General features: G+C 41.6%; 1 protein-coding gene and 1 pseudogene across 1 annotated transcript; one reads left to right on the forward strand and one right to left on the reverse strand.

The window, feature by feature from the left end:
• Positions 1-18,942: 18,942 nt before the first annotated feature.
• Positions 18,943-33,387, forward strand: TLR4 (toll like receptor 4). Its single transcript, XM_019731195.2, has 3 exons — positions 18,943-19,319; positions 23,368-23,534; positions 27,385-33,387. The coding sequence occupies exons 1-3, from the start codon at positions 19,227-19,229 to the stop codon at positions 29,666-29,668; spliced, it is 2,544 nt and encodes an 847-aa protein (XP_019586754.2). The 5' UTR covers positions 18,943-19,226; the 3' UTR covers positions 29,669-33,387.
• Positions 33,388-41,690: 8,303 nt separating this feature from the next.
• On the reverse strand, positions 41,691-82,489 carry LOC109447154 (high mobility group protein B1; annotated as a pseudogene).
• Between the last annotated feature and the right edge of the window lie 61,690 nt (positions 82,490-144,179).

Genomic DNA, 144,179 nt, shown 5'->3' on the forward strand with positions numbered 1-144,179 from the left:
GCTGGCAGAAGATATGGCCAAGAATGCTCCAGTCTAGGAAAAGTGTTCTGTATGCAGCTATATACGGTGTTTCCCCGAAAATAAGACCTAGCTGGACAATCAGCTCTAATGCGTCTTTTGGAGCAAAAATTAATATAAGACCCGGTCTTATTTTACTATAATATAAGACCAGGTCTTATATAATATAATATAATATAATATAATATAATATAATATAATACCCACTCTTATTTTACTATAAGACTGGATATAATATAATATAATATAATATAATATAATATAATATAATACCCGGTCTTATATTAATTTTTGCTCCAAAAGATGCGTTAGAGCTGATTGTCCTGCTAGGTCTTATTTTGTGGGAAACCCAGTAACAGGCAATCTCATAATTAATTTATTCAAGCAGGGTGAAGACTTTAAAATGTATGCAAAGCCTATAAATAATCACATTAAGCAGCCAACATCCCAAAATATTTAGCCAACTATCTTTTTTCTATGAGAGATCCCTACATAGCAAGAAAATAGAACACTTTCTTTAAAAACAAACAAACAAAAACAAGCATTAAGTCAATGACCTAATAGCATGAAGGGAAAATATATCCTGAGATGGTAGGGATCTTTCCATCATAATGCTTCTCTTTCTGTTTGGAATATTAATGGAGAATTATTTTGGAAAGAGGAAACCCTGTCAATTCCCTATCCTCATATGTTTGGAATTAAAGCTCGAATAGTATGTTCTGTTCTTCATGGATGTGTCTAATCAGGAAAAAGTCCCAGAATCCGGGAATGTCTGTACTTACAGCCCTTGAAAACCACCATGAGACAGTGAGAGAGAGTGTTTATGTCACTTTCTAAAGTGCATAGTTAGTGACAAAGTAGGCACAAACGACCCAGATGTTTTTATTCTAAGTCCAGTGTTCAGTATTGGCATAAATTTAATATAGTTTTCCCCCAACTATGTATCTTTAGGAAAAATCATGTTAATGTTTTCATTTTCCTTGTCAGCAAAATTTAAGGACTAGATAAGTAGCTTTGCCAAAGATATCCCTTTTACTCAATTATTTAGATTCCCTCTTTAGGAGCCGTTCCTAACAGAGAAATGTTTCTTCTCCCTTCTTTGTTATTTTGTGCATCAGGTTCAAAGACTTACCAACCAAAGGAATCACGGCAAATCTGAGAAAAACTTTTGAGGATTCCACATATATAACATGTTGGACAACAGTCAGATTTGTGACTGGTCTCCATTCCATTGTAGAATGATTATTTTTTGGAAGAAATTTTTTTGCTGAAATTTCTTAGAAAAGTAAGCTTTGAAAGATATTCTACTTAAGAAGATGGAGTCATCAGTTTATCAGTTCAATCTGATAAATTTAGATAAATATAGTTAGAAGATAATTATTTACCACATGCTTTCTGGTGCATGAATCAGCACTTTGACATTTGAATCCTAGAGATTCTTTTTTTTTTTTTTTTTTTTTTTTATTAAAGTGTATTGGGATGACAATGGCTAGTAAAGTTACATAGGTTTCAGGTGTACAATTCTGTAATGCATCATCTATATATCACATTGTGTGTTCACCACCCAGAGTCAGTTCTCCTTCCATCACCACATATTTGACCCCATTTACCCTCATCTACTGCCCCCTTACCCTCTGGTAACCACTAAACTATTGTCTGTGTCTATGAGTTTTTGTTCCTTCATTTGTCTTGTTCCTTTGTTGCTTTCAGCTTTATTTCCTACATATCAGTGAAATATGAGATTCTTAATTTTAATTGTTGGCGAATATTCAACATTTGTCTTTCTTAATCTTTAATATTAAATATTTTGACCCAGTCTTCCTTCAGTCTCTCACATACTGTGTTCACTATCTAAAAACAGACACTTAAAGAAGTCAGTGATAATCAGTCTTTCCATAAAGCTAGAGAAAGCTTTATTGAAAGATATCGTCTTGCCTCATCTTCAGATGAGGACATTGAAACAGAGCGGTTAAATGACTTACTCAAGACTTCCCTGACTAATTTCTGTTTGCAAGTTTCTATTTTCAACTTCTCCCTCATTTTCTCAGTGCCTCAAAACCCTCTTAGTGACAGGTATTGGGAAAGACAAACTTCTTAGTCCTCTCTCCTCCTTCCTTCAAGGACTGAAGAGCGTTTCATTATTAATCGTTTATATATTATCTCTACACTGCCTGCCTCTTTATTAATCACCTGCATGGAATTTATTGCCATTAATCATCAGATGTGTGTCTGAGTATTACTGGTAATTATCTCTGAATGTTCATTACCTGTCAGTTTAATTACTTGTTTTCCCCCAGGAGTATAGATGCATAGGTTGACTCAGGTCCTTGATTCTGGGTGTGTGTGTGTGTGTGTGTGTGTGTGTGTGTGTTAATGTGTTTACATTGTACTTAAATCTGTGTGTGTGTGTGTTAATTTTAGAGGCCAATTACCATTGCATGAAGTAAAACTATATTTCAAATATGTATTCCTATCCCTTGGTCACCTATGAAACAACACACTTTTTGTGGACTGTGAAGGCCTAAGGTCAAATATAATCTATGATCCTTTTTCATTTAATCTTTTATCTTCCACAATTCATTGGAGTTCTGTATACATTAATTGGTTTTACTTCTCCAGGAGTAATCACTATGTGTCTAAGGGGCTATTTGTTTGCTTGTTTCATTTGATGTTTGGGGGTATAAGAAAAGAGTGAGACCAAAATATGTAATCAGTACCTGTCCACTTTTCTAAGAGTAACTACATAACAGAAGGTTCTATATACCCTCAGTTTTGGATGAGTAGAAGTAGAAAGATAGTTTCTGTGTCTTAAGGGCATTTAATTCTACAAACAATTCTCAAAGAGTGCCCAGAGCAGAAGAACAAATTAAATAAAAGCTCATTCCTCTCTGAGAAGGGCATTTCGCTATAGCAGAAGAGTGACTGCCATCAACGAACATACAGTCATATGGGTAGAAGAAAAAGAAGAGGATGGAAAAAAAAGAAACTAACACTTGTTGAATGTCTACATGTGCTATTTTATTTCACCCTCCCAACAACAGCTCCTATGTCCAGGTCCCATTAACTCCGAGAATTTGTCCAAGGATTCTCAGATGGTAAGTAACAGAATCAGAATTTAAACAACGATCTGCCTGATTCTGAAATTCATACTCTTGCTACTACACCATGCTGCCTCAAGATAAGACATCAGATAATGAACAAATGTAAAAATTAGGAGAAACATAGGTAGTGTTCCTCTCAAACCCAGAAGAGGAGTTCAGATACTTTCTAGGTAGGTTGTCCAGAGAAATCTCTATGGAGATGATATTTAAACTGAAGAACATGTTGAATGAAAACATCTAAGCAATCCCATTGTGTGCTTGTATGTTCACTCCCTAATGGAGTCTTAGACGCCTAGAAAGATACCAGTTTTCCAGTGGATTTCATGAAGGCTATCGTTCATTTTAGTGTTAAATGCTTCAGAAAAGAGATGCGTAGACTTCTGTGCAGATATGCTGTCTTTGTGAGCTAGACACTGACTGGAAGAAGTGCTGTTAAAACACATACGTAAACACACACAGATACTCAATTTACTTCTTGTTCTAGGAAGATATTTATCTTTTTCTCACCACTGAAGACCACTACTGCTGAATATCTGAAAGGTGTTTAGCGCCCAAGATACCTCTACAACCAATTTATCCATTTAGTCCGTATTGATTTATTGGATGCATCCCCTCTATACCCAACACCGTCCTATGTACATTGGGATTCGCAGAAAAGTGCTTTGGGAGATTTAAGACATGGCTGCATTTATCAAACATCTTATAATTTACTTCAGATTTAACAACTATAGCTTATATTTATTGACCTTACTATGTGTCTGGAACTACTCTAAGTGCATGTCTGGATGTGCTGTCTTATTCAATTGGTTCAACTGAAAAGGTTCAAGTGGAATCAAAAGTCTGATTCTTCCTCACATCACAGTATGGCAGATGAGTTAATTGGTGGGACTTATTATGTGTCAATGAACATGAAAGCGCTTTCTACATTATAAAATGTGACATGGATTTAAGAGAAATGCTGGGCATTTCATTTAGGGTAGGAGGGTAATTTGAAGAGCACATGCAGGTATCAAAGAAGACTTTTAAAAAGCCAGATAGCAGAGTGCAGAGTTTAGATGGTGAGTCCCCATTTACAGATGGGGTAATGAAGTCCATGAGAGGCCAACTGAGGTGTTCCAGATCACATTGCAAATGAGTTACGGAACCATTCAAGTCTGCTGACACTAGATCTACCGCTCTTTCCTCTAACCCTCACACCACTTGTCAAGTATACACTCAAGCTAAAGGGAATGCTAAGCAAGGTGCATTGGGGTGGACGAGGCAGTCTCTGTTATAGGTCAGCATGATTATCCCCGCCCCTCGCTCCCCAGAGAAGGAAATTAGGGGCATGGACAACTCTAAATTGTAAATGAATAGAAGCACACAGAACAGTGAAAGTGATAGTGTCTTAACTGTCTAGCACACCTACCGTGTTTCAGGCTTTATACTACGTGTTTTGCATATTATTTTGTCATCCTTTTGACAACCTCTTAAGAAAAGTGCTTTCATCCCCATTTTACAGCTGGTGTCAGAGTCGGGGCCCAAAATTACTCAACAGGTAAAGGTGAAGCAGAGATTCAAACTCAAACCTTCCTGAATCCAAAATATGCTCTATTTCCATCTACTGCTATGCTCTCTCTCTCAAGTGGAATAAATCTGCTATATGAACTGTCCTCCTGTCCTCACCACTCCCAAATTTGACCAAAACCACTTAACCAAGGTGTAAGGAACGTTTCTTAACTATTTGGGGAGAAATTATTTCAGGGCAAGAAAAGAAGAACCTTAGAAGTAGGTTCTTCCTTCAATAGATAATATCCCATGACTTATGGGTGGAGAAGAAACTCTAGATGAAAATGTTTCTGCAGGTCAGAGTTTTGATGTGATGAGTCCATAACCCTAGCAAATCTTTACAAGGTATCTTCTCTTCGTGATGTCAGTGGAACTCTGATATCTGATTGGCATTTGGCCGAGATAGATGCCGGCAAATTGTTGTTAAGAAATCTGGCTTCATTTGGAGGAGTCTTTATTGTAAACCCAGGAGTGATGCATTCCGTGACCTGGGAGAAATCCAATATGCCTCAATTTCATATAGTTAGATATTAAAATTTCAGTCCTCCATGGAGAAATTGGATATCTTTTGTTGAATTATATGTTATTGTAGTTTTATATGTTTCTATTTAGAGCTGATGCTATCTGAAAACCTGTGCTTAAATGAAGATTATGTTTTGCGCAGTTAAGGAACCAAATTCCCTTTCTCCCAGAATTATCTAGTTCACCTTCTCATTTTCCTCTCTTCTTGTTCATATGTCAGCTGTTTAATTGAGATGTTAAGGTCTCTCGCAGCTCTGAGTAGCAATTTGAAACCAGATTTCTCCATAGACTTGGGAGCTAGCAGCATTTGTGAGAGAGGCTGATCCAATTATCTAGCCTGAAAACTCTGGAGAGATAAGATTTTCCAAACTATGTTGTTATGTCCAGGGTTCCCTCATGGTTAAAAATCAACATTTCTATTAAGTGACAGGCTCTTTGTCTGAGTTGGTTGTGTACTTGAAGGAAGAGGAGGGAGCTGTCCCTTAGGGAACCAAAGTGGAGTGTGTCACATCTTATAGCCACACCTTCTTTTTATATTTTTTAATTTATTATTTTTTTAAAATGGTCTTGCTCTTATATTTAAAATCTGGATATCTGGAAATTAGTTACCCTTTCAATTTCGTTTTGTCACAGGCCTCTTTGCATAGTGCACCAGAAACTCTGAACAGGAAAAAAACAAAACAGATAAAGTAACTGTTGTAGAGATGTAGGTGGTTTGTTGAAGATCACATAGCAACTTTGAATGACAGTCACGAAGATGAGAATCCTGGTTTCCCTGTTCTGTCTGTGCTCCGTCCTCCACAAGGTCAGTGAGGTGCTTTTCTCACCTTTCCAATCTGATAATATGCACATTTCATTATTTCGGACATTCATTTATTCAGTTCATTCATTCAATGGTACTCATTCATTTGATGGCGTGAAGACTGACTGTGGGCCTATTATTGTACCCATCTCCCTCTATAATTTTTAAGAATTTATGTATCTGTATTGATTAGGGTTATTCATTGTGAGTTTACTCTGGTTAACATCAGAAAATAGAAACACATTGGAAAGATCTCTGAGGGTATCTCAGAGAAACTGGTTTGGGGATAATCAGGAGAAAAGGTATTCTAGAGTGGAGGAAAAAAATGATAATTTCCCAAAAGGCAGACAGGTCAATTGTTCAGTAGAAGCAGACAATGGAGAGGACAGACATCAAAGCAACTCTGAGTAAATTCGGGGATGCATCCTGGAGGAGGTGACACTTGAGCTGATCCTTCACGGACAGGGAAGATTTCTATATGCTGAACTAGAAGGGGGGAAATGATAGTTTTTATAAGAATTCAAGATCCCTTTTAGGAAACTTAACCCGTGAACATGTGAAATGATGGGTGATGTTGGAAGGTAAACTGGTATGTGATAAAGGGCCAGAGTGAGTGATATCAACATTATGTCAGTTTCTCCACACTCAAATTTATTCTGGCCCAACTTGGGTCAGATATGGCTGTTTTGCACTGTTTTTTTTTTTCTTTTTTTCTTTTTACTGTCATTTTTCTCTCTACTATGTGCCTTTGTCATTTCTCTTTCCTTTCTTTATGACCCATTTATCTCCTGTCCATTGTTCCTCTGCATGCCCATTGCCTGTACTATGATTATTGGCCCTATGTTTAGGATATTAACTTTGGTGTAAAAATTACCTACTTTGGAGTTCCACTTCGGGCACTGAAACAGGGCCCGGTTGGGACCCCCGTAATAGAGGACTTGCAATGTCCCTGGCCTCACCTTTCCTTGACCTAGAGCTTACCAATAGATTGTCCCCTTGTGGCTTGAGCTTGGAATGTCCCCGTCCCACCCTGTTACCTGTTTTAGAAAATTACCCTGAAACTTACGATAATACCCTCATGCTTACTGATTGCAATCTTTACAACCTAGCATTTTTTCCAGACTACTCCCATCACTGCTCCTGGGTTGATGACCACGTAGAGAAACATGGCGCCAGAGGGAAGCTTACATGAAGCAGAACTATCACTAGCCTCTGGAGGAAAGCCCAGATTTTCCCTTAAAAATCCTAAACTGGTCTGAGAATGCAAAGGCAGTTTTTGGAGGTATTAACCCTCTGCCGTCTCAGACCACCGGTGCTCTGATAATAAACACTTATCCAATAGCTCAACTCCTGTGTCGGTCTGTTGGCTGAGCGGTGCAGGCAGCACGAGCCCCGGACTCGGTTGGCTTCCAGTTTCAGCATGACAGCATGGGGCGCACTGTATTCATACCACCCATAGAAATGGTGACAATTATTAAAAAAAAAAATCAGAGTCTCTAGAAATGTTCCAAAGGGCATATAGCAAATGAAGAAATACGTATTCACCAAAATCTACTAAAACTTAGTAGGAATGGTGAGAACCTATAGTATCTAAACCAAGAGTTGCTCACTCCTCACTGAACGAGACAGACACTCCAGTCCAGACTGATGCTATCAAGACTACAGGACTCCACTTCCCCCAGGCTCCCAGTCGAGAAGCTTTCTTCCCAGGAGGAACAGTATGTCAGCATTTCTCATCCTGCCCCCAGCTACCTGTTGCTGAGGCTAAGTTCTGTGTGAGTACAGCCTCACGGTGACCACTCCCTTCTTCTGCTCACTACCACCCTGACCCCACGGGTGGAATGAAGGCTTTGCCTTGTGTATGCACCAGGGAGAATACTGACAGGCGAGTCTCCCTTGTCTCAGCTTGTAAAACAGAGATTCCATGCTGAGAGAGGCGATCCCAGAAGACCCGATGTACTATCACTACCATAGACGAAGCGCTCAACTTCTAAAGTGGAAAGTGTCATTCGGAGAGAAACATGGCCTTGTCCCAACCTCCCGCTTCAGAGCCCTGGCTCAGAGATTTTGCCTAGGGGAAGAAGCAAGCCTTAAATCAGATAGGTCCTAATCTCTTCCCAAAGAAACTGACTTCATTTACTAAAGAGTGTGGAGAATTTCAAGCTCCAGGGCTCTGTCAAAAACAGTGGATATTGTGATGAATGGCAATTGGGAAGATATTGGTAGATTCATTGAAGATATAGATGAAACTGTAGGCCAGATAATTATAAAAATGGACTACATGTAAATTCTAGAGTTGAAAAGTACAAAGACTAAAATGAAGCAATCACTAAATTGTTAGCTGGATCAGAAGACTAAAAGTTGATAAGATGATAGTATTCCCCAAAATTGATCTATAGATTCAATGCAATCCCTATTGATATCCTATATAATTCTTATAAGAAAACTAGTGATAAATTCTCATGACCTCAGATTTGGTAATAGTATTAGATATGACATGAAAAGCACAAGCAACAAAATAAACAATAGATAATTTGGACTTAAAAATGTAAAACATTTGTGCTTCAAAGGACACTATCAAGATAGTGAAGATAATGCACAGAATGGCAGAAAATATTTGCAAATCATATATATGTAGGGTGCGTACATCTCAATAATAAAAGACAAATTAGCCAATTAAAACATGGACAACAACCTTGAATAGATATTTCTCTAAAGGAGATATGCAAATGGTCAATAAGCACTTGAAAATATGCCTGATATCATTAGTCATCAGAGAAATATAAGTCAAAACCACAAGGAGAGACCACCCCGTACACACCAGGATGAATATAATAAAAAAGAAAGATGACAGCAAGTGTTGGTGAGGCTGTGCGGAACCTCTCATGTACTGCTGGCAGGAATGTCAAATGGTCGCTTTGGAAGACACTCTAGCAGTTTCCAAAATGATTGAAAACATAGTTACCAAGTTACTTTGCAATTCCACGCCTATGTATATACCCAAGGAAAATTAAAACATGTTCACACACAACTTGTTCACAAATGTTTATATCAATATTATTAATTAGAGCCAAAAGGTGGAAACAGACCCAACATTCATCAACTAAGGAATGGCTAGCCGTAGTGTGGTATATCCATGCAATAGAACGCTATTCAGCCATAAAAAAAGGAATGAAGTACTAATGCATTACTACAACAGGGATGAGCCTTGAAAACAGTATGCTATGTGAAAGAAGCCAGTCACAAAATACCACATATAACACAATTCCGTTTATATGAAATGTTCAGAATAGGCAAATCTATATAGACAGAAAGTAGATTATGGTTTGCTTAGGGCTCTGGCAATGAATGGAGCATAGAGCAGTGATAGCTAAGGGGTCCAGAGTTTCTCTTTGTGGTGATGAAAATGTTCTAAAATTGACTATGGTGATGGCTGAATATATTTGCGAATATATTAAAAACCACTGGAATGTATACTTTATATGGATGAATTAATTGCATGGTAAGACTCAATAAAGCTGTTCAGTTCCCGAGTGACAGTTGGTGATATATCGTTAGCAAAGCTACTTCCTGGACCTTAATTAATGATGGCAATGGTAATTAATGATGCTCAGAATCACATTGATTTGTTGTATTTTAAAGTTCTAAAACCCTTTCTCCCTTCTTTGTCTTTCTTCCCCAGGGTATCTGTGATGATTCTTCCTTTTTCTACATTGAAGGATTTGCCCCATTATCTATGTTTGCTGGTTTGTTTGATAGTATATGCAGCTGAAATTTTAAAAATATATATCTGGATTAGAGGCCCAGTACTGCCAGATTTAATTGCAGGTAAAAGTGCATTTGTATAACTAGGTTTTGGTTTTCATAAAGGAAAAAAAAAAAAAAAAGTAATTACTCATGGAAACAAAAGCCTCCCTCCTGGGAAACTTGATTCCGTAATAAAGACAAATAGGGAGGTCTGGCCAAACCACTAACAATTGGCCCAGTCAAGCTTCCTGGAATTTGAACTCAATTATGGTAGTATTCTTTGTCCTTGCAATAATGATGGCACTGGTAGTGAAGTAAGGTGAGGAAGACAGACGGTGGCCCAGCATTTTCGGAGCTAGATTCTGAATTATTTACTTCCCTGTGTGAACTCATTCTTTCTCTTTGATTTCTTGCAGTTCACTCCCCACTTTTTCTCTGTACCTCCTTCTTTTCAGGTCTTTCATCTTGTTAAAAAATTAGCTTCCACACTTTGACCACTGAACTCCTCTCTCTACTTATAATCTCATTGTATTAACTGTTTAGCAGTAAGCTCCCTGTTTCCATGGGACTGATTTGTTCCCATCTGTAGTTTACGTTGGCCTGATCTAAATCTCCAGATAAGACCTAGTTAAGTTGACTTAAGATCAAATTTCTATTGCACAACTTATAGTTCAAGTTCTCACACTGAAATCTCTAACCCTAACAATTTACTTGCCATTGACCACAGGTACAAGTCTAGCTATTGCTCTGCCCTCTACCCCCACCATGACCAAGAAAACAAATACAAGCTTTAACATGGATGCTGTATGATGAGTCTCATTTTCCCACATGAAGGACAGAGCAATTGAAAATTACAGAACTCTGACCCTATCACTGCCTCCTGTGTAAAGAGAGATGGAAGTTGAGCTTAAAGATGCTACAGATCAGCACTGAGCAAGCTGCAACCATATGCTGCCCCTCAGCTTTGCCATATGGCTCTGAGTTTAACTCCAAACTGATTTTTCAGCACATTTAAAGGTGAAGGAGTTACAGAGGAATGAGAAAGCATTGCGGAAACCACCCACCAAGACTAGAAGAGATTTTAGAACGGCCAATTTTCTAGCATGTGTTCTCCAGCTGGACTGGGACAGAGGCAGAAGCAAAGGCTGACGGTCGGTGCAAATGAAGTGAACGCCTGTTGAGAGGCCCCAAGGCAGCTGGGCCTCTGGGGTTCATCGAGCAGCCCTGACTGTGAAGTCCCAGAGCACCTTAGTATAAGAACACTGAGAGAGTGTATACTTCACTTCTAAGAGAGTGAGGATTTTATTTTCCAGTTGCATCATTTTTGAACTTCACATTGTTCTATATTGTAATGTCAAAGAATTTAATTTTTTTGGATGGGGAGTTATGTTATAGTTTCCCAATCTCTACTTTTAAAAATTTATTTTGCTATCAACTCTATTCATTTCTTTTCCTCCCTTTTTCCCTCTCCTCTCTTTCCTTCCTTCCCTCCCTCCTTTTTATCCTTCCCTCCTTCCTTCCATTAATTGACTTTTACGACTGTGTAAAATGCTACATAGAATACATATAAATGCAAAGAAAGGTTCCTATCATGGCAGAGTTCTTGGTTTTGGATGGGTATGAGTGATGAGAAAATGGGCCTCTGGGCTTCATCGAGCAGCCCCAACTGTGGAGTCAATGCAGGCAAGTATTCATAAAGACCAAGACAATATTTCTAATGAAATCCACAGAACAGCGAGGCCAGTGTGACATGATATGTGCGAGTGTGTAGGGCTGGGAGTAAGGGATGCTGAAGAAGGAACGGTGTGCAGATCAGCTGTGAGCTGAGCCTAAAACCTTGGAAGATGAGAGCTTTTCCCCTAACGACCTGAGTTATCACCTCCTTTTTGCACTCAATCCTAGTAGCTCTGGTTAAGGTCACATGTGCTCCTTCAGTGAAGAAACCAGATTGTGGGAATTAAACTGCAACGTACAAAGTAATAGGAGCTCCACCAGCCATTTACTTTTTATCTTCTGAAGTCAGGAAGAACACACACGAACTCAAAGATGCAAGATATTAAGAAATTAACCCAGAATAAATTGTGATCAGAAAGGTGCATTGGGTGTTACCCTTCCATGAGCAGTGAGAAATCTCCATGAAGTGTTAACATAAACAAAAATAAGAAATCCAGAAGTTGCTGCGATGGCCTTAGCCTACATTATGTCATGTTCTCCTTACAAGAAGCATTGTATGTAGAAGAAACTAAGGGTCACCGAAGTTAAGTGACTTGGTTGAAGTCACACAGCTAGAAAGAGATGGAGTAAGTATTAGAAGCAAAGACTTCCAATGGAATGGAATGCGGTTCAGTTATCATTGCATGCCATGTCACTGAGATTAATCTTTTATTGCGCCATTCAGGAAACATTCAATGGATATTTACTCTGAACACTTCCCTGTGCTGAGGTTTATAGGAGTCAAAGATGAGAAAGGCACGGTCCCTTTGGCATGGATCAAAGGGGCAGAGCCCAAATAGAAGCATATTTATGTTTAGTATTCTAAACTTATTCTTATGTTACCCAAAGCCCAATCTCTTTCCACAATGTCACATCAAGCCTTTTATTTCCTATCTCTTTTTGCATCTTCCTGCTCCTGGGAGCCTAAACCTTCTAAGATCAAGCAAGGCACTAGGAAATTTTGTTCTGTTTTGTTTTGTTTTCCTAGTTTAACTCAAAGCAGGAAAGGAGGCGAGTACTTATAGAAGCATAAAATATAAAATAGTTGGTTGAAAAGAGTTTCACCTTTACCACGTAGGAATCCATTCTTTTGGTCTATTTTTATTTATTTCCCCCATGGTGGCCATTCCATAAGAGTTTCTTTGTCCCACACTCTTCTTCTTAGGGTGGGTAGAGTCCCCTTTTCTCTACCCATCAACAACACCAAGGCAAGTAGGGAAAAACTAACAACTTATATTGAGCTCAGTAGCTAACAGAAATCTGGGACTTTGGAAGGAAGAGAAGCGTTCAGGACCTAGGGTCTGCAAGGGTAGGGGAGAGCACGTGAGGAATAGTGTTTGGGGGTGACACTCCCTGCAGTGGAAGGGAGAGTGCATAAGTAGGGCTTTCACAAAGGCTAGGGATAAAGATGGGGACCAGTGGAGGGTCCATGAGATAAATTAATCCCACTAGGAATGTCACTCTGAATCCTGCACCAATCACCCTTTGGACTCCGTATGGATTGAATTATATCTCTTGAACCTCAAGGTAAGTGTTCACTGCATACTTTTCAGTGTTCAATGTCTAATTGTCAAGTTTGCATATTTATTCATCATTTTTCCATTTGATCATTTCCAGAGTTTTGGGTTCCTGTTGTGTGGGAGATAGGAGAAAAGAGAGCTACTTGTGGAATCAACCAGCTAGTTGACAAATGATATTTATTTTCTTATGTCCTTACCCTTTTTCATCTAAAGATATGTGCCCTGGCTTACACAAGTATGTGCTGTCTGCAGTGATGTGTTGTGATGTGACCTGAAAGTCTAGCCTAGAACTGCATCACATACCAGCTCAAAGAATTTTGTGAGAGCTTGCCTTCTAGGAAAAAGAACAGATATTCTTTTTCAATTTCTCCTTCCTCGTCTTCAAGAAAAATTGCAAGTAAGAGGAGAATTCTGAGTGACCAACAATCAATGGAAGGAGTGATTACATATCATCTACTCATTCTTTTATTCAGTGAATATTTATTGAGCACTTATTATGTGCCTGGTACCAACTAGGCATCGGGGCTACAGCTAGGATTGTAACAGACAGTGTTTCCTCTACTGGATCTTATTTAAAGCCTGTGTATGAAATGAAAACCACATCAGTTCCTATTACCATCCAAAGTTATCACAGTCATTGAGGTAACTAATATGCATTGAACTCCCACTATTAGGTACCAGGCCCTATGACAGGCACGGGGTATACGAGTACACAGATAAACCAGATTTGACTGCTATCACCAAGGAGCTAGAAGCCCAGTGTGGGAGAGACAGACAATCCCTCCTGAGCATGGCAGGCACTTGCCATGGGGTCACTGAGGCGAGAGTGACAATGCCTGCCTGGGGTGGGGGGCTGGGGCCAGTACCAAGAAGATGCAAAATCTGTACAACGGCCCATAATCCCCTACATGAGTGAGATGGCCACCTGTGACCCCCCACAGTGGTTTCTTGGTTGGTTCTGATCATTTCTATTTTATATTCAAAGAAACTCAGTGATGTTAAAAATAATTCACAGGCCACGAAATAACAATGCCAGGAAGTGAGTAGGATAATGACATATTTTAAATATAACTCGATTACAGCATGCTTTCTCAGGGTCCGAATGGATAAGCAAAAAATCACCGGGCAATTGGGGGAGTAGGGAGGCAAGAGTCTCTTGGCCGCAATGAACAGGCTTCTGCCTCAGGTCGATGACCAAAAGAGGAGTTTTCTTCCCCAGGAACAAGGATGGTGTTTCCTGCAACAAGAACCTGCCTCCTAATCCAGTTGCTATAACTTTGATTCTCTGTGTGTCTTAGAACTGGGACACAGGTACTCCCAGGGAAGATTAGTAGGAAAGCATCAGAGAAAGTATTTGTAGAAAAGTAGAGAGAAGCTCCAGAAGAATCACTAAACCTTGTATAGGAGATTTACATGACTCAGTATGGAAAGGCGACGCTACTACAAAATATCAGCTACATAGTGAAAACAAATTCAGACACACTGCTCATTGATTCGTTCATCCCCTATTTACTGAGCACCTACCCATGGCCCTGAGACGTGAACATCAGATGGAGCCTCTACCCTCATGGAATGTAAATTCTACTGGTAAGGACAGACAGTACAGACACAGGAAATTCAACATGATTTTAAAATAACACAGGAAGTGTCAGGTACATTTCAGGCTGGGGAGGGGTAGGCATTACTTAGGCTGTTTGCCTTGATATCCCCCTATAGGGGTGCATTCACTTGCCCCCGGTAGCAGAAGTATTAGGGAGAAAAACGTTGAGATGTACAGGGCAGAACTTAACATGAGGACCCAGCCCTAGAGATAGGACATTTGGGTCACCTAGAGCGAGGAGAATACCCTTTCCGCCTCCACTTCAGAGCAGCACCTCTATACTACAGGTCACTGGAATGCTGGTCCCTGGGACATTAATGAATACAACTGATAATGGGTATCCATGGAAAAAAGAGAGGTACACGGGTCAAAAATGTTAGGAAACACTGAGCACTATATTTCCTTTTGTAGATGCAAAATACACACCAGTCTAGTACATTTTCTAAGGTGACCTTGGGAAACAAATCTCTTTATTCTCTGTTTCACCATTTGTTTCCTTTATTTACTTGAACAAAGCCTATGTTTCTTTATCCTCTTACTAACAAGCTGTTCTTCATTGACTATAACATACCATTGATTGTAAGATGTATCAGTACTTCATTTGCCACTATGAAAGAAAAAAAAAACACGGCCAAATATAATTGTAATATGTTGTCTATGAGACACGTTATGATTTGAGAGATGTTACATGTGAAAAATGTGAAACTTAAAATTGTTGGTTAGAATCAGATTCAGTTCTTAAATATGCTAAACTACAGGGACCTTTCTTCTCTACGCTAGACTATGTTGTTATTGTTCACTTGCAATTTTCTTTTAATCACCTTGAAATAGATATTACAGGATGCTAAAGATGTAGCACAGATAACCCACTGAACAACAAAGGTTTGTGTTTCCTTTCCTAGTATAGAATATAACTGGTGCTGTGGGGCAGTACCATCAGTGACGGTGTGTGTGTGTGTGTGAGTTTTGGGTGAGGGTAAGAGGCATAAAGCTCAGGAGAAAGAGAGCCCTTGCAACTGGGTATGGCCTTGGGACTAGTTTAGGCCAATGAAGTGAGAGCACAAATGATACATGTCACTTCTGAACAAAGGTAGTTAGTATCTATGGGTCTTCACCACACTCTTCTCAAAATCTGGAGAAAACTTGGAGGCTGCATGCTGAATATGGAAGCATAACTATTGGATGGAATCAGATTCGGCATAATGAAATAAAAGGAGCCTGGATCCAGGAATCATTCTTGGAATACCTCCAACCAGGAATATCCTCATTGAGAATTTCATGAGCAAGAAATACATTTTTGTTCTGTTAAGTAACTACAATTTGGAGGTTGGTCCAGCACTTAGCTTAACCTAACACAGGTCAGCATTGTTCTTTCATTATTTCTTACTGAATACTCAGTACGTGCCAAATAATATTGAACACGTCTTCCAGAATGCTGGTGAAGAGTGGATTCCTCCACTGCCTGAGTGACTACAGGTCCTGAGTTGACCTGGCTGCACAGGAAGGGGGTGGAAAACCAAGTTACTTCCCACGCACTTGGCCAAGTCTCTAGTACTGTGCCCCAGGTGTAATTATTACTGTGCTACAGTGAAAATTATGGGCCCAGGATGGTAGCTAATCACCACGTCTTACTTCATGGTAACACTGCAATCAGAGCTGTGTCCATCAACTAAAGCAAGTAAGATTTGCTAACCGAGGGAATAATTTCTCTTTTGTGTTTGATATGTAGCCTGTCTTTTGGAAGAGGCACACAGAACCGAGACATCTTTGATGAAGGTCAGTGGTAATCCCATGAACGGGAAGCACCGTTACAAGGGACTGTCATGAATTCTCTAGTCACAGATAGAATTTTCCAGGAAGAGTTCTGTACGTAACATGTATTAACATCTCATGAAACATAGTCTAGAAGACCATCTTGAACCTTTTCTGTCAGGCCTCATCTTGACCATTAAAGGGTTTTCTCTCCAATGACAGGAAGATGATCTTATATTACTCTATTTATTTAAGTGCTGTGTCCTAATAACAGGTCTAGCTATGTCTTGCTGAAATAACACACATTTACTCTTCTCAGGACGTGGAGTGGTGTGTGTGCATGTGTGTGTGTGTAGATAGGGGAGCAAGAACCTCAAGGTCTGAGTAATTCACAGCCTCAGAATACTATTAACATGGCATGTGGTAATTCTATTTGCAATTTTAGAAATATTGCTTTGATTTCAGGGTAAAGGATGGATTCACAGAGTTGCTACATTAGAAGAGGTAAGTCTGGTATTGCACTAATCTAGGCCCAGGGGTGTAATAATAATTGGACAATTATTATTGGACAATTGTCCAATAGATGGAAAATTCCGAATTATTTTGTAGATAAAATTTCTAGGACTTGGTAGGGTGTTTTGTTTTAAAATGTAGGCTTTATTACTCAGGTGTGGGAAGACCAACAGATCAGGAAGACTGTCATTGAAAAGACAGTGTGTTGCTCACAGTTCCCAAGAGGAGGGGGCATACCAACCCATGCAGGGCCACATGGGGAAGCACCAGGGTTCGTCGGGAGGCAGAAGGAGCGAGGGCAAAACATAGGCAGAATCCTGTACTGTGGTTTCTGAGGGAAAGGCGAGCAAAGGCAGGGGAAGCAGGCTTGAGATTGGCTAGTTTGAATAATTTTAGCAGGCTCTGGGGTGCTGGGGCTTTCGCTAGTTGTCTGGTAGCTGGCCTGGTGATGATAAGGGCAAAAGAACACAGCCTCCTAAAGTATAAAAGCCTGACAGAAGAGGGGGTTCAGCAATGGGCTTTGGATTGGTTAGTTTGCATACGAAAGGTGAGCCCAGGGCAAATCATCGGCTATCTCTAAGAATTGGCTAGCCCTGGGAGGGGCACTCTATCCTCAGCAAGACCCCCTGCCAGAGCATCAAGAATACAGGAAAAAATAACAAAATATAGTTAATTCACATTTGATGAGAGAAATGTGGAAGCCAAGGAGATATCCATTTTGGGTGAGTGTGTAGCAGTGGCATGCTGTTAACACTCCAGGGAACTAAACTTTATTGAGCACCTACTATGTGCCAGGCACTTGGCTAAGACCTTGACATAGTCCCAATAGTCAGAGCACAGTTTTGACAGGGGGCCTATTTTTGGCTTAATTTTAGAGCCGTGTTAAAGAAGTCTGCAAGCGTTTGCTCTCAGTCCCTATCACATGCTCCCTCACAACGTGATTCCGTGTATGTTGGATCTGTGGTGCCTGCACAACGTCTTGATTGCACTATCTAGGTACCATACCAGTAATATCCCCCTTTTATACTATGTTCTTATTTAACAGGAACACTTGCAGCATTGCCGATACTGTCCTAAGAGCTTCACAAATACCAGTGTATTTAGTCCTGTGACAATCCTTTGAGGTACATAGTATTATCCCCATTTTATTCAGATTTTTAATTATCACTATAGCTACCAACGTATGGAATATACATACAGAGGAACCATGCTCTAAACTAGGCGTTTGATGTAAATTAATTCAATTCGATCATGCAAGACAAATGTGGTTCTCTCCATTTTAAAGACCAGAAAATTAAGGCTCAGTGGCTTATATCATTTGACTACTGTCACATGGCTTTATTTCTATGAATCTCATATGTGCCAGCTTCCATTGTTATTAAAGCTATTATTCCATTGTTCAGACCAGAAATGAAGGCTCAGTAGTTTAAGTGACTGGACCAATGGCACCAGGCATAAATTAAATCACCCAGCCTGAATTTGAATTTCAGTATCTTTGATTTTTCATCTCAATCTTTTCCTACTATTCCTGTACTTTTCAAACTGTGTTTCACTGGAACTTTATTTTTAATCAGTTTCATAAATATGAGTTTCTTCCCATGATTTTACAAGGATGGATGGAACTATGGATGCGGATGACCTAACCCCAGCACCTCAGAATGTGACTGTATTTTGAGACAGGGTCTTTAAAAAGGAAATTAAGGTAAAATGAAGTCATATGGGTGGGCCTTAATCCCGTATGACTGCTGTCCTTTTAAGGGGATTAGGATACAGACACACGAGGCAGACGGAGAAGATGGGGGCCTACAAGCCAAGGAGCAGCCTGAAAAGAAATAAAACCTACTGACACTTTGATCTCAGATTTTCGGCCTCTGGATCTTTGTGAAAAAATAAATTTCTGTTGTTGAAACCACCCACTTTGTGGTACTTTGTTATGACAGCCCTAGGAAACTCCTAGAACCCTAAGTTTCCACAACTAAAGCAATACTGGAAAACCATCATCCTAGATAGTTACACAGAGTGACCAATCAGATTATTTCCCTAAGTTCACTAACACTGAGGTCATATGATTTACTGGGATAAAAGCCAGCTTCCTCCTGTGGTGACTCCAGCCACTGGTATGCAGACATTTTCTTCTTCTTCTTCTTCTAACTTCCCCTCCTGAGAAAGGGGAGGTAATTATTAGAGAAACAAAAGTCCAGAATGCGAAGCTTGCCACTTTCACTTCCTCTCTTGCCCCTTAACCCAGCTCTGCTTTGAATACAGTAATTGCCCTGGGGCACTGGAGCAAGCAAGAGGAAGAGGACAGCAGTGCCTCAGAGTCTGCCCGACAGGCGGTTACAGCCTGGCATGCTCTCACAGGTGCATTTCTAGTCCCAGAAAATGCCGGGATGATGCCTCCCACTCGCCTGGCTGGGACTCTGATCCCAGCCATGGCCTTCCTCTCCTGCCTGAGACCCGAGAGCTGGGATCCTTGTGTGCAGGTATGTGTTCGGGGTGAGTTCATTGCCTGTGTGCTTTGTTTTGCTTCTGAAAAACTTCCCTCTGCCCACAGCTTCCCACTGCTGGCTTTGGTTAGCTTTGTTTGCAAAATAGGGTCAAATTACCTTAAAGCCTTGAGAAGCCACAGGGACAAATAATTCGTGGTTACCAGGCACTAACGGGCAGCCCATGGGACCGCGTTACATGTAGGACTTTAGGTTCCATAGACCCGCTTAAAATCACTCTTCTTAGGCTTCTGGGCTGTGTGACCTTGAAAAAGTTATCAAACCTCTCTGAGACTGGTTCTCACATCTATAAAAGAATTATAATAATATCTACTTCAATAGAGAGTTTGTGAAAAGCCTGCTTCCTGTCATTCCTTTCCACCGGTTGTCTGTGCACTCAGCTTCAAGCAGTCACTTTGCCCCTTTGAATCTCAGCAAAAAGATGTTTTCTTGCCTCTTAATAGAAAGAACTTTCTAAGAGTAGTCCAGACTTCTGAATCTAGTCATAGTTCTATCCAGAGGATGAAAAGAAAAGAGACTGGAGAAAAAAAGAGAGAGAGAGAGACAGAGACAGAGAAATAGAAAAAGACAGAGGAAAATACAGAGAGGAGGGGAAAAACAAAAAAAGAATGACATAAAATGTCAGTTAATGCAATAGTTTCTTTCTTTGTGAAACACCAAACATCTGGTTTGTAATCTCATTCATGATGGATCTCTTTTTGTTTTTCCCCTGCATGGACTTCACAATTGCTTTGGAAGCCCACGATAGAACCAAAGATCCAAGAGAATGTCCTGGGATTTAGGGTGTGGCAGGGTCAGAAACTCAACAAAAATGTAACCCACCTGAATTCTGAAATTGAGCGAATTTCAGGAAGGGAATAGTGGACTTTCACATAGAACAGAGATGGAGTTGTTACTTCAGGGACCTCTCTTCCTCCGATTCCCTGCCCACAGCCCTAGTCCTTTTCCTTCTCTCTGTAACTGCCCTGCTTTAAGATTAATGAAGAGAGATCCTTCAATCAATGTCACCCCTCGATAAAAACACACCCGCTGCTGGCCCCTCCGTTTCCTCATGTCCCAGTCTCCAAAGTCTGCCCGTCCCCCTCAGTGTCAATCTAGGGCAAGTGCTCTGTTCCCCTGGCCTGGACTCTTGGATAGTGACTGGTCTCCTGACTCCATATCGCCCTTCCTCTAATCCACTCTGCACGTTTGTGTTTGTTGTTGTGTTTTAACCTGAGGCTCGGTTCTAACAAATCACCCTCTTTCAAAACATAATAATGCTCCACAGCTATCAGAACTGTTTCCTAGGGCAGGACTTTTGTACCGGCTATTTCCTCTAGCTATAATGCTTTCCCCACACGATATTTAAACTTCAATAATAAATTGAAGTAACTACATTTAACTAAGTTTTAACTAAACAGTAGACACATTTTCTAGTAGATACATTTTCTAGTAGACACATTAAAAATAAAAAGAAACAGGTGAATTTAATTTCAATAACATTTTTATTTAACCTAGTATATTTGAAATATTATTCAAAATGTAATATTTACAAAATTATTAATAAGATATTTTAGACTCCTTCTTTGGTACTATGGCTTAAATGTATGTGTGTGTGTGTGTGTGTGTGTGTGTGTGTGTGTGTGTACATAAACCATACACTGCAGTTTAGATTATCCACATTTCTCATGCTCAGTAGCCTTGTCCTAGATATTTTCATGGCTTAATGAGATATTTTGATATTTTATATTTGATGAAATATTTTCATCCCTCACTTAAGATTCAGATCTCTGCTTAAATATCACCTCCTCCAGAAGTCTTCCTTGATCACCTCATATAGAGCAACTCACTGCCACCCCCATCGTCATATTTGCCCCTAATCTTTTACGCTGCTTTATTTTTATAGCACATCACTATATATACATAGTTCATTGTCTTTCCCTTTGAAATGGATCTGTAAGAGGGCAAGATCATTGTTAGTCTTTTTATCACTGTATCTCAGTGCCTAGCACATAGTAGTTGCTCAATTTATATATGTCAAACAATTAAAAATATTGTCATAGGACAAAGTATGAGGCCTCTCCTTCTCTGGCTTCCCTCTGGCTTAGGGTTTCACCACTCCCTCCGTATGCCAGCCAATCTAAACTAGTTTTGCACTCCTTCTTACTCACACTCATCTTTTTCCTCTTTCCATGTATCCAAATCTTGTGCATCCTTCAAGACCCACCTTAAAAAATCTCTTTCTTAAAAGCCGTTTACCATCCCGGGTTCCAGAACCGATCTCCACCTTTCCTGAACCACAGGAAATATATTTATGGCTCTTTTCAGTAGTGTGAGTTATGCTCCTGCCTTAACCCTTGCTCTGGATTGTGAGCTCACTGACATCTGGAGCTATATCTCGCTGGTCTTTGTACTGCCCAAAACACTAAACAGAAAGTGCCTACTATCTGGATTGAAACAAACCTCCATTCAATCAGTTATTCATCTATTTATTCCACAAATCTTTATTAAGTATCGACCATCTATCTGCCCAGCTCTATTCTGAGTGCTGGAGACATAGCAGAGAGTGAGACCATCCAAGCTACAATCTAGGGAGGGAGATGAACAACACACACAGAACCCTCACACAGACAGCATCATGTTTGATGGGGATGCATCCTGTGAAAGAGGATAAAGGAAGCGTGCATGGCACCATCCTCTATTAGACAGCACCGTCTGTGAGTCAGTGAGGCTCTTACTAAGGGTAACAGTCACGGGAATGCAAATAAAGCACAGCGTAGGGAAGAGAGTCAATAATATTGTAATAACGCTGTATGGTGTCAGATGGGTACTAGACTTATCGGGATGATCACTGCATAAGTTCTATAAATGTATAAACACTATGCTGCACACCTGAAACTAATATAATATTGAATGCCAACTATAATTGAAAAACACAAAACAAAACAAAAACATTTTTAATTTAAAAAACGGGTAGCGTTGTGCTCACTACGGCAGCACACATACTGAAAAACAGGGTAACATTTAAGCAGACATGTAAATGAAGTGAGGGCCTGAATGTATGGCCTGTGGGATTTTATATTATTTTATCTCTTTGAATTCTTTAAAAAAAATATTTGGAAGATTAAATTGAAATATATAACACATAAGAAATATGCTGGCATATAGTAAGAGATTAATATCAACTCATAATAATAAATGTTAACATCTATTGATCAATTACACTGTATAGGCTTTAAGATAATCCCTTTAAATACCTTATCTCGTTTAATCCTTTTAACAGATTCTATTGATACAATATTAAACAACAGAAAGCCAAAATTTGCTGGCTTAAGCAAGACTAAAATAATCAGAGAATTTAGAAATTAAATGGGAGATTAGAGAACAAGGGCTTACAAAGAATTTGGGGACGTATAATAGAAACCAACACAGGAACTAAGTTAGTACAAAGTGCTTGACGTTATTTACTAGGTTCCACCCCGGCGTACATGCACTCCAAGGATTTGTTTCCCCATTTCTGTATTACCTGATCCTAGGTCAATAAGCCAAGGGAACAAACACAACAGGCAAAAACTGGGCTATGACTAAGGGAGGTCTGGACAGCTTGACTGGCCGTCTCCCCAGAGCTGTCTGCAATGGGGGGATACTTAGAAAAATAAAAGTCTTGCCCTAAATCACATGGAAGAGCTGGGGTGAAATCCCAAGTGTTTGGACTCCAAAGTCTAAGCTCTTCATCACTTGACTCTATATTGCTGTTGCTAAATGCTGCCATTACCATAGAAATTAGAACACTGCATACATGGTAGGTGCTTTCCCTTGTTAAAGTAGAGTAAGATGTTTTATAAGTATGAAGTGAGTAGAAAGATGGATGGGTGGATGGGTGGATGGATGGATGTATGGATGGATGGATGGATGGATGGATAAAAGAAGGTTGACTGGCCCCCGTGGTTGCAGTAGAGGCCTCCCAAACTCTGGCCTAGGAGAGAGGACAGGTCTGTTGAGGTGCACGCAGGGTAACACTGAATTTCATGTATGATCATTGCAGGTGGTTCCCAACATTACTTACCAGTGCATGGAGCTGGGTCTCTACAAAATTCCTAGCAACATCCCCACGTCAACCAAGAAACTGGACCTGAGCTTTAACCCCCTGAGGCATGTACGCAGCTATAGCTTCTCCAACTTCTCAGAACTGCAGGTGCTAGATTTATCCAGGTAATGAATAAGCTTTTAGACACTGCACAAGGTAAAATGTTCATTGTTCTCAGATGTCTATTTGCTGTATATCTTTGGGCAAGCCGCCTCCCATCTCCAGGTCTCAGTTTCACAGATAAAAATCTGTGAAATGAGCAGTTGGACAGGAGGCAGTTTCTAAGGATAGTTCTATCTTTTAATTTTCTTTTAAGCCAAGAGAGACAATTGACTCAAACTCTTTCATCAGCGGATATTATCAACCACTTGCTGGGCACTCTGCTATGAAATAAGAGTATATTGATGTATAACATGCAATGCCATCTATCAAGGAGGGCATACTCGTGTGCCCTTGAAAGAGTTAATATGTTAAAATCCTGAATGTGGTGCTGGGAACATAGTAGACATTCAGAAAATATTACCTGATTTTGGTTTTGGATTTTGAACCTGAGATAGCATAGTGATACATAACGGGCGGTGATAAGCTCTGTACAAACTACAGGCAATATCTTGTGCTGTTCAGAAAAGGGGAATTCTCTGCAGTGGGTAGTCAAGACAGATTTCATGAACTGAGTGGGATTCAAATAATGCCTGGAATATTAAAACTGGAGTAGAGGATAGGGAATTAGGAAGATACAAGCACCCAAGGAGAAAGATGACAAGATCAAAGGAAAACATCTGCTGTGGGCAGTGAACAGTGACTAAGATTTTCTTTTCTGATGGAGGAATATATCATTCATTAGGACAGCTTAAGTTATCATCATTATTTGGGCGGGGGGACGGGAACTGAATCTTAAAATTCCTTAGGGGCCTGACTAAACAATCATGGACTATATTTAGATAGTGGACTAGATAATGAATAAAGAATATTCCCGGTAACAGTTTGTGAAAAATACAGAAACATTTCATATAAGGCTTTTTTATAATGGAAAGTCTTTTATTATGTAAAAGAAAAACTAACAGCTTAGTGTGAAAATTCTCTTCGAGAGTGGAGATTTCTGTAAAAGAGTGAGCATCTGCTGTTTTATACTCTAACTGGGGTATTGATAGAATATAACAAGGAGGAATGGGGCATTTTAAAGGCAGTGGTATAGCTCCCAGAGCCCTGTGGGACCAGAAGACCTGAGTCAGGTCCTCCTCCAATACGTACAGCCATGTGGCCTGAGGCCTGTCACTCCGTCTCCCTGAGTCTACAATATCTGTGAAGCAGAAGTGATGACATTTACCCCACAGGGTTAAGTGTGATAATGAACGTTAACGTGCTATATATATTAAAAACTTTATAAAGGAGACTTTATAAGATTAAAGTATTATTACTATTATTATTATTATTATTATAGCATTTCAGTACTGTCTACATTTCTGTTTTCTTACTAAGAATTTTGTCAAGAACCGTATTGAGGTAGACAGACCAACCCTCCCCTTTTCTTAAACAAGAAGTAGTTTCTCATCAAACAATGCCCATTATAATTCATCTTTGATTCACCACATACCCAAGGAACTTCCCTCAGATGACATAAATATATGCGCAGAGAGGCCAGCTTCCCCTCTGGTTAGCCAGTAGAAGATTCTGAATTAGAGCAAGAGCAAACAATAGTACAATAATATCCCTTGCCTACGTAATTCTTTATAACGTTCACATACAGTTATTCAACTAGTTCTCTACAGATGCTTTGTGATAGACCAGGAAGCCCTTTTTTTCCCCTTTAGAAACCTATCAACTTATTTATTTATTTATTTATTTATTTATTTATGTATTTATTTATTTTTAAAGACAAGGAAACAGAGGCTTGGCTTGAAGAGTTTAAGTGATTTATCTATGTTCATGTAGCTTGTTGGGAGCAGACCAGAGATTCAAGTTCACCTCTCCTGCTTCCAAGTTAAATATTTTCTTCATCTTAGTACTCTACTTCTCTAAAATGATACGTACCCTTTGATGAAACAGAGACACGACAAGACTCTTCTAGTCTTGCCTGACACATAGAGTGACATATACATAAGATCGTGGGCTATAAAATCATATAACTGAAAGCAACTTGAAAAATAACCAAGTTTAGCTGCCTCGTTTAGAGGAAATGTAATAATGGAAGCCCACAGAGGGAGACAATTTCTCAAGATCACACAATACAAAAGGCAAGCAGAGACACCAGGTTCCAGATGCCTTGGCCCCTTTTCCATTGTTCTTTCTACTGCACCACTACCATCTATCCAATCACCAATCAATAATAAAATCTTGGCTCATAATGCCTTTATTACCCATTGTCATACAGGGTGGCATGCAGGGTCTCACCTCCCGCTCCCCACATAAGAATGCAGGATATGGTGAGGCCAAAAAGGAACACCCACAGAGCCATAGATAGGGGAGTCATACCACTATAGTCTCACTGGCAGCTGGGTTGGAGATACAGGAAGCAGGAGCCACACGATCCGCAATCTGCCGTCCACTTCTCTCTGCCAACCAACATCACTTGCTAACTGCAATCCGCTCTTGCTATCTCAGCCACCATCTTCTTGCTAGCCCCCATTTGCTGCTAGCGTAGCCACGGCAGTTATATTAGTGGTTACTGGTTACAGCTGACGGCCAACTAGCTGATGGCCATCCAATCACAGTTGATGGCCATTTACTACCTGAGCCAGCACCTTTCCACATGAGGCCGAGAGCCTGGAAACTGCACTCCCGGCTCTGTCCCCACACCCATGAGCCAACTTAAGGGGATAGGCAAGTGGGGAACACTGCAAAAGTCATTCAGGTTGGACTAGGAAAGGACTCATTTGCAAACTGTACCTGACAGGCCCTTGCAATGCTAGCAAGAGTTCACCACTATCTCACTGTTTGTTGGCTGGATAAGAGCCTTGTCTCTAGGACACATCTATGAACATTCTCTAAAGCATGGCTTCCATTTCACTTGGGGTAAAATTAAAATTACTTTTCTGGTCTGAAAGTCTTGGCCTTGTTGTAACGTCCTTTCTTCACAACCACTTCTCACACCGCTCGCCATCCCTCTCTGTACTCCAGACACAGATATTTCTCAGGGCTCCTCCAAGTATGATGGGAGCTGTCTAACTCAAGGCTATTTTTTAATTTTTTTGGCAATTTTTTTTTCATTTTAAGTTGACATAAACTAACTTGAGGCTTTGTATCTGCTAGTCTGTTCACTTCCTTTCCTTGTTAATCCCGACCCATCTTTCAGGTTTCAGTCTAAGTGTTCTCCGAGAAGCCTGCTTTGATCCCTCTTATCTAAGCCCGTTCCTTTGATGTAAACGCTTATGACAGACTTTTCTTCCATAAAACTAACTCCTATCACCTGTTACTAACATTTATCTATGATAACGACAACTTTCAAATATCTAGCTATCATACACGGAGAACATTTTATCAACATTAAGGATATCTGCGACCTGGATGTGCAATTTCTGACGTCTTTGAAATTGACATTCAGGAGTCATTTCTCATGCCTAACGACTAACTATCTGTATCATCTCTACCAATCAGATCTATGATCACGTTTGCCTGTGGCAGGGAATGGCTAAAGTTGATCCAAGGCTGTTACATCCTTTATCAGCTATACAGTTTCTATGAGCCACAATTATTGATCTTTATCTGATTTCCTTCCCATGAATGTGCTGTGTCTGCTTAGCATGTGTGCCTACTGTGATTGGAAAAACAGTTTGTCATTGTGGCTAGTATGATAACACCAAAGCTTGAAGTTTCGTGTTTGTTCATGCCATCGTCAGCCTTGTCTGATGTCTTTGCCTATCCATCATACAGCATGTCAAAGGTGTGTGAAGAGCTAGATGACTGGGGCTGTTGTTTTCATTTGGGATTTTCTATTGAGCAGACTTATGACATAATATGTATCCATTTTCCCTATAGGTGTGAAATTCAGATAATTGAAGATGATGCATTTCAGGGCCTAAAGCATCTCTCCACCTTGCTATTGACAGGAAATCCTATCCAGAGTTTAGCCAGGGGAGCCTTTTCTGGACTATCAAGTTTACAGACCCTGGTGGCTGTGGAGACAAACCTAGCATCTCTAGAGGACTTCCCCATCGGACACCTGGAAACCTTGAAGAAGCTTAACGTGGCTCACAATCTTATCAATTCCTTCAAGTTACCTGAATATTTTTCTAACCTACCCAACCTGGAACACTTGGACCTTTCCAATAACAAGATCCAAAATATTTATCATAATGACTTGCAAGTTCTGCATCAAATGCCCCCATTCAAACTCTCTGTAGACTTGTCCCTGAACCCTTTAGACTTCATCCAGCAAAGTGCCTTTAAAGAAATTAAGCTCCATGAACTGACTTTGAGAAGTAATTTTAATAGTACGGATGCAATGAAAACTTGTATTCAAGGCCTGGCTGGTTTAAAAATCAATCGATTGTTTCTAGGAGAATTCAAAAATGAACGAGTCGTAAAAGATTTGCACAAATCTGCCATGGAGGGACTGTGCAATTTGACCATTGAAGAATTCCGGCTGACATTCTTGGATGACTTCTCAGAGGATGATATTGGCTTTTTAAATTGTTTGGCAAATGCTTCTGCAATTTCTCTGGTGAGTCTGTATTTCAACAAGCTAGAAGGCCTTCCTAAAGATTTCCAATGGCAATATTTAAAATTGGCTAACAGTAAATTTGAATACTTTCCCACACTGGAGCTTGCCTCTCTCAAAAAGTTTGTTTTCACTGACAACAGAGTTCTGAGCCCTTTCACTGAGGCTAACCTACCAAACCTTGAGTTTCTAGATCTCAGTAGAAATGGCTTGATTTTCAAGGGTTGCTGTTCTCACCGTGATTTGGGGACAACCAGACTGAAACACTTAGATTTGAGCTTCAATGATGCTATTACCATGTCTTCGAACTTCTTGGGCTTAGAGCAACTAGAACATCTGGATTTCCAGCATTCCAGTTTGAAACAGGCCAGTGACTTTTCAGTATTCCTGTCACTCAAAAACCTCCTTTACCTCGACATTTCTTATACTAACACACATGTCATCTTCAATGGCATCTTTGATGGCTTGTTCAGCCTCCAGGTCTTGAAAATGGCGGGCAATTCTTTTCAGGACAATTTCCTTCCTGATATCTTCACAAATATGAAGAGCTTGACTGTCCTGGACCTGTCTAAGTGTCAACTGGAACAGGTGTCTCAGGTGGCATTTGGCTCGCTTCCTAAGCTTCAGTTGCTGAATATAAGTCACAATAACCTCTTGTTTTTGGATACACTCCCTTATCAACCTCTTCATGCCCTCCGGGTTCTGGACTGCAGTTTTAACCGTATAGTGGCCTCTAAGAGGCAAGAGCTACCTCCTTTTCCAAGTAGTCTAGCTTCCTTAAATCTCACTCGGAACGACTTCGCTTGTGTTTGTGAACACCTGGGTTTCCTGCAGTGGATCAAGGACCATAGGAACCTTTTGGTGGGAGCTGAACAAATGCTGTGTGTGAACCCTTCAGATATGGAGGGCGTGCCTGTGCTCAGTTTTCGGAATTCCACCTGTCAGATGAACAAGACTATCATAAGTGTGTCTGTTCTCACTGTACTACTGGTATCTATGGTAGCAGTTCTGGTCTATAAGTTCCATTTCCACCTGATGCTTCTTGCTGGTTGCAAACGTTATGGCAGAGGTGAAAGTACGTATGATGCCTTTGTTATCTACTCAAGCCAGGATGAGGACTGGGTAAGGAATGAGTTGGTAAAGAACCTGGAGGAGGGGGTGCCCCCCTTTCGGCTCTGCCTTCACTACAGAGACTTTATTCCTGGGGTGGCCATCGCTGCCAACATCATCCAGGAAGGTTTCCACAAAAGCCGGAAGGTTATTGTGGTCGTATCCCAGCACTTCATCCAGAGCCGATGGTGTATCTTTGAGTATGAGATTGCCCAGACCTGGCAGTTTCTGAGCAGTCGTGCGGGCATCATTTTCATCGTCCTACAGAAGGTGGAGAAGACTCTGCTCCGGCAGCAGGTGGAGCTGTATCGCCTTCTCAGCAGGAACACTTACCTGGAGTGGGAGGACAGTGTGCTGGGGCGGCACATCTTCTGGAGACGACTCAGAAAGGCCTTGCTGGATGGCAAACCGAGGAGTCCAGAAGGAACTGAGGATGCCAAGAGCAGCCAGCACTTAGCCACAACCCCCACCTGGGAAGGAAAGCCTCCTTAAGTGCTTCTGGCTCAGCTGGACCCAGTGCTTATTCAGTGACAAGTATTAAATGTTGCAACGTGGCAGGCTTTGGTCCAAGGGCACGTGATTCAGTGGTGCACAAGCTACCCAGGACTGGTGATCTCCTGGAGTTCCCTCAGTGCAGAGGGAATGGATACTGGGCTACAACACAGAACCTGCAGGTGGATGTTTCAGCCACTCAGCTAAGGAGTTCACGGCAGGAAAAGTCAACTCAAATCTTACCCCACAAAACTGAATTATAACTAAGAGATTGGCCCCAGTCAGATCAGAAAAGGATGTAGTTCTTCTCCTGAGGCTTTTGAATGGAAAGCACCTCATAGTTTACAGTTTAGCCATCTTAAAACAAAGCATAATGGTAGTTTCAACTGAACTGGGTCTTTGCTCACTTTTCCCTTTTCTACTGAATACAGTTGAAATTCTACTTGATGATGCAGAGGCTCCTGATTCAGACCCTCGCTCTACTTTAGGTCAGCTTCCTTACAAGGTTTAAAGTCTTGCAACCGATTCCTAAGGAAACCTGATCAACACATATTTACAAACAACCTGGTCATTCCTTAGCATGTTCTATTTATTAACTCATAGTCCCTGATAATAATTTTTTGTTTTTATAAATCCAGTTCTCATTTTATATGTTTTCTCTATAAACCTTTATCATAAATAAGGTTGTTAGAGACATGCTGGACATATCCATTATTAAGCACTATCTTTCAAGCAAATATGTAAAATATACTCTGTCATTCTGTCACTTGATGTCATTCTAAATTTATTACCTAGTAAGTTATGACTGTTATACAGGTAGCATTAAAATAATTTGGTTGAATGTGGCACTTACAGTAATGGGGGCAAGAAGTCCAACTTCCCGGTCTCATAATGAACAATTTGGGCCAGAGGAAGGGCAAGAGGTGGGATGACCTCAGGAGGTCAGCTCTTCTTGTCAATCCCAGAAACATATGGGCTGATATAGCTGCTGGGGACCACATAAGAAGAGTTGCAGTAAAGCTTCCCTCTGCATCAAATGAGTGTTGTTTGATGGCACATTGAATCCCTCAGGGGATTTTGAAACAATTCAAGGTGGGGAGCTCAGGTTGCTGCTTCCTGTTAGGTATCATTCCACTTCCATGACCGCATTTACAAAGAATAGATGTTATCACTGAGTAAACAATGTCTCTGAGGTCAATGTGTGTCAAGGTAAAGGGGAGTTCTCAGAAAAGGACACTCACCCAGCTTCCCCAAGAATGGTGAAATCAAAGAAAGCAATGAGGACATTTGGAAAATACTTACAACAGCTTTACAGAGCAGTACTTTACCCTATTTTCTATTTGAGTGAACTAGACTCTCAGAGAAGTGAAGCCCAAGGCATGTACGAACGGCAGTGAAGGTGAGTGTTGGCTTTCTGCAAAGCCACAAAATCCAAAACACCAGGGGGCCTCTTTGGAGTTAGAACAGGTCAACACTATGCTGCTTCTCAGTGTCTGTCTTTCCGGTTTTGTTCTTTGTCCAGATTTTTCAGCTCTAACTGGTTAAACTTAGTATGTATGCACACTACATTTGAATCTCCCTCCAGGCCTTCATGGAAAGAAATCTGGTATAAATAACTCATTTGGTACATATAACATATATATATACATATGCATACCCATTTGTCTGGTGATTCATCGTCCAGTGAAAAATGCTTGACTGGTGTCAACCACACATTGCTGTCAGGGTTTCACTTCTCCTCTTGCCAGCTTTGAGTGTGAAGCAACAGCATGCAGTGGAAATTGAGACAGGTTTCATGCATTTTTCGGAGAGAAGGTTGCTCTTGGCATAGTACAGTTACTTTGCAGAAGGGGAAGAAGGCTTCCCCCTTATAAGTTTGATCTTTAATGGCTATTTTTAGGTCCTATTCTAATTAAATTCACACACCATGCCTATGAGACGGGCACTAGTAATATCAGCATTAGTACCCATTAGAAAATGGAGTATTTAAAATATGTTCAATTCAAGGAACGCGATTTGTATGGGTGAGTAATCCTCTGGGGCTTTATAAAGGTGGTGGAGGGAAAAACACGGAGTGGTCTTTCCGCGAACAACATTTTAGCAATTGCTGTTTTCCCAACCGGCGAGCCCACTGTAACTGTAATTCTACAATTTCCTTTTGACTTCGCCTCCACTCATGGTATTTTCAGAACCCCAACCTCCTTCTGGATTATATAAGCTTTCTACAAATCAGCAACAGGTTCCTAGAGGATCTTACATGAATTCAGAAGAATGACAAGAGCTCTGTGAGGGCAGAGAGCATGTCTGCTCATCTTTTGCTTCTTCAGCTCTGAGCTCAACGGCCCACACATGGCAGACAGACCACATCTGTTGAGGTGAAGAATGGACGAGCCAACAAAGAACCATCTCTACAGGAAATGTTGTCTTCTGGGCTTTCCAGACAAGGTGCCCAAGTCACAGACCACACATCCCCTGAGGGGCTCCTGGCTTCCACGGCTTTCTCTCATTCCTGTTAGCTCCACATGGAATTTCTCAGCCAGTTCTCCACCATCGTGATTTTGATTGACATTCACCAAAGAGAATGTCTACTATTGTCAATTATCAATATTATGGTTACAACCCTAAGAGCCAGGACAAAAGCAAATCAAAGACACATGTGACTAAAGATTTGTAACAATGGATAAATCAGGCCCAGTAGATGATGGGCTTCTTGTAAACAACATGCTTAGGTTGCTGTGTCTTTCTCCGGTCAGCCTGATTGAATACAAGAGTTATGGGGGAAGTTCCAAACGCTAAGCGTTCTTCAAATGGCGGGAATAAGATCAGATACTCTGGATTCTAAATGTTATGGACATCAAGTGTTTTCAACTCAAAGTGAAAGCCGTGGAATAAGTGGGTGACCAAAGGGAATCAAAGTCACTGAGCACCGTGTGTGCTCATCTAATTGTTGCCATTACCTTGTGAGTTAGGTACCACTCTCCTTATCTTAATGAGGTGGAAATAGATGCCCAGAGAGGATGAGTAACTTGTCCAAGGTCTCACAGCTTATATGGATTAATCACAATAATATTTGCTAAGCTTTTGGCACATGCCTGTTACTGTTCTAATCTGTATATTAATTCATTTAATTGTTACAATGAAATGGGCAAGTACTGGTAACTGTGTCATTTCTCAGATGAAGACACTGAGGTGCAAAGAGTGAACTGCCCAATGGAAGGGAGAGAATTAGGGTGTGAAATCAAATCAGCCTGATACCCAGGGCAGCATTCTTTCCACATCACAGCTGCCTTCATGCCCTGGGTTGTTTTTCCAGGGGTAGTCAGTGGAGTGTCTGGAGAATAATGTAGACAAGGTCAGTAACTCCCGTGCCATGTAGAAAGTGAAAGTTTAAATGGCAGTGTCTGCTATTCTCCACGTATTCTACAGAAATAGAGATGATACCTCCCTGTGACAGTACTAAGTGACAATTCTGAGTGTAAATGGGCTTTTGGGCACAAATTGTCCTGTCCTAATAGTCTTGATTATAATTATAAAATAATGGGTTTCTGAAAGGCTGCGAGCAATTCTGGGAATGGCAATAAGGGTTTAGAAACGACATGTTGTTTATAGGAGAAGTGTTTTGTTGGAAATTAAACCCACGTTTAGGAGAAAGGATTGTGTTGTATGCTCTTAAGAAACTATCTCACTATGTAATTAAATCAAAACCAGTCAGCTGCCAATTTGAGCTTGTCTCTCACTAACAACGCGCCATCTCCCATGAGCCATGCAACACAGGGCTGACTGACCTAAAATAACCCAGCTTGATTCTTAGCCACTGCTCCCCAGAACTCTGTCTCCCCCCCCGCCCCCCATCTTCCCAGGTCCTGGCTAAGAGATGCAGTCATATGGCCCAACCTCTTCCTGGTTCTCAATCTAATCTTTCTCTTTAGATTCTTTCTTGGTAGTCTTCCCACCCCCACAAAAAGGAATGAACTGTCTTCCTGTTTAAGGGGTTTCCTGGGCAAGCCCTATATGGAAAAAGGGAGTTTAAAAAAATAAAGAAGTATGTGGAATTATGTGAAACAGTTTCAGAGGTGCTGAACTTCGCACAAAATCCCCAAAGAAGCTGTCTCTGGCTTCATTTCTTAGATGGGTAACAGAAGTCTCTCTCCAAAGGTTTGAGAGTCTTCTCTGTCCCAAGATTCTAAGTTAAATTACGCCACTTAACCTAATATGTTTTCTTGTGTCTCTTCGATACTCTCTCCATTTCAAGTGTTCTGTCTTCTTCTAGCCTCTTCCCTCAACCTTCTTTTACATTCAGTCTATTTTCACCAAGGATTTCAGGCAGCTTACATTTGAGATGGTTTCAATAGGAATATTAAAAGTGGAAATACTATATCAAGATGATAAAGCTTCCCCACTCTGACTTTTAAAAAAAGTGCTTGACTTAAGAATCACTTGAGGAATTTAATTACACTGTATATTTCTATCTATTTTTATAGATATGTTTATGGTCCTTATTGTTGGAAATTCTGACTTAGTATCAGAGGTTGGGTTTAAGGAATCAGATTAAGGAATCTGTATTTTGAAATATTCCCCAAGTGACTTCAATGCAGATCTGGGGATGACAGTTATAATAGAAAATGGAGGCTAATACCCCACGTGTAATATGCTTACTGGTTTTGTCCTTGAGACTTATTGCTAAGATTCAGAACAGCCAAGACAAGGTCAAAGGAAAGAAGACTCCCCCTTTTGGACAGATAATTTCTCTTTCTTTCACACTGTAAATTACTTCTCAATGCCACCAGATCAGACTCATTGGGATACCAGCGCTGGCCTGTTCAATTCTGAGCTTACAAAATCCATTGAGACGTTGTGACCGAGTTAATTGTTTAGTTCTCCTAGTTTCTCCTAGTGTGTTGCCAATTTCCCTTCTTCATGCTTCAGGATAGCTGAGACCTAGCATAAACTTATACCAGAAAAATGTCATGATCTGCCCTGAACTCTCTCAGGCATCCGCTGCCAATTTTAGTGTTTTGATTTTTCATTTCAAAATAAAACCCATCAGGTCCACTTTTGCAAACTGACTATTCAGGTTGCCATTGACTATCAAGATTCCAAAAATGGTTTTCTCTGGGAAACACCAGGATCTCCTGTGCAAAGACTTGCTGGGCCAGTGTCAGTCTTCCCAGGAATATGTTTTTCAATATTATTGGGGGTGGGGAGGTTGGGGCAGTGAACATTCAAAGTTGATATTCAGTAGCTTTGACCTCTATGTTTGAGATCCTGAATCTTCGGGAGGTGTCTCCTCCTCCCCAGTGGGAGACATCTGCTGTAGAAATTCCTACTTGCAAAGAGCTATTTTTAACTTCACAGCTCGTGGGCAAATCTCTGGCTGTTCCGCTCACTGCTGGGACCTGCTGAGACCTTTGTGCACGCCATCTTTGGCTGGGTTGACGGTGCTCTCAGTGTCTTCTCCAGGTATGAGAACTGAGCAAGGAACAGGCAATGTCTTAGTCAGTTATTGGAACATTGGCTGCTGAGCTGAGGTAAGTGGGAAGAGGCAGTGCTAGTGTGGTTCAGACCTTCTCCCTGGACTCACGTCTCTCACCTGTAAAATGGGACACTTGGGCTGGATTGGCATTTTCCAAAGTGTGGTATGTTGGTAAATGAGATGATTGTATGTAGTTAGCAGATGAGTATATTGCTGTTAATGATTATACATATACATATACATATACATATACATATACATATATATATATATATATATATATATAAATAATGGTTAATTTCTATTTATGATAGGTTTTGTGAATAGTAAGGAATATGATCCCTTAAAGATATATATTTAAGTTTACAACATGAGCCTTTTTAAGGAAAAAAAAACAAAATAAATAATACAAGAAGTATGAAGATGCAAAAAAAAAAAAAATTTGAAAGTGACATGGAAAAGATTGCCTATTGGAAAGCAATGGACCAAATGGCCACTAAGGGTCAGGCAAGCTCTCCGACATTCTAGCATGTTCGGCTCTCCATGACTATTCCCTTATCTATAAAATGCAGGAGTTTGAGTAAATGCCCTTTTCAGTAATTCTGTTCTTTGATTAGAGGTATAACTCTATCATGCAGATATCCCAGTGTCCTTAACGTGTGGTTCTAGCCTTTAAAAACCCCTGACACTATATGAAAATAGGAGAGTCAATAATTAAGTAGTAGTTTATTGCATGCATTTGTAATTTTCCCACTGCCCCTCATTTAAGGGAAAGATTCAGCTATCAACCAAATTGAGTGGTAGGTGAAAGACTACTGGAAAAAGGAATTCAGACAATCGAATGGTGTATTGGTCCCACCACTGTTTAATGAACAGTCCCTTGATCTCTTGTCCTTTGGTCTCTGTGTCTTTGTCCCTAGGGAGAGTGGTTTTTGGAGTACTTCTAGGACAGTGAGGAAAATCACATGGAACAGAGGTTTCAACAAAATACAGAAAAGTGCTATCCAAATGGGAGAAGTCTGTATAGACTAGATTGAAAACTCCTTGAAGGAAGGGCTTCTCTTCTGTCCAAGTATATAATCTCAAGAATGCCTCCTATCTTGCCTACACATTTAAAACAGCTTTTACATTAATCCCTATGTCAGGTTTACAAAATTCTTCTCCATGTTAGCAATGTGTTGCTTGGCTAATTTGTATTATCTTAAGGAGAAAACTATAGTGTGTCTAAACCGAAGCATTCTCTTGCACTTGAATGCTTGCAATTACCCTTCCCTTTCCCACACTTGACATTTAAAGTGGTATCGCACAGTCTCCTGAAGAGTTAGCTGTGGAGGCACTGTTTGACCTCTAGGGCTTCTCACCATCTGTGAATACTTGCCAGTTAAGAGTAAACACTCTGCATAAATTTCACAATTGGTGACCGGTAATAGCAGAGACCTCTGGTTCCTCATTCCTTCCTGCCCTCTTTCTTAAAATGCCATCTGCAATTATCCCTTCGATCACTGTGGGGCTGCTATCATCCCTCATCCATATGCCACTGCAAACAGCCACCAAAGATGTACTCAGTGACCAGGCTGCCAGACCTCCAGGCACTTCCCTTCTCAAGCCGTGAGGTCAAGCCATCCACTTCCTGAGCTGTGGCACCTGCCTCTAAATCATTCTTTCTCCTTTGCCTGCTGCAGGGCCCTGTCTGTGCCCTTCACCCTTTTCAGCCTGCTGAAACAGTTGGGAAGAAAACTCGTCCAGTTATCTGGGGGTTCAATTCTGGTGCCATTCTAACCTGTCTAAATGTCACCGCGATCTTCCTTCCTTTGCAACTTCTTATTGGCACTATGCTGATTCTTGCCTAGGAAGTGTGGCCCACTCCCTCCCTTGCACTGTCAGCATTGCATTTTCCTTATTTTTGATGTTATTTCTCCTCCTTTGCTCTTTTCCTTCCCTTCTCATCCGTGAACTCTGTTAGCTGCTTCTGCATGTGACAATGTCTGTTGCACCCCCAAAGCAAGTGCCTTTCCGTCTTCTGATGTATTGGAAAGAACGCAAGCTTGGGAATCAGACAGATTTGTGTCCTGATGCTAATTTTTACCAGATCTGTCTCGTTTGCCTCAGCTAGAAGATGAGGACACTCATACCTATTTCTCAGATGCTCTGGCAGTTTAATTAGTTGAGGTGAAGCTCTCACTGTCCTTTCTCTCCTTGGACATTTTCATCATTTTACTCCTCCTTTCATCTAATATGTATGGAGAAGTGACTCAGTTGTTAGCACACTGCAAGACACGCGAGGTTGCAGACATAAATATCAAAGACACGCTCTCAGATTCAATTTGGCGAGGGATGTGTGTCAACAAATAATTAACACACACACACACACACACAAACACACACATAATGTATGCAACATGGGAGGGGGTTGTACTGACGAGAAGCAGTCAGGGAAGGCTTTATGGTGGAGATGCTATTTGAGCTGGAAATGTTAGAAGAACAGCTCTGCTGGTGGACTCGGTGAAGGATGAGGAAGGGGGATTCTCAGACAAAGGAGCAGCATGAATGTGAAGGGTGAGTCTGGGAAACCGTGGGTAGAAGAGCATGGCTATAGCAGAGTGGTGGAAAAAGACAATGTAGTTAAAATAGTGAATTGTGTGGATGCCAATAGTTAACTGGCATCAGTTGACCCTAGCAAAGTCATTTATCAAGACTGTTTCAGTTGGCTCATCCTTCTGTTGAAGATAATATATTTAATGACTTAATACAAGCAAAGTGCAAGGCATTTAACAATCCCTCAAAATACTGTGTGTGTGTGTGTGTGTGTGTGTGTGTGCGCGCGTGTACATGCACAGTTTTGAGGCCCGAGTTCTTAGCCTCATGTTGCTATGAACTTGCTGTGTGATGCTGGGGAAGTTATAACTCAAGCTTGAAGTTATGTGACTTGTTAATTGTTTTGCTTTGACAACTTTCCGGGAATTGAGGTGACCCCACCCACCGTTTCAAGAAACAGGGAGACATTATGGAATGTTACAACACCAGGGATGGAGAATCATCATAAGGGCATGTGTCACTGTCTGCAAAATTCTTGTCAGTTGCATAACAGGGTTATGCAATTTCTCCTTCTCCTGTTGTTATGCCAAAGGGTCCAAAATTCATGACAGGGCAGTTTTACTTCCCTGGAGAAGACACTCCAGTTAAATAGAACGCATCACCTAGAAATGAGCAGCTACTGAGACAGCTAACAGAGGGCATTCGTTGAATGCCAAGTTTTATACCAGATGCCAAAAAGGTACAAAGAGAAGAGATGACTGCCACCTGCCCTCATGAAGATGCCAGTTGAGCAGCAGAGAGAGAACGTGAAGCACCAGGAAAGCAAGTCTCGCCAAGCGCTCTCTGACGGGGTGCAGTAGTTCGGCATACTCAGGCCTGTGCTGCCTCCTGTCGCTCAGCCAGCCTCCTGGTGTCCTCAGTGTCACAGGATCAGTAAGTGGATGGCCTGGAGTTAAGCCAGATCTGCCTGTTTCCACACTGCATGCTGCTGACTGTGTATAAATAAGACCCACTGGACTGTAGGTGGTAGTCGCAATAGTGAAATGCTATGAAAACTACTACTACTGGCAATAATAGAAAAGGGCACAGAGGGGGGAACAGGAGCAGAGAAATAAAGGAGGGATTAACTGAAGTGGTTCTATGTGAATCTGTTTTATATTTGGAGTTTCTTGTTAAGGGTTTAGCTGTTACGGTCTTTTTTTTTTTTTTTGCATATATGTGTTGTCATTTTAGAAGCTTTTGCTCAACATTCTATCCAACGTAAGAATTCCTTCCATTACAATAAAACAATAAGAATAAAACCCACTCTAAATCGTCAGTAACCACAAGATGGCCACGGGGTTTTGAAAATTAATTTGGGGAACATAATCAATAATGTAAAGATTTTGTAGGGTATCCAATGGACGTGTGTCCCATTTGGGAGACCACCTCAGGGATGATGTAGATGCCTGATCTCTGCACGGTACACCTGAAGCTGAACAATACTGAGTGCCAACTATAATTTTATAAATAAATAAATAAATAAATATATATATATATATATATATATATATATATATATATATATATATGGTTACAGGAAGTGGAGTACAGCATTAGGAACAGAGACAGTGGAGATGTAATGGCTGTGTGTGATGTCAGAGGGATAGTGGATGGGGGAGGGGGTTCACACAGTGTGAGGGATATAAATGATAAATGTCTAAGTTTTGCTTTGTCTTGTGCACCTGAAACTAATAAAATTATATTAAAAAAACCCTACTCTAATGCGAAAAACAATTTATTTCTACTAAACAAAGCAGTCTTTGAACAGTTACCAGGTGTCAGGTGCTGTGCTGAAAGTTTTACATGTGTCACCCCATCTAACGTTCCCAACAACCCTGGGAGGTGGGTGTCCTTCTCATCACCACTGAGTAGAGGAGGAAAGTGAGGCTCACAGAGGTTGAACTAATTCTAACAAATCACTGAACTAGTACATTTCAGCTAGTAAGATGGAAGCCTGGAACCCCTGTGTGCCTGATTCCAAAGGCTGGGCTCCCAAACTGTGTCCTCAAATATATTTTACACATAATTGCTCAGAAATGCTCAAAACTCCAGTGATAGGGCTGATTACTCTCCCAAGTGTTTCATTTCATTATTTGACAGCTCTGTTGACAGATCTATAGATAGAAATATTTAAATGGAACCCAAATCAACCTCCCTATGGGAGTTGGTCCATCATTTTCATGGATGATAGGGAAGAATCATTGAGAGTCGTTGCTTTACAGGTTTTTGGATGGGAAATAAAGGCTTGTCCAGAAGGGCAGTTCGAGCCAGACCCTACCCTTCCCTCATGAGGAGATCTTGGCCAGCCTGGAGCCAAGAGTCTTTGTCTGGGATAGGGATGCCATTCTGGGAGAAGCCTCCTGCAGAGGCTTTTTCTTTTTTTAGCTTGGCCGTTAGACCCTCTCCAAGGCACCGATTGAACTCCCTGGGAGGTAGGAAATGGTAAATGAATACACACCGAGGTTCCCTCCTTGGTGACCGCCACGAGTAGTACAGTTCACCTGTATTGTTCATATGCAGTAATGTTTCTCACCATTGCACTGGGGTGTAATGCAATGTGTTTACATGAAATGGGGTAATGCCTGTAAGACACTCAGCGTAGTGCCTGGCACGTGTTTCCTTCACAGTCTGACATGTGGTCAGCTTCAGGAACTAGCTGCTGAGCAAATGTTGAATGGGCCATCAGGAAGCAGGAGAATGTTGCTCTTACAGGCCTGGAAACTGGAGGAGGCCACTGAGAATCCCCATCTGCTAGCCTTTCTGGCTCCCACCCAGCAGCCTGGATGGCAGAACAGACAGAATTCCAGAAGGCTGTGCCCACTCATTTAAAAACCTTGGCTGAGCTCACACTACGTACTCACCAGGCCCGGAAGGGGGGTGGTGTAAAACCCTTAACAAAGCATGACCTCCAGTCTCAGGAGGGCCAAGGTCTAGCAGAGTGGACGGGGGAGGACAGTGTGTTGGGGACCTTCCTGAAAGTGCTGTGGGTGTCACGTAAACACATTGCATTAGACCCCAGTGTGTTGGTGAGAAACTGTAGGGCTTACAGTTGTGGAGAGCTTCCTCCACACCCGACACTCTTCAAAGTGCTGGATGTGAATTTGCTCACTCCTCACTCACACCCCACTGTACAGATAGGAAACGAAAGCAGAGCAGCTAACCACTTATCCTAGATCATTATACACCCAGAGGTCACAGAAGTGTAATTTAAACTAGTCTGGAGCTGGACTCTAGCTTTTGCCATGCCTTTACCTACCAGCAGGAGACAGGGTATTATATAATACAACTTGGAAAACATTTTCTGAGTGCCTGCATGGCTCTATTCTAGCTAGGGGTGAAAATAATAAAAAAACAAACAAACTACTATTCTTAATCTCTCAGAGTTAATCACTTAGTGGAGAGAGAAACGCATGTGTGACCTTGTAGTTACATTGTAGTATGAAACACAGGAGGGTAAAGATTAGAGGTTAAGAGCATGGGATTTGGCAACAGATGGATGTAAATGCTAGATCTATTACATATAAGCTGTGTGGCCTGGGGCAGGTTCCTTAACTCCTCTGTTCCTAAGTTTTATCATCTTGTCTGGCAAAATGAACATCATGTAGACACTTGTCTCAGAGAATTAGAACAGGATAAAATAAATGGATATTATGAAGAGAAGGTATTCGGCACACCGTCACATAGTAAGCCCTCCTTAAGTGAGACCTATTATAACTATTTTCAATAATAAATGTACGAATGAGACAATGAAGAGAAAATCCTGGAAAGGCAGCAGGGGCCTATATCCAGAAAGACCTTTGAAATATCTTAAGATAAAGGGAAATGGTGAAGCTCTATGCTACAGGAAGATCAGAAATGAGGTGTTTTTTTGTTGTTATTTTTTTTTTAAATAAAAATAATTGTATTTACTTAGAAGCATTCAGAATGTCAACAAAACAGCTGCAGTTCTTTTTGCAATTACCGAGTGATATTCAGTTAACAGAACAACAATTATTTTGTAGAAGCTGCATCAGAGACAACTGAAGATGAAACAAACTACCATCCCCATATATAACTAATTTGTGCTGTGAACCAGCAAGAACGGGCTTTAAAATCCATGCCAATTTACAACCCCCATCCTGTACCAGGCAAGGTTAGTGGCCACTGAAATCACCACCAGGACAGGGCTACCTAAAGGCACATTTTGTAGTGTGTTAACTATAGAAAAAAATACACTGGACAGTTGAAACACAAATCTTACACAGCCTTACATTTCAAGCTTTTTCTTTAAATGGAGTGAGTTCTATACAGGGGGTTAAATGCTTTATAGACAAGCAAAAAAACTGCACTAGAACCAACTTATTCATCATCATCATCTTCTTCATCTTCCTCCTCTTCCTTCTTTTTCTTGCTCTTTTCAGCCTTGACAATTCCCCTTTTTTGCTGCATCAGGCTTTCCTCTAGCTCCGTATGCAGCACTATCGTTTTCGTAGTTTTCCTTCAGCTCAGCAGCCTTCTTCTCTCATAAGGCTGCGTGTCATCTGCAGCAGTGTTATCCTCATCTCTCCCGGCTCCTTTGCAACATCACCAATGGATAGGCCGGGATGTCCTTCCTTGATTTGGGGGCAATACTTAGAACAAAACAAGAAAAAGGCTGAAGGAGGCCTCTTGGGTGCATTGGAATCCTTGAACTTCTTTTTCATTTCCCCTTTAGGAGGGACATAAGTTTTCATTTCTCTTTTATAACGGGCCTTCTCCGCCTTTGCCATGTCTTCAGATTTTCCTGTCTTTAGCAGACATGGTCTTCCCCTTCTCCAAGCACTTCTGAGGAACGTCTGAGAAGTTGACTGAATCAGCTGGGTGCTTCTTCTTGTGCTCCGCACGGCAGGTTAGCACAAAGAATGTGTATGATGACATTCCGCCTCTCGGCCTCTTTGGGTCTCCTTTGCCCATATTTAATTATTTGTCCTCAGCGAGCACAGAATCACCCGACTCGCACTTGCTCTGGCTCTGTCTGTATGGAGCTCAGTGTACTGCCATGGCTGTGAGAGTGGGAGCCAGACACAGCTGACAAACAAGCTTTAACTCTTGTCACTCAGAGGATGGATGGAAGAGAGAATGAATGGAGCCTAAGACCAGAAAGTAGAACACGGAGGCTGCATCCTCAATTGCTTTGATGGACGTCGAAGAGATCCCTGACCTTGTTTCGGGGGGAACTCAAAGATCAGGAGAACTTAGAAACCTTTGCCCCTTTGAGTTCCGTCCCATAAGTCATGAACACAATCTGTTCTTTTTGAGAGAAGGTATCAAACAATGATGTTTCTTGTGGTCTGACCCAACCAGTGGGCTCCTCATTCATCTCCATAACACACGTCCTAGATATATAGAGCACCGTGGTAACAACAGGCAGAAGGTAATTTAATCTGAGCAAAGGCCCCAAGTGGAAGAGACAGGAGCCCTTTCTGCATGTAAATGCCTGAAACGCAAGGCTTTGTTTTTTATTCCTTTTTATCCCCTAGCAAAGGCTCAATTTCATCATGTTTCCAGTAGCATTTGGTCAAACACCAGAGGGAAAAGAGACGCAATCTAGGCCATTGCTAATGAAAGGGGGAAAAAAAAGTCTTTCTTGAAATGGAAAAAAAAAAAAGAAAAAAACAAAAACAAAACAAACAGGATTCTTTGTCTCTTAGAGGGTTTGAAAGAGGAGAGTGGGATTATCTGTAATTCCCATGCCATCATTCACTTCCTAGGAGCTGACAAGTCATTCTCTCCTTGTTCCTTTAAACTCCCCACCCTAGAATATATTAGCCAGAGGACAGCGGGACACACCTGCTTAGACTGTAATAGGTACTGATAGGTTCTCCTGTGTATATATCTGTTTTTCTGTTGGTTGGTTTGCTTGTTTTTTTTTTAACCTCTTTTTAAAATATTTTTTATTGATCTACATATTCTTTTTGCTTCCTCTGCAGATGACTGTTCTGCCTCCTTTTCCTTTGTTTGTTTGGGGTTTAATCAAAGCTCTTGAGACTTCAAGATAGGCTAACCTGGGTGGGGATCCTGATTTTTATCATTTCTTGCATGGGTGGCCTGAAACAGTCATAGAACCTTCCTTGTGTTCAATTTGTTCCCATGTAAAGTGAGGCTAAGGACACTTATTTTCTCAGATTGGGGTGGGGTGGAGTTCGATAAATAGAGAAATGGAGTGAGGGCAGAGAGTAGCATCTCTAGAAATGCTAGATCCCATTCAATGGCCCCCACTGCCCTCTCCTCGTTTTAAAATCCTCCCATGAGCCTGTGCCATGGGCTTCTCCCTGTACGCAAAGCCCACGCAGGAGAGATTTCTTGTCTCTCGATCCTTTGATCCATCCACCACACCACATCATGAGTGACATGTCTAAAACTCATTTCTGATCTCGTCCCTTCCTAGAATAAGGAGCTTCACCACTTCCAAATACCCAATTTTCAGCTCCTCAAAACACTTCTATCTTTCAAGGTCCAGCTAAGGACCCGTTTCTTCTAGGAAGCCTTCTCCGACCAGAGCAGCTCTCATTGTCGATATTGAACTCCATAGTATCTCTGGCCTGTAAGGTGCTCCTGGATATTTCCCAAGCGCTCCCAAGAAGCCAGGCGATATGCTGCCCTGCACTCTACAGGGACTCTGCTTGACCCTGAGAGATAAAACTAAGGTGACAGGTGGATGTGATGGAGGGACAGACAGACGTGGATTCAGCACAAGCCAGCATTTCCATGCGAACCAGATCTGACCAATGTTAGAACAAGTTTCCCTGCAAACAGTGACTCCCCAAACAGTGCTCAGCCTTGATTGTCTGTGGCCCCACATGCTGGTGCAGGGGTTGGTGCAAGAAAAACATCCAGGGGTGGGGCCGAGCCTGCGGCTGGAAAGGAGATAAACTTAGCTTTGTTTTGGTTTACAGATCCAGAGCTGAGATGCAGTTCAAGGGTCTGTATGATCACCAAAATCTCCTGAGGAGAGGTGCTTTGGAAAAGAGATGCATGGGCCCTGATCCTTAAGGATTTAGTGACACTTTTATGAGTTAAGGACAGGAAGTTTATATATATATATTTTTTTTTTTTTTTTAAAGCTTTCTGGGTGATTCTGAGATCGAGCAGATTTGAGAAGCACTGACAGAGCGCATCCCATCCACCTTATTCCCCATGTTTCAACCTGTCTCCATCAGGATCGGTAGGTCATGCACTAGTCACTGCACAAGAGCAGCATAAGTTTGGAAGGAAGGAAACTGAGACCTTCGTAATTCATATTCAGTCTTCTGCTCTAAGAGGAGTTTAAGCATCTCCTATATGTTGTGATCATATTATAGTCCAGCATTTGAAGGATTAATTTCAACTATTACCCTGGACTAAACAGAGAGGGGAGCGCTATTTGCACTAACTCTTACCATCTCTATTCTCACTTGCATACGCGCGTACATGGTACCGGTTTTCCAGTCTCCATTTCTGGCTCAGTATAGGCCTGGAAGCTAGCATTTTCTGAGTGATCTGTGTGTCCCAGGCATTGTGTCATTTATTTGACCTATATTGCTTCACAGAGTCCTACTGTCTTCCTGGGAGGAACACTGTTATTATCCTCATTTTATAGATGAAATTGCAACAGAGAAGTTAATTAACTGGCCCAAGATCCCAAGGCTAGTAAGTGGCAAAACCAGAATTTAAATCCCGAGGCATTTATTCTGGAAGCTACTCTCTGAAATATCACTACTGCACTTCACAATTTTCACATATGTGCCCAAATATCTGTTGTCCAATTCCAATTTTAAACATGTAGCTTCACACTTAGCCACTTCCCCAAGGCCATGCTTTTCCCTAAGACAGTTGACATCATCTTCCACATAAATCTGTTGCACTGTTCAAGAAAATCATCTTGTTTCTACAAATATATGTGTGTGTGTCTTTTTGGGGGAAAGGAAATTCATTAAAAAAGCATTGGTTTTTTTTTTTGTTTGTTTGTTTGTTTGTTTTGTTTTGTTTTTTCTATTATACAACCGAGATCATACATCTTCCCATAGAGACAGGGAATACTCATCTATGTACTAGTGAATGTTTAACAACCAGCTCTCCAGGGACCGGGAGGGAAGTAGGGAAGGCTTGATACTGTTTGCTGATTTCGATGGTATGAATATTTCTACCAAGGTCGATTTCAAGATCCCAGCCCAATGTCACTAAACATCCAACTGGGAAGAGATACTTCGGATTAGCTCTTTGTAGCCAAAATGTCAGAAATTACAGCATTTTATTCCCCTCTACATTTTAAAAGACTTTTTCTTGCTCATACGTAAATCACATCAATTTTCTGGGTCCAATATCTGGCTAAGTAAAATCATGGAAACCAACATTTACAGAGTGACCTCTGTGTTTCAGGGACTATGCAAATGACTTGCTATAATTTAACATTTCCATTGGTTGTATTTTAACAGAAAAGGGTACGGTAAACAAGATTTCCAAACTTATGCTGCTCTTGTGCAGTGACTAGTGCATGACCTACCGATCCTGATGGAGACAGGTTGAAACATGGGGAAAGGAGTCTCTGTGGACACAGGCACACTTCAGTTCCAGTCCTGGCTCTAGCACTACAAGAGGCGTGACCCTTAGTCAAGACACAGTTTCTACTGAATCTGGAATACATGGTAAATGTGCTGACAACGTAGGGCTGTTAGGAGAATTAAATAATAGGCCATATGTAAAATACTGGGCACATTACAGATGATCAATAATTGTTAGCTCCCGACCCTTGCTCCTTTCATAAATCATTTATGTTTTTTCAAACCAAGTTGCCTTCTTTCTTATGCTCAGATTATCCCCACTTCTTCTTCACTCAGAGACCACACGCTTTGTTTCCTGCTTGTATTATATGTCCCCTACTCGCAGTTGTGATTTCTCTGTGTCTGTGGGGTTCTATTTTCAAACTTCAAGTCTTCCTGTCTAAGCCTCTTAGCTTTTCACTGTTGTGTTACTAGTTTCTCAGGCTGTGACTTCCTCAGTCATGCATTTCTCCTTCCACTGGGATATGTGCTCTATCACCACTGCGACTGTTAGTCTCAACTCTGCTTTTTCCTCCATTAATTCCTCACAATACCCCCTCCCCGTTTCTCCTCTGTGGATTTCAGACAAAGCCATTTTTACTGATGTGTGTTCTGTTTGCTTCTCTACACAAGAGCGGCCTTCACTGTCCTATTTCTTTCATCTTAAACATCCCTCGCTCCTGCCTACCCTTTCCCCAACTTCCAGCTGCTTCCACTGCTGCAACCTGAAGTTTATTGTTTTTATTCTCCCCATTTTTACCCCGAAGGACCTCCGAATCTTTCTTATATCAGCCTATTATTTTCTTTCCCTTTCATTTCCCTCTGAAATTCTTCTGGCTGGGTATACGGTATTTTCCCTTTCATGATGCAAAGGACCCAGGGGCAATTTACACTGATATATCTGTTTTGCTCTATAAGGGTGATGCTCATTTTAGGGGTTGAATGGCTGGGTTCTTGTCACTAACTTGTGGCAGGGGGAAGGGAAATGCTGCTGTCTCTATATTGAAATCTCTTATATAAATCCATGCACAGAATGACGTTTTAGGTACTGGAAAGACCAGGGACCCGGACCTAGTATCAGATTCAACTTCGCACAGCCACGTGATCCTCCCGAGTAAAGGAATTCACTTCCCTATGCCTCACTCTCCCCATCAATAAAATGGGGCAATGCCACAGTCCAAGAATGGAGCTCCGGAGTTCGATGGATCAATGACAATTACTGACTCCTCTTACTAGCTATGCCATCTAAGGTCACCCACTTCCTCACAATGGCAAGCATGTCTTCATCTCTGAAACAGGGAAATCTCAGAATTGAAGGGATGATTCAATAAGATCATGTGTGCAAAATCCTTAACCCGTTGCCTGTGCCGTCAGACACATTCAGTACTAGGATCTAACATCATTGGGATACTTCTACCTTTCTCAGAGGTAACACGGCATCTCCTGCATATCTGACTTTGCTCTTACTGTTCCCATGACCTGGACGGCCTTTTCTCTTAACCCTGAAGTGTCTTCCGTGACTCTTTTGTCTTCTGCGTCTTTTGCAAAGCCTTCTCCGACCGTCCTATTGCTCAAAACAGAACTGGTCATTCCCCACTGTCTCTCCTCAGAAGCTGCTGTCTATGCTGTTTGTAGGTCTAACCATCTTATTTTGTAGCTGTCAGTTTACTTACAGGTATGCTACTTACACATCGCTCCAGACTGTGAGCTTCTAGAGAACTGGATTATGTCTCTTTTTCTTGGTTTCTTAGTACCAAATACAATGCCTAATAAAGGGTAGGAGCTCTCCACATAAATTACTAATAGCTGGAAGAATGGATGAAGATAGATGGTAGGTGTTCACTAGAAGTTTGTGATGAATGAATGAGTCAAGACAAAACCTAGTTTCTATACTTAGGTCATAAGGCAGCCATATATGCACGGGCCATCCAGGCTTTACCTCCAACGTGTAGGACTGGGTCAGGCTGGGCCCGGCAGGCTGACTGATTGCTGCTGAGGTCCTGAGGTGCTGATTTGGGCCTTTCACATTCCTGTAGGCCAGACCCAGGGTTTGTCCCCAAGGGTGCAGTAGGTTGGGTATAGGGTTAAATAGCCCCAGACTAGAAGATAAGAGCAATTCAGGGCAGGAAGACAAGCAACTCATTAGAGGAATCTGGTTGATTTGGCTCTGTCAAGTCGTAACTCCCAGACAATGTGGAGTTTTGACACCTCATCATCTTTCATTTTATTTTCTTACACTTGCACTTATTTTCTCATATTTATGAAAATGCCAGAGAGAAAAAACTAAAATATAATGGGATGTTGTTTCTTTTCTTTAAACAAAAGAAAACTAAAATTATAATGTCTTCCCTTCCCCCATTCTTTGCAGACACTTTTGTGAATAAAACCAACATCTTTCTGACAGTGACGTATCAGGTGCTTACCAGGGGAGTTGTCGTATTTCTGGGAACATGGTTTAATCTATGGAACAGAAGGGTTCAACTATTCATTTAATAAGCATTTACTGAACACAAAGTATGATGTAGGTAGGCTCCCTGTGATGTATCAAGAATAATAAAAAGTAGTCTGTTTTGTTCTAGTAGGAAGACAGTCCTGAAAGAGAAGTCCAGGGCTTGAAATTCAAGTCTCTGATGAGTGCTTATTAGCTATGTGACCCAGGAGAAGTCAGGGGACTCCCGGAGTCTCAGTTTCTGTATCTCAGAAATAGGCAAGACAAAGGTTGTTTTCTCTCAAATCCCTTCTCACGGAGTCATTGCAAAGATCAAGTGAAATCATCTATTAAAGAGCTTTGAAAACCGAAAAGTGCTAAGAAATGACAAAGAATGGCATTAAGGGTTTGTTTTATGTCACACATCCCCCTCCCCTGCCCAGTGAATAACATAAACTTCATTCTGAGGAATTAGTATAAATCAAGTGTGAGATTCAAAAATAGCAACTGGCCCTATGAACCCTAAGACAATCCTCCAAGTTCTGACTCTGGTACAAATTAGCTATGCGAATACTGTCAATTCCTCTCCCTTGTCTGGACTTCAATTTCCTTATCTTGTGAAATGAGGGAGACAGGACCAGATAAGGAGCAAGGAGCTCTAAAGGAAGCTTCTACAACAGCTCAGACAGTGTTCTTCTGTTATTCCATGAAAATGACTATCCTATGCCGGAACTTGGTAGTGAATTGTTTATAACTCTACTCACCTGGGCAGGTAAGACAGCAGGACACAACTGAATTCTTTAGGCCTAGGAACATAGCGGTGGGTGGAAGACTCAAGACGCAGAGATGTCCCAGGTCCAATGCAGAGGAGGCCAACATGACTTCTGGGGCTCTGGGCAGCTTTGCCTTCACAGGTTCCTTCCTTCATTATAACATAAAATAAAAAGTATGTTGGCAGTGTGGCGGTTCCTAAAAAATTATGAATAGAATTACCATATGACCCAACAATCCCTCTCCTGGTATCTACCCAAAAAATCTGAAAACATTTATACATAAAGACACGTGCGCTCCAATGTTCACTGCAGCTTTGTTTACGGTGGCCAAGACATGGAAACAACCAAAATGTCCTTCGATAGATGAATGGATAAAGAAGTTGTGGCATATATACACAATGGAATACCATTCGGCGGTAAGAAAAGATGAAATAGGACCATTTGTGACAACATGGATGGATCTTGAGATTATAATGCTGAGCGAAATAAGTTAGACAGAACAAGCAGAGAACCATGTGATTTCACTGATATGTGGTATATAAACCAAAACCAACACAAGAACAAGGCAAACAAATGAAGGAACAGAAACTCATAGACACATACAATGGTTTGGTGGTTGCCAGAGGGTAAGGGGGGTGGGGGGCGGGGGGTGGGAGATGAGGGTAAGGGAGATCGAATATATGGTGATGGAAGGAGAACTGACTCTAGGTGATGAACACACAATGGGATTTATAGATGATGTAATACAGAATTGTACACCTGAAATCTATGTAATTTTACTAACAATTGTCACCCCAATAAACTTTAATTAAAAAAAAAAGTATGTCTTATGACTGTATTGGTATAACAATGAATATTATCCAAGATCAATTATAATTTTCTTATAACAGGAAAAATAAAATTTGTATAAAGTAGCCCTCTCAAGGTGTCACAGATCCTAGGTACTATTTCTACAGTGTCTAATGAATAAGCTATCTCTTCTAGGTTCTACTAAGAGTGGCCATGAGTCTTACTCAAAGGACATGTAGATGGCCAGCCAACTGAATCTTGCCTTCCTTCTCGAGTGGGATCTCTCGACATTGGCACTGCTGGGATTTGTACAGGATAATTCTTTGCTGAGTGGGTGTCCCATGCAGTGTAGAGTCTATCACCAAAGGCTAGTTGCATACCTACCTCAGTTGTGACAACCACAGATGACCTCAGACATTGCCAAGTGTCCCCTTGGAGGCAAACTTGTCCATGGTGGAGAAACGTTATTCTAGAATATTCCTTCTAGGTGATGTTCTGCCTTATGCTACGAGCTCATGATCTTCTCAGGCAATGGCTTTCCATGTCACCCAGTAAAAGATAAAAGCCCTTACATGGACCTATAAGGTTCTCTCTGATCTTGCCTCCAGTACCTCCCTGACTTCGTTTCCTTCTGTTCCTGTCACTTGAGTGGCTCCAGCCTCAATGTCCCTCTTGCTGTGTTTTGGATCTGATCTGCCAGACACACGACTCCCATTTTAGGTCCTTTGGAATGTTTCTTCCTCTTGCTTCCCCCAGATAGCCCACTTGGTTAACTCCCTGGCCTTCTTCATATTTTTGTTTGAGTATTACCTTCTCAATGAGGCCTATCCTAGCCACCCCTTTAAAGATTACAACCCTATTCCCTGGCATTCCTCTCCCCTGGCCCTTCTCCGTCCCTGTCTCTCTCTGTCACTTTCTCTCTCTATATATGTATATTTTTTTTCCATAGCTCATTACCTTATAGCATACTATATGATTTATATTATTTAATTATGTACGGTATTTATCATTTATTGTCTTTCTCTCCCTGCTAGAACATAAACTCCATGAGGATAAGAATCTTATTTTATCTGTTTGGTTCATCCCACAACTGCTACACAATGCTTGATAAATATTCATTGGATTGAATTGAAAAAAAAAAAAAAAAAAAAAAAAGAATTTACTTGAAGGAGCTACTACCCCTCTCTGTCTTTGAACAGGCCTTCTAGGAATTTCTTCTTTCTTCTGACCCCAAATTTCATCTCTGTGTCTCCCTGGCTGGGTGACTGACTATTCCTTCCATGGTGGAGTTTTATGTGTCTCTTCCTGAAATGCTCCCACTTTCCTGGACCACCTTTCTGTTTGTTTATGCCTCTTTGGTTCCCCTTTTGTCCCTGGGCTGCCTGGAGTGGCAGAGGGGATACCTGCCTGCTTGGGTTTCAGAACAGCTGATTGTTCACTTCTTATAGCTGTTTTGCATGAAAAGGAATGATTCAAAGGAGACTGGAAAAAGCAAGACCTTGCCGTTCCTTTGAGAACAATGAATGAGAAAACATAGGGGTCCCTTTCAGTCTTCCTGTTGGGAATTATTTACCCCTGGATCAGCTGAATAGAAGGGCCAAGCTATGGGGTTACTATGTCCTCCTCGGAAAGCTGGCCAAGGAGTCATTGCAACCAGGGCTGGCATGTGGGGACACAAGGAGCCCATGACTTACTGGAGACACAGTCCTTGCTGACCCAGTTTCAGCACAACATTGCCTGACACAGCATTGCAATCCACAACTTTAATAACTCGGTGACATGCAAAGCAGTTCTGATGCAAAGTGGAGCTGACAGAGCAGCGGAGGAAAGGATCTGCTTCTCACTGAGCTGCGTGGGGAATCCACTCAAGGTGACTGCAACCTTCGCAACCCAGCTGACAGTCCGAGCCTGCTCTTGCAAACAAAGTGGGTTTGTTTTCCATGAGGGCAAACATGGGGGTGGCAGACAGTGAGTGGAGCCAACTCAGAAGGACTGGTTGATACAACCTGTCTCTTCTGCTTTGACACACGTCCCTGATATCCCTGCTCTTCATCATCCCTGCTGCCCCTGCCTTGATCCAGGCCTCCACCACCTGGGCTACTGTGACTGCGACGTAATGTTCTCAGGGCTTGTCCCCACATCCCTCCTGCTCATAGCCAATAGAGGGGACTTCAAAAAGCATATTAATAATCACGTCACTTTCCATATCAAACCCTTCCATGACTCCTCATTCCTGTAACAATATTATTAACACAGAACACAGTTCTCTGTGCTCAGTCTGTGAGCTACTTTCACTTAGTTCTGTATATTTCTCATCACTTCTGGCCACCACGTCAAAATCTAGTTTCCTTTTTATAATTTATTGAATATGCACTATACTTTTTATTGCCTAATATTCTGATGTAAATGGTAATTCCATGTCTACTTGAATGCTTCCTGTGCTGGGAGACTCATTACCTTACACAACGGCCTTTTCTAATGCTGAACAGCTTTAAAGCTCCGTGAATCATTCTTTATAAAACACAAACTGTGGTCCATAATTTTCATTTTTTGCCCCTTTCCTGCTCTCTGGAGTCCCACAGAACATGTTCTGTCTCAGGCCTCATTTCTGAGAAGTGAACTTAGTGAAACACAGCTTCTGAGTGTCTTTTGTGAGTTCCTGGGTACTGTACCCATTTTTCATATGCCGGGGTTTCTTCCATCCCAACTTCTAACATCTTGCCTTTTGCACTTTTCTCATACATGAAAGATTCCCCTTAAAATCAACAGGGGAAAGTTGTACATTAGGCATTTAAAGATAATAATGACAATTAGCAACAATAACAATTAGCAACTGCTCCTGGCATATGGGTATGGACGTTTCGACCCAGGTTGTGCAATTTAAGTAATTTAGTCTAATATTAATTAAATATATATGTGAGATATATATATATATATGTATATACATACGCAAAACATGGAGTATTCAGTAATCTCCAAGGTTCTTATGATTCCTTCCCAGGGCAGTGTATATTTAGAGGTCAATTCCTGCATTCAGACAGCAGTTCCAATGGAGTTTCAGGAGACAGTGATTACTGGGGCTTGAAATTGTCAGGACAGCTCCCTGGAGGCGGAGTGTCCTGAAGGGGGCCTGGAAGGAAGAACACACTGTGTACAGCACAGAGGAGGGGAGATGGATATCTATATGCAAATATGTCCGCACACATACATCTGCTTCATATGCATTTTAAACCTTAAATTGACTTTCCCTTGCCTTCCACTCTGGTTTCCATGGTAACCCTGACCACTTATTTTTTCTTTTAACCTCCTTTTCATTGTTTCAGGATGAGGTGAGCTACGTGAGGGTTAACCAGTCAGGGGAAGGCAGGAGATTTTAAAGCAATTATTTGGATTTTTTTTTTTTTTAAAGAAAACCGCCAACTTTGCAATTTAAAGCAAACTCTCTCTGGTATATTTGCCCTGAAGGATGCTGTAAGGAGAAACTGGAGCCAGAATCCCTTTGTCCCCTCCTCCCTTACTTCTATTATTACCATGCACTTATTGCTAATACAGCATCTAAACTTACCATCTCGGTAACTATGGCAATAAAATGGGTGAGATTCCCTTCCATTATGACTTGAATTGTTAGGACTTTGCAAAGAGCACGTGTGTTTGCACAGGGGAGGGGGATGACACACTCTGGGGAAAACAGTTATTTCAACTCCCTGCAGAGAGTTGAAGACTGTCATCTATCAGCCCACATGCACATGGAGAATTATCACCATGCCTGAAAGAGGATGCAGACATCGTACCTGGGGTTACCGTGCACATCCAGAGCTCACAAAACTCCCGTGTGCACAGGCTGTACAGCCAGGAACCCAGGCGAAAGAGAGAGAAGGGAAGAGGCAAGACAGGAGGATCTAATCCAGGGGCCAGCAAACTGTCTCTGTGAAGGACCCAGTGCTAAATATGTCAGGCTTTGAGGGCTATATTGTCTTGGTTGTAACTTTTCAACTCAGCCTTTGCAGCACAACAGCAGCCGCTGACAAAATGTGAATGAATGGACAGGTGTGTTCCAATACGATTTTATTTATGGGCACTGAAATCTGAATTTTAAATACTTTTCACAGATCATGCAATGGTGTTCTTCATTTGTTTTTTTCCCCCCAACCACTAAAAAGTATAAAAAACATTCTTAGTTCCCAGTTTCTACCAAAACAGGTGGTGAGCTGGATTTCTCCCATAGGCCCTACTTTGCAATTCCTTATTTATAATCTATGCCAAGAAAAATGCATTCCACCCCAGTGGATTTTGTTATTATTCTTATCTGTTTTGCTATATGTAGGAATAAATGCTGCTACTCTTAGCTTCGACTTTTATCATTAACTACCGTGTTTCCCTGAAAATAAGACCTACCCCAAAAATAAGCCCCAGTTAAGATCGTCAACCAGACGGATGCATTTAGTACGTTATGACGAAATTCCAGAAGAAGATCACATGACTGTATTTGAATAAATGTAGATTGTTGTACATGAAAAAATAAGACATCCCTTGAAAATATGCCCTAATGCATCTTTTGGAGCAAAAATTAATATAAGACTCAGTCTTATTTTTTGGGAAACATGGTATGTGTCAAGCACCATATTGTCACTGTAAACACACTATCTTATTTAATCATCACTAAAACCCAGCTTAGAGTTGAGGAAAACAAGGCTCAGGAATTGAACTCCTTAAGGTCACAGAGCTTGTAAGGACAGTTGACATTCAAATCCAGGGTCTGTCTGGTCCTTAGAGGCTCAGCATGGCTTTTCTCCTCATAGACACATTAACCTTCCAACTTGGGAGAGTCTCCATGTCCACCAGGTTCCATCACACCCCACTCTCAGAGGACTGAGCCCTTAAGTCTAACAGAAGTAAACCTGTGGGAACAGGACCTAGGGACAGTCCAGGCTCGTCTCATTGCAGTGATACGATATCCACAAGCATCCACTGGGAACGGCCTTATACACCCCGTTTCCACTGATGTCTCTTGCTGGCCCTAATCTCTGATTTGCCCTTTGCCTTGGCATGTAAGGCCATGTGCATTCACTGTCTTCTGGCCCTGGTTGTGTTCCAGGAAGAGCCTTAGCATTCTGGGCAGCATACATCTAACTTTCCAGCCTCCGCTGGCCTGTCTTGGTGCTGAGATCTTAGCTCCATGGCCCATAGACATCCTTCATGGGCTGGCTATTCTCAAGTCTCACAATCCCATGCCCTCCAAGTCCTTTGAGGGGAGGTTCTGAGAAGTTGGGATGCTAAGTAGGGAGAGAAGACTCTCCAGTGCTGGAAGGAGTGGGTCATTGCCTTGTAATCTCGAAGGAGGCAGGAGATTTTAATTACTCAGGACAGTCGTAGAGGGAAAAGCTAGGAGCAGGGAGCGGAATTTATCAAGTGGCAGAATTCTCACTTGCAGATTTTATTCTAAGTCGCCAAATACACCTTCTACCACAGGTGGCTGGGACGTGGTAGAGAGAGGAGCGCACTGAATGGAGATCCAGAGTTTTGGATTCAGGGCTTCAGTCTCTTCCATTGCGATAATGAGACTTAACTATATCGTATCCCTCCTTTCCAGCTAGAACAAAGTGACTCTATGACTTTGGGAAATGTATAGTTCAGCAACAGCTGGCCTTGATTTTCTTGGCAGGTTGTGTGACCTTGGGAAAAGCCAGTCCCTTTCACTGAGCCCTATTTTCCCATCTGTGCCATGTGAATAGCAATCCTCTCCAGCTCCAGAGACCGCCAATTACAGCCCTTTCTGCTCTACTCCCGAGGAACCTCAGGCACATCTGTTTTTTGTATCCATTACTTTGCAAACTTTTAAGGGATTTCCCCCCACCTCTCTCAGTCCCTAGGAAATTGCTGCAGCTCTTTCTTTGGAAAGAACATTAGCCAGGCCCTGTGCTAAGCAAATGCATTCAGCTTCCCCCCTATCTGATTTCTCTTTTTTTTCATTTGTCAGCAAAGGAGAAACCTCCCAGCTATTAATCAAACTCCTGGCTGTGGATAGCTTTAATTGCAGAAACCATTGCTGCATGAGGCATGCTCAACTTTTCCAAAGAAAGCCGGCTGCCTAGTGCAGAAGAGAAACAATTAATTACCTGCTCCTCCTGTCCCCAACAGAGAGGCAGATGAACTAACAATATTGCTGCTGGCACCGAATCCTCCCTTCCCAAGGAGGAGAAAAGCTAATGCAAACTCAGACAGCATGTATAAAAGTAGCATGCCCAAATAGAAGCTTAGCTGTAAAGGCTCTGGTGGGACCAAAGTTTTGCTTTTCTCTAGCATCTTTACTTAAAGATGCATAGTTCTAAACCTTATGGAGGAGAGTGATTGGGGATGTTGACATGCTTGAAAATAATGTTCTCTGAGGAAGGGTCTAGTGTATAAGAGATACCAAATTCTAAGAATAACAAATTAAGGTGGGGAAGGGAGGAGTGCCACTCAAAAAACAGCAAAGATAAAAGAGTTCAGACTAATTTTGTATATTCCCAAGGCCAGACTACAATTGCAAGTGGAATTTACAGTTTTACACTAGAAGAGATCCTTGGAACTTGGAACTGGGTGCCTATGGAAAGGGATTTCCCCCAAGGTAGTCAGTCTGTCTTGTCTCTGGAAGTTTTCAATAACCATTGAGGATGTTGTAAGACAATCTTTGTATTGCATGGGAGGTTTATTCATTCTTTTTGGGATAGTTAACTGCCTCTTCCTTGCTTTTCTAATACCTTGAGCTTCAAAGTTTTCAATCTTAAAAGAATGGGTTGAGGAGGGAGAACTGAGCCCAAGATTGGATTCTGTTTGAAGTGAAGGCTTGCGTTGGAGATCCATGAGAGCTAAAGTTGGAATACTATTTTTTAACTTGTTTTGGTTTTAATATTCAATTGCCACAGCGATATGATAGATATGATATTCACTTTGGAACTTGGTGCTAAGAATTGTGTTGTTTTTCTCTGCATTCCCAATATGTTAGAGATGTCCAGTACAGGGAAAATGTTAAAGCCATGTTTGAAAACCTTGTGATTGAGTCAAATTTAAACTTGGACTTCTGGTATGAGTTCCGGGGGACAGAAAAGAATAAACCTGAATTAGACTGATCTGAGTCTACAGCTTAATTCCTCATTTACTAGCTTAGGGAACTTAGGTGGCAGAAACTTTCAGTGCCTCAGTTTCCTCCTCTGTAAAATAGGGAGACATTCATATATCTCATGGTACTGCCATAATGACTTAATGAGATTATAAATACAAAATGCTTGCAAGAAGGCTTGACAAAAGTCGCAAATGTTTCAAACAAAACACAACGTGCTAAGCCCTTTTTTATGCATTTTGCCTATATCGTTTAAGATTCATAACTCTACTACTGAATATCATACTAAGGGGCAGAGAAGTTAAGTGATGTACCCAAGGCAACACAGGGAGGGAACTTAGCATAGGATTCTGAGCCCAAGTACTTCATTAATTTTGGCCTCTGCTTGATAAGCAGCCACCAACATTTGCATATTCTTATTGCTGCAACCTTTCTCCTAGTAAAAGCTCCTTTGCATTCTTTTCTCTCCTTGCTACTTCTACTTACATGTATGTGTAAATACTACATTTACTGCACAATGAATTTTCGGAGCACTGAGGCCTTGTTTGATTTCGTGTAACTTTGGTAGAGACTTGCCTAGTCTTCACCCTTCACAATTGCTGTTTTCACATGGGTGGTGTCTGCACTAAGGTTCCAGTCTCTCTAGAATGCTAGATTGGAATCCAATTTCAGCCATCCCCCCCCCACCTTTTCTTTCTTTATTTCATTTATGTACTTTCTATTAAATCATTTGCTTGCAGTCAGAATGGTGTGTTGAAAGAGAACAGAGGCCATACTTGAATTCAGGCCTCGCCTCGGCACTACAGGCTGTGTTAACCTGGCCAAGTTACCGAGCCTCTCTGAGCTTTCATTTCCTGTGTGATGGAAGCCAAGTAAGACCTATGCCTGAAGATTCATCAGTCATATGGGGGAGTGATAAACAGGATAATTTTCACATTTACTGGCCAATCTGCAGAACCTATATGTATTTTAGGGCCAAGAAGCCACTGCAGTTCTTGTAGGTGACTTCCCCTCTTAATTCCCCTAGATCGGGTTTACCTCATTTCCTGGAAGCCCAAAGCTTCCATCTTTCGCTGAAGTCTCTCTCACTGTAGTGAGAAGGTAGTGGGTCAGGAATGGGGTAGAGCAGCAGCTCTTAATGCCTTCATTGTTTCCTTTTCAGTTGCTTGAGCTACTTTTTCTTTTCTTTTTCTTTTTTTTAATTACCTTCCTTTCTTTTGCTTGAATTATTTTTAAGGTTTCTTGGGGATTTCAAAAAATATTAAAAAGACTCTTGCTGTTCTTTTTTTCCTTGTATCTAATCAGGCTTTCTCAACAGCTTCAAATGGGAAACTTTGAAGCAAGAGAACTTAAAAGAAGAACTGAAAACTCAGCCTGATGCCCGGAAGTCCCATGGGCAGCTTTGCCACAGAAACCACTTTTGGTGAAACTCATTAGTGTAGGCTGTTCTGGGCAGCGCCACGCAGGCCGGCGTCGCCAGGGCTCCTGGCTTTGAGGCGGCCCGCGGCCCGGCGCCTCGGTGGGGCTGCGCGGGGCTGTGGGGACCTGCGCGCTTGCTTGCAAGGTCGGGGCAGCTCGCAGGGTCCCGCTGGCGCGCAGCCTATTGTGCAGCAGGTGACTACAAGCAAATGACATCTGAGCCTCCTTTCAAGACCCCGCCGCTTTCAAAACAGGGCTTTGAAAGGCTGGGCTCCCCTCGCTCTGCACTGGAGGAGGGCAACTCAGCTTTTCAGGGAGGCCCGGCGGCCCCCACGTGCCTGCCTCTGCGGCTCTTGCCTACGTTTCTAGCGAGAATAAAAGCAGGCAGGACTGGCTGGTGGGTGTTCATGTACAACGTTTCCATCCCTTTATTTACGGAGGAAATGTCCGACTCCTGCAGTTCTCAGCGGCCATTGGGGGATGAATGGACTATTTGAAGTGAAAGGATTGAAAGTTTTTCTATATATATTTATCTCTGTGTGTGTGTGTCTCTCTGTTTCAAAACTCAGTGATATCGTTTTACTTAGGGATCCAATTGGAGAGGGAGACAACATACAGCTACATGTAGGGTTAAACAACATGATTCAAACCCTGTTTGAGGTTTGGAAATCCAGTTTCTATTAGTGCTAGAAGGGAGCAGTAGCTGCCAGCCAACCCTTTATTCCTGCTTTTGGCCCCGGCCTTTTGGACCCTGGTTGAAGGAGCAGTCTTTCCACAGGACAGGAGCGGGTGGGGGGCATGGAATACAGTAGTGACAACCCTGTGGATAGTTTCCAACCTTCTCCCTCAGCACCAGAAGGTCGCCCATCACCTTGTATCTTATATCAGTTCTTCCTTAAACAAACGTTGAGTTTTTAACCGCTCAAGTGCCCAGTGCTTTCCTTTGCACCTGCTGTTTTTGTGGTGCCCTTCCTTAGTAGAACTGCTTTAATATTCTTGTAAGTACCCTGTTTCCCCCAAAATCTGACCTAGCCTGACAATCAGCTCTAATGTGTCTTTTGAGCAAAAATTAATATAAGACCCGGTCTTATTTTAATATAAGACCAGGTATAATATGATATGATATGATATAATATAATATAATATAATATAATATAATATAATATAATATAATATAATATAATACCGGGTAAAATATAATATAATACTGGTATAATATAATATAATACTGAGTCTTATATTAATTTATGCTCCCAAAGACGTAGTAGAGCTGATGGTCTGGCTAGGTCTGATTTTCAGGGAAACACGGTACTTTTATGAACCCAACTTGTTCTAAGTCAACCCTGTCACATATGGCACTCAGTACCTGGTGTCAGGAGCATGGTTGCCCCCCTAGGACACCCAAAGCAATTGAGCAGGTTGTACTGGGTTGGAAAGGAAATGTTAGTGCTCTTGTCCAGACAATCCTGTTTGGAAAGACAATGACTTACTCAGGGTTTCATGGGAAGTTTATCAGTGAATCGGTCTAAGCCTGGAAGAGCGTACTGAAATAAACTTTCCCAAAAAAGAACACAGATTCAATGCAACTCTCCTTGAGTGCAGTCTTGTTATCTCCTTCGTACAAGAAAATGGGATTTAAGGCTCTCTATGAAGTCCCAAGGCAATACAGAAAGTGGTGAATCCAGAACACAAGAAAATACAGGTTTTCTGACTCTAAATGGATGTGCTTTCCACACACGGTGGATTGTCATTTTCTTTCCCCCCACCGCTTGTCCTCTCTCCTCTCTTCCTGGTTAAAACTCTTATCTCTTAATTCCTTACCTCAAACTGTTTGTGCCCTGAAGTCTTATCGGGCTGTGACAGACAGTCTGGGGCAGGCAGCCTACGCGGTACCCTGTGAATAGTTTCCATTCTTACACACAGGCTATGTTGTGTACGCAAACCCTACTCCCTTTTTAGTAGGTGGAAACTGTTCATTATAGACGCTCATGGGCTTTGTGTTCCAAAAAGACCCGGTGCATGTTTTGTGTCTTGCCCAGCCCAGCAGAAAAAGGCTAAATTGTGTTTTAAAGCCTTACAAGGGGAACGCTAATTGAGGCATAAAAGCACGTCTTTGATCTTCTCAGGACCTGTGGTTCTCCCATCACCTGAGACGTTCTGACAATGCAGGTTGGAATGAAGCCTGTAGTGACACTTGTGCCAAAGGCACCAAGCCAGCATGTCATAGCTGCTCCCCTCTCCTTTCTTCCCGCCACAATTGAAAGCTCTGCTGTGTATGTTTCCCTGTCACACACACTCGAAGCAGCTCCAGCCCTGATCTCTGCGTCATCTCCCTGTTGTACAATACAGGCCGGTTCCTTAGCTTTCAAATATTTCTGGGAGAATCTCTCTACTTCCCGTCTATACCCAGCCCCTTCCCTTCATATAATTCTCTCATATCCATCCTCAATACCAGCCTTGACTAGGTGGCTCATTGACTTAACAGTTGCATTTCCCTGTTTTGCAGGATGCCTCATTCATTCATTCACTCATTCATTCATTTAAGTTCTCCTTTGCTCACTGACCCATGCATTTCTTCAAGCATTCACTCACTTTTTGGTTCGGGCCCAAAGGAGACCAATGTGTACAAAGTTGACCAGAATCATGGTAGAACTATAAGGACTTCTGCATGCATGCACCAGTTTGGGTTAGTGAAAATGGTCGGCGGGGGCCAGAGGCAGTAGCCTAAAGTCTGTGTAACATTGCATTTCTCCAAGAAGTGTTAATCCAAGTTGACAGATGGTCCAAGGCTGTAGTTAAGGCTGAGCAAGTCAGGTTAGTATAATAAGAAAATGTTAGGCTTGGGAGGGAAATAGAGACCTGAGCTCAAATGTCAGTATTGCTACTTATCAGCATGGTGACTCGGGCCACGCTACCTGACTGCTCCGAGCCTCACCGTTCTCCTTCCCGAAAGAGAGGTGCTAACACCTAACTTGCAGAGACATCGCGGGGAAAGGGAGGGTGCATGTGAGGACTTAGAACAGGGCCTGGCATGCACTGTTGTGGTTGGCATCACGGGCACTGCTGCTGCTCATTTGGGAAGGGGACGCTGGGTGTGAACTCACGGGATGGCATGGCTGCTAAGTCCCAGTGTCTTCTGGGGAATCACAGCGAGTCTAATGCTCTCTTAAAATAAAATCTGGAAAATGGGCTTTCCTTGAGGAAGCCCTCAGCATAAAATGAAACTGCTGGTGCTTTCGATTTCCTGCCTTTCGTCAGCTCCTGTGAGGGTGCTGGACGTCTGCGTGAGTGGGACAGCAGTAGTGACACGCAGAAGAGAGGGAGAACGGGTGACACGTATGCATCATGGCAGCGACGCGTGATCAGATCAGTAATATCTGAGCTTCCTGCCTCCACCTGGGGCTCCATTCCCTGTTTAAAACATCCATTCTGTCATTTGTTTATCCATCTATCTACTTTTAACATGCTTACATTTGATATGCTAAGTTCTAGACAAGCTTTTGGAGAGGCCTGGCCTAAGCTGTTCCTTTACTACCACTGCATTTCTAAGGTAGTTTTCAAATATTATCTTTTTTACCCGCCTTGCTGCAGCTCTGCACTACTCAGAAGACATGCTGCTAGCAAATTCCATATGTAAAAGAGACCCTTAATTAGACCCTAATTAAGGGGTCTGTCCTAGTTGAACGGTGGGGTCAGGTTCATGGAACCTGCCCATTCAGTCTTTCCCACTCCTGTCCTTTCATCCTGGGCAGCCTTGCAAGACTCTGGAGAACCCCCTTTAGTTTAGGAACGAAAGAATCAAGACATCACAAGGTCGTGCAGCCCTATTTTATCAGAAGGGTGAGATATTAACAACTTGCACCAACATGCTCAAGAGCCAGGGCCGGCAAATGTGTCAATCCCACGAGCAGGTCAGGAGTGCGGGGTTATGGTGGCATAGGGAGAACACGGGGTGAGTGCTTTCACACCTCTTCTATCATTAAATTGTGAGACCGACCTGTAAGGTTAAGAAAGTCACATCACCACCAGCAGCATTCCCATTATATGGAGTAGAAAACTGAAACTCAGACAAGTCAGCCAGCTGAGAAGCGGCTGAGGTTTGAATTCAGCTCTTGTGCCTCTGTTTCCAGACGTATCGCAGTGTTTCCTTCCACCTCCATGAGTGTTGCATCAGCTGTCGCTCTTTTTTCAAGCATGGGGAGCATGTATGACCCCATGAACATACTGCCTGCCCATCAGAATGGACTCTTTCCCTTCCCTCTCTGCTCGTTACCCCCTTATCTTCACCTGTGGCTGACAGATGAGTGTGTGTTTCAGGAAGATAAATGTCCTCTCAGATCTTCTGACATAGATGCCTTGTCTTGGGAGAAAAGCTTATAATACCCCTCCTGAATCCAACCAGACAGGACTATGCAGAGGCCGTGCCCTCTCCGTCCCGCAGGCGTCAAGGATGAGTCTGCAGAAGGCAGAGCCAGCAGAGGCTGAGGGAAGAGCTTCCAGAGCCAGGGGCGATCACCTCTTAGTCATCTATAGCTCAAGTCAGGAGTGCGGGGAGAGAAGAGGATTTATTATCTGAGGCTGCTTTCCTTATCTCTCCCTTGAAACTCACCTTTCAAGTGAGCAAAGAGACTGTACCAGGAGGAGAGGGCAATTATGGTTTCCCTGTTGTCAACAAGAAAGTCAGCCAGCCCGTGCAATATGTGTAAACATATAACGTGGAGTATGGGGCTTGGAAGTACATGGAAACCCCCAAAGAAAAGAAAAAGGAGTTACTGATGTTGGAATTGCTCTTTGTCATTTGAGCAGCATTTTGTAGTTAAAAGAAAAACAGAAACAAAAACAAACAAACAAAAAACTACCTTGTGCATTATCTCATTTGAATCTCACAATAACCCTCTCAGTTAGGCAAGGCAGAGAGTCACCCCATTTTAAAGAGAGGCAAACTGAGGCTCAAAGTGGCTATGTGACTTCCCTAAAATCACAAACAATGAAGTGGCAGAGCCAAAATTGAAATCCAGATTTTCTAACTCAAATGCAGACATATCACTATACTCATGAATGCTTTATTTTGTGAAAGTATTTACCTGTGTAGTAATGATATCTACGTTTGCCAAGAATGGACTTTTGAGGTCAAGTTTCTTACTTATTATTTCAGTGACATTATACTAGGACATTCCATGTAGCAATTTAGAAGGAATAAGAGGGTGCCTTGTCAAACTAACAGCCTGCCAACATTTTGTTTCATTCTAAGATAGGAAAAGATAGAAAAACAGTATATATGCATTTTGGGAAAAGACCACGGCCACACTTACACAAAGCACAACTTAAAAATTTGAGGGGAACTGTAGGACAGTCAAACTTTCCGGGGTATTAGCTTCTCATATAACAATCTTGTGGGGAAAAAAATATTTCCATAAACTGACAGGCAGACTGAGACAGAGGAAGGATACATGAGAAGAGCAAAATGGTTTAAAATAGTGAGGGACGGTGGTCATCAAGCTCAAATGCGCTTTTCGTCACGCTTCTGAGGAGTGCAGTCTGACAGGGTGGTGCTACTTGAGTTCTGTAAGAACGCAGGGCCCCCAGCTTCTCTCCTGTCCAGTCCCACATCTATGTATCAGTACTAGACTAGTCTCAAAGCGTGGCTTGGGGCACGTGACCAGTGGCCCGGCTTGGACACTCTCATTGCCCACGCCTCCCCACTGCCTGCTGAAAAAAGTCAAAGCATCTTAGTTAAGTATTTAAGACACTTACCATCTGAGAACTAATTAACCCTTCGAAATTTATCTCCTAGAACTGTCATTCTTCTCTGTGCAAAACTGCTTTGCTTATTTCCCCTGCACTTCCCGGCCTGTGCCTTTGGTTCATCCAGTCACTCTTATCCCCAGATCATCAAATCCTTGCCGACTCCTGTTTTGCCTCCTCTCCACACACCTGGGGCTACTGGAAGCTCCCTTGCACCCTCTGCCCCAACCTATTTGATATAACACAAAGTATGGGGATGTGAAACAGAGATGACAGCAGTTCTACACCCAACGAGGCTGCCCCCTCATGAACAAGCTATTGATTGAGCTTCTGCGTGTCCCCAAGAGGGAAAGCTGCCTTGTCGGCCCCAGTCACCATCCTTGGGTCCCTGTCTAAATGACCTGCACAGCTTGATATTACTGTAGGACTGATTTTCGCTTGGTATCTGACGGTCTTGCCTCCTCTTTTCATGGGATCCGATTCCCTCCCTGGAACATCAGACTGCTGACTGGCTGGGGAAAAATGCCTACTGCATCCCCCAATGATGACTTCTCTTTGCATACCCTAGTATCTGAGAAAGATTCCCTACCTCTGCACATCGCTTCTCTCTAATGCTGATTATTTGTGCTTCCCTACCCCTTGTTGGCTGCTTACTAACTCCCTGGATTCAGTGTCCCGACTGCTGCTTTGGAATTTTGCACCCAGGATCATCAGCTCAAATGCTGTGGCTTCCAAGAAGCCTTCCATGATTTCCTCGGTGTCAGCTGATGCTCTCTCCAAGGGACTTCCTTGGCAGGACTGACTTCTTGAAATATGAGCATGTGCAGTGGTGAGCTGGCAAATGCTTGTGGAGGAAAATAGAGTCTTGCACGTATAGCGGTTCTCAATTCCCATGGTGTAAATACCCCCACCATGGCAGGTTTCAAGCTACTGCTCTTGTTAGAAGAGATGTGCATAGCGGGATCTTGCCAGCTGTTATGAACTGGCCCCAGCATAGTTTGGCTTTATGTGTCCTGGTTTCATCTCTCATTCTGTCCCTTACTCTGCCACAGCCACTGGTAGATGCAGGCTTAAGAGCACTGCCCCTTGCAAACTACCAAGATGTTCAGAGAAGGGTATGGCTAGGACAGATGGTGGGGACAGCTCCTATGACGAGAGGGTATAAACTAATATCTGTGTCACCTAGTAGAACATAAGTCCCGAAGTCCAGGGACCGCTCTGTTTAATGGATTTTACATGTCCAGCATTAATCACTGTGCTTGGCAGATAGTAAATGTTCAATAAACATCCATAAAAAGAAAGAATGAATGAAGAATAAACAAGAGGTAGTTTCTAATTGTTAGCTAAATCAGAACAAAACTGATGTCTTGATTTTGGTCTTGGAAAAGGAAGGAAGGCATTTAAAGCTAGGAGAAGTTTACAAGCCAAGGCAAATTAGTGTGGGGAACGGAGGCATTTTAAGGGACTGTAGGAAAATCAGTGTTTTTGAAATATCAGTGAGATGCTACCTATGACAACATACTGTACAGAACATGTTCTCCATACATGTTTAATAAATGCTGCTGAAAATAAACACACACCAAACCAATGAGAAAGTCAAAAGTGACCACAGTGACTCTGTAGAATTCACTCAAAACTCTCAGTTGGGAAAGCCACAAAATGGGTCCCCTTTGTGTCATTTCCTAGGACCCCTAAGAGGCTGACACAGTACTCCAGGTAAATAACAGGGGGTCACAGATGCCGGGCAGTAATCAGGCAAATAGAGATGCAAGGGTCACAGCTGAAATAAGCCTGCATTTGGGTCCTGCCCAATCTTAACCATGCTAAGGCTTGCTTTCTTTGTCTTTACTTCTCTTTCCTTACACAAATTGAGGTGGCAAGAAATTGATGAAATGTACCAAATTGCATTTTCTGCAGTGTGCTCAATTAAAGTTTCTCTCCTAGCAAATGAAACTAGGGGGATTTCAACCAGGCACTACGCCTGGGGGAATTAGTGATGCACTCTTAGCAAATCAGAGACTGAACATTGGTTTTCCTGTGATGCTTGGAGATGGGTGGCCGAGGGGCAGCATTGCAAGGATGGGAGAAGACAGAAGGGGGTTGGGTAAAGAAGCTGGTTTTTGCCAACCCTGTGCTATGACTCACGTCTTCGTCAATAACATTATTTGTAATTATACCTGTCATTTGTGGGACCCTTGCCAAGTGCAATGAACGTTGTTTAATCTCCAACATAATCCTGTGAGGAATCACCTCCAGATAACAGAAACTTTAAGTCAGATAGGCCAATTAACGTGCCTGATGTCACATTGCAGACTGGTGACAACCTGGGCCTCCAGCACTGGTCCCTATGAGTCCTCATGGGCTTCACAGAGCCTCAGTTCTAACCCTTTCACTCTTTCTCCTTCCCTTGCAAGGCCTGGGGTGAGATCTTGCTTTAGGGTAGAGTGAGGGTCTCTGCTCACTGACGGAACAGATTACAGTGAGGCATTGTAGGTTTGGCGACATCCTGCTCTGTAACCCAGAAAATGTGAGGCAGCTTTCAAAAATACCAGCAATGAAATTGAAAACTACAAATATCGACAAAATACAGGAAATAGACCAGAGGAAAAAAAATACTGGAACCTAGATCCGAATGTCTAGCATATAAAGATTATTACATTTAAGCAGCAAAATTAGCTTGAGCGTCCTGTGTGCTGAAGCCAAGAGGAAAACTCAGTGGGTTGCTTGACGTGTAATATTCATAAAGAAACATGTCAGCTACTGAGAGGAAACATGACGATAAAAAGTTTATCATACAGTAAAAGCTGACAATACCGTCAGCACCATGCATTGAGAGTTTACTATGTGTTCGTCACAGAGTTCGGGACTAGGTATGTGGTGGGAAACTAAACAAGTGTAATACCTGCCTTTTACAGTCTACAGGCTAGTGGAAAAATAGCTCTAAAACAAGCACAAAGTTCAGCTATGCAGAAGAGGCGTTGAGATAACAGAGTTACCTCACTCAATCTGGGGGCGCAGGAAAGATTTCCTGGTGGAAGAGATATTTAGAGGCAGAAAGTCCACTTACATGGAGGTGGGAGAATGCATATTAGTTAGGCATGTAAAGAGTAAGGACTTGGGGCACTGGGCATCATTGGGCAAGGGAGTTTGGGGATGTGTAGGAGACATGGATGTAACAGTATCATCTAGTGATGGAGGGAGAAGCAGCCTCAGGGATGGCCTGGAATTAGATGCTGGTTCCATATGCACAGCTCAAGGCCACTGAAGGGTGGGCACCAGACTTGGAGAAGCTGCCCAATGCCTGGCTAAACCTTGATAACAAGGAGATGGACATGAATTAGGGAGAACGCTTGGGAGTGCTGGGAGAACTCATGTGGATGATACCCTCTCGTCATAGGAGCTGCCCCCACCATCTGTCCTTGCCAGACCCTTCTTTGAACATCTTGGTAGTTTGCAAGGGACAGTGCTCTTAAGCCTGCATCTACCAACATTAAGGTGGCTGGACCAGTCCCTTGAGCCAGGCAAGGCCGTTAAAATTTTCTCAGAAAAGAAGCACAGGAATATGGGAACCATAGTAACCTCTGTCACTGTCATCTTACTCTGTGACTTTGGGGAAGTCACTTTCCCCTACCCCTGAGTTTTACTTTCCTCATTTTAAATTGTGTGTATTTGAATACCAAAGGTTTGAAGGGATCACAAGTGATTGCTAACAACAGTTGACTCTAGGGAGAGCAGCTCGAGGGCTGGGGGAAGGGAGAATTCTCCTTTTACAGCATTTTAAATGATTTGCATTTTAGCATATTCTCATAAGTATGTATTGTGTTTGTGTGTATATGAGGTGTGATCAAAACAGACGGTGAATGGTGCTGCCGAGTGCCATCCAAAGGAAAGGCAGGGATCTTCAATACAGGAAGTGGTGCATCGAACCTCTGACAAGTTTCAATTTGTTCAGTGCAGTCAGTTGGGTGTGAGCTACCATTGAGAGAAGGTGTGCTTTAAAGTGTGCCGTAAATCATCCTCCATCGTGATAAGGCTCCGTGTCACACATCATTTCTGGTACAGCAATTTCTGTCAAATAAGAACATTACAGTGTGTCGTCATCCACCTTATTCACCGGATCTGGCACGTGTGATTTCTGGCTCTTCCCCCAAATCAAAATGATTCAGGACATCGAGGCAGCCACAACAGCACAGCTAAAGATACTCACAAAAGAGGACTTCCAGAACTGCTTCAGAAAGTGGCAAGAACAATGGGATAAGTGTGTTCAAAGTGAGGGGGAGTATTTTGAGGGGGATTAATGGCAATGTGTCTTTTACTGTAATAATTTTTTTACTTACACATTCACTGTATTTTTTATCACACCGTGTGTGTGTGTGTGTGTGTGTGTGTGAATGTGTGCATGCACACACAAACACAATTTGTAGTTACCACCTATTATATCCCAGGCATTTAATAGAGTGTGTTGACTTGCCAATCAACAGATTTGTGTCCTCAGTAAGGCAGTGGCTCTTAGGGAGCATGGATGAAGTGCTGGCCATCTGTGTTTTTTTAGAGACTAACAGGGGATGGCACAGGGTAAGTGATAAATAAATACTTGTCGAATTACTTACTTTTTCAAAGTAAATCTTTGGGGTGAAATTTTGGACTAGCAAGCATCTTCTGAGGGGGGACCTCAATGTTGGGACTCTGTGTGTTGAACATACACCGCAAGAGGCTTCACATGCTTAGGCGAGTTTGTGTATCTCTGAACATCATGCTCCTTAGGGTAGAATGCCAGGGCCAGGAGGGCAGAGCCAGCAGTGGGCACCAGCCGCAGTAACCATCAGTTTGGATCCTGGGTAGAGATACTTTATGTACTTTGACCTGTGCTATGGTTCAGGGCTTACAGTTAGAGTGCTCCCAGCTGTTTGCAGACAAAGATCCAGGCAAAGCTCAGCACTGTCCCTTGTTCTCAGAGAAGGCAGGCAGCTTATGAGAAGGGGACAGCTTCAGGGACATTCTCACACACGAAGACTTCCATGGGCCTTAGTGCGGTGGGGCGTTAGTGCTGCCTCCCAGGAGCTAGCCTGTCAGCTTCCAGGCCTTCATCTTGTGACATCTGCTCTAGCAGCCAGGAGTTGGGTCACGGGCTCCCTTCCTCTCTTGCTTCTGAGCAGGGCGGTCCAGAGGAAATGAGGAAGTGGAATGAGGAAGTGTGAGCCGCGTTTAAGTGATATCTTTAGGGCTTGGAAAAATGTAATTCTGTGTGAGCAGTTCAGTGGCAGTTCTGCAACTCATCCCCCTGAATTAGGGACGGAATGAAGTCATTAGGCCCTAATCAAAAGCAACTAATCAGGAGTCAGTGGGAGCTCCACCAATTAATCGCGGCTGGAACCCAAGGAGCTAAAGTACCCAAGGCTGGATGAATAAAAGTAATGAAATTATATATCAGTGCCGTGCAATACTGCACAACTTCAGGATTGGATTACGGGCTGCTCAGCCCTTCCTGCCACATGAGAAACAGAAACTCCAGGCCAAAACATGGATAGGTTGGAAAGTGGCTTTGGAGCTTGCCTGGAGCTTTTCAGAGGTCGAGATGTGCGTAGCAAGAAGTGGGAGGATATGAAAAAGAAGATGTGGGTGGATTATTGCAGATGTGATAACACGGTAATAACATGGTCTCATATAATGATATGTTTTGATAATCATATGTGATAATACCTCTTGCATAGCATTTAACTAATTTATACCCAGGTTCTTTGTTGATGTATCATTCTGTCAATCTAAACCGTAAAGACAGAGGTTGTTTTAGATGAATGTTTGCTCCATATCCACCCAGCCCAGCACCTGGCACATGGTAGCTGCTAAATATATAATTTATAGAGTCATTTAATCACTTCAGGGCAGAACAGAGATTTGAACTGAGGTGTTTCAATGCCAAACTTTGCACGCTTTTCCCTATCCCACTGAGGCAGAAAAATGCAATGCCCTTATTTAATCAGAATAAGAGTTGTTACCCGTTAGCAGTTTCTGGCTCAGAAATGTCCAAATATTTTGAATCACAGCGTTAGGGAACTTATAAAGTAACCGGTCAGGTCCAAACCTCTAATGTCACAGGTGGAGGAAACAGGGGCCGCCAATGACAGGAGCTTGCCTCAGGGCTGCCCGAAAATCTGTGGCAGAGAAACACCGAAAACCGAGGTCCTGACTACGAGTTCAGTCGTTTCCCTCAGCACTGGGCCCTTTGCTTTCATTATTCACCACCATCCTTCCTCTGTGGATTGTCTTTGTCCTCTGAGACATCTAGTGCTGTTAGTCTGTCTAGATTGGGACCAATGAAAAGTTTGCAAAAGCGTTTGTGGAGTCCATCCACATCCCTGGCCAGGGCAGTGAGTCTGGGTGACAAGGCAGGTAGGAGCCATCTCAGGCAGAGGGATTATTTATCTGCATCAGGAAGGCTGCGTTAGAGCAGGGAGGACTTGCTTGTGTTGTGGAGATTTCTGAGGTGAAGCTCATCTGAATGAAATCTGGGTTCTAAGATGAATTGGGACAAAGTGTTGGCAGGAGAAGAAAACTATGGTCAGAAGTGTGTGTGTGTGTGTGTGTGTGTGTGTGTGTGTGTGAGATTATGCGTTGGTGCTTTCTTTGGCTATACCCTATACATGGTTTGGTATTTAAGACGAGATGCTTGATTCTCCCAATTTTTTTTTTTTTTTTTAAGTATATGCTTGGATTCCTCTGCAGTATATGTATGTGTGAGGGGTTCATTTGAGTATGGGTCCTTATGTGTGGCTGTGAGGTATCTACAGCCTTCTGGAAGGTGACTGTTGTGTAGGGAATATTGACGGATACTCATGTCTCTATGTATTTTATTTTCATTTTTATTCGCACGTTGTTGTCCTAGATTTCTGTCTTGCATGTCTGTGGGTCTGAGAGCCTGTCAGGTTCTATGTGCATGGGTGTGTGTTCTTAGCGCAGAAAAGATGATTTAAGTAAGAATCTGAAAGTGTGCATGTATAATTTGAGGGCATCTGTGTGTTCTGGTGTGTATGTGTATGTGTGCTTTTTAGAACAGGTGAATATCTTTGTGTGTGTCTGTGGGGAGAAGGGGAATTCAGTGTGTTGGTATGTGTTCATATGTTTGTATGTGGGTCTGTGAAAGGTGTGTGTTGGGTAGCGTATGCTTAAATGTTAAGGTGGTAGTATAATTTATCATACATATGGGACATGTTTGAAAATGAAAGGTACACATGTGCATGTGTTTGATAACTACACTTGGACAACAGGGTAAGTCCATGCCTGACGCAAGCAATCCAGGATATACTGACGTGTGTGTGTGTGTGTGTGTGAGAGAGAGAGAGAGAGAGAGAGAGAGAGAGAGAGAGAGAGAAAATGTCTCTGAATGGACATTGTATGTATTTAATTCTGTATATGTTATTGGTGTCAGGAATTTATACGAATAACAGAACAGCAGAAGTCATTAAATTATTTAGGCAGTTCTCAGGTTGTAGACTTATAATAGAAGCATTAATAGAATTAATAGGTAAGAGCAAATCAAACCCCCCGAGTTGTTATTTTTTAAAAGCCAGATCAATGAACTGAGCAAAGAGGCCATACATATCTTGTGGTGACAAAACCCCACACGGTTAAAAAAAGGAGAAGCAATGTGAACTGCATTGTGCTAGAAAGTGTCTTTTATGTACAACATCCACTGTGCTGTGTCCCCTTGATGCGTCCTGCTTGTTCCCCACGAGTACCCTGAGCTTGTGATGGCCAAGATAGCTGAGACCTTTTATCCTCTTACCGCAACAGTTTGGAAAAATAACCCAGTGTGACCTCCATCATGTAAGAAACAGAAAGAGGCTAGAGAGAGCTGGCGGCTTCATTTCAGGTGATTCAGAAAAGAAATCCCAGGGATGCTCTTAGCATTCCTACTCCTATTCAGAGAGTGCTGTCGCTGAGTCCATGTTTTATACATGTGCCCCCTGGGACTGGGAAATCCACTCGTTTAGTTCTCAGTGGCTTTGGGGGGCGTAGCAGAGAGGTGGATATAGTACTTTTCCTTCTCCTCTCCCACGTCGGTGCAGTAGTTGCTCAGCGGTGCTATGCCCCCCCAGTCATCCCATCTCCTTGCTCATTCTATATGTTCATAGCAGGGGAGTACCTGCTGTTGCTTCTAAATGTTATAATCGTGCCCACAGCACTATTTGTATTCGATTAAAGATGGCTGCAAATTCTTTGTCACCCTCCCGCTGAAAAGTGGAGATTTAAAGGGTTAAATCTGGGCTGGCCTTCATGACTGATTTCACCAAGATTATGTGTCAGAAGTGACTGTCTGCCAACTTGTGACGCGATCTCATTAGAGCTTTGCGGCTTCCGCTCAGGTCACTTTCCTCTCTGGGAAACAAGTCACAACTCTATAGAAGCCGAAGCCACTGGAGAGACCACTCTGGTCTTTCTGGTGCTTGTAGCCACTCTGATCAACAGGCTGAGCTGAGCATCTGGCTGAGAACCAGCATCCTTTCCTGACACTAGTGTCATCCTAGCGTGGGGGCCAGAGGCTTGAGTGAAGAAGCCATCCTAGAAGTGGATGCTCCAGTCAATGACGCATGGGTTAGAGACAAGGTGCCCAGCTGCTCTCTTCCTGGGATCCTCACGCACAAAGTAAAACGGCTGGCAGCTCTGCATTCTGGGATAGTTTCTTCTACAGCAATAGATAATAGGAATAGTGGTGCTAGAAATGACTGCCATATATCGAGCCATTGCTGTTTTTCAGAGTGTTCTTAGGGATTATATACATTATTTCACTGTATCTTCACAGTAATCTAAGGACTTTGGAGCTTTTATTATTCCCATTATACATACTGTGTTTCCCTGAAAATAAGCCCTAACCGGAAAATAAGCCCTAGCATGATTTTTCAGGATGACATCCCCTGAACATAAGCCCTAACACATCTTTTGGAGCAAACATTCATATAAGACCCGGTCTTATTTTCGGGGAAACGTGGTATGAGGAGGTTGGCCTAGAGCATACAGCCAGTAACCGGCAGAGATGCATTCAGACAGGACTTCTTCTTAACTGTCTCCCTCTTTTATAGCTCTGTGCCTATGTCCATAGACACCTGTGGGAACACATTCTTTGTTTTGCTTGGAATAACCTTTCCAATCCCCACACTTCAACCGACAAATTCCTTCTGATCCTTCCTGATCTAGCTCTATAATTATAACCATTTTGTACCCAAATCCATGGAGATGTCCCAAGCTAGGTACCCAGGCATGACACTGCCTTGCACTGATGGCACGAAAACAAGCAAGTTACTCAACTTCCCTGAGGCCCCATTTTCTCATCTGTAAACTTGGTTTAAATGACTTCCTTATAGGTTTGTTATAAAGATTAAATGGGGTGCGAGATGCTAAAATGTGTTGTATGCGAAGAACCAGGTTACACACACTAAGCATGACCATAGCTGAGTTGCAGGCCTAAGGCATGAGCTCTGCCGTCAGTCACCCTTCACTGTATGTGCCTTCGGGGACACTGAGTTGCCTAAGACACTATTTGTATCCTCAGGGAGGTCATCGTCCCATGGCACAGAAGACAAGTGAAAGAACCAATATATTCATGAGATTCAGGGTAGGGTAGATGGGGACGCAGAGTCACCAAACCTCACAAAGGGACCCTTTATCCCTTTGGGATGGCATGTCATCAAAATTTGCTTGAAGGTGAAATGAGCCCTACAGAATGAGAACGTATTAGTAAGGTTAAGAATGAAGAAAACCAAGTATTCCAGAAGAATGAGCTTGAGCAAAAACATGAAGAAATCCAAAAGTAGGATGTAGGGGGCTGAATCCAAGTAACTTGGTACCTTAGGGGCACAGCCAGGTTCAGGGCAAGGTGGCATAGGGCAGAGAGGCATGAGAGGCAGATAGAGTGAACCTTGAATTCCAAGATGAAAACCTGTTGCCAAAGTCAATGACAAGCCATCAAAGTCGTGAGAACAATTAATGTGGATGAACTGACCTACGTTTTAGAACAATTACTTTGGGGACTGTTTTACACGGGGCAGGACTGAAGACAAAGAGACTGGCATGGAGGATTTTTGCAATATTCTAAAAGAGGGTGATGGCAGTGTGTCCAGGGGTCATGGCAGTGGGCACTGGAGAGATGCCAAACCCACAGAAAGATGGCAACTTGATGACTGATTGGCTAAGAGGGGAGAAGGTGGGGAAGGAATCTGAGTTAGCATCTTGGTTTCTGACTGGGGTGTCTTCGTTGATGGTGGCACCCTACAATCACGCAGGAGGGGCAGTTTCTTCCCAACCCCCCGAGGAGCTGCTGGTTGGTGGGGAGGACGATGGGTCGCATGGTCTCCACTGTGCCAGTCACAGGCCTGCAAGAGCACAAATCCAAGTAGGTCATTACAGCATATCAACTTCTGTGAGGAAAACTGAACTCGATTTGTGCCAGACCCACTCTGGCATAATAAGTGTGATTTTTAACATAATGCACTGCGAGAGTGAAGTTGTCAGAAAAGCAAGGGGTGAAGGAGGTAATCTGTGAGACTTCAACAAAGAAAAGATTGAAGCCATTTTATGTGGCTGGAAATGAGTCATTTGTCAGCTTTGCCAATGTGCTGTCAGCTCCTCAGGGAGAGATGACTGGGCACCCTAGGGGGAGAGCTGGTGAAGGTGTCAACCTCCAGTCACCAGAGGCCATGTGTGGGGTAAGACGTGTCACTCACGTCACACTCTTGTCCTAACTTGGGTCAGAGGGAAACCAAAGTCATGTCAGAGCATTTAGCATCCTAACCAAGGAACCGTGTAACCTGCCTCTGTCAGGAGGGAACTGATGTGCTCAGCATTATTGCAGACAGTTCAGAGCTTTAATTCCCCCGGAGATTTGCACTTTAAAAGAGCAGTGAGAGGGCAACATGTAGGAAAAAGAAACTAAGAGGTAAAAGTCGATTGTGGTGCATGGGAGAAGACATTTCTGAGTGTAAGTCACTGAAAGAGGACCCCGCAGGTGAACACCATTCTCCCTCTTCAGCTGTCAAGTCCAGAGGGGAGATCTCTGAGTTCAAACAACATGGATGCCATCCCCGTGAGTGACAGCCTGCTCTCCATGCAGGACCCCTGCTTTTTAAGCCATTGGAGTACCTGCCAGCCTCTCCTCCATTAATGCCATTCATGTGGGCATTATCCTTAGGCCAAAGAGCAGCAGGCTCCTCCAACGTGATCTTCCGGCCTCTATTCTCTAGTTTAATCGGTTTTCCTCCTTGCAACCACAGTGATCATTTTAAACCTAAATCGAATCTTCTTCCTGCTCTCGGTGTCCTCCCAGGCTGTATGCTCTGATCTCTACCGACCTACACAGCTCCAGTCTCAGGAGAGATATCATCTTCTACGTTCTCTGTAGTCCAGCTGCACTTGTTCTTTATAGTTCCTTGAATATGCTGAGGTATTGCTTCTCTGGAGTTCTCCACGTATTCTAGTCTCTCTTCTTGGATAATGCCTATTTATCCTTCCGCTCAGCTTAAATGTTGATTCTTCGGACCCTCCAATTCAGTTGTGCCTGACCTTCAACACACACAGGCTGTTCTGCTTCATAACATCCTTTCTCTTTTGCAGTGTTTATGGTTATTTTGTTGTTGATATTGTTATAGTCTGAGGTCTCATTTTGACCCTGAACTCCAGAAGAGCAAGGATAATGCTCTCTTTTTTCCCCGTTGTATCTACATGCCGGGAACAGTACCTAATACATATGTTCCATAGCCATTTGTTGGATGAATACATAAATGAGGGAATTAATTCACAGCTTTCAGTAATCCTGGTGGGAAGAAAAGCTTGGGACTCCGGGCACCAGGCAACATCACTGAAGTACCAAATGACTTGTGTAGGCAACAAGACAAGCAAGACATAAAATAAACTTATTGATAACTTTCCAGCCACTTTCAGCTCTGCTTCCCATTCACACTTTCTGGACAGCTTTGAGGGAACAAAGTTATAAAACACTTCCTATTAGACCAGTGGTTCTTAAAATTTCTAGAAGAGCTTATTAAAACACAGTTTACTGACCCCACCCCCAGTGTTTCTGATTTGCTATGTCTTGGGGGACATTTGAGAATTGGTATTTCTTTTCTTTTTTTTTAAAGCAATAACTTTTTAAAAAAAATTTATTGGGGGACAGTGTGTTTCTCCAGGGCCCATCAGCTCCAAGTCATTGTCCTTCAATTTATCCGGCAAACTTGTTGTTAAGAGCTCAGGCTCTAACCAACTGAGCCATCTGGCCGCCCTGAGAATTTGCATTTCTAGAAAGTTCTTAAGCGATACTGAGGCTGTTGCTCCAGGAACCACACTTTTAGAAAGAGTGCATGGATCATAAACTCTAAGGGGTAAGGGCTTTGCTTTTCACATGTATGACTGTTTCATAGCAATGCTGTTACAGAAACACATACACATAGGACACGCTCAGAAATATTTATCAATATGAATGGAAGAACCTTAGTGGACACCTGTGTCCATCGTCTGGTTCTCGCCCCCGGGCCAACTCCTCTTCTCTTACGCATCTCTATTCCACGTCAGACGGTCATCACTACCCCAGCCCCCACTCCATCCAACCACCGGACTTTCTCTAGGTGACTTTTACATTCCACCCATCTTTCCAGAGACACGTGATCTGTGTTTATTCTTTTAGTTTCTACTAAGACCCTGATGATATCTGCCAAGCCTCTCAAGATACAGTGTTAACGAGTAATGGCAGCCCAACGTGTTAATTCTCTAAAGAGAAAGTTGATTCTAATATCTGATTGAACATTTGTATCTAAAGAACACAGATGAATAGTGGTAGTCAATTTGTAAAATCATAGCTTGCTGGCTGAGATAAGCCTTCATATATAGTATTAAAAACGTTTTATTTAGCAAACCGTATAGCATTAAAAAAGTTGTGGGGTAGGCAATGATAAGAGAGCCTAATAGTAGAAATGACTTCTCCGTATTTTAGATACATCCACAGGTATGGTATTAAATGCTGTGTTAATTCTAATAGTATATTATCTATTTTACAAGGGTCTTTATTGATGAAATATTTTGATATAGCAGGTAGACTTGCCATTCATAATTGAAAAAAACAAATGCCTGCATACATATATAAGTATGGATATAGGTAAAGAACATGTGTATATCTTTTTTCCTCATGAAATCCTAAAATTCGTTTTTCTTACCTCACTCCATTGAGTTCATATTCAATTTAAGAATAATAATTAAAAAATAAGTTTTATTCAATGAAATAGAACCTATTACGATAAGCACTATCTGTTCTCATACATATTATATTGTGTCCCTTGCCTCATTCTCATTAAATAAGTATTTTGTAACATTTATAAAGAATAACTTCTGCAAGATCAAGCTGGAAACTATTGGGGACTTTTGTTTTAATGGTAACACATCACAATCTGTGAGCAATTTACCAGGTTGATTTAATTTAAGTCACTTCCATACTCTCCTGTGGATCTACCCTAAATCTCTAAGTGAGCAGCATTAGAAATTGAAGAAATGTTCTACCCTATGTCACATATACACAATAAGGTTCAATTCCAGCACTGATACTCTCATTTACAGTCTTGGTTCTACTTAGGGAAAGTCAAACATTTTCTTCCCTCTTGAGCCAAATACATACTTTTAACAGTGAGAAATGAGGAAGAAAACGAATGTACTGAAAGCATGCTATATGCCAGGTGCTGTTATGAATCAGTAAAGATTCTCACATCAACCTTGGGAAACAGACATTCTTGTTCCTTCCAGGAAGATTAAACAAAAAGCAGAAAAAAGGGAAATGAAAGGGCTAGGAGTGAAATCATATGCTTTAGGTAACACATCTAGCAAATGGCAAAGAATGGATTCTTTGAAGAAACAGGTCCATGTGTGACTACAAACCAAGTGACATGTTTGAGCAAGGTCATTGCCTCTAGTAGGACCTCTTATGACCACTGCATGTCAGTTTTGAAAATAATCAAGACACACGAGTCAGAGATAGTCTTTCATTTGTTTAACTCCAAGGGGGGCTGTGTAATATCTTTTTCTCTATTATATTTCACGATAAGGAAGTTATGCCACTTTCCTGAAACTTCTCTGGGATACTTTTTAATCCCCAGCTTCTTCTTTATGTTGTATGTAATTCCAAAAGTCAAATTCACTCTCTCTAATCCATGAATGCTTCTCCTATTCAACCACCGAAAGTCACTTTGTTCATTCAGTTATCATGGAATTCGGTGTTATTCATCTAGCACGTAACTTTTGCAAACTGACTTATATCTGTTTAATGCCCAGTGATATTAAGATTGATGGGAGAGATGTAGGCTGAAATTTTGGATCAGTGACATTAGTTTGTTCAATTTCTGATTTCCTCACAAAATGAGAAAACGAGAGAGAGACAGAGAGAGAGAGAGAGAGAGAGAGAGAGAGAGAGAGAGAGAGAATTATTTAATAGGTATTTCCAACTAATTTTCTCTGAAGCTGAATTTCTCCTTTATTAAATGGGAATAAAATTACTTGCTATGCTTCTCTCACAGGGCTAATGTGAGGATCAAGTGAGATAATATAAGGAAGAGTGCTTAAAAACAATCCTATCATTAGTATTACTGTTAGGACAATAACAAAAACCTCAACAAAAATCTACAAATCCTTGAACTACCTGAAAATAACTCTCTTTAAGTTAAAACTCTTCTAAGACTTTCTGTGACTTTCATATATACTTTTCTTGTTTATTTCTAAATTCCTAGTAAAGTTTAATTTATGTGGACATCTTAATATGTTAGAATCAGTAAAGATTTTAACAAGTATCAGACTATTTTAAATAGGTTTTTCTAGGCAGTAAAAATTGAGAACAAAGTTACCAATAGGAAGGGGTAAAACATGGTTTAAACTATTCAAAAAACCAGACATTATTCAAGAGTTCCTAAAATCTATTTAGCCATATCCAGTTGCTTGCCAAAAATACACACATCATTCTTATTTATATTCAGTGTTTTATATCTCAGAAAAATTTGCATGTACTAAAATGGCACTTAAAAATGAACATAATCTAAACCTCTCTTTTCCGAATGCAGGGAATTTGAAAACATCAGCAGACTAATCGTTTTTCCATCTGTAGAAGATGGACTTGATCAGGAAGAGAAAGAACACACAGCAAGTTGGTCCAACACTAACGCCCTGTTCATAGTAGACATTACTAATGGATTAGAGCACTTTCATACTGAGCTAGTAGTAGCTTCAGAATCATTCTCACCTTGCTCCTCTTAGCAGCAGCTATCCATCAGTTGGAACTATGCCATTGTAGAATTGGATGATGTCTAAGATTTTATTGTTTAAATCTGACATATTCTAAGCATATAAATGCAAGGAGCTTGTCTAACTCCTAAAATTCATTTTGTTGAAACAAAACAAAACAACAATCTGTTCCTATTCTCTGGAAGGTGATGATGTATTTCACTGGTAATTCTCATTCAGTTGTCTGTCTTGTCAGTTCCCCACTCTGTGAATAGTACCGGTGCCTCGCAGTAGGAGATGCCAAGTAAATGAAACTGCCCAGCAGGAAACCCTGTTTGGCAATTCTAACAAGACTTAAAGAATTGGTTTCCTCATTAGAAACAACAAAAGTTTCCCTAGTGGTGAATATGCAAGTTCTGGGCACATGGCTTATGGGGTGCTCTACCTGAAGGAAATACTGAAGCACAAGTCATACAAATGAAAAGCAAATACTTGGTAATGATGGGATCTGTCATTTACCTTGACTATAGGAGGTAAAATTTCCATTCCCTTGCAATGTGCTACCTGGGTTAACAGACTTTATATTTAGTCCTAGGAGTGGAAAGACTTTACCTTCTAAATGACGAGCTCCTACTATGTGCCTAGGTATTTCAAGTGTATCATTTCACTTAAATCACAATAATACTAGTTAACAGGCATTAAACCTTTCACATATGTCCGGGACTGTTTTAAGCACTTTACTCGAATTAACTAATTTAATCACCACAAGAGCTCTGTCCAGTAGGTACTACTAGTATCTTTAACAAATGGCAAAATAGAGGCAAAGAGAGGTTAAGTGACTTTCCCGGAGTCATACAGCAGTAAGTGGTATAGTTTGTATTTGAATCCATGAAGTCTGGGAGCCAAGTCTGAGCTTATAACCTCTGTATTCATCTACTTCACGATGTTCAAAAGAGTGGTTATACTTATTTTTCTAATGACAGAAACAAACTTCAGACTATTGTCTTTCACCCCGAAAGTGCCATAGAGCTGGACAATAGGGCAGGACCAGCACTTTTTATATGTTTTCTCATTTAATCCTTGCTACAATCTCACAATGTGGATGGTATTCCTCCATTTAACAGATGAAGGAACAGAGGTTATCCGGGAATTCCAACTTGCTGGTGACCATTCAGGTAGGAAATGATCGTTCCAGGCTTTGGAAACAGCAGCTTAACTCAAGAATGTACATGATTCCAAGTTCTCACGGAGCTGACAATCAGATCAAAAAGAAGGAACAGTACAAAGATGAAAATGTCTTCGAGGTCTGATGGACCAGAGACCTCAAGGGGCAGCGTGAACAGAGGGCAGAAAGCTCAGAGAAAGATCAAAGTGGTGAGGCAGTTTTAAGAAAGAGGTGGAACAGCTGACTCTTTATGAATCAGTGGAGAGTAAGTTAAGGAGTGTCAAAGAAAGGTGACTGTCAGTATCTGCCACAGGAGTTGGGGGTGGTGGTGTTTGCACATACTCGTATGAGAGTCATAGTTATGGATGGCCAGTAAGGAAATGGGCACCTAGGACTCAATCCCCTAAGAGGCATTAACAATTGATTCATAAAGGAAAGAAAAATGGTAGAAGATATCTGCTTGTTCAATATCTGCTTCATCAAATGCATTGAAAATGTTTGAGTTTTGCTTTAGCGATCAGAAAGAAAGATTCTAGAACTTGCTTTTCCCTAACTCATTCTCATTTTCCCCTTCCCTTCCCTTCCCTTCCCTTCCCTTCCCTTCCTTCCCCTCCCTTCCCTTCCCTTCCCTTCCCTTCCCTTCCCTTCCCTTCCCTTCCCTTCCCTTCCCTTCCCTTCCCTTCCCTTCCCTTCCCTTCCCTTCCCTTCCCTTCCCTTCCCTTCCCTTCCCTGTCTCTGCTCATATCACTATCTCACAGTATTCTTGGAACTACTTTTTCAGTCCCTAATTTTTTTGTTCTATAAGCAGGGATTTTAAAAACTGTGATCCCAAGTTTATTTTCATTCCATTTCAGCTTTCTGACATCTTGGCAGTAAATTGCTCTTAAGTTCATTCCTGCCAATTCCCCCCACCATCGTTTTGCCATAATTGGATTTATACTTTTCCTCTGTTCTGCTTTTCTGATTTTATATATACATATACATGATATATATATATATATATATACACACACACACACACATATATTACACATATATACACACACATATATTACATATATATATACACACATATATATACATATATATGTAATAAAATGTATACATATATAGGTTACACATACACATTCACTGTTTACTCGGTTTTGGGGTTTGGGGGTTGTTGGGTTCTGTTTCCCAATCATAAACAATGTTTCTAGTCTACTGCCATCCTCTAGAGAAGACCGATAAAATTTGACTCATGAAGAGAGAAAGAGGGAAAAAAAATCCAGGAGGCGAAAGTAACATGGGGAGAAAATGAAAGAGATTTAGTGCAGCTATCAACCGACCGTTGTGCTGTCTTTAAGAGTCTGTTGAAACAACATAATAAAAGGTAATAAAGGATGGATTTATAGCCTACCTGGCTGAAATGGCTGCCTGTTTGTATCTTGCCCACTCAGATCCCGCTGTGGGTCTTTCTCTTGGGAGTGGGGTATTTCCCCCGAAGTCATCTTCCTCCCTGGACTTAAGAGACATTAGGTAACCCTGAGAACATCCAAATCAGGTTGGCAGGTGAGTTAAACATCCCTCCAGCTTCTTCCTTTCTCTTCTTTGTCCTGGGATTTAATGACCCAGATTTGTTTCTTTTAAAAGCTGTTATTTGGTTCAGTTTGCCTACGAAAGCCCTCAGTGAATTACTAAAATAGGCAAAGGGAACCTTTGAACCTTGAAAATGTCATGTCAGCTCCCAAGGGATCAAGGGCTTACTGCTTCCCCTTCAAGTTCAAATAAATCTCCACAAATTTCTAAATTAGCAATAATCGGTCTCTTGAGGGGAAGGTGACACACATTACCCAGGTAGTTTAGGAAAATCAACGATCAAGAGAAAGGGTGATGTTTACCCGCAAAAGACTTGGGACCATGTTCCAGGAGGCAGTTGGGACAGGGGCTGGTCTCCTGAATCTGTGATGCTCCCTGATACTTCTTGGGTGAGCAGAAGAGAAGCTTGTTCATTCGTTCATTCGTTGGTTCGTTCATTCATTCATTCATTCATTCATTCTTTCATCACACATTTACTCAGCCTCTATTTTGTGCCAGTACGTGTGCCAGTACGTGTGCCAGTGAAAGGAGTACACAAGTGAGTAAGACCAAGACTCCATCCTGAAGATCCCAGTCTGAGGCAGGTGATGTGCACCCCTCCCCGCATACACCCCTCAGCAAAATATTATAAATGCAGCACTGAAGCCCATAACGTTGGTAAATAAACATGTGCTGGGTTCAGGAGGTCGAAAAAATAGGTAAGGACCAAGCGAACCCTCAACGTCTTGAAAGGTTTCAGAGTAGAGCTGGCCCTTGAGGCTTGGTTCAATTATTTGCTTGAATGTATGAATGAATGAATAAATTAATAAACTGAAAGAATAGGGAGAAAAGAGGAATCAAAAGTTACAAGTTTAAGCTCTAACTACCACTCACTGTGAAGTCTTGGGCAAGTCTCCTCCCCTGCCCTGGTCCTCAGTTTCCCCACGCACTGAGACATTTATCTGTCTCTAAGTTCTTTTCCAGCTCTGACATTCTAAATTGCATCAAGCGTCATAAAGGGACATAAACAGTTTTCCAGGTCTGGGTCTTGGTAGCAGGTCCAAGACTCCCTCCGGTCTCTGTCGAAAACACGCCTCCTACCCTTCATACTGTGTGTTGTCTCACTGTTTGCATCTAGACGTGGTCTAGCTGAGTGATTCTGTGAAGCTTTGATTCTTGGCAAGATACAAGTTATGGACACCCAAGCATAGTGGTTGAGACCAAGAGGGAAAGTAGGAAAGTCTGGGGGTGGGGGAATGGACATGGAGCCACTGGGGAAAGTAAGGGGGAAGGATGCAAGCAGCAAAGCAGGGAGCCGTTGGAAGACGGACCTCATTACTGAAATATGAGTCATGGTAATAAGCTGCATAAATCCCCATAAAGTCAGGGCTAATGGTGTCTGCTGGAGCCTGCAGCCTTGCATACACACAGAGTCAAGACTGCACTAATTGTCAGGCCCGATCAGAGGTGCTGGGGAACACAGAATGAAGGATTAGTTCAGGGGGGTGAGCTCCTAACTCTCCAGCGACCTGGCTCTCCCCCTGGCTGGCTAGCACTCCTCAGTCAGAGAACTGGCCAAGGCAAAGATGGCCAGATAGAGGGGCAAATACTCTTGGAGATGGGTCCGCACTCAGGATTCGGGAGCCAGGGACTGACCACTGAACCCCAAGGCCACTGTGGGAATCCTGGGGTCCTCCTTTGAAGGATCTCTCCATTTCTCTCTTTCCTTTCTCTTTCTCCCAATTACCTTCTCCCCCTTCAATCTTTTCCAATATTTTTCTTCCTGCTTCCTATTTTCCCTTTCTCTGTCCTTTGCTTTGTCCCCTTTCCTTTCTGCCTGTCACCACATTGTTCCCCCCACCTTATTATACTTTGCATCGTTTCTCTTCCTCCCTCATTTCCCTTCTCAACCATCCTCTCTCCTCCATCCCTTCTTTTCTCCCTACTTTATTTTATTTTTTTTTTTTTTTTTACTTTCTTCCTACTCACCTCTCACCTCCTTCTTACTTATCTTCCCTCGCTCTTTTCTGTTCTCATTTTTTCTATTGTGTATGTTTCTCTTTTTCCTTTCCTCTGGTCTCTTCCTCTTCCTCTTCTTCCTGTTCCTTCTATTTGTTTTCTCTTTCCTCTTTGCTTCTCCTCTTCTCTCTCCTTTTTGTTTTCGTTTCTTATCCAAGCTTGGCAGCAAGTAATGTGGGGTTTGTCAGATGGGATGACTGAGCCCCCACCTCAATATAACCTTCAAGAAACCTTCATGTTTTAACCCTCACAACGACCTTCTGATGAAAATACTTTTGAGGATATTAAAGCTCATAAAAGCTGAACGCTGGGCTAAGGTTACACAGTCACTAAGTAGATTTGGGATTTCATCCCAAATATGTCTGAAGTCAGCTTTCCTAATAGGATTTAGAATTGGGGTATCAGTGGAAAAAACAAAAACAAAAACAAAAAAACAGAAAACAAAAACAAAAAACAAAAAAACACACCAATATTGGCTCATTGACAATATTATAGAGTCAGATGTACCCTCCCAAGCCTAAGGGGGAAAAGTTATAGCAGCAAGCTTGTCACCCCCCCATACTCAAACACACATCTCCTGCCCCAGGGACTGACTTATTTAATGAACAGTAAGTGACCACCAGATGCAGGCATTACCCCTGGTGCTGAGAATACAGATCCAAGTGAGTCTCCACATGGCCCTTACATTGTCAATAAACAAGTAATAAAGTACATACATCACATCGTGGGCTCTGACGCAGGTGCCAATGGCTGTGAGGAAAGATTATGGAATTGGTAAAAGCAGACATTGGAAGGTGTTACAATTTCGATGCTCATGAAGTAATTGTGCAGGTATCATCTGTGATTTAGCTTGAACCTGACTTTTGCGTGTCCCTCAGTATGGGGGACACTATCAGCCCACAAAATACCCTGCAATTCTCATGCCAAATACTCTCTGAGCTAATTTTAGTTGCTCAGAGACTCAAGAGGCCACTGCCACAGAGCCACTGCTGTTACACTGTGCCTTGTCATGGAGAATTTCGGCCTACCTAAGCCTCCTAAATTGAACTGATTTTTCTTTTATTTCACTAAGCCCTGTTCTCTGTCTGCCTGCAGCTGGCATGGTCACAGGCTCACCTCAATTGCCTGTGTAATGGGCAGCAGCCATCTGGGGACCTTGCCATCTGGCAAACAATACCAGTTTTTAGTTGCGAAAACTTTCCAATGTCCAGTGTTCTTGTTCACTATTGGGGGGGGGATAATTATGCATGTCTCCTGGTTTGGAACAGAAAAGGGCCCAGAGAGGGGAAAGAAAGTACATGATGGCGGCCTCTGTGACCTTCATCATAATTCCATAGCTAGAACACCTCTTGTCTCCATGTGCAAATGTCACCCCTTTCAAAGCCCATTCCAAATGACATCTTTAATAACACAATGATCAACCCATCTTCAGAAGTCTCACAGCAAAATCTGCCAGAGCCAGATTGCCCTGGATTCATACCCCAGCTTCTAACAGGTACCAGCCATAAAACTTAAACCTGGAGTATTTGTGACAGTTGTATCTCCCATCCCAAACCTCTTCTGCAGTGTGACTTTGCCATTTCCCCGTTACAAACTGGTGTCGAATTTCTAAGTTAATCCACACTTGCCTTACAGACACCAATAGAACATGGTAGAAGTGGCATTGAGTGACTTCTAGTGCTGTGACCGTAGACCTCAGCTGCCATCAGAAGGCCATGGAGACGCCACATGTAGGTGTCTCTGATAGACAGTCCCATGTCAACGCATCCCAGCTCAGGCTCCAGACTTAGAGTGAAGAAATCTCTTGATGAGTGCAGCCGCTGGTCATTTCAGCTTTTGCTACTGCCCCAAATATCATATAACAGAGACAAGCTATCCTAAATCCTGGCACACAGAATCCAGGAGCAGAATAAAATGCCACTTTTATGCCACTGTGATTGGGTGATCTATTAATCAACAACAGACAACTAGAGCAGGGTTTCAACAAGACGGGGTGATGCTACCAACCTTAGAAAGTATAATAGAAACCCCTTCCCAGAGTTTTGCTTTCTCTGGTTTCAGTTATCCATGGTCAACCATGGTCTGAAAATATTAAATTAAAAATTCCAGAAATGAATAACACAGTTTTAAATTGTGTGCCATTCTAAGTAGCACGATGAAATCTCTTGCTATCCTACTCCGTCCCACTGGGGATGGGAATCACCCTTTTGTCCAGCTTCTCCCCGCTGGTGAGTCACTTAGTACATGTCTCAGCTATCAGATGGGTTAACAGAGAGAGAGAGAGAGAGAGAGAGAGAGAGAGAGAGAGAGAGAGAGAGAGAGAGAGAGAGAGCATAGTCATTTAATTTCTATTATAGTATATTGTTGTAATTGTTCTATTTTATTACTATTGTTGTCAATCTCTTACTGTGCTTAATTTATAAATTAAACTTTATCATAGGTATGTATGCATAGGAAAACCCATCATATATATAGGGTCCAGTACTATCTGCGGTCTCAAGCATCCACTGAGTGTCTTGGAATGTATCTCCCATGTGTAAGGGGAGGCAGGAGAGCTAGTATAGTTGACAATTAAATGAAATAATGTATGAGAAGTACCTGTGAATATCTGATATTTAGAAGACATTTAAAATAAGTATAATCCCCCCACTACTTGCTTCTAACAATTGCAATTTCAACTGTCTACATGTCTTACTAGAATTTTTGCTTCTCTATGGCAGGGGTTGAATCATATTCAGATTGTAAGCCCTACATTACTCTACATTATACTGATATATATATATATACATACACACATACATACATATCATGTACTTTAAAATACTTGTTGACTAAACAGATGAATAAATAAATACAAATAACACTGGCTTGGGAGTCAGAAGCTTTAGTCATTAGCTGTGTGATCTTGGGTATGTCTCCCTCCTTCTGGGGGGTTATTTTCTTAGGTGGAAAACGAGAGAGCTTTTGGTCACTGAAAGGGGGATACTGAGGCCAGTTGAGGAAGACCCGGCAACTTTTCTCACATTCTTAAAGAGCTAATGTGGGAACGAAGAGCATATTTCTCTGTTTGACTCTCATGTGGTATGGTGATGGCTGGAATATACAGGCACAAGATAATGATGAACTATCTAAAGAGTCAGAAATTTTCAAAGGGTAAGGGACATGGCTATGAACTAATGGATGCCTTGCCCCTATAAGTGTCAGTGGGGAAAAACGATGTTTCCTTGCAGCTCTGCTATCGAGGCAAACATGGGACTAAGTGGATTCCATTACCCGTATTCTTAATTCTACCACTGGATGACTTCACCAGCTCTAAAGGGGTTCACATTTGCAAAAGATCTTTTGCCTTTATGGTCTTTTCTGCACTTCCTAGCTCAGTAGGTCTGAAACGGCACGGATGGGGATCTGGCAGGTACAGCAGCCGGGAGTGTGAGTCGCCTGGGGACAGTCTAGCTTGTTTATTTCAGTGATGCAGGGAAAGGGAGTAGGAGTGGGGAAGTCAGGGGAGGAATATTGATCAAGGGCTGAATTTTAAGTGCACTTCCAGAGCTGATTACAGGGCCATGATTAATGGTCTGTAGGAGCTCACCAGGGGAGCACTAAGTATAGAAAAAAGAAAAGGAAAAAAACACCCTCTGGAAAGTGTGGGTACAGAGACTTGTATATGTGGGGGCACTTACAGGCCATAAGCTGGGTTTGCTGTTCTTCATAGGAACGTCTATTTTTATCAGGTGAGAATGGCTTATACTGCATTAACAGACAACCTCCAAAGATTTTAGGGTTAACACCACTGAAGTTTAATTCTCACTTATGTAAAGCCTCTGCTTCTCTTGAGGACTGTAGCTCAGCTATCCAGGCGTCTTGGTTTTGTGACTCTATTTTCTCAACATTAGGCTTCAACAGGGGAAGAAGGGAGCGTGAGACTTTGACTGGGGAAGGGGGTATTAGAGGTTCTTGCACTGGAACTTAAATGCTTTATGTCCCCAAGTGGCACATGTGATGTGGCCCTTCTAACTGTAAAGACCCAAGAAGGGTAGTCCTTCCATGTGCACAGAAGGACCAGATATGTGTGTGCACTGATAAATTCTAATATAGGAGGAAAGAGGATGAGAAAGGAGAGGAAACCCACAAAGTATTCCCGGGGCTAGGACAAAAGAAAAGTAAGTAGTCTCACTGAGTTTCAGTTTACTCATCTTTCAGAGAAAGATGGTCTCATCTACCACACTAAGGATATTGTGAAGACTAACTAAGAAAATGCACATATCTTTAACCCTAACCTTTTGTCAATGGTGAGATTTTTCTTAAAAAAACAGAATATTGTTTTGATAATTGGTGGCTGTATTACTATGAAACCATAAAATCCCAGATTTTATGGATTATAAATGACTATCTGGTATAGCTTTCTCTACCATATAAGAATTCCCATGATAGCAGAAGACCCTAAATATGACTATCAGAATCAGCTGGGAAGATATATACATGCAGTCTGAGTCAGAAGGATTAGAGCAGTGTTTGCCCCGGTCCAAATTTTGGGGCCTGAAGCTTTTACATGAACCTCAAGTACGTACCAGATAAGAAATTGGCAGTATGGTTGGACCTTTTCAAAATGCATAGGTCAATTGCAAGCAATCTGATGTTACTTTTGGGAAACTACAGTCTAAAAATAGACGTTTTTCCCAGATGTGGCACTATTTTGACATTGATCTTTCTGACCTATCTGTTTTTGCCATCTCTGCTCCCTTCCAGTCATTTTTACTTCCTTTCACCATCAATAACTGCAGCATTTCGAGCTGTACCTGAAACAATAAGGCTGTCTTTCACCGATGCTTTAATTCACATATTAATTTATTCATCCCTTTACTCATCCATTTATTTTTTTCTTTCTTTCCATGAAGTCATCCAGTCTTTTATTCAGAAAACAAGCATGTATTAAGCACCTACTATTTTCTGGTCAATGTGTTAGGCACCAGAGAGTCTAAGGGAACAAAAAAAAGTACACAGCGAAGTGAGGGGCACAGACAGACAAACAAATACATAATTTTGCAAAAAGAATACAGTGGGAGTACAGAGTTGAGAAGCTCAACTGGCCTGAGAATAGCGGGGTGAAAGAAGGCTTCTCGGAGATGATGTCAGTCAACCTAATTCTTCAGGGAGAATTAGTTCAAGTGGAAAAGTTGAGAAGGGCATTCTAAGTCAAAGGAACAGCATATAAAAAGGGAGCCAAGTACAGGAGAGCCTGGCATGTGTGCAGACCTACAGAGATTCCAGGAGGCTCCTGTTGAATGAATGCATGACGTATTGAGGAAGCTGGCCTCACCCGATGACCATGGGTGACCTATTAAATCTCTACCTCGCAAATGGATTGTAACAATGAAATGTGATACTTTAAAAAACGAGTCTAACAGAGTATCAGACAACAGTAGGCACTAAAAAAATACGAATTCAGCCCTCATTTCCTTCCTAGCCACATGGTGCCTAGCAGAAAGTAGCTGTTCAATCAAGTTTCCTTACGTTGAATTCAATCACTTGCCATCTAGTCTCATTTAACTTCCTTCTCTTTCTATGAGGACGTGAGGGCCCAAAACAGGGCGGCCTCTTCTCAAAGCCTCCTCCTGCTCTGCCCAGGGAAATAAGTCCTGCTGTCTTCACCGCAGTCTTTCACCTCTGGGGAAATCTCATCTCCTGTAAATCCTGCAATTAGAGGCTCCTTCCTCCTTCACTGGATCTGGAGCTGCTGCTCTAGATTTGCACCCACTTGATTGTGAAGAGATAATCATGGGGGCTGCTACAGCTGACAGCCTGCTGAAGACAGAAAGGAATGTTGAATACATTTCTGGTTTCAGTAGCAGAGGTCCCCCTATTCCATCACACCCTTGCTTTCTGCTTACTGTCTGCCTGCACACTTGGGCTCAAGGCACAAAATCTTGTTTCCTCATCTGTGTTTCAAAAATCATATAAATCAGGTAAGAAACAGAAATATGCCTTTTTTGATTGATGGAGATTGTGAGGTTTAGAGAGAGAAAGAGTTTGACTTAAGCCAGGGGGTTGACCAGTTCTCTTGAGATTATCTGGTTTTGATTTATCTGTGTGTGTGTGTGTGTGTGTGTGTGTGTGTGTAAACATATAAGTTATTAATTCAAATTGCATATTAAAATTACCTTTTAAAATATTAGGAATATATGCATATTGTAAAAAATGTATAAAACATAGGAATGCATAAGGAAGAATAGCACCACCCATAGATATTTTTTGTATCTTGTTGATCTATCATGTGTGTACGTGTCTGTATAAAATTTTTACAAGACCAGGATTATAATACTACACTCATGCACACATAGTTCTTGTTGCACTTGAATTTATACCGTAAACATTTTCCCAGATCATCAAATATTCTTCAAAAACACAGTTTGGTGTGACTCCATTAATGTTTGGATCTATATCACTGGGTCATCTCCTTGCTGTTCAATTTGAGGGGAAGGGAAAAAACAAAAAACAAAAAGGAACTGAGTTGAGAAAGCAGCTCTGTGTTCTAGCCCTAGTTCTGCCGCCTAACAAGGGTCTCCCCGGTGTGCCTCCATTGGCCTATCTGTGAAATGGGGACGATCGTTGCTTTTTCACCAGGCCCACAGCCTTGTTTGGAGGCTCACATGAAGCCAGGGGTAGTGATGGGTTAGCCTGGGAATGCAGGATCACCTAGTCCTGCCTTGATTGTCAGGTTGGTAAGGATTCCTACTGCCGTCCTTCATGGGCACAGGCACAGACACCTCCCAGGAGGTAGGTTTTTTATCTTTTCTCCAGGCAGCGCTTGCATGGGCGGTACATTTCACAGGAAGCACCTCTGCTCCAATTGTCCTCCTGCATTGTCTGTCTTGATGAAAAATGACCAGTTATTATTTCCCACCTTTGGGTCTAGGAGGTCTGAAAGAAATCAGCAGCCACATAAAATAGCTGCTGTTACTGTAACAGCCTTTTCATTGATGGACTTAAGTGTGAGGTGTTTGGTATTGATTGCTGGCATCTGTCCTGGGGATGCTGCACTGGGGGGAAAGCAATGATGATGGTGGGGCTGGCACCGCCAGGGCCTACAGCACACTGAGCGCTTTCCCCGAAGCTGCCGAAAGAGTGTATTTGAGCTACAGAGGCACCTTACTTTGCAGGATAAACATGCACCTACAAAGGAGGTTTTCAAAGGCATAACCCTGTAAAAAAGTGCTGCCTTCTTACTGAATTACTTTCTGCCTTGAGAGATTTGAAATTGTCTTTCCCAATTTGATATTCGGTTTGCTCCCAATTCTTTATTGTTCAATATTGTTGGCCCTCCTTCTCTGTAATCATCACTAAAATGTAAAAAAAAAGAATCAATCAGGAAGCATGCTTTATGTCTTAAATGAGTCCTGTGATAGAATACGACATGTGTAAATATTTCTCTTCCCTTCCTTCCCCCTTTTCTATGTTTTATATGTCCCTCTTCCTCTCTCTTTCATGCTTGAGTTGTTGTGTCTTACTCTCTTGACCTTCAGAAAACAACAACAAAAATGGAGTGTCTACCACATTTAAAACGATAAGATGTTAAGCATTGTGGGAAATCAAAAGTTGATTATGACCCAGTCTTTGGCATCAGAGAAACCCACCGATGTAAAATTTACAGACGTGTGTATTCTCATAAGTAGCAGGTTGCTCCAGGGTGGAGGCAAAGGTAATGGGGTGGTGGTGGGGATTTAGAGGACAAACTAGAAGAAGATGAGTAAAAATGAAAAGCTGAACGGAGGGAGAAGTCAGGGATGACTCAGAAGTAAGGCTCAGTCACTCAGTGTTCCGTTAGACCACTGACGGAAACAGAAGTCATAACAAAAATCAATTGTATCCTCTAAGTACAAATGGCCAGTGAAATATTAAGTTCGCACAGAAAGGGGGGCTTGGGAGTCCTCAGCAGAAATAACACTGGGATCTAGAGTAGGTAAGCTCTCCACTTGGGAGAGAGAAGGAAGTGTGTCCTGAAGGTCAGTCCCACGCTCCTGCCCCCACACCACCTCGAGCCCCTAGCACAGGAGGGTCCTAATGACTGAGGTCCCAGCTGAGAGGGCAGAACACACTAGGGGATGTCAGGGCTGATAGTAAGTAATAGACATAGTGACAGAACCTTAATATGTCACAACTTCAAGAGACCCTAGAACATCAGGGTCTTTAGTGAGTTCCCCTCATCTTACAGATGGAGGGACTTCTGCTCAGGGAAGCAAAGGGTCGAGTCCAAGGTCTCTTCATGACCAGCCTATGCTTTCAATTCCCATTCCTGAGTTTCTGCACGTGAAAGACCCAGCTTCAAACCCTCACTCAGACCAGCAATCTAGCTAACCTCATGAAGCTCAGTTTTCTTATTCATAAAACCACAACTTTCAGGATGATTGTGAGGGTTACCGTGAAATCAGGTGTGCGATGCATCTGACGTGGTAGTGTTTGACATATACCCTGCCGCACTACCCCCAAAGCAGCATTCTCCTTTGGAAAGTCACAGGGACTATTGGAAATCACACGCCTTCCATTTAACACTACAGGTCTTCCCTCCTGTGAACCCAGATGGATAGAGATACACTGTGGTTAGGTTGTTGGGGTGTTTATTCCGAAATGCTAACAATAGCTCAGTTTGACAGAAAAACAAACTCAGGCCAGTGGGGTTCTTGTAATATTAGTCCTATTTATTAACGAAAGAACCCATCTGTCAACAGGACCTCCTGAGCAGTCACCTCATACAGAGAGCTCCGGAGGCACAGATGTGACAAGTACTATCCTCTCCCAGGGAGCGCAAGAACCAAGAACCATAACTCACTTCTCTGATCTAACAGATGGCCCAGCGTCTACTGATGCATACTCCATCCCCACCATGAGCCCCCACCACGCGTACCCTTAAAACCCAAGGCTCAGAAAGGGAAAATAACTTGCCCACCATCACACAGCAAGTTGGTTGGTTGGTGAAGACTGCAGAAGAAATCTAACTTTCTAGAGCCCAGTAAAAGTGATTTGGTCCTCAGTTAGAGACACTTGGAATATAAAGAGCTAACCTCCCAAGCCGTTCAGTAACGGTGACCACCTCCTAACTTGTTAAATTGCTTGGTGACATCCTGAGTAACATGTCACGTGTGTTTTCTATGAAAGTAAATATGCCACCAAAGAGTGGATGAAGGCGTGTGACAGAAACCATGCTAGGGAATAGTTCCAGATACAGGAACCCAGGAATTTAAGATATGGACAGGGATTCAGAGGGGGCAGAGAGAACACAATTGGAAACAAAAATGTAAAGAGAAGGAGAAACATGGGAAGAAAGATGCTATAACATCTTCCCCCCACAAGTGGGGAATCAGACATAACTGGCATAGAAAAATGGTGAGGAAATAGTCAGACATTTGGACAATGTAAGAGAAAAACATAACAAGAGAAGACAGAACTAGCACAGATGATTTGGAGGCCGGAGACACCAAGAATGAGAGAAGCCAGCAACCAGGGACATGCACGGTTCTTGCAGCCAGCAAAAAGCCAGCAGCCAGCAGCAGGGGGCATCAGAACTCCATGGATACCAAAAAATGCTAGAGGGAGAAAGTATTAAAAGAAGTGAGGTGAGAGCTTGAGAAAGAAATCAGAGAAAAGGGATGAGAAATCCTCTTTGTAACTTTGAAATTAGAAAAAGAGCAATAAATAGCCCTTCCTTCCTCCGGGATCCTGAATTCAGTAGCACGGTTAACTCCCTCGGGCATCTTCCTACTCCGTACTGGCATGGAAGGTGTGTAAGTAGTTGTTTTAAATAACATCAAAGACTTCCTCAAAGAGAATGTGTCCAAGGGACTAGGCTTTGCTCGGGTCACCTGATTCACACACAGGCAGAACTCCCTCAGTTACAAATGGCCTATCTAATGAAAACTAGCTTATCCAAACATTCACCTCCCTCTGAAAAAGAATTATTAAGAGCATACTTGGATGGCTCACAGATAAGGAAGTGATAAAATAGGGAAGGAAGAAACCATGGGGTCAGAACACTGTTTTTTGGTTTTGTATTTTTCCCCTCATTCTTGCTGACTAGGTCATATTCTCCCAGCCTTCTCTATGCAGCTCCCATTTTATCTGAGGTCTCTTCCTCAGTCTTTTACCAGAGACAGACAGACAGACAGACAGACAGACAGACAGACAGACAGACAGACACAGAGAGAGAGAGAGAGAGTTCCAATTTCAGTTTTTTGAAAATCCCAGAGGAGGTTTCTGATTGGCTCAGCTTGAGTCACGTGTCAAGCCTAGGGCCAGTCCTCATCACCAAGTTACTGGCATCCCCTGATTGGCCAAGCCTGAATGACACATCCACTCTTGCACAGGGGTAAAAGGATCTGCTGTCTGAAGGAGGGATTGCAATCACGATCCCTAAAGTCAGACCAATTTAGGTCTAAGTACATCTTGAAGAAGTGGATTGCCTGTGTTACTCGGAGCTCATTGTCCTCATCTGGCAAATGGCATCAGTTCCATCTGCCTTGCCCTCCTCCAGGACCTGTTATGGCGGTCTGATTGAAATACCGACCAAATCACACCTCCTCCTAGCAGGTGTGCAGGTTCCAGTGACAAGACGAAATCGACTGAACATGAGAGTCAGGAGACTGGGGTGCTAATTGACTGACATAAATGGGATCCACAATATGAATCTGAGTAACTTCCTTGAAGCATTTAAGTATCTTTAAGAGTAAAATATACAGGTTTACGGGGTCAGTTTATTTTTTAACTGTTTCTTGGTCACTACATACCTCTGAGTGTCTGAGGAAAGATGGGTGCCCTTACCGGTCCCCCTCTAGGTCAGGAAGTTCTTAAGTCCTCTACAGGTCTATCCATAGACCCCCAGGACAAGAACTCTTGCATTACATCATCTTCAAGGTGATATCTGACTCTATTCAATTGACTGAAAAGAGGGGTAGCATTCTCAGTGGAAAAGACAACTCTGTGAATCAAGCAGACGTACACCTCTCTTTGGTTTAGATCCTATTCCCAGAAATATCATGCATGTTTCTCACTATCTCCTTCCTCTGGACTTTTCCTTCTCTCTCTCTTTTTTTTCCTTCACTGCCTCATGTTTCCTTCACTACAGGTAGTCAAGTGTGGGTGTGATTGAAGTTTCTTTTCCATCTGTGTTAGCAGCAGAAAGTGTTGCTATCAGGGAAATGGATGGGACATGTATCATCTCTTATCTCCATTTCCAAGAACTTAAATGATTTCTTTCCCCCAACCAAAATAAATCAAAGGAGAGGAATTTTAATTGTAGCCACCAGGTGGTAAATTCAATACATCCACAGGAGTCTCTGTGCTGGCAGTATTGTCAGAGCTGCTTGTCTCTCCAGGCAGGGGGATAATGGGATTGCAAGAGTGGGGGAGAGAGAGAACTCTGGGGATTATACCAGCGGCTCCCTGGTGGGAAGGGAGAAGTCAGGCAGGGCCTGTTAAACATAAAGGCTGGAGAGACATCGCCTTGTGTCAGGGTTGTCTCCACTCGTGCTCCATCATGAATAGTTTCACCAGGGGAGACGTGTGGGGTTGCTCACAGAGGCATTGCCCACACAAGTCTGAGATGGATGCTATGCATCGATAATTCTCTTCCGATCGGTCAGTTTGGAGCAGTGGACAGAGCTCTAACGTGGGCCTCCGGGAGATCTGGACTTACATCCACTTTCACTATGAATCTTTTCAATTAATAAATGTTTATTGAGTGCCTATGACATGCCAGACATCTGTTCTAGATAATGTGGATATTTCAGGAAAAGTCAGAGATTTAGAGCCAAGATAAACACACACTTAGCCTAGGACCTAGCAATCCTACTGTAAGTATTAACCTAGGAAAGGAAAACGTATTCACAAAAAGACTTGCGCACACACGGTCTGAGCAGATCCATTCATAATAGTCCCAAACAGGCTACAACCTAAATATTCATCACAGGTCAACAGATAAACAAGGCGTAGTACATTCATCACAATGGAATACTACTTGGTAATAAGAAGAAACTAAACCACCGATATGCAGAAGAACATGAGTGGATCATGGAAACACGATGTTGCACGTAAAGGAACCAGACACGAGAGGGCACATACTGTATGATTTCTAGAAGAGGCAAGACTAATCTATAGTTCTGGAAATCAGATCAGTCCATTGCCTGGGGTGAGGAGTGCGACACACTGAACTTTTTGGGGTGATGAAACGTTCTCTATCCGATTATAGTACATTTATTTGTCAAAACACATCAAAGTATGCATTAAAAATACATTTAATTTATTGTATAGTGTAATTCTATCAAGTTGGGAAAAAAGAGCTTTATTTCCAGCCCACATAGAGCTGTGTTCTAGTGTTGACGAAGAGTAAATACATTGAAAACTTACCCTAATACTATAGCAGGTGGCAATAGGTGTAAAGATGAAAAGCAAAGTGATTTGAGGGCTTCGTGAATGGCAGGAGAGGGAGAGTTGCTGTTTTAATGTGATCAGAGGAGGGCTCTCTGACATTTGAGAAGTGAGAATGTGGGCCATGTGAGGAAAAGAACCCTGGACCAAGGGAGAAGCAAGTACCCAGGCCCTGCAGCAGGAGTATTTGTGCCCTTATCAGTGAAAAGCAAAATGACGAGGTAGTGGGGTGGAGCAGAGCGAGCAAAGTGGAGAGCAGTGAGGCTTGACTCACGGTCTTAGAGGCAGAAAAGAATCTGAACACATATGGCCTTTGAGACCATTGCTTGGACTGTGGCTTCCTGACTGTGACGGAAAACCATGAGGTTTCAAAAGCCTCATCCTTGGGGAAGGTAATAGATGTGGTTAGGGGGACCACATGGGAGGCTGGGCAAGGGATGATGGGCCTACCTGGAGGTGACGGAATATGCTCAGATTCTAGATGTCATCTGAAGGCAGCACTGACTATAATTTTTAGAGGAACTTGATATAGGACAATGAGAAAAGAGCAATCAGGGCTGCCTCCCATGTTGACCCAAGCATTTGGCAAGGTACTTAATTCTTCCCATTTTAAATTTCTTTCTCTCTGTAATAAAGGTGCTAAATCCTGCTTCACAGAGTTCTACTATGGAGTCAGGGAGAATATAAGTTGAGTACTTAAGACAGGAGAGATTCAATATCTTACTACGTGTTTGTTGTTCATTAGTGAGTTGAAAATATTCTCTTGTGGAGGATGCCCCATTGTATCGTTTAATGATTACTAGTTCCAAATATCCGAGAGCATCATCACTCCCATTTTGGAGGACTAAATGGCACTTAAAGAGGTGAAGTAATTTACTCAATGTCAAATACTGTTGCAAAGTTCTAGACCCCACTGCCAGTCTCTTAATGTCTCATAAACTCTGGTGTGCTGACTCCAAACTAACTATCTTCTCTATATTCCCAACGCCTCCTATAGACATTTAGTTCAATTTAAATAAACATTTATCCAATACCAACTTTATCAAACATCAATACAAGGGTGAAAATCAATAAACCATTGCTACTGAATTCCATGGCTCTCTTTGTCTGCTCTTCTTCAGAGGAAAATCTGAAAAACTAAAAAAAAATTAATACCTGTTGACTAAGTAAGTTAATGTCTTGCATTTTTTTCTGACATAATATCATCTAATATGCATACTGTCCCTATGAAGCAGGTTTTATTATTCTTGTTTTATAAATGAGAATGAGGCTTTGAAAACTTAAGTAACATATAAGATTAAATGTCCAGTTATCAAAAGGTTCCTTAGATGGGTTTGGTTAGAAAATTGTTACCTATCACACAATATCACCTCTATCTGTTACCTGATCCCGTGTCATACTGAGTATAGGAGAGAAGCAGGAGGCAGTCCCTGGCATCTTAGGTACCATGCCGGCTCATGGATGGTGGAGAACATGACATAGTGGAGAACCCAGTGGGTCTTGAACGCCTGGGTGCCAAGAAGTTCTCAGGTCAGCAGCTGGCTACCGCCAGGTCAAGCTTTGGAGAACTGGGATATCCAGTGAGTTCTGAGCTTCCAGCCCTGAGGCCAAGGGAGTTCCTGTAGCTCACCAAAAAGTGAGAAGTTGCTCAGCTCAGATTTGGAGCTTTCTGCTGCCTTTGTGCAGACACCATTAGGCAAATGAGCTGGTCTGAGGGAGGCCGATAAGGCTCAGAGAGAGAATGGGTGAGTCTTTCCAGGGAGGGTCTTTTGAAGCAGTCACAGAACAATAAAAGCTGCTGGCCTGAGATAGGAAAGGCCTTGAAAAACAACCAAATGTGGGCCTCTTCCTTTATTCTTTGGAGCTGAATTTTATCAGGAAGGCCACTTTGCGCTTACAGAAAGCTGTAATCGCTCATGATAGGGCACACATTCTCAGGGAGGCTGGAGGTGCTGATCTTGTCTAAATATTCAAGATCCTGTCGGAAGAACTGCTTCTCACTGTGCTGCCTGCCTGTTCTGTTCTCACAGCTTCTTTAGCTTCCTAAGCATCTGGACCATCTGAGCATCATGCTTGCAAAAGTCTATTCCTTTATCCCAGAAAGTTTAAGCTCTAAGTGATCCCTGGGGAGAACAACATGGGCTGCACCTGTCTCCGTCACACCAGCATCAATAAGGATGCATCAAGGACACGTGATTACCTCCCACCCTGTCCCTTAAGACTGATGGTTACAAACTTTGGCATCAAGAGTATTGAGTCCTCAAATGTGTCTTCTCTTTCCGAGCTCTTCCCTTGGTCAGTGGAAAGAACAATGGCTTTGGAACCAGAATACTCAAGTTACAATCTTAGCTCTTTTATTTAAACTTTACGTAAGTCATGACCTTTAATGGGGATTCTGTTTCCTTGTTCCTGAAATGTGATAGTGGCCTTATTTCATAGGGCTACAGAAAAGTCAATTACAGTACTAATTTTAAGGACCTTCAAATAGTGTCTGGTATGCACCTGCAGCCCTAGTCATATCGGATGTCTTTTAATTCTCAAATTTCCCAGGTGCTCTATCATTCCAAGGCGTCCCTTCATTTCACACTGTCACTTCCTGGTTTTCACCCCCAACACACCTCTTCATTTGGCTCTCATTTACTCATCTTTCCCATATAAGTGTAGAAATCATTTCCTCTGGAATATCTTGCTTGATCATTTCCCTAAGTCTGGCTAAGAGGCCCCTCTCTAGGTTCCCAAGAACTCTGTCTTTCCCCATTATAGCGCTTATTAAAATGACAATTTCCTTGGCCATGTCCTACACTAGATATTAGTCCATGAGAGCAACGACTGTATTGCTGTAGATTTGGGTCAAAGTTATGTTTTTCTGCTTTATAGAACTCTTTTCCATGCTTTGTCAATCTTTGACTCTCCCAATTAAATTAACATCCCTAGGAAGTAAGTTGTATTAATCAGATCATAAAAATAAAGAATTAACACTCAAAAAGGTGGAGAAACTCACTCAAATTATAGTCACTCAAATTAGATGCTTTGATTATGGAATACTAGGTACAATTCAATTTCAATTATGTCTGATTCCAAATATTAAAAGTCATCATTCATTAAGAACTTTTTAAGTGCCACACATTGTATTAAGAGTTTATACCACAATCCTATTATTTAGGTATTATCACAATCTGTATTTTACAGACACAGCTGCATGGTCTCCGAGAGGTGAAAAACCTCAACAGAAGAAGACTTGAAGAATAGATGGTGGAGCCTAGATTAAACTTGGTTTCATCAGGCTCTGGAGCCCATGTTCTCCCATCAGTGACTCATACGCACTTTCAAAGCCACAATTAAATTCCATTGTAGCTCAAGAATTCCTTCTTTGCTCCAACCGAAGTTTTGCTTTTTCAACTTAGAAATAAACTCATTTTCTCTTATTCCATGCTGCAGAGATAAAAATTTCCTGTTCAATATTCCTGTAAACACAATCTATAACACTTGAATGTGGCTGCCAAGAAATTTGAAAGTTTTGCTAAAAATTTCACGAAATGGAAACTTCCTGGGTAATGAGTGCATGATAGAGAATAAACTTAGTGTCTCAGTCCAAAGATTAACTCTTAAATGCTCTTGTAAGCTTTTATTTAGAGACGAGAAGGGCAAAGGATAACCAAGAATCATTCAATTCTTGCATCTGAGATAATTTTGAACAGAGCAGAATTGTTAACTCAGGGAAAAGAAGACTGGTTTTGTGTGTGTGTGTGTGTGTGTGTGTGTGTGTGTGTGTGTGTACGTGCATTCTTATGTGAGGTGTGTGAGTTGAGTTTAGTAATGGGAGAGAAGTTAGTCATAGCTGTCTTCAAATATTAGAGATGGGTAAGTGGGAGATATGAGGAAGCAGGTCTTTTAAAGGAGCTCCTTTACATCAATTGGAGCACCTACTCCACAGTGGAATGGATAGGCTTTGAAGTCATGAGCACCCTATGACTGGAAGTATTCAAGTGGAAGGTACTGGAGAGACAATAGCTGACATTCTCCATAGAGAGAATGATCATATATTAGCCAAACTGGAATCCTTTTGAGATGAGAGGAAGGCATATAAATAATATTATGCATATAGTGAGTATACTAAGGGACCAAGTATCATCATATACACACACTTAGTGATTTCTCAGTTTCCTTTCAATGCTAAGATTCCATTATTATACGAACTTAAGTTAGCAACTTCTAATAAAATTATGGATAATATATTTTGAGTTGGCTATAAAATAGTGAGAAATGACCTATGCTTCCGAGTTTCACTGACCTTTAAATACACATTTGATTGACTAGTGCATTGGCAAGTTAGTTGGAGGGTGTTTAATTACCTCCCTCACATGTCTAGCCATTCTTTGGCGTTGTTGACACAGGCACCTTGATTCTCTTCTATGAAACCTCCCTGCGTGGCTACCTTAGGCTTCGTTATGTGGCAGCTGGGTTCTAAGAGATTGTGAGAGGAAGTTACAAGACTTCTTGAGAGCTCCGTCAGAAATCACATGACATCTAGTCTATTCGTCTAAGCATGTCACCAGTTAGTGCACATTTAAAGGAGTTCAACATCTCCAAGGTGTAGAAAAATAGACTCTACCTCCTGATGGGAGGATTGGCAATGTCACATTGCAAAGGTACATGCATAGAGAAATTTGTGTCCATATTTTGTAATCAACCACATTGGAAAGGGGGCATTTCTTTAGCATCTCACCTAAATTCTTGCTGATCTTGTACCAATTAAAATAATTATCCTTTATGGTATATTGATACATTTCTTTTTCACCTCCAGTTTCCAGAATTCTTTAATACCCACTTTCTCTCTCTTAGATTTACATCACACTATATCCTACTAAGTGACTGCCTTAGGGTGAGTTGTTTCATATATTTGAGCTTCAGTTTTCTCATTTACAAATTAGAGAATACTCTTGCTATGTCTTAGGGTTATGAAAAATTCAGTGGAACAATCAAGAATAGTTAACACTGGCTAATATTATGAGAAGTTAGTGATTTTTTTTGAATCAAGCATCAAGAAAGGCAAGTCTGGGTGATAATATTTCTAAACCCCAAACCTCAAAACAAATTTAAGAACTATTTCAATGTATGAGTCCTGGATAGAGCTGAGACTTCGCAATACTGGATTTTCAGTAATACTTTATTGGCTTATTAGACAAAAGAGTGAATATCTGAAGTTAAGACTGTACCAGAAAATCCAGTTGCTTTCATGACCATGCTGTGATAGGCAGACTCCACTTCTGTGTCAACCAAAATCAGTCTGAGAACACTGAGATATCATGTAAATTTTAAAGCATGCCTGCATGGCTTGTGTATTCACCTACTTTCTGTTCTCTACACTAAAATTATTTAAATAATGTTTAAATCCTTTAGGGAACTTGTTTAAATTCCTTAGGTACAGTAAAAAGTGGTGGGGGAGATTATCATTTATCATACTCTTCCTCTGTCTCCAAAATCCTACACATGATGGCTCGCTAAATCTACTCAATGAAGCTGTTGCAAATGAGCACGCCTAGGTTTATCATCACTTGCACAAGGGTTCACGTAATGTCAGATCACTGATTCAAACTTAGGTGTCCTGATCCCAAAGCCCTATATTTCCATTATATAATGCCATTTCTTAGAAAATTGAATAGGAGGTGGTCATTGTCAGGAAGACAAATCAGATTGAAACCTTCGAATCTATGGGAAGAACAAAGGGAGTACCTAGTGATACAGCCTGTCCCATAGAAGCTAAATTAAGAGCAGGAAAGATCATAATAAAAGGTCCCTTCCATTCCTTGGAGTGGCTTTGTATTAATAATCCAGTGGCTTCACAGTATCTGCTGCATTCTCTTCATCTTAGGGAAACAGAGAAAGATATCTGTGAACAGAGAGCTCCCCCAGTTCTATCGGTCACATACATATTTCACTTCTTAAAAGCTGCCGACAAACAAGGAGATTCGTTTCAGTGCCAGCCTACCATGAATTTATTTGCTCCTTAATGCAGCTTCCTCAGTTCATGTTTTTGCTAACTAGGAACATCAAAATGTCAAACTGTCCTCAGGGGTGTATCAACCTTATGATCTGAACTCAGTAATAAGATTAGAGTGTAGACCGAGAAGAGCATGTGCTGCCTCAAGAATGGAGGCATGATAGAATCTTAATATCAGAGAACACTGCAATACGAGAACAAGACTTGTAGAACCATAGACTAGTAGACTCTTAAAGGTGGGTGGAACATTCAGCTTTACCCTGCTTTGCTTTGCTCTTTCTTTTTGCAACCCTACCCACTCCCCGCCAATCTTCTTTTACACGGTACTGATATTTACAGATGGATGAATTCAAAGTCTGGTACCTTTTTTTTTCTTTTTAATGTATGGAATATTTTTTTTTTAATTTTTTTTATTTTTTTAACATTTTATTATTAGTTTCAGCTGTACAAAACAATGTAATAGTTAGATATTTATCATTTATATCCCTCACACAGTGACAACCCTCCTCCCCCAACCACTATGCCTCTGACATCGCACACAGCCATTACATTTCCACTCTCTCTATTCCTAATGCTGCACTCCACTTCATATATATATATATATATATATATATATATATATATATATATAATTGTTGACATTCATTATTGTTCAGCTTCAGCTTCAGGTGTACAATGCAGAGATCAGGCATCTACATCATCCCTGAAGTGGTCTCCCTAACAAGACAAGTGTCCATTGGATACCCTACAAAATCTTTACAACATTATTGATTACATTCCCCAAATTAACTTTCGTAACCCCGTGGCAATCTTGTGGTTACTGACTGTGCTTTCAAATCACCTTACCTCCCCCTTATCCCCACCCCCACATCTAGCAACCCTCAGTTTTTCCTCTACGTCTCTGAGACTGTTTCTGATTAGTTCTTAACATAATAACAGACATCCTAGTCCACTGGAAGAGAGAAAGAGACGAGATGTGGTCAAGTGGTATGATTCAACTTGGCATTGAGTGGCCCTTGGTACAAAACAAAGGCATACATATTGACATGATTCCACCATTATCACAGTAGCATGCTTTTTGTTTGTTGATTTATGTGCGTGTTTGCCTAGTTCCTCCTTACTTTGGCAGAAGGCTCTTGCTTTTTCTTCAGGGAACTATCACTCCTCAACACTCTGAGGCTATTATCTAGGAGAGCTGAGCCGGCTCCCTGGCCTCAGCCTGACGTTGGCTTACTCCATCTCCCTAGCCATGGTTTATGGGTAATCATGGCACCCGTCAATCAAGTGAGAACGAACACTGCACTTTGCTAAACAAGTAGGATAAAGGTACTTTCTTTTCCCTGGAGATGCTGACCTAGGGAAATTATTAGCCTGATATGGTAATGACCTTCCTGTAATAAAAGTCTGACTAAGCATGAAGCTCCCAGAAAAAAGCAGGACCAATATGCAAAGAGAAAAAAGCCTGATGAGGTGGAGATAGGGGTACCCCACATTTCTCAGCCCTTTGTAATGAGGCAGGGCATTGTGTTCAGGTCAGATTGATGGTCTATGAGACGTGACCTACCCTCCAAGGAGGTGCTCAGATGCGTATCCAAAAATGAGGTGACCAAAAGTTAAACATGCAAATACCATGTAACCCAGCTACTCAAATCCTAGCTACTGCCCAATAAAATGAAAGTATATGTCCATATGAAGACTTCTATGCAAATATTCATAGTCTCTTTACTCACAACAGTCAAAAACTGGAAACAACCCAAATGTTTATCAAGAGAGAATGGATTAAAAATGTTATACTGTTTATAAAATAAAACCTACCCAGCATTTAAAGGAATAAATTATTGATACATACAATGGGGGTGAATCTCAGAATAATTATGCTGAGTGAAAGAAGCCAGACAAAAAGAATGCCAGATGAATGAGTCCTTTTATACAAAAGTCTACAAAAGGCAAACTCATCACTACTAACAGCAAGTAGCTCATTGGCTGCCTGAGGACACAGGTGAGAGGCCAGGATTTCCTTAGGGAGGGATTGCAGCGGGATAGCATTAAACTTTAGGAGGCGATGGATATTTACTGTCTTGATTGTGTTGATGTTGACTATGGGCATGCATATGTCAAAACACATTAAGTTGTACAATTAAATGTGTGTAGTTTATTATACGTCAATTATACTGCAATAAAGCTGTTAAAGACAAGAAGAGAGATGGATCCTGTGTTGGCCTGAGTCCCCTAGTAGAGCAGAGGACCCCTCCCATCAACAGATAACCCGTATTAGATATGTGTCTATCTGCAATACAGATGCATAACAAATCATCCTAAAATTCGGTGGTTTTAACATTGACCACTTATTGTTGCATTTACAGGTCTGTTGATTGACTGCAACTTAGCTGGATAACGCTGGACTCCAGGATCCAGGCTGAAGATTGGGTTTGTCAGTTTCCTGTGTTTCTCATTGTCCTTAGAGCAGCAGCTATTCAGGCCCTGAGGTATGGTCTGTGTATCGTAGCCTGGGGCCAGGGGGATGGGCAATAGCTACCTTGGCCATCGTCTTTTCATGCTGTATCACAAGAGTGTGGACGGGATACACATGTACATGGTCTCTGCTTATGTGATGTCTGCAGTGTTCCATAGGCCAAACAAGTCATAGTTAAACCCAACTACAATGGGGTGGAGAATACACTCAGTCACAATGGGAGGGGAGGGAAAGTGAATATCTATTTAGCAATAATTTAAATCATCACATGCATGTACCACAAGCCAAAAAGCAAACCTTTAAATGTTAAACCACTGAGGGATCCTGGGGTCCTTTGTTACAACACATAAATGCCTTTCCATTCTGAGAATAACATCAGATATGAACTGGAATCCCATGGTAACTGGAAGTTTTAATTTTGTCAGCCAATAAATATATTTACGTGATCGCCGTTTGAGTTAGGTTTTCTTACTTGAGCCAGAAATGTCCTTATTATTATAATTGTGTGGAACAATGACTAGGAAAGAGCAGAGTCCAATAAAACAAATCATGTCCATCATTATTTGAGCACCTACTATGTGTCTCTCACTTCCCATTAATTGTTTCATGTCAGCCTCATCATATGCAGCCGGGTTGGTAGTATACAGTAGTCTTTTATTGAGAAAGCTGAGGTTCAACATCTCAAGAAAAAGACAATGCTGAGAAGCAAACCCAGGTCTGTCAAAATCAGGACATATTCTCTAGCCAATGTATCATGTTTTTGCTCACGAGACAAAACAAAACATGGCACCAACAGCATTTGCAATATTTATCTGTCTCGAGACCAAGTTGCTGCTAATTTCTGTCTGAGAGATGAGCATCTGCTCTGTGTGTTGTAACTCTCTCCGACAACCTTCCTGAATTGTGGTTGTCAGGGCTTAACTACCATCAGACCTGAGAATTCTTCCTCAGTCTAAACAGGATGCTTGTTGAGGAGGCAGTGGGCGTGCTGTTCCACAGAGGGGCCTGAAATCCCCAATCTTCCATTTAGTGGTTGTGGGAGCTCTGGAAAATACTGCTTCTACATTCAGTGCCTCAGTTTCTTCCTTTGTGAAAAGAGACAATTTTTCTCCTGCCTACCTGATTTGACAGTTAAATATGATAAACTGAAAGCAGTTTATAAAGTATGAAGGGCTTTAAAATATTATGTAGGATTAATATTATCATCCTAATTAAAGTTACTAATAATGATTCAGAGAAACTAATCTTTATTGGCAGAATTTTAATTGTTGTGTCTGCTGGTTGTTGGAGAGGTGGTGGTTATAGATAAAAGAGGGCATTCTTGCCAAACAGCTCTTCATTTAAACCAAATGGAGAGACATTGTCTATACATTCATCTAAGACAGCACCTCTGCTACATCTGGTAGATTCAATACTATATCTAGCCCTAAGGTCTCCAATCACCCATTTCTCCAGCAATCTGCAGCCCACTCTATGATCATCAAACGATCTCCCAACACTGGCTGTGACGCTTTTGCTTTTCTCTAAGAGGTCTTTATTAACTCCCTGACTCTGCTGAGTCCTGGAGGCCAGGTAGGTGATTAATGGCCCCTGAATTATGATCCAACCAGAAAGGCTGTTGGTGAAAATTTATACTCAGAGCGCTGAGCTACAATTCTTTTAGCCCAGGTACTCGACACTCATTGCACAATTGAATTGTGAAGAGTAGTAGTTAATGAGAGCACAGGGGAAGAGGGTGAAACAGGAGCTGAGCGTCTGGGCTGAAGGCCAGGGCTCCCAGCAGTAAAGCTACATACACGTGGGAGGGATGACTCACAGAACGGACAAATTGCAGCCCTGGAGCGGGATTTTCATCATCATTATGTTTTGTCAATAAGGAAACTAAGGCACAGAGAGACTAATGAGTACAGACAATAGTAACACCACCACCCACTGCCTTTTTGTTTTAGTACCTTTCATGAATCAAGCTCTAGGTAGGAATCTTTACAAGCACCAAGTCCCACAAAGCTAACCTCAAAAACAGTATGGGAAACAAGTATCACCATTATTTTTATTTTACAGATGAGAAAGTTGAGGCTCAGGGAGATCAGTGACTTGTCCCCGATTATGTAGCAAGTCTCAGTTCTAGGATTGTAAACAGGGTCTATCTAGACTTCAAAAATCTCTGCTCCTTCCAGTGTATCCAGACACGGTTCTACTGTCACTCGTGGTTGCTACCAACAATGTAGCGTTTACTGAATGCCAGGAACTGTGTACACATCTTACCACGGTTGTACCCATTTATCAATGAGGAGACTGGGATTCGGCCTGGGTAAACAATGTGCCTAAGGCCCTGGCGCGAGCAGGAGGCAGAGCTGGGGTTCTGCTCAAACCCAGGTCCGTCTGACTCCATGGGTATTTATCTGAGCTGCTCCCATATCCAGCTGTACCTACCACTAATAACCAACACTGTCACCTTATACCCAATATCTTTTACGATACCCCATCTTTTACGATAGAAGACTGTTGAAATGCTGCCTGAAGATGCGAGGATGAGAGGAGTTGGGGGCAAGAAGGGCAGAATGTAAAAGGATGTGCGTGCTTCTGTGACCACTGCGCCGACATACTCAATCCAGTGGCATAAAGGAGACCCGATTTTGATAATTAACCATGAAATTTATCAATCCATGGAATCCACAGAGATCATGAGTGCAAACTTAACTCACTCACACCATTGGAAGAATCCTGGTGCTTAATAAGACCACATTATTCTTCTAGCTGGTCAGAAAATTGGATGAACCAGGCTGCCAAAATTCATGCAAAGCTCTGAGCCCCGCTACGCTTCCTTGAGTAAATGAATTGTGAAAATAAAGTATCTTTTTTACTTGCATATAAAAACAAGAAAATGAATGCCTTTGGCATAATTGCTACAAAGGGCCCCGACCAGCCATTTCCATTTGCGATTTCATATTTCAATAAAGTTTTATTTATTTTCATTTACAATTGAATTTGCTGTTTGTGAAGAGATGACTCGTTGCTCTGACTGGTGCCAGACTGTTGGGAGGAGCTTCCTTTCCCAGCAGTGGCCTCCATGCTGACCAGGAGACCTCGGAGCTTGTGGCTGCCCCTGCCTACTGTTCTATTTATAATTTGATTTCTATCCAAAATCCTAACTGCCTTATTTCCTAAATGGAGACTATAAATGTGCTAGCATTTATCTATTCAACAAATATTTATGGAATACCTACTGTGTGCCAATAGCTGTTCTTAAGGTACAGCAATAAAAAAAAAAAAAAACAAAACAAAGGAAAAAAAACAGACAGACAAGAATACTTGCATTCCGGAATGAAAAATCCAGAAAAAAAAATTGTTTTTGTTCAGAATAGGTGCTTGGGAGAGGCATAGGAAGCATTAAAACATTCCATACAGTGGGAAGAACATGCATGAAGGTCCTGATGTGGGAAATACCTTGGAGCACTTGTGAAATAGGGAGATGTGTGGCTGGAGTGCAGCGGGCAAGGGAAGAGCGGTGGGCGATGAGTCTATAAAGGAAGCAGGAGTCAGAGACCACGGGGATCTTGCAAACTATATCAGGTATATGAGAGAGAGCATGTTGCGATGGAAATAATGAACAAATAAATTAAAGATCCATAGAACATTTCTTAGATGGGCAAGGCAGAATAAATTCCTTTGGAAAGGTGTTTGGACATTCATTCAATTTCTAAATGAATGGCACTTATACTGTTTAATCTTCAGTGTCTATAAATCGTGGTAGGAATAGTGGCAATTGCTGTGACTCAAGATCCTTGAATGCTGAAATCCGATTGTGAGTCGGCCAGTGTCCATGAGATTTCCAACAAGAGATATTTTTCCAGAGGAAAGAGAGGGAGCAAAGTGTACGCTTGAGATTCTTTATTCAAAGCCACAGGGTGGTTGCAGGCGGGCTAAGCTGGACCACATATGTGACTACGTTTGCCCATGCCAAGGTATCACGACTATGATGAGAAAAAGGCAAGTCCCAGGGGAAAATCAAGGAAGGCTACACATCAGAGACCAAGTGTTTTCTCCCGAAGGCTGAGAGCTTAGCTGGTCAGATTTGTCAACATATGGGATTTCTTTGGTTCTGTCTAGTTTCAAAGTAGATGAAGGCTGGGCACTTTCAAGCATAGATTTTTATAAGGGGAGAAAATAGAAAAAAAAAGTGGAAAGAAGGAGGAGGATAGATGAGAGAGACAATATTTGCTCTCACGATCACAGAGAAAGATGTTCACCCCAGGGCTCCAAGGATGGACTTAATGGCAGCTCTGGGGCCATCTTACACCTTGGTCTAAGTCGCCCTTTTGGACCTTGTGGTTTTGGTCAAATCAGAGGACGAGGGAGGTCTCAAGAAGTAGACACTAGAATCCATGCTATGAAAGCAGGTGAGAGCTTATGCAAATCATTAGAAAAATTAAAGATAAAGACCTTATTCCCACCCAAGTTTGTAGATCAACTCATTACAAAAAGATAACTCTTCCAATTTTAGTATTGGTGAGACCAAGTACAATGCCTTTAAAAGTAGACTTGTTAGTTAAATATATCACTAAATGTTGAAATGGAATAAGGGAAACATTTAACCAACCCCAGGGACCAAGATTTACATCATGAAGAGACGATGTCATTGAGTCCCTCCCTGATTTAGCAGATGGATACATTAGAAGTGAATTCGAACCTCACTGAACCTCGCTGCTTCAGATTCCCTGGTCAGGGTTGCCTCAACAGCACCCCGTTCTTCCTTCCAAGAAAGACCAGGGTAGAAGGCACGAGCCATAATATTTGGAGTTTCTCCAAATGGTGGAAACTTGGTCCAAGCTGCTTCAGTATGGAGCTACTTATCTGGTGATGAATGCTGTTATTAGTGTTCGTGGCACTTATCATGGAGTGCTTCTACAGAAGGATAGAAATTTATGGCTGTGTTACGTGTCTGGATAGGACAGAGGGAGAAAGCCAAATGCAAGACTCAAGACTGGGCTTTCTTTGGCTGTGGCTAATAATAACTATTTCTCAGGTCTATAACCACCATCAAATTTCCCTCTGACTCATTTGTACTCCTCTCTCTCTCTCTCCCCCCCCCCCCCCCCCAGCTGGACCTCTGTCAAAGGGAAGAAAAGGGAATAAGAAGGGATGTTGATTTTGTTTAAGTCTCTTTAATATACTAGGCACTGGACTACTTTTCTGCTTGTCTTTCCATTTAAGCTGCACAATAACTGATAGGGATAATTTACTCCCATTTACAAATGAGGAAAGTTGCCTAGAGTTCAGGGAGTTGGTAGGTAATAAAAGTTGGAATTCAAATTCAGCTCTATCTGACACCCAAAGTGTATTCTTCCCATGTGTCCTCATTTATATCACTCTTCTCCATCTGTCCAAAAGATGTTTTGCTCCGTGTCCTAGGTATATACATTCATTTAGTAAATACTGAGATTGTATTATGTGTTAAAAGAAAAAAACCCAAAAACTAAAGAATCAAATATATATGAAACAGAGTGCCCACCCTCAAGCAGCTCACAGTTGGTATATGCATGCATGCTTGGGGCTTGGGACTGATAAAGAATGCACATTAGTAAGTGCCTCTTAAGACAGAATGTTTATTCATTAATTTATTCATTTATTCAGCAAATGTTTATTAAATACCTATTCTATGCCAGGCATTATTCTGTGCCAGTGTTTATCAATCCTGGCTGCATATTAGAATAACCTAGTACATTTTAAAAAAACAAACAAAAAGCCAAAAAAAACAAAACTAATCCGTGGCCCATTCAACTCATTCTATTTAATTGACATAGGGGTGGGACTCTAGCATCAGGAGGCTTTTCAGACCTCCTAGGGAATTAAAACATGCAGCCAGGGTTGAAAAACACTCTTCCAGGCTCTCGAGAAGCAGCATAGGAGAAGAAGCACCCAGGGCATTCATAGGATATGTGTGTCTTTCATTCAGATGGAGGAAGTGGTAGGTAAATAGGGAGAGAGGAAGGTGAAGCTGGAATGTCCGGCTTGTACATAAATTATCTTGGGCCTTAAATTCAAGGTGATTTGGATGATTTGAAGCAGGGGAATGACATAAAGGCTGAGGTACCTTCATGTTCTAAATTCCGTGATCTGGGATGCATTTCTATGGACTGAATAATGAGATCTAGCATCCTAAGAGTTTGGATCAGATTGATTGACACAGAGATTTGCTATAGAGAAGTAGACTAACTTTTCTGAGGCCGGGAGTCATTCATTTATTTACCATCGGTTTACCTTCAGATGGCTGAGGCAAAAGAGAGTGGACAGGAGAAAAGGATTTCTCTCATAAGCTTATTAAGTGGCTGGGTTTCACACTAGACCAAGCAAATGGGGGTGGGGGGGGTGAGTGAGAGTGTTTAAATGTCTTTTAGTTTGGCCTTATTCATTCCACGTGTTTCATTTTGTTTATGCCAGTCATGGCTTTGGAATCAGACAAACGTGGATAGGCATTCCAGTTTAATTGTGACTAACTGGGTGACCTTGGGCCAATGATATCATTTCTCAGTGCCTCAACTTCCTCAACTGTAATGTGGGGTTTGAAGGAGTGTCCAACTTTCTGGAGTTGCTGTGAGGGTGAAAGAAAATAATGTACCTGTTATATTTCTCACTTAGAGTAAATACCCATTTAATATTGACTTCCATTCTTATTATCTCAATTTTTGTTATTAATGGCATAACTTTGTGTATATGTGAATGTGTACAAATAAGGAGTGTGACGAAATCCATAAAAGCAAGTGAATATGTGAGTGCAAACAAATGAGATATATGCATTTAATAAACATTAGTAACACTTACTATACGGGAAGCACTTTCTGTACACTTTATAAATATTAACTTCTCATAACTCTGAGAGGGTATTACAATTTTACATTTTATTATAGAAAAAATTTTAGAGAGAAATTTATAATTTATAATGAACCTCCATTGTACCTGTCTCCCACCCTCAGCAATTATCAAGATTTTGCCAATCTTGTTTTATCTGCGGATTTCTACTTATTTTTCTGGAATATTTTAGGACAAATCTAGGACATTATGTCATTTCACTTACAAATATTTTATTATGCTTATCTAATGGCTTAGTTTGTGTATATGTTTCTATCTATCTGTCTATCTGTCTGTCTGTCTGTCTGTCTCTTCCTATCCTATCCTATCCTATCCTATCCTATCCTATCCTATCCTATCCTATCCTATCCTATCCTATCCTATCCTATCCTATCCTAATCTACCCCCATGCTAATTTGTATGAATTTTATCTTCATTCTCTCTCTAGCTTCCTGTGAAACACTACAGGAATTCTCCTGCTTTTAGCTCTCAAATATCTGGTTCCACCACACTCTAAAAGGTGATGGAGAAGGTGGTTCAAACGCCATCATCAGAGTTTGGAGGTGTGTTGGTGAAGGTGAAGCTTACACAAATACATGCCCTTCACTCTAGGTCTTCTCATTCATCCATGTGTTCATTCCAGGCATTTACCGGGCTGTCCCCATTGGCTTTACTCTGCACTGCACTTAGAATTATGGGTACAGAAATAAGTAAGAGAATTTCTGTCTTCAAGGAAATTCTAGTCTAGGGTATATGCTGAGGGTGGGGAAGAAGGTGGTGCAAAGAAACCATTATACTGCAGCAAGAAGGACTGAGTCAGAGAGGAGACAGGGTCTTATCAGACAGAACATCTGCTCTGATGAGAAGTGCATCATGGGAAACGTCTAAGTACCAGTTTTGTAGTCAGTACAAGTGAGTGATGATTGGACAGGGAGAAAAGTAGAGGAAGAACCATTCAGGCAGAGGAAATAGCATTTGCAAAATGCAGAGGAAGAAGAAACGTGGTCTGATACAGTTTCTTGAAGTAGTGCAATCCAGCTTGAACACAACTGTGAGAAGGGAGAATGTAGAGGTTCAGGGTTAAAGAGGGTAGCAGGGTATGATGGGCACCACAGGCCATGCCAGGGAGTCCTTTATTTTGAAGGCAATCTTTTGAAGGCCTATAAGGTGACATGGGCATATTTGCATTAGAAAGTTCCCTTTGGTTGCTCTGTGGATGACGATGGTTGAAAGAGGCTAGAAGCCAGGAGCCTAGGTAGTGGCAGTGACAGAGGCGATGAGGAAATGGAAAATCTCATCAAATAGAGCACAGGGACAGAGGGGTGGCCTTGGAGGGGTCGCTGCTTTCTAACGCCTAACCTCTCAGTTCTGTAGCTCCAGAAACTTACCTTACTTCTCCACCATAGAGTTGCTGGGGTTCTGGAGGAAACTCGGTATGGTGAATGAGTATATGACAAGGGAGCCCTGTCTTCACCCCTTCGCTTTCCAGTTGTGCCCTTGTGGGCAAATCACTTTGCTTTTACTTTGCTGACCTCTTGTATCCTCATCTATAGAGTGGAACCATGAGAGCTACATTTGTTTCCTTAGAGCCCATGGGAGGGTTAAATGAGCCACACCACACTGAATTGATTTGTAAACATTAAAGAACTTTACAAACTGGCATTGCATTCTTGATTCTCTGAACCAGTCTCAAACCATGGCTAGTATCTAAGTAGTATCTATGTGGGTCGGGGCTCTGGCAGATTTCACTTTTGGAACAGACTAAAGTTCCCTGAAGGACCTTTGACTGTGCTAGCAAATCCAACCTCAGAAATGGCCTCCTCGGCTACAGGTTTGTCTCCGCAGTTTTGCCATCACATCAAGTTCTGATTAGAGGTACAATGTGAGTGGGGATGTGACTTTGGAAGAGACATGAGTGCTGTGAGCAGAGGTGGGAGGGGGTTGAAGAAGGGGGAGGGAGCCTGCTGTGACGAACAGCCCCGTTCTGGTTGGTACTCTGAGGGAATATGAAAAGTAAGCAGAAACTCAATTAGTAACCCCTGAACTCGCCCCGTGTTATCTCTGACAGCACACACCCTCTTCCATCGCAAGCCTCCGAAGGACAGCAGGCTTCCCATGAAGCTACTGCAAGGGACAATGCGGACCCCGAGGAAACAGAATGAGGCAGCTCATGGCTGCTTCTGCCTCCCCCGGCATCTCTGTTCAGGGTTTCTGTGCGGATCAGGAAGTCTCTAGTTCTGAGAGTGTAAAAGGAGCTAATAATTCCTATCATGTTCATAGTCTTTTTCATTAAGTACCTACTATGTGCCACACAGGCATTCCTTTCAATGTTGTATTCAGGGCTCGTGTTGTTGTCCCCATTTTACAAATTAGGAAAATGAAGTTCAGCAGCGTGAAGCAGCTACCCAGCTACTGAGCAAAGGATCAAGGACGTCTTATACCTTAAACTATTCAAGTCTCAAACAATAATGTGAGGTAGTTACTATTATCCTTTTCATTGTCACTTGCATGATGGCTTTCTCCCGTTTCCTCTGCCTGTGGGAAGACTGTGATGCTTGTTCATTGAAAGCAGACCCAGAGGTGTGAAAGAAGAGTGGAAGTGACAGGTGTCACTGTTGAGTAGAAGCTTTAGGATTCTGAGTCTGCTTTGTCATAACTCTTTTATCTCAGGTGTTCAAAAAACCAGGTTCCAGACTGGGGTTTCCCCATCTACCTGGGTCTCAAAGTGAAGACAATACAGGGGAAAGTCATAGCCATATTGGACATATGAAAAAGAATCCTGAGGTTTTAGGGTCACTTGTTACACAGTGTGGCCTGGCCTACACTGACTAAAATACCACTGGAAGAGAATGAAGTTTTAAGGGAGGTGAACGAGGTGTCCAGCTATTAAGTGGTGAAGCGGAAACCTGAAGTCAATTCTATCCCACTCTAAACTCGTCCTCTATAGTCCTGGTGCCATGAGACTTTCCTATATTTTACAGTGACTGCTTCAAAACAACAACAGCCTCTAGTTTTAACAAGCTGAAGTGTGGAAAGGACAGGGTAAGGAAGGAAAGTGGGTTAGGGCCACTGATTTGTAATTTCAGGGCGCATACAATTCCTCTGGGGATTTTGTTAAAATGCACATACTCATGAGCAGGTCTGGGGCAGGTCCGAGGATTCTGGATTTCAAACAAGGGTCCAGATGAAGCTGGTACTGCTGGTGCTCGGACCAGTCTTTGAGTAGCAAGTCCAGATAGTTTCTATCTCACCGTGGTGATGAGAGAAAGGTACAAGAACATAGTCCTGCACGGTGGTTACGAATGTGTGAACAGGACTAGGGCCAGGCAAGTTAGGTGACGAGGAACAAAATTTAAGGAAGCAAATCAGAGCAAGTGCTGCACTGACACTCCTGAGAGCGGGTGCCTCAAGTTTAGTCTGCCATGATTTGTTTCTAAGTTGCTTCTAGCAATCGAATTTGAAACCTGAGTTAACATAGAGCCAAAGAGTATGCCCATATTTTTCCTTCACATGCGTTCTAATGTCACTGGTCACTATAAGGCTGGTGTTTATATTACAAACATAGACTCTTTTCTTCTTTTTTTTAAATTAAAATTTGTTGGGGTGACAATGCTTAGAAAAATGACATGGATTTCAAATATGCAATTCTGTAATACGTCCTCTATATATCACATGTGTGTTCACCACCCAGAGTCAGTTCTCCTTCCATTACCATATATTTGGCACCGTTTACCCTCATCCACCACCCGCCCTTCCCCATTACCCTCTGGTAACTACTAAACTATTGTCTGTGTCTATGAGTTTTTGTTTCTTTATTTGTTTAAATATAGACTCTTTTCTAATCAGACAAAAAGACTCAAAATTATGTCATGCTTTAGTTAGCTTCATATTTGAAACAAATTATTATTAATTTTTGGTTTATGTATGTACTTCCAGAATTTCTGATGATTTTTTCCTTATGTTCTGTCCCTGTATTATATCGTCTAGTTTTTCCAAGCTTGAGGCAGCACGATTAGAAAGAAAAGAATGGACACACACATCTTACAGACCTGGTTTAAATCCTGGCTCTGTCACTTCCTAGTTATGTGATCTTGGGCAAATTTAACTATGTTTCCGTTGTCTGTGGTGTGACAATAATCACAGCGAGAACAGTAATGGGAACAACAATGACAAAGTCAATAATACCCAGCACTTCACTTAGCTTTTGTTATGACTAGATAGCAAATATTTCAAACCCGCAGCCCAGGCATTAATTTGATACATGTATATTGTACACCCACTGTGTGCCTGGCACTGTGGTGGGTACTGGGATTCCTAGTGAAGAAGAGAGATAGTATCCAGTCGGCTCGAGCTCAGGGACTGGAGTAGAGGTCGGCCAGTGTGCACCACAGCCCATGGTCCAAATCCTTGGCCTGCCGTTGCACAGTCCTTGAGCCGAGACTGCTGTTACATTTTTAAAGGATGGTTAAAATAAACAGGAAATGAGACAAAGACTTGTCTGTGGCTTGCAAAGCCTACATGACTTACTACCTGGTCTTCTATAAAAGAGTTTTCCTATCCCCATCTAATGGAGCACACAGGAAGCATCCGATAGATGCTTTTCACATACAAGTGCTTAGTCTGACATTCCTTGCATGGCTTTCGGAGTAATTTCTGTACGCCTTCAATTCACCACAGGCTTCTCGTGGCCCCTGCATTAAAAGCCAACCTTTTCACATGATCACAGGCCCCGCAGGAGTGACCCATGTACCTCTGCAGCCTTCTCTCATTATACCCTTTTTATGCTCCTGCCACACTGGATTTCTTTCTGTTCAGCAAATATTGCACATTTGCCTCCTCAGCCCAGGATCTTATTCCTCGGCACTTCCCCCATTCAGCTAGTTTACTTCCTACTTGTCCTTCAGCATTCAGCTTGAAAGTCACTCCCTTCGGGAAAATTTCCATGACCTCTCCTTGCTAGGTCAGCACCATCCCCACCCCTTTATTTGTTCTCATGGTTCCTGATACTTCGAGGAATTATATATTCTTATTTACAGTTATTTTATTACTATCACCTCCACAAGTTAGTTCCACAAGGGCAAGGGCTGTGTCTCTTTGTTTATTATTTTACCTTCTGCACCAAGCACCCTTGCCTGGTGCTCAGTAAAGATTAGGTAAATAAATGAGAGAAAGAATGAATGATTCAAGGACATGTTTGTTGAAAAGAAATAGATGGGGAAGCTTTTAGACTACTTTAACATGGGTGTGCCTTCCTTTCCCAGATGGGGCTTCTGTAGCTCCATTTAAATCACCCCTTCCTTCTCCCTGTATAATTAATGGGGGCCCAGTGGGTTATTGATGCTGATACATCATCTGAACCACACAGCAAGTGAATGCATTGGTTACAGAGCTATCTGGGCCAAAGCTAATGAAACCTTTGCAAATGTACTAATTTACAAAGAGAAAATTGGTTCACCTGAGTGACAAGGTTTGTACCCAAGGGAAGCCTTCTTTACAATTTTCTAGCTGTGGGAAACCTCAGACTCCCAAGGAAACATCAGCAGCCCCTCTCCCCCACCCACTCCTCCAGAAGGCAAGGACCAGAGGTCACCTTGGAGGTGCACAAAGGTTCTGAGATCAACATTACTCCACGGGGATCCCCGTGTGAGCTTCAGGATGACCCAGAGCCCTCAAAATTGTAAACAAATTGTATGGTTGCAAATGTGCACTGTTCTAGGAGGAAGTTTTTAAAGATTTATTAGGTTTTCAATGGAATCTATGTCCCCCTATTGCCTGAGAGCTAGCTAGTGATCTAAGAAAATCCAGGGTTTCTCTACCTCTGAATTTGTTAATTTTTTAAAAAATAAGACAAAGAATAAGGAGCAGAGATGGATATATGTCCTGACAGGGTCCTTTGCATTTCTAGTTCCAGGCTCCCCCTGATCCACTGTGCAGCTGACAACATTGGATCAGGTTGCAGAGATGACTTGCCCAGGCTTTACAGCACGTGAGACACAAATCCAAGACAAAAATTCTGCCAGCTCAATGCCCTTTGTACCATGATCTGCTGTCCACTAATATGACAGTCATTCCTTTCTTGTTTCCTTTGTTTCCCCATTCTCTTAGCCAATTTCTTTCTCATTCACTTATTCTTTCTCACTGTCCCATACCATCATTTTTCTCAACACAGATTTTTTAAAACTATTTATCAGTTGTGACCAGGTTATCTCGAAAAATAATTTTGGCTTCAATAAATGATTGTTCAACAGGGCTGATGAATTCGAAAATGAAATGCAATAGGAGGACACATTTATCCTTTCCTCTCCAAATGCATCTCTCAAGTGATAGTAAAGGAATAAAAACATCATATAAATCAAGAACCAACAGAATTGAAGATAAGAACCAAGAGAATTGAAGAAGAAGAAAGGGCACTGTATGAGAGATTTCGACAAGTTTTAGAAATTGAAAATGGATACTAGGTGAAAGAAGCCAATCTGAAAAGGCTGTATTTTGTATAATTCCCAGTGTGTGACACATTTTGGAAAAGGCCATAGTACAGAGACAGTAAAAAGATCAACAGTGGTTGCCAGGGAGAGGGGGAGGGCGGGATGACGAGGCAGAGCATGGAGGATTTTTAGGGCCGTGAGAATACTCTGGATGATGCCATAATGGTGGGTACATGTCATTATGAATTTGCGTAAACCCATATGCACGACACCAAGAGTGAACTCTCAGGAAAACTGTGGACTCTGGATGACAATGATGTGGCAAAAAAAGGTTCATCATTTGCAAACAGTGCGCTGCTTTAGTGGGGACATCGACAATGAAGGAAGCTATGCAGGTGTGGGGGCAGGGAATATATGAAATCTCTGTACCTGCTGCTCAACTTTTCTGTGAACCTAAAATTGCTCTAAAAAAAAGTGAAGAAAAAAAAAAGACTGTGCAAGCCATTTATCCACGTATTGCCTCTTAACGGCAAACACATTCTTTGCAGCCTTCTTTCTCCGAGACAAGGGAGAGGAATCTTACAAATATTTCTCCTTTGCCTGTTGACATGATGTTACACCTTGCCAGTAGAGGGAACTGGAGGGACACTGGAGAATGTAGGGTTCTAGTTTCTCTTTCAGGATCTGGTTTGCTCCTTTCCACAGGCTCCCATAGGCACACAGCTACTGCCATACCCATTTCTTGCAGAGAATGGCAGCCAGGAGTGCCCAGTGGTCAGCACTGCATGGAGCCTTGCCCAGGACTCTCTTAGGTGGCTTGTGACGTGTTCTTAGGCAGAGTACCTCCCCGTGGAGGGCTTCCGCACTCCAGTGAGCAGATTGCCATGAGTCCTGCTGGCGAAGCACCTCAGTGAACTTCTCTGTTACCCACTGAGCCATGGCACATCCTCTCCAAGGAGCTAGAGGAGAGAATTCTTCCTTGCTGTGCAATCATAGCATTAGGGGTAGTGGCCGCTCCTTATCTCAGCTCTTCCTACACACTCTAGAGTTGTCTTTACCTTTTGCTAGCCAATTCCCGTTACTACAATACCATGTTTTAATTTATAATTCTTCATATTAAGCTTTCCTTGTAAAAATTACTATGATTTCTGCTCTTGTTTGGACCAAATGGTTATGGTAGAAGATAAAAGATAAGAACATTAAAGAACCAATTTTGGAAGAATAATATACATATAATGGGAATTCTATTAAAAAGAAAACAAAGAACAAGTTTTGAATTAAAAGATAAAAGAGTTTCCAGAATAAGAGTTCCCAATAAGTGACCAGAATTTTTCTTGAGCCCACTCCCCCATAAGCCACAAAATCATAAACTTTTATAACCTGATTTTTAGCAACGACGAATACGGGTTCTAAAAACTTTCCACTTTGGATGGGGAGGGTCATCAATGAAAAGCAATAACGACCAGAATGTATCAATGTAACCATGACGTGAAGTCGATAGAATGTTGTGAACATAAAGATATGTATGCAATTATGACCTCTTAAAAATACCCACTAAAAATATTCAAGAAAGGAAAAGCAAATTCCATGTTCATTCATATAAATAGCTAATATTAACACAGATATACTATTTAAATTAAAATTGTATTATAATTATGTTTGTTTTATAGAAAGGCATAAGTGTGGATAAAATAAGGCCTAACGTTGATAAATCAAACGATATTACTGGGGACATAATTTTAGAAAGATGCTGCTACATCCTAGAAAAGCTAATGACGACTTTAGGAAACGAGGTTCCTTCCAAGCAGAAGGAACAGAGAACAGGGTGTGGTGTGTCATGATTTAGAATAAAATTTTTGGGTCATTTTTTTCAAATTATGGGCACGTATATACTTTGATTAAAGTATTATAAAATAAACTGTAAAATAAAAAGCTAAACATAAAGCTACCCTTGGGGAGATAAATGAGATAGCCAATGGAAGAAATCAGCAAAGTGCTTAGTGGGCAGGCATCATTCAACGAGTGGTGGTTTTGGTATAATATTTGGTGAAGAAATAAATTGGGGGAAAAAAATCTACAATTTAGCATTAAATTAAGACTATAATTCCAAGGGAAGTGGTCAAAAAAACAAAACAGGTGAAAGTTGGCTTGAAACAAGTAAGCACACCCATTCTTGAGATAACACAAACTTTTTCTGGTATTCAATTTTAGACTTTTTACAGTTGATATCCAATTTCAAAGCCTTGTGATCAGAGAATATGCATGGTATGATTTCAATCTTCTTAAATTTGTTGAGACTGATTTTATGTCCCAATATATGGTCTATCCTTGAGAATGTTCCATGTACACTAGAAAAGAATGTATAGTCTGATGTTTTAGGATGAAGTGCTCTATAAATGTCAATTATGTCCATTTCATCTAATGTGTCATTTAGGGCTACTATTTCGTTATTTATTTTCTGTTTGGATGATCTATCCATAGCTGTCAATGATGTATTTAAGTCCCCTAGTATAATTGTGTTTTGGTCAATTTCTCCCTTTAGTTCTGTTAGTAGTTGCTTGGTGTATTTCGGTGCTCCCTGATTGGGGGCATAAATATTGATGACTGTTATGTCTTCTTGTTGTACAGTCCCCTTCACCATTATGAAATGTCCATCTTTATCTCTTGTTATCTTTTTCACCTTGAAGTCTGTTTCATCTGATATCATTATGGCTACACCTGATTTTCTCTGGGTACCATTTGCTTGGAGTGTCAATTTCCACCCTTTCACTTTGAGTCTATGCTTGTCCTTGTAGCTGAGATGTGTCTCTTGGAGACAGCATATGGTTGGGGTTAGTTTTTTGATCCAATCTGCTACTCTGTGCCTTTTTATTGGTGAGTTCAGTCCATTTACATTTAGGGTGATTATTGATATGTGAGGATTTCCTGTCATTCCATCTTTACTTTTCTGGTAAGGTTGTGTCTCCATTGTTTCTTTGCCTTTTTGTTGTTGTCTATTATTTCTGTGTGGTGGTATTCTATGATGTTTCCTCTGTTTCTTCTTTTATTTCAGTATATATTTCAATGCTGGATTTATTTTGAGTGGTTACCCTTAAGTTTATGTCAAAGAAAGTTTGATATTTAGAGTATTCCATTTTCTTCAGCACGCTTACTTTCTCCATTCCCATATTCCGGTTCAGGCCTTTACTCTCCCCCTTTTTGAGTTTTGGTTGCCACAAATTGTCCCTGTTGATGGTGGTCGAATAGCCTCCTTTAGTATTTCTAGTAGTGCAGGTCGTGTATTAGAAAATTCCCTCAGCTTCTGTATGTCTGGAAAGGTGTTTATTCCTCCTTCATATCTAAAGGATATCTTTGCTGGATATATTATTCTTGGCTCATGATTTCTCTCTTTCAATAGTTTGAATATTTGGTTCCACTCCCTCCTGGCTTGTAGAGCTGAAAGATCGGATGATAATCTAATGGGCTTTCCTTTGTAAGTTACCGTCTTCTTTTCCTGGCTGCCTTGAGGATTCTTTCTTTGTCGTTGATTTTAGACAGCTTCAATACAATGTGCCTTGGAGAAGGCCTGTTGGGATTGAGGTAACTAGGTGTTCTATTTGCTTCTTGGATTCGAGGGTCCAGTTCTGTCCACAAATTTGGGAAGTTCTCATCGACAATTTGTTTGAATATATTCTCTGTTCCCTTCTCTCTTTCTTCTCCTTCTGGTATGCCCATTATTCTTATATTGCTCTTTCTGATGGAGTCAGAAAGTTCTTGTAGAGTTCTTTCATTTCTTTTAAGTCTCAAGTCTCTTTCTTCTTCTCTCTGTGTCATTTCCAGGTTTCTATCTTCGATGTCACTGATTCTTTCCTCCATCTGGTCAACTCTACTACCTAAGCTGGTTAAATGATGTCTTAGGCAAGATTTTGACTGGAAAAGAAAATCAATCTTTTCAAGAGTGTTCTTTCTTATAAACTTGACTCACAAGAAACAAACCAGCAAGTACCCCCCCTTCACGTTCACCTAAAAACAACTACACAGATGATGGCATTAAAATATTAATAAATACATGCATACTTTAAAACTGTGAAACACTGAATCTATTTATGTGGATGGGTTCTAAATTAAGAAGATTTGGACAGTCTAATTAATAAAAGATTCAAGATAAAATATTTGGAAGACTAGATCAATAACAAGCTTTTCAACTCTCTCCTTTCAGGACTGAGGTCAGTTAAAAGCATTCTGACATCATTTGCCGTCTGGTAATTGGCCTGTTTTCAACAGAGGTCAGGCGTGAGCTGACCATGTACCTCAAGCATGCCCAGGAATTCAGAGGTTGGGTTGCCCAGAAATAAATGACTCACCAAACCTTCAAAATATATTGTGAAACCCAATTTCATGCTCTTACATTTCAAACATAGCACCATACTTAAAGTCAACCTGATGTAACGTGGTCAAGTTGCCTCAGCCAGTTTCAATTTAAGGCTGGCAGGTCGGATGTTAGGAACAAAAGAAAGTCTCACTACGAATTAACATTTGCATAGGAACCTATTCAGGGGACTCTAATCAAAGCCCCCATATACATTTCTGAGAGAGAGAGAGAAGTTAGACAGATAGACAAGAGAAATTAAACCCACATGTAGTAAACAATGTTGGAGGATTGAGTGAACTCCATCCCCGCCTGTCTGGACACGGACGAGTAGGATATTGTGGCAGGGTTCACATCATCAATTACTGTCAGGCATGAAACTTAAATGTGTGGTCTGGTCATCAGACCTCAGGATGAATGTGGTGATAACTCAGCCCTAAATATCAGAAAGCTTAATTTCTCTCTCAGCTTCAACCGCAACGAACTTGCCCAACCTCAGCTGCATGCCCTTCCAATTTCAGTTTTCTCATCAGGTAGAAACATAATGTAATACCAACATATCTCAAAATATTTTCTTGAGAGTCACACAAGATAATACAAACAAAATGGATTTGAAACATTGTAAAATTCTGTGTAGATTTAGAGTAATACAATGACTATATGAAAATGTATAAAAAATTCCAATTTTGAGCAAAAAACGAGTGTATTGGCTCATGTCATTGAGAAATCCAAAGGTGCAGATGGCCCCAGAGTGCACTAAGTACTTTAAAATTATCCAGAATCTATTTATTCTTTATCTCTATTACCTGTATCACCCAGAGGTTTGACTTATTTTTTCTTATACCAAAGAGATACGCCATGCAGTGGGTGTTACCCTTTTATTTCCACTGCTCTGAGTACAAATGTCATTTCAGAGTGGAGGGGGTCAAACAGCATACAGATCTCTTGGCTTGTATTAAGTGAGTTTAGTTATACAGAGGCGAGATCTTCTGTCAGCATCTACCTTTAAATTTCCAGGAAAGGACCCTCATTGGACTACCTTGGATCATCTACCCATATGTGAGTCAATGATTATTGGCAAGGAGAAGGTTGATAATTAGCCAGAACTGACCACATGAGTGCCACAAACTACATAGAGTGATAATCAGCTCTTCAAAGTAAGGGGGTGCTGTTACCAGAGGAAGAGGCAGAGAGATACTGGGAGACACATATCTCTGTGCTCCCAAAGCTGCACATGCACCCACCCCTCCATCACAGGGATGTCACATTAGCATGGAATGTGTCTTTACTCTTCCAGATTGCATACATGGATCTAATTCACTTTTGCATTCCCATCATATATCATAGGACCTAACATAGATTAGTTGCTCAATAAATACAGATTAAGGAATGGATACATTTTTTTGTGAAAACTGCAGATGAACCCAGTTCTTCTGTGAATATGGAGAAACAACTCCAACAAATTCTCCCAGGCTCAAGAATGCTACTTAGTATCTAGACAGGAGTGGGGTTGGGGGGCTGGGTGAGAAAGGTGAAGGGATTAAGAAGTACAAATTGGTAATTACAAAAGAGTCACAGACATGTAAAGTACAGTATGGGGAATATAGTCAATAATATTGTAAAAACAATGTATAGTGTCAGATGGGTACTAGACTTACGGGGGAATCACATCATAAATTACATGAATGTCTAACTATGCTGTACACCTGAAACTAATATAAAATAATATTGAATGTCAACTGTAATTACAAAAAAATAGTCATGGGGATATATAGTGCAGCATAGGGAATAGAGTCAATAATATTCTAATAACTATGTGCAGTGCCAGATGGGTAATAGACTTATCGGGGTTATTACTTTGTGAGGTATATAAATGTCTAACCGCTATGATAGTTTGTACACTTGAAACTAATAAGAAAAACCTTTAAAAATGCTACTTGGAAGCTCTTTCTCTATATAGTTTATCAAATATTCAGTTGGCACCACTTATGAGCAAATTCCTATGTATCGTTCTTTAGATGATTCACACGAGTGGATTCAGAATGACTTGTTGGTTTCCTAACAGGTCAACGAGAAGCTCTACCTCAAGAATCTCACAGACACATTGCCAAATTATGGCATCTGGTCTGAAATGGACAATCCTTGGAACCACGTGTTAAATGCTGAAATAATCTGCTCATGTGATACATGACACTGAGGTTTAGAGGCAAGATAAACTAAGACCAACTAGAATCAGTGGAAAAGCTAGATGAGCAGGAGGCAAAGTATGGCTCTCGGGAAAGCGAGCAGTATGGAACAATTGCATTGGGTCTACTCTGATACAGACACAGAGCTCAGTATCTTATAACCACTATCTTACTGTATGTCTCCCAGCCCTGAGAGACGGACATTTGTATCCCTACTTGGCAAGGTACAAAACTGAGGCTCAGGAGGGTTAAATAAATCAGTGAGTCAATGCAAAAGATACAAGTTATAACCATGCATTGTTTTCAATTCTGCTGCACTGTCTCCTATGGTATAATTAATCATACATACATCACATCGGTCAGTGTATCACTATAAAGATGACCAAACAGGATGTAGAATAGATAAATTACTTACACATTCATACAAGTAACTATGAAAATAATAGGTGATGGGAATCGATCACAAGTAATAGATTACGAAGATGAATGGGAAATGAAGATACATGAATATATAATTGGGTTAGATTGATAGGCATGTATATATTCATACAGGACCACTATCAACCCTGTTCTGTGAAAAGTCAATCTGGCCAGATATAATGTGCTTTGGTGCGAAGATAATTGAGCAATTACGTGGAAGACGTGATCTGCTCCTACCTTCTCCACTGGTTCTCAGGCCCTCTGTCCTTGTCTTTTCTCATCCTCAGTTTCATCATCTGTAAAACGAGAATCATAAAATGAAGCCCAGCCTACTCTCACAGGGTAGCTTTGCGAATCCTACAAGGTAATTGTAGGGGAAGCACCTTGGAAATTGTGACATGCCCTGTTCCCACCCTAGGTTTGACCTGGGTAGTTTTGCAACTTTCTTTGAAAAGAGTCAGTCCCATCTCAGGTTGGGAAATGGATTATATTTTCAGAGGATGCCTGTGTTTGGCTGCTGCCTGCCCGCCACTAATGCATGTTTTATCAGCTTCCACATTGCCTCAACCTTGCAGCTCACTCATACCATTAAAAAACCACTCTGGTGCCTTCCATGTCAGCAAATGGTTGCTTGTCTGTTCCATCTCTTGCACCATCTCCAAAGCTAAGCTCAGTATCAGACCCTTTTTTTGATGCCAGATGATCTGAAAGCAGGAAGAAACATCAGTAGAATGTTTTCCCACTCAAGATCAATATGCCTTTAACCTTTCTTCCCTCTATCCTTGGGGAAACATCTCTTCTTACCTCGCTGGCGTCTGCCCGTCCACACTCCTCTTTCACTCTCTCCTCTTGCCACTCCCCCACCTCTACCACTGCCTGCTTAGAATTCAGCGTGTCTTCCTCTGGCGCTCCTGTGTTAGTCTAGATCATACCAGTTTCTGCTGGATGGCTTTTCCCATACACAGAGTCCCCTACTGCTATGGACCAAAGAAACCAAGGGCTTACTCTTTTATAGCCAGGAGACACAGGTTTGAATCTCGCTCTGTTAGGATGACCAATGTTACCTTAGATAACTGATTTCACCTATCTGAGTCTTTGTTTCCTTTTCTGCAAATTGGGGGCAACAGTATCTGCCCTGCTTTCACCCCCTGCAATCATGGAGCATTTACAACGGAAGAGGCCTAGATTTTAAATCTGATATTTGAACATTTTAGTGGCAAGCAGTTTCTTTAATTTTTTAAATTTAAAAACACATATGGAATACTTTTTTACATGCTACAAAGTACTTTAAATTTTAAAAATCCTGTTCTAATAATTTAATGCTAACGATAGCCTTATATTAGCAATAGCCTCATATTATTGATGAAGAATCAGAGGCAGAAAAATAAGGACACTTGCCCCAAATTATGTATTTAGTAAGTTGTGGCACAAGAACTTGAACCCAGGCACTTGGATTCCAGAAACTGTGATTTTAATCGCGTGCTATGTTACCTGAGCAATTCAGTGATGCTTTCATAGAACAGTAGACGAGTGTCAGGGTTTGGGTGTATATTATGGGGTACACACTCAGTGCTTAGAAGCAACATGCCAGGATAGGCAAGGTCAAGCCGTGGTAATACAGAAACATGGAGACATCTATGTTTCATCCTGCAGAGTGCAGGGAGTGTCTAGACAAACTCTTCAGGGCAGCAGTCGATCCTCTGTTGACCCAGAGAACGAGGACCTGGTACCGGGGGACATTTCTAACATCTCACCCACCCCCCACCATGGAGTGCTATCCCTCCATTAAAAGTAGTGAGCTAGATGGACACATTACAATCAGAAAGACTATTAAAGGCATAGTGCTACACGAAGAAAGAAGCAGAATACAATACAAAATTTAATTCCATTTAAAGTTAAAACATGTGCAATAAAACATTATGCATTTTACAAGAAAACACAAAGGAAGATATATATTGAGAATATTAAAATGGATTTATTTGTATCCATTTTCTATCTATCTGTCTATCTATTATCTGTCTATCTATTATCTATCTATCCATCCATCCATCCATCCATCCATCCATCCATTTATGTAAAGAGGGAAATAGAGGAGAATAGATATATAAGAATGCTATATACCGGTATATATATTACAAAGAAATCAGCAAAGAGCGTTGCTTGGATCAGTGAAGACCACAGGTTGTGGACAGAGAAGTATGCTTAGCTCAGTCCTTTAAAGCAGAGATTGGCAAACTATAGCCCCTGGGCCAAAACCTGCCAGCTGGTTTTGTAAATAGAGCTTTATTAGAATACAGTCACATTCATTTGCTTACATATTTTCTATGGTGGCTGTTGCGATACAATAGCAGATTTGAACAGATGCAACAGGGACAGACAAAGCCAAAAATATTTGCTATCCAGCTCTTTACAGAAAAAAAGTTTGCACCCTAGAGAACAGAGAAGAGAGACCATACCCTACTCCGTGTGTCGGTCAGGGTTCAGTCAAGAAAAGAGGAGCCATTCTATGTATTCTATGTGAGAACGACTGGATATGAAAATTAAGGGGTTACCCAACGACTAGAAGCTCGGGAGCAAAGATTAGGGAATTGCCACAGAACTCATCTTGAAACACAGAAGTGGGTGGTTCTCAAACATTTCCCATGATCCACTATTGCAATTTGCAAGAATCTCTGGGAAGCTCCAGCCATCTGTCTCAGTGTGCAGTAGTGAGAGTACATGGTTTTTAAGAGCTTTCTGGAAAGCCACTGTAAATTTCACGACATCCCAGCATATCTGGCTGCAACTACCCCAGATAACAATGTCTTCTTTTCCCTTCTGCTTTCCAAATTTAGTGCCCCTCACTGGCAAACTTTAAGCTAGAACCATACTGTGCAAGTGGGTTTTAGAAAATGCAGTTTGGCTTTTCCTCCACAATGTAAAGGAAACTCAGAAAGGGTGGTAGTGATGTGAGTTGATGACAGCCAATGGGGCATTGCTCTTTTATTTCCACTGCCCTGAATAGGGTAGGAATGCAGTAAGTTTTTATTCATTCTACTGATACTGATCCAGATATGCATGTGTGTGTGAGTGTGTGTGTGTGTGTGTGTGTGTGTGTGTGTGTGTGTGGTGCGTGTAGGTGTGTGTTCCTAGGAAGACATACTCATCAATTTTGCTACCTATTGAAGAGCCCCAGGTCCTTCAGAGAGGTTTCAATCTTCCTTACCAATACAGATGTTGTGTTCCTTAAATGCAGAGGACTCTGTATTTTTCCTATACCTTAGAGCTATGCACAGTGTGTGACACAGAGTAAGCTTTCAATGAATGTTAGCACAATCAATAATTAAGATAATGAACACACGCAACACTCTCCCCAGCTAAAACAGAAACTATGTATCATCACTTTTAAAAATTCCAGCTACCTATCGTTAATAACATACTCAAGTCTCCATCAAACCCTTTCCCATGTGCTGCAACCAAATCTGTCTCAGCACCGGGGCTGAAAGAGCTTAGGCCATTGTAAAGATAATACAGAGAATGCAAGAGACGAGAGTTGGAAGGGGGAAGAGCGCGAGCCAATGGGACAGATTTTGGTCCCTTTTCTCCACCCGTAAGGTCACGTTTGCAGAGCTTCAGCCCTAACTGCCCTGGCAGCTACATGACCCCTGACCACCCCTCATAGGTGCCTCTGCCACCTCCATACCTAGGAAGTCCTAGTAACTGAGAAATAACTGCTGACTCATAACCTCCGTAAGTCACACGCTACAAGACTCTTCTTAGCATCACGAGAACTTAAAACACAGGCTCAAGTCCTGACACTGCCCGTTCTATTTGCATCAACGTTAGAGAATCGCTTGACGCGTCTGCATTTTAGTTTTTCACTCTCTAGAATGGGTGTGCTGATGGGTATTCTAGCAGACAAGCAGACAGAGGTAAAATTATTTGATATAGTATTATATGTCAATAAAATGTAGGCCATTAATATCAGTGTTTATCATGCATTTCCCAGGATTTTATTTGCCAGAGCCAGGAAATTTCAACTCTCGGCTTATATGAGTCAGTCAACCGCTAATTTGGAGACCTAAAAGGTCAACAGTTACTGAATGGTGAGCTAAAACTAACATCTCCCCCACAAAGTCTGACTCAAGCCCACATTTTTTATGAGCTTAATAGCTTCTAATTAACTGGCTTTCTCTCTGTTTTTCCCTTCCCATTTCCTGGGTTTATACAACTCCCTTCGCCAGCTAAAAGCAAAATCCCTGAAAATTTGAACTGAGCATGCCAAGTAGTTCTGATGGCCATAAACAAACTCGGGATTAAGCGAAGGCCTCTTGTGTTTGAGCTAAGTGTTCATTCTCTGGGATTCCAGAAAGCCCCGAGACACTCGTTTCCTCTCCCTTCTCCCTTCTCTGACTTCCGATCTCCTTGGAATGTAATTAAATGGTTAGCAAAGGCCACAGAGTGTGCAGACAACCCACAATTATGCAAATAGGTCAATTTGCATATTCTGCCTGCTTAGTCCATCATTTGAGGAAATCTCTCTTCAGACCTCAGTTTCCTCATCTATAAAATAAAAAGGATGCTTACTAGCCTACCAGCCTTGGAGGCGTTTAGGGAAAAATGAGGAGCTTTTCCTGGGGCATTAGAAAATGCTTCATTAGCAACACTGCTTTAGTTGAAATTTGAAGGATAAGAAAGAAGTGACCACTGGAGAAAGGGGGTAAGATTTTGCAAGATTTTGCTATTTGCTACTGACCGGTAGATCAACTGTCACTACAGGAGAAGGTGAACAACAACAAAAATAGCAGAAATCAAGGCATGAAAACATGAAAATTATGCCACATTCAGATCAGAGAGAACTTTGATATGCTTGGATTTTCTGGTGATATAGGAAGGCAATGGAAAATAAGGCTGGAAAATTGTGAATAAGTCAAACTGTAAAGGGTCTTGAATGCCATGGTAAGAGTATGAAATTTATACTATAGTGAAGAACTATTTTTAAGAGTTTAACTTTCCTTTTAAGCTTGTTTTCACAGTTTAAAGGTATATATAATTATATCTAGTCTTCAGAAAATTACTTTATCAGCTGTGTGAAAGATGCAACATAAAAGTATCCCTCAAAGTGTATTCTAAAGAAACAAATTCAACTAGTTATTAAATGATGTCACGTGTACATACCTAGACTCTCACACACATGAATATCACGCACAGTAATCCTAAGACAAATAGTTGTTGAAAGAATGAATGAGTTAGGGTTAGTACATTTATTTTCAACCATGCTAATTAAGATTTTTGTTACTGATTTTGTTTGTTTTAATTATTTAACTGCAGGACTTCCAGAACATCTAATGCACTGATGTGCTAGCTGTGATCGCCAAGAAGATCAAGGATAGGTGAGTTTTCAAAATTTTATTTGTCATAGAACTTCTTTCATCATGTATGCCATGGGGAACGGTGTTCAATGGGAAATGCCATGGGGAATGTTAGATTCACAAGAGAGATTGGAGGTGATGAGAACTTACAAAGTGCAATTTAGATAACTCAGGAAAGCAAGATGGCACCCGAACAACAATAGTGCCAGACGGGTCAGGGGAAAAGGGAGTCTTGGGGAACACACTATGAAAATAATGTGGATAAGACCTAATGATTAAATGAATGTCAGGAAAGAAGGAGATGGAAGAATCGAAATGATTTCTGGGTTTGTAATCAGGGGCATTGAAGTCTTATGCTACTTATATAACTGGACCTTGAAAAGTAATTTATTTGTTAATATCTATTAGAATTGAAGTGTTTCCTTTTTTCATTACTTTCAAGAAGTACCCAAAAGTGAGAAAAATGAGAATTCCCTAAAATTGGCACTTACCTGCCTGGTATAACTAGGTTGTAGATATGTATCTGTGCATATATCTGTCTATATCTATTATATATATTTATAAATATGGTTATTTTAACCCAGTATTTCCTAAAATATGAATATAAATGAGTAGGCTTATTATGGTATCTTACACTTTAAAGATATTTTTTAAAGTCAAAGACTAGCTAAACATATCTGAGTATGTTATACAATACTATGAAGCTATAAAAAGTCATGTCTTACGAGAAAACTTCAAAACATTTTAAAGAAGAACACCCCCTCCCATAAATGTCAAAAAGAAGGTAAGTTATAAAGGAGAATACACTAACAAGAATTTTATTAAGGAAAACATTTGCTTTATATGCATAGAACAATGACCATATAGAAACACAACAATATTTAAACATCAGTTTTACTCAGACAAGGAATTAATTGTAACTTTTGGTTTTCTACATTGCATTGACATTTTCAAATGCTCACCCCTTACTTAAGTAACCCCTTACTTAAGCAGAAAAAAAAATGTACTTTCAATGAAACAAATTTTTAGCATTACATAATCATGACTATTATTATTGCCAGAAAATATACACTAATTTTGACATTCACTTTTCTATCCTTCCTTCTGTTGGAGAAGGCCAGCAAGAGGATGGGACCACTAGGTAACCCATAAACCGGACCTGGGCAAGCGGGCTCCCTTGTCCTTGAAATGTACATTCTGCCCACTGTTCCCATAGCTGGAGCCATTGCAAGGACAAAACCTTGAAAGAGCAATGTGTTGTTGAGACCATCTGGATGGTATATGTGACTAGATCCCATTAAGGCCCTTATAGAAACTTTTAAGATTCTGGCGGTCAGATGTGGAGATCGCCTCATGATGTGACTGCCCAAGACAAGCTCAGTCTGTAAGTTCCCTTTCTTGTTAAAACTTCCACCTACCAATCTGGAACAGTAAGCCTCTTTCTTTGGTCTCTCCACGTCCCCCATGTACAGGGCCAAGTTTTAAATTTCACCCAGGGAACTCCCGAGGTTTGCAAGCAACACCTTCCATCCATCTTCTATCCGTCCGTCTTTCCATCCGTCCATCCATCCATCCATCCATCCATCCATCCATCCATCCATCCTTTAATCAAGAAACACTGAGTGTGTACTGTGTACTAAGCTCATTTCTAGGCTGCTGGGATAGACAGAGCCCTCTAGGCACTGGGACAGACACAGCCCTCTAGGCACAGGGCTAGACACAGTCCTCTGTGCTGTTGGGATAGACACAGCCCTCTAGGCACTCCCAGCCACAGTCACGATGGAGGGCCAACATCAACCAGTTCAATATATTCTGGCCTCAGGCTTTGCTGTAGGCAGGAAGCACATCAAGCACAGAAGAAAGGCCATTTGACTATCAAGATATTTGTCAAAAACAGAGTTAGCTATGCAAGGAAGGGAAGCACCACAGATAAATCCTTCCTGTGCCTGTGGAGTAGCTGACGCAGGGTTGGGAAGCGTGAGGCATGACGTCCTTGATGCAGGAGGGAAGCACCATGCTGACAATGACAAGAAATTGGAATAAATGCCAAAGCGAGGACTGTGGGAACCTAAGAGAAATTGCTGTAACTTGAAAAGTCATTAAAATCTTTAGAAATTTAACTTTCCAGAGGAGAAGGAGCTAGGATGATTTGAAATGGTGGGTCTGTAGGTGGAAATGGCAACCAGACAGTGCAACTCTTCTTCTGTGTGCAGGTGAGTTTGTGTGTAAGTATGTCTTTGGGGTAAGGTAGAGAGGAGGCACTGTGGACAGCTCCGAATTAACGGGTCAGAAAGTACTGATTTGGCCATGAAGAGGTCATCATAGAAATGTCACACATAATGGAGGCACGGAGTAAAACTTGGTTCTAAGGGCCCTAAGATCTCGGGGAATTGGAAACTTGGAAATATCGTTTCAAATGACTGGCATTTCTTTTTTTTTTTTTTTCTTTTCTATTAAAAGTTGGAGAAGTTTATTCTCTTGAACAGACTGTCCCCTTGTTCTACAATACCAGCTGAAAGGGCTTTATTATGACACACGCGAAGTAAACCCTATTCTTTACCCCTTTGTATTGGGGGATTTGGGGAGACAGTCCATGCTGACATATCCAAAGGTTAGCTTTGAGCTTAGTTGAGAATGGTGGGGCCATGGTAAAGCAGAGATTCAACACCGATCCGTGAACACACACACACACACACACACACACTCTCTCTCTCATACACACACACACACACACACACACACACACACACACACACACACACACTCTGTTAGCCCCTTGCCAGGGTCTAAGCCTTGATGCCTAGAAAGGTTTTGCCAGAAACTGAATATAATGTTTTAGAAAAATATTTGTGAACAAAGCGATTCTAGACCCAAGCTGAGATGTTTGGAGGCCCAATGTGCATAGATTAGAAGGAGGCCATTGTCTCAGCACTACCCAGAGGAGAAGACACTTCAGAAACATTGGGTAATAGCATCCTAGGCCCAAGCACCAGTGGCTTTCAAGGGGCATGTGCACTATGGCTGCTTCCCAAAAGACAGGCATTGACAAGCAAGGGCCTCATTGTGATGACTGCAGCTGCCAGCTTGGTTTGTGGACACATGTTAAGTCCTCTGAGAACTCCAAACATCATTAAGAAGGGGTGAAGGGCAATCAGGGTGGGTGAGTCTCTGTAAGAAGGTAACTGAGCGACTGTCATTTAAGCATAAATGTCAACGTGATCACTACTGACCTCCCAGGCTAGGAAAGACCTGGATTTATCAGTTAGGAGTCTGGAGAAGAATGAAGCCACAACTGAACTTTTTATTTTGTACCCCCCATAGAGGCATACTTTTTCAAATCCCGAATAGGCTCTTTTCTCCAGCACCCACTCTTTTGCCCTTGACAATCAGACCAAGTTGGGGAGGATTACTGGCAATTAGTTCCTCTGTTCCCCACCGCCAGGCTTTTTTTTTTTTTACCATCCTAAGAGGTCAGACTAGTTCTTTCACTTTTTAAAAATGTCTTTCTTGTTCAGCTTTGGAATTGGCTTGGGGGTTGGGAAATGGAAAGGAGAGAAATGGAGTGAAAATGTAGGGCAGCAGGTAAGTTATTTACAAACATCTGGGACAAGAGAACAAGGGGATACTTGGTCAAGTCCTTGGAGAGAGCCTTAAAGGTAGATACAAGCCAAAAAACGATCGCTTTCTGGATGAGGGAGTCACCTCTTTTGGGGTAAAAGCCACGTTGCTGAGTTGCTGAAGCGGATCTTTATTTTTTCCTAAAACTCAACAGACAGCATCTTCAGAACCTAATTTGATTTTGATTGATTTTTGAAACTTGAAACACTTCTAAACTAATTTTCAGTATATTACTCTTGTCAACGCTTAAAGATTTTGTCAGGAGGAATTTGCTGAACAGACATAGTAATTTTATTTCTCCTTCTGGCATATCACCCCTAAAGAGGAAACCCCAGGGAGGGGGTGGCTCTGTTACTACAGTAGCTGCTATTCGATATACATTGCAATTACTTTGCTACTATTTTGGGGGCCTTCTCAAGCAGTTCATGCTGCACCCATGGGAGCTGGAAGTCTTGAAATAAGAATCACACGGAAACATCGACTCCTCCTAGGTCAGACCTGGGATATAGAAGAGACTTGAGGCCCAGAAAAGAGATGGGATTCTTCCAAGGTCAGATAGCAATTCAGTGGCTGATCTGGACTGGAGAACATCTGCTCACTTTTAGCCTATTTCTCTCCCCAGTCTATCAAGAAGCCAAGTCTGCCCTGCAGTGGTCATATAGCCCAAGTTGGGAACTATTAAATTGGGATCTATTAAATAAATACATCAGCGACAACATCAGTGGGAAAGAGAGCATCGGATTGCAGTCAATTCTCCAATCAATAGTAAGTAACAGCCACCCTGAAAGACCAGCACAAAGCTGCCCCTTACAAAGCACAGGGGATCGCGTTCGTGGCGTCTCCCCTTTCATCTCACCAGTCAGTGGATTCAGTGGGGGCCACTGGAAATAGCAGTGACATTACAAGATAATAACCTCTGCTCATGCAGGCATTACGCTGGGAGGGCTGTCACAGAGTGGTTTTCTTTTACTGCGTTTCACCACCCAGGGTGTGTGGCACACAGACAGATGGATGAGCTCATCTTAACAAATAAGCAATAGGGACAAACTGTGCTGGCTCACCCTGGCAATCTTTGCTCAAAGCAGGGCCTTCCAAGCAAGCACCTGGGTAAAAACATCCGCGGATGCAAAGCAGAGAATTATTCATGAGGGGCACAGAACTGACGAGGAGTCCTAAAAATATATAAACATACAAAGCCTCACAGCAATGGTAGAAAAGTGTCAGGGCGGTAGCAGTTCTGGGAAAATAAGAGATCTCTGGGATGGGTTCATGGCAGGTGCTTCCTAGAAGATACGGGGAACGAGCTCAACATGCCCGTATCGAATTTAGGTGAGGCAGAGTTTCCTGAAAGTATTGTCCGGGGCTCTGCAACATCAGCCCCACCAGGGAACTTACTAGAACTGTAAATTCTTGGGTGACACTCCTTCAGCCCCACCAGAGCAGGAACGCTGGATGTGGGGCCCAGGAGTCTGTTTTTAAGAAGCCGCCCCCAGGGGATGCTGATGGCCATTCAGTGTGAGAAGACCTGAAGCAGGGAGTGTGTTAGAAGGCAGGGGAACAGAAGCTCAGGCAAAGGTGTTTGTGCCAGCAGTTGTGCTGCAACCGTGAAAGTCAAACACTTAAGATGTAGTGACAATTAGAGTGCACTTCCGTTCCATCACATGGCTCACAGATGTTCATCAGCTAGTGCATTTTGTTGTTTTACCACGTACAAAATATTATTAGTGCACATTATTTCAGTTTTATACTTGAAGCACCTAAAGATCAAAGGTGCACGGTTCTTTGCCCACAATCACAAGAGCAGTAAACAGGACAGGAAATAGAAGCCCTGGACTGTTGACAATTCATCCAGTGCTTGCTTCCCTATACCCCACTGTCTATTTTCCTTTCCTGGTGATGAGAAATATTCTGAAATCTCCCAAATGTTCTGGATTTCCCTAGCACGTGGCTAACATCTTGTATGCCATCGCTGAAGATTGACAGCGACTTTTGGAACCCTCAGTTGAGAATGATTCTGGGCATGCTTTTGGAGTCAGCAGGGAAGTATGCTGTGATGGATTAGTGATGTCTGCTGTGGGCATCAAATGGAAGTGGCAGCACGTGTGTGATACATATGAATGTCCCCTGTTTTCAAAATGATCTTGGTCTTTCTCTCAGTCTATCTTTTGGTCAGGACCCAAGAAGTACAACCTATAGAGGAGTAAGATCTGGTTAGGAGGCTTAAATAGGGATGACCTGATGAAGAGAGAAAGGATTACTCTTGCCTGCCTTTGTATTGCCTCAATAGCCATTATGGTTCATGCTAATTCCAACCAGCTTTCTCCAATTTGAAAAGAAGCTATAAAAAATACTCATACTCTGACTTCATCCCAAATACACTCAACTGCTCTAGAAATTCATGCTTCTAAAACGCTGGACATGTTCTTAATGGCACATTTTTAAATGGAAACCTCTTTGAAATATTTATATGTGCCTGGTTTGCCAGCCCTCTTGAATAGCCCTGATACTGTCCTCTTAGGAATGAATGGAAACTTTCCATGTGGCTGGCTTCGTCTTCCTAACCTCCTTCTGCAAAAAAGACAATCACAAAGCAAACAAACAAACAAAGACAATACAATCGACCAACCAAAAATTTCTAAAGCATGAAGTGCTTGGAAATGTCTGATTGCTATTGTTGGGTGGGAGTCCCTTGCAAACTTGGGCTGAGTTTTTAATTGCTCTCAGTTGCCACTTTGCACAGAACAGACCAAACCTTTGCCCAAATCATGTGTGACAGAGAAATATTTTCATTTCCTCTAATGCCAGCAATGAACATTAGCTTTCCCTCTGGCTCGTGCTAATTTCTAGGGATTTCACAGCAATTTGGAGAAAGGCCTCTCCCCACGGAGGCCATGGTTTCCAGCCCCTGTTGCCTTCCTGGCACTGCTCTCCAATCGTCCTCCTACCCTTTGCTAATATCGTATCTGCAATCATTACTCCATTTTGCTGTGATTTTAATTAGAGGACATGTGGTATCTTTTAATATTCTTCTGCACATCGAGGCTCCTGAGCACTTGTTACCAACCAACGCCTCAATATAATTTAGAAGCTGTGGCTTCATAAGCAAGTCCTCCAATCTTTTGATATTAAATTTGCAAATTAATCTCTGCTGTATGCATCACTGGTGATTATCTTGGCCTAAATTATGCATCCTTCTTAAAGTTGGAAAACAACAGCCCTCCCCATCTGACAGTAGATCTATTCATATATCCTTATCTCTAAGGAGAAGTTTGTTTTTAACCCTTTCTGGTTAGAAACAGGAGTTGTCATCCCACACATGGCTATAATAAGAGCTAAACTGGTCCTGTGAGTCCTCTCTTAGACCCTCTTGTGACTCCCCCTTGTCTCCAGGAAAAAGCCAAGACCCCATTTATCCTGCCAAAGAAAATGGTTTAAATATCAAATGAGAGTGATATGAGTATAACAGTATTATTATAAAAAATATAGGGTTAACTCATTACTGCATTCTGGGTTATTCTTCAGAGAGAGATTGCATGTTATAGCGGGATGTTCACAGTCTTTGGAATTGGAGGACTCAGATTTACAGCCAGTATTCAATATTTACTACCTACTTGTCCCGTTTCTAGAAATTTGCTTCCCTTTCTCACACCTCAAATGTAATGGTCAGCATTCACAGGGTTACTATGACAGCACATACGAGGTTCTCAAAAGGCAAACTACCTTTCCCTCTAACTTGTCCTCCCAGACATTTACTTTTAAGGTCAACCCTCAAGGCTTAAAGGACTGAATTTAAAAAAGGACCATCAGGCAATGTAAATAAAAATTATTGGAGTATTTGCAGTTTTATTTGTGGAAGTGAGACTGGGAGAAGCAAATAATCTTTACGGACTAAGCGTAAACAAAGAAATCATTAAATTAGATAACTTACCCAGTACCCCTGTATGTGGTGCTGTGGGCTCTTCCAGTTGGGGATGGAATCTGTTCTCTTGGTTTAATCTGGGCTCCTTGGCTCTGGCTTAAAAGTGGACTGTTCAATCTGATTACAATTCTCTTAGCAGTTGTATTGAAGGACCCAAAGGAAGCCACTGTCCCACCAAATCATCTGACACATGATTTTCCAGATAAAAAGAACACTACAATCTGATCCTTTTTGATGTCTGTAACTCTCTATGATTACACAATAACCAATCAGAAGTGGACATAATTTGGATCAATCAAGTCTCCAGACAATTATGGTCTATCCTTAAATTCAGACCAAAATATAACCAAAAAGGGGGATGGATAATTCAAACTACAACAATTCCTTGCTCTTGTATTTGATAATACTGGAAACAGTCATACTTTCCTCTCCTTGGGCTAGGTTGATGCATACGTACCTGTTTATTCGCTAAACAATTCTAGAAAAAAACAAAAAAAACTTCTTGCTCTAGGCAATGCCTGCTCCTGGAAGATAAGACTGTGAACTGACTAAACAGCTTACTTATCAAGATTAATACCCTCATACTCAAGAATTACTCCCAGACCCTCGACTCACTGTGCCCATCAATATGAAACTATAATGTCACGGGGCAGCCGGATGGATCAGTTGGTTAGAGCACGAGCTCTGAACAACAGGGTTGCCAGTTCAATTCCCACATGGGATGGTGGGCTGCGTCCCCTGCAACTAAGATTGAAAACGGCAACTGGACTTGGAGCTGAGCTGCGCCCTCCACAACTAGATTGAAGGACAACGACTTGGAGCTGATGGGCCCTGGAGACACACACTGTTTCCCAATATTCCTCAATAAAAAAATTAAAAAAAAGAAAAAAAAAAAAAAAAAACCATGAATGTCACAATCTTTGCCCCATCCCAACTAATTTCCATTTTGCACCACCTAACTTAGATTCACCCATCCCAGGCCCTAAAACCTTATATATTTCAGTTTTGAAAAAAGGAAAAGACTGTATCCTTTCCTGCAGTCAAGTCTAATAAACTTAGCTTTTCTTGACTTTTCTAGTGGTCTTTTGGGGAATGAACAGTAGATTCTGTAAAGTACTTTACTACAAGACTAATTATATTTAACTTTTGAAAACTTTAGTTTCCACTTTTTCATTTTTTCCTCTGTTTCCCCAGTAATAATTTGAGTGTTAGGAACTGTCCTAGGTACTGAAAACAGACTGTCCCTGCTTTCATGGAATGTGCGTTTTAGTAAGGAAAGATATATTTTTTGGAAGATGGAAAAAACTAATGACGTCCTTACAGTTCTGATAAGTACGTTAAAGCAAAGTTGCTGAGTCCTGAAACAACATGCCAAAGGGGAACCTCTTTCAGCTGTGTGAGGAGATATTTGTGAGAAGAGCAGGAAGTGCCTCCCTGAGCAGGTAGCAGCTGAAGACAGATAAGTGGAGAAAAGCCAGTGACAGAGTGATACCATGTCCAACAGTTCAATATCAGACAGAGTGAAAGCCAATCCAGTATGACCATAGACAGCAGGAGAGAGTTTCACTAGTGTTAGCCAGGGGTGGTAATAACCAGACTTGTCATACCCGGGAAGCATTTGTGGGTGTAAGTGAGTTGGTGCAAGCTGTTTCATCAATTCCAGCATGTCTGTGATTCTCAGACATGCAGGATCTCACATCTGACATCTGCAGATGTGTCCATGTTAATGTTTCCTTTTGTTTTCTCTTCTGCAGCCATCTGCTCCCACTCCCTACTTTTACCTTGTTTTATTTTATCAAACTTCTCCAACCCCCTGCATTTGTTCTGTTCCCCTTGCTATGCTTTATCTAGGACAGGGCTCCCCACAGCCAATATTCCACCTTAGTTGGATCCTCTTGGGAACTGGAGGACTTTTTGCCTCCCTGGCGTTAAGTCCCTTGGAAAAGGTTTTTAAAAGGACATAGTCAATGAAGTCTTTTTACAGCTTAAGTAACATAATGGATTATTGACTCTTTCAGACTTAAGGTCCCCACTGCTGCCATTAGTGATAAAGGAACTTTTCCTAGTGTACAGGAGTTAATGGGCCTCTGGCCTTGCTCAACTTATTCCTGGAGCAGTTTACTCCCTGGGGAAGTGTGACTGCCTCAACTGCATCTCCAGTTGGGAGGTGATTTCTGCTCCAGGAACATAAAGAGAGTGTGCATTCACAGAATTATTGTAGCAGTTTGGAATTTGGTAGACGCTCATGGCATGTGGCAATAAGATTCATGTTCTATCACTAATCATCAGAGAAATGCAAATCAAAACCACAATGAGATATCAGCTCACCCCAGTTAGAATGGCTATCATCAACAAGACAAATAGTAACAAGGGTTGGAGAGGCTGTGGAGAAAAAGGAACTCTCATACACTGTTGGTGGGAATGCAGACTGGTGCAGCCGCTATGGAAGGCAGTGTGGAGGTTCCTCAAAAAATTACGAATAGAATTACCATATGACCCAGCAATCCCTCTCCTGGGTATCTACTCAAAAAATCTGAAAACATTTATAGATAAAGACACGTGTGCTCCAATGATCATTGCAGCTTTGTTTACGGTGGCCAAGACATAGAAACAACTAAAATGTCCTTCGATAGATGAATAGATAAAGAAGTTGTGGTATATATACACAATGGAATACTATTCGGCGGTAAGAAAAGATGATATAGGAACATTTATGACAACATGGATGGATCTTGAGAGTGTAATGCTGAGCGAAATAAGTCAGACAGAAAAAGCAGAGAACCATGTGATTTCACTGATATGTGGTATATAAACCAAAAACAGCAAAAGAACAAGACAAACAAATGAGAAACAGAAACTCATAGACACAGATAATAGTTTAGTGGTTACCAGAGGGTAAGGGGGGTTGGGGGTGGGAGATGAGGGTAAGAGGGATCAAATATATGGTGATGGAAGGAGAACTGACTCGGGGTGGTGAACACACAATGGGATTTATAGATGATGTAATACAGAATTGTACACCTGAAATCTATGTAATTTTACTAACAATTGTCACCCCAATAAATTTAAAAAATAAATTAAAAAAAAAAAAGGAAAAAAAAAAAGATTCATGTTCTTTACTCCACACCTCCAGGTTTTCTGTTACAAAATGTAATGCAGGATTTAAAAACTTTATTTTAACAGACTAAACCTTTATGTGCAACCCATTCTTATTCAGAATCCCAGGGTATAAAACAGACAATAGCAAAACAGTTCTGCTGAAAGCAGGGGGAGGCCTGAGCCTACAGACGGGATATCCATGGTGTTGCTGACTCCCCGGAATTACTCAAGGACCTGAGGTTGAAAGAATCCTGCTTGACTCTGGGCTGGGGCCATGTGGTCAACTACAGAAACCAAAAAACCCTCCTACAATAAATGCTTAGGAATTCTCAACCAAGTGATGCAAACTTTCTTCTCAAAGCACATTCCAGCTTGTCAGAACAAAAGGAAAAGTCTCCCATTGCCATGAATTAAGATGGAACTACAAATGAGAATAGAAATGTGCTGGGATTGACGGTGGCCCCTCAACTAGAGACTGGGGAGTTTAACACATATTTAGATAAAGTAGACGTGACCTTGAGCTCACCAGGAGTGAAGATGAGAATTAGTTCTAAGATCTATTAAAGTGGCACACGTGGAAAGAAGGGGCTGTATAAAACCATCCTTCAGCGTAGTATAAATTCATGCTGTATAAAAACATGCAAAGTATAAAAACATGTCCACATGTCTCTAGTCTCCGGGTGCAAAAAAAACCCAAAAAACAAAACAAGCCCTCCAAGAATCTATGAAATTAAAATCATAACCCTGCTTCACTCTGAGGTGTAGGGTATTAATTTACATACCTTTATGATTTGGGAGGCTCTGAGATTTGCTACTAACATACTAATGATCCCCAGTCTGTGGGCTTTTCTTGGGCACCTGGAAAATTCCAACACAGTTCTGCTCTAGAATGATATGCCCTCAACTCAGGCTGCACAGGAAGAGGAGTTGATAACCCTAGATCACAAGAGGAAGTGATCCAGTATAAGCACGAAGCAACAGATGCGAGAAACAGCTGACAGATCTGCTACCACTTCAATGAACAGAACCATATGATGTAAACTATAGAACAGCTTTAAATAAGGACATACGAAGGGAATTAAAGCCATAAAACATGACTAAAATATGATGAAAAGTAGCAGGTAGATAAAAATAAATATTAATATAGTCCTTTGATGTCAAATACTTATTATCCTGTTAGGACAGCAGTTTAGACACAACCAAAAAGAGAACTGAACAAGACTTTGGCTCCTTTTCTGTAAACTATGAACCAAGCCCTGTTATGCTGTCTCAGTTTCTCCCATGTGCTTGAAAATGACCAGGGCCAAGGAGACCTCCATCAGAGCAAGGACTACATCCTGCGCACAGTCTTGCAGGACTGTTCTCAACTGTCCACTTCACAAGAACAGCGTTCTAATTATTTGATGTTAGAAGGCTTCTATAACTTCTCCTCAGAAACACATGCCCACCTGCTAACAAACTCGGGAATGTTAAGGTCCATCTTAGATAAGCATCGGTCTTTTGGTTTAACATTTCTGGCTTTTGAACAAAACATCTCCTTGTTTACAACCTGTTCTGTGAGTTTTTTAATGGACAGAAGTTGCATTAATATCTGGATGGACAAACTCAATGGTTAGCAAAATGTCCCATTCCAAGTTTGCTATCTGACTCAGGCAGGCAAAAACTGCTAAGCTCTGTCAAATTTCACACTTTTCTGAAACAGTCTCCTAAACCAACCAAATAGTAAATATTGTGCATTATTCTATTTAATCTTAACAACAAGCTTCATAATTAGGATATATATATATATATATATATATATATATATATATATATATATATATATATATATATATATTTTATAGATAAGGAAAGTGAGGCCTGTGGAGGCCAAGTGAATTATCCAAATTTAGACAGATCCCAGTCTTTAACACCAACAGCAAAGCTCATGTGCTGAATCATTAGCCTGCTCTGTATGCCTTTCCTTGAATTCTGAATCATGATTAGCGCTTAATCAAATTGAATGTTGAAAATCCAAGCACCCATGTTGGAGTTACAAGATCACGTGCAAAATGCATTTGATGATTTGTTCTTTTGTTTTGTTTTATTTTTCCCTAACCCAGTAGTAAGGAACAGAAACTAACAGGAAAATTCAAACCTACCAACTCCTACTAGGGTCAGCTGTTCTGATAAAATGCAGGTGGTATTTATTTATTTTTTAATGCATACACATTTTAAGAAAGGAAAAAACTGTATTAAAATTGTAATACTCAATATATACTGATAATAAAAGATGAATACAAGTCATGTGTATACATGCTTTGGCACCCCCAGTATATTTGACCCCCTGTACCCACTTCTACCACCCCTACCCCCATTATTCTTTGGTAACCATTAAACTATGTCTGTGTCTCTGAGTTTTGTTTGTTTCTCTTGATAATTTGTTACTTTCAGTTTTATATCCCACTTTTGAGTGAAATCATATGATTCTTGAAAAAAAAAATGCAGCTGCTAGAAACTCTCAATTCAAATGTAAACCAAGGTTCAAGTCATGGCAAAAGTGTGTCTCTCCCAGGCTCCTCTGAGAGGTCCTTAGCTATACAAAACA

The sequence above is a fragment of the Rhinolophus sinicus genome, linkage group LG04, assembly GCF_036562045.2.
Source record: "Rhinolophus sinicus isolate RSC01 linkage group LG04, ASM3656204v1, whole genome shotgun sequence".
Lineage (NCBI taxonomy): Eukaryota > Metazoa > Chordata > Mammalia > Chiroptera > Rhinolophidae > Rhinolophus > Rhinolophus sinicus.

Bases quoted from the DNA above. Each gene is read 5' to 3' on its own strand.
- TLR4 (XM_019731195.2), top strand. From the start codon at position 19,227: ATGATGCCTCCCACTCGCCTGGCTGGGACTCTGATCCCAGCCATGGCC. The intron at 19,320-23,367 runs GTATGTGTTCGG...TGATCATTGCAG, and splicing joins GCTGGGATCCTTGTGTGCAG to GTGGTTCCCAACATTACTTA. The intron at 23,535-27,384 runs GTAATGAATAAG...TTTTCCCTATAG, and splicing joins CAGGTGCTAGATTTATCCAG to GTGTGAAATTCAGATAATTG.